The sequence below is a fragment of the Pelecanus crispus genome, chromosome 1, assembly GCF_030463565.1.
Source record: "Pelecanus crispus isolate bPelCri1 chromosome 1, bPelCri1.pri, whole genome shotgun sequence".
Classification (NCBI taxonomy): Eukaryota; Metazoa; Chordata; class Aves; order Pelecaniformes; family Pelecanidae; genus Pelecanus; species Pelecanus crispus.
This window is the reverse complement of record NC_134643.1, coordinates 166,416,824-166,561,002: the sequence shown is the minus strand read 5'-3', so window position 1 is coordinate 166,561,002 and position 144,179 is coordinate 166,416,824. Positions and strand designations below refer to the sequence as shown.

Sequence of the window (144,179 nt, the reverse complement as noted above, 5' to 3'; positions counted from 1 at the left end):
TTTAATGGTAAAGAGCCAGGGGTTGGTTTGGATTTTTTTTTATCCCACTCATTCTGAGCTGATCTGAGAAAGCAGAAAAAATATTAGCCGTGCCAAAGGGCAGCTCCCGAAGAGCGCTCCAGTCACCTTGCGGGAGGGATGAGGATCTCCCAAGAGACCAGTTGCAAAATATACAGTGCTATTACATTTTCCAAGTAATTTTTGGTTGTATATTTAATTTTTGAAGATCTTAAAACCCATCCGGTGGATAGATGGAGAAAACTTAGCCGTTATTTCAGATGCTGGGCTGCACGTACGGTACTTCTCTCCTTTTGTAAGCCTTAGGACGTGGTTCCCCGGCTGCTGTAGGTTGCCTATTTCTTGAAAATCCTATCCCAAGTCCCCCAGAAAAGCTGTTTATAGCAACAGGCCTATTTCTAATGTCAAGAAGGGGGCGGCGGGGGGGGCACATCATTTTCAAATTTGGAGATTTTTTTTTTTTTAGGGAAACAGAAACAAATAGGCTCCTTGTGAGAAAGGTGTGAGCTGCCTAAATTGACAAACCGTCCCGCCGTTGAAAGCTCCTAAGTCCCAAAATGGTTTTATTAAAAAGGACATCAAGGACCAAATTTCTGATGTTGTTATGGCAACAGAAATAGTTGGGTGGCAATGTGGGTATCCAGAACGTCAAGATCATAAGAAACCAGCAAAATAAGCACCGTGTTGTATTTGGAAAAACAAATTGAACCGTGGTGGCCAAGTCTTATACTTGTTTCATTCAGCACAATCCCCATTTTCATCTGTCCAGCCATGCCGACAGTGCCTTAACGGAGGTGCCAGCAAGGCACTGCAAAATTTATTGCCCTTAAATGTGACCTGAGATTTCGGTTTGTTATTTTTTGCCATTGACATACTGGAAGAAGGATGTTTCCTTATGTTTTATATTTACTCCTTCTTCAGTGCCTCCAACTTTTTTTTTTGCTGCTTTTCTCTAGCGACACGTGCTCCCATCCCTTTTTGTCCCTGCGCTCCCTACCTCGCCTGCCGCAGGACCGTCGGCAATCCCCCCCATAAAAACAGCTGAACGCGCTCCTCTTAAACCTCCGTGATATTAAAATTTCACCACCGCTTTCATTTCGCTCTAGCTGAGGGAGCCCTGAAACCGCAGCCCCATCTCCCCTAGTTTAGAAACAGCCAAAGTATTTGGGAAGCTCGTGGGTCCCTACTGTAACACGCTTCAGGGACCTTTTGTACAGCAGGCGAACAGGATGAATTTGCCAAGTTTCAAATTTCAGGGGCAGGCAAGACATTTGTAAGTCAGTGGTTTTGTTATTCTGGAAAAGTTCTTTGATTTGCAGGCTTTTTGTTATTTTTTTTTTTATACTTTACCTTTAGTAAAAAGGAGATAGAGTGTGACATTAAGCAATTTTACAGCATTAGCAGCTTTGGGTGGTAAACAAAGACAAACGAATCCCGCTTACTTTCAGTCTCAGAAGTTTGCTGTCAGTTGGTCCTAAACCGGGGACTCGATCCTACGGGACGTTGTTCAAGCAAAACACGGCTCTAAGTCTCGGAGAGTTGTGCCTGAGTAAGTACCCTGGAATCAGCCCCTCTGCCTGCTGAAAAAGAGAAGTGCTGGTTATCTCCTTTTAAAGATCTTTTCTGCAGTCACACACTTCATAGTAACGCTTTTGATTTGCTTTGAGATTGCCTCGCTAAGACAGCTTTCTTGATGCAAAAGCTGGAGAGAATAAAGGAAATCAATGTTTTTTGAGTAAGGCTGCTTTTTTTCTTTGTTAGTTTGGGGTTTTTTACTAAAAAGAAAGTCTCCTCCTCCAAATAAAACAAACCAAAAAACCTTTTATCGAAGCATCTGATTTTAATTTGATGCAATTTTTGTTTCGAGGTTCCTGAAAAAATTAAAACATATTCCCCCAGCGTTTTGAGCTTCAATTTTCAGCATTTTACAATGTAAGATTACTTGACATTATTTAATTGGACATGAGGGTGTAATACAGGAATTTCCGTTATGTGATGGATTAATTGTTTTCCTAATACTTTAAAGGCTGAGATCCAAACATTTTTCCATTCTATTGCAAAATTAACTGCAATAAATCTGTCAGACCCAATTATTCATTTAAAACATTCCACACTGATTAAATCTGCACATTTGCCTGCGTGCGAGTGCGAGCGAGGGAGAGGAGGTATGCACGGAGGGGGGGAGTCCAGGTTTACCCCCTCTCCTTCTCAAAACGTCGGCGGTGTTAGAAACGAGTCCTTTAAATTTAACCTGGAAAATGTGATTAGCTAAATAGTCTATCGAGAGTATGAAGCGTACGTGGACGCGCGTCCCTGAGCCTCCCTGCCGTCCCTCCTCCTCGCTGCCAGCTCCGGACAGGCAGAAGCATCACGTTCGGACATTTGATGCTCTTTGAAAAGATCATATTTTACTTCTGATGGGGGGGGTGGCAGTGTGGTGTGAGGGTTTTTTTTTGTTTTTTCTTTAGTTTGTTGATGTTTTCAAAGCCTCTAAACAAAGTCAGATGTGTTAACAGTCTTATTAACAATGTTAAAATGGAATTAACAGCTTGTGGATACCTCTGGAGTACAATAGCATGTCAGCCTACCCTGCCCCCTTATAAATCGCGTCCCGCTGTCTTTCTTTTGTTTCGTGCCCAATCAGCAAACTAAAGTTTTGTTGAGGCAGAAGGGCAGTTCAAGTGTTCCTGCTCCGGCGGAGGGAGGAGCGGCGGTGGGGTTTCTCCTCGGCCCCGGCGAGGCCCCCGCGCAAGCGGGGAGAGGGACCGACCCCCAAACCTGCAGGCAGGGCTTCGCTGACCCGCCTGCCTCCCTGACCTCTGCCGCGCTGTTTTGTCAGTTTAAAAGGCTTTGCCGAGGTTGTAGTTTACTTTTATGGGCCTTTCAGCGCGGCTACAAAAGCTTTTGTTTATTTAAAATGTAGCGCGGTTCAGATTTCTATTAATCTTCATATAACTTCGGTGGCTTCGCCGCTTCCGGAAAGGTTCGTCGCTGAAATGGTGCCGCGCCTGGTCTTAGGCAGCCAACATCGCCTGGGTAATTGCAGCGAGTTTGGGGTATTTCAGAAAGGATTTGCCTCTGGGAGTGGAAATTAGCACCAACGCATGCTGTTGTTTAACTCGATTTCACCATACTTTGGGTTCTGCGCTCAGGAAAGACTTTTTTTCTTGCCTTTTACTCCCTCAGGTTTACTTCTTGCAGTTGAACTCTTTAGAAACATCACCCAGCCGATTTCAGCGTTAAATGTAAAATGAACATTTAATGAGATCTAATTTTTTTCATGTGGCTAGAATCACCCTGGGTTAATTTGCATAGAAAATTTATGTAAAACGAGAGGCATTCCCCATAAGGAGAACGCTTATGTGTTTTGCTTTATGGTAATTATATTTTTACTCCTCTCATCCAACGATCTCCAAGTATTTACAATTCCTCCTAGAAGTGCCTAGCGCTAGTAGGCAGACACACATTTCAAGCCCTTTTATAGGTCAAAACCTGCAAGACACGGGCAGGTTGCAGTTCGCCCAAGGACTGCAAAACAGTTGTAAGCGCAAAACAGAGAAAGCCGTCCCTTTGGTAGGGGGGCACAGGCCCCGCGTGCTCCCGGCCGGCCCTGCACGCTGCCCCAGCACCCCCCGTCCCACCCCACTCCGGCTCCCTCGCCCCACAGCCACCCGCCGGACGCGGAGAGTGCCCGCTGGAGATCATAGAATCATAGAATTGTTTAGGTTGGAAAAGACCTTTAAGATCATCCAGTCCATTAACCTACGCTACCAAGTCTACTCTAAGCCAATCAAGGGTAGACTAGACTAAACCATGTCCCGAAGTGCCACGTCTACCCGTTTTTTGAACACAAAGGTGCGCCTGCCCACCATGATGCTCCAAAACGGGCAGTCTCCATGTCCAAAGGCTGCTACCCGGAGCAATAGTTTTGTCTCTGGCAGCCCCCTGTGCCGCGCCCTCTCTGAAATAATTCATCCGAGCTGGGCTACACTCTTTCCCCGCTTTCCTCATGCTCCCCGGTGTTGGCTCCCGCTGTGTCCCCACGTGCGTCCCGCAGCCCAAGGTGCTTTGCTTTTGCTTTCCATGGGGGTAGCAGAGGGATGTTTGGTTTCCAGCGTCAGAGCCGCAGCCGGACCACCTGGCCCTGCTTCCCTCGCTCCCCTCCGCTGTGTGCACATCTCTCAAACCCCAGCCTAAAACCCTGCCGCTCTCCCTTCCCTTCAGTTTACACAGCTGTTCTGTAAGTGGAGAAGACGATACCAAACGCAACGCAAACCGATCAGCAGCCCGTCGGCCGTTCGACTCCACGCCGGTGCACACCGAGCACGGCTCGCCCTCGCCACCACGACGCAACATAAAAATATTTACCCTTTCTGAGGACACTGTCCCCAAGAAGCTGTGTAGTGATGAGGATTAAGTTCAATTCGTTATTTCCTTACCTAACCGGTACAAAAACTCTCACAGGGAAACTTGTGCCAGTTTTGCACGTATGAAAAACAGCATCTAGTCTTAACAATGAAAGAACCAGGGCAATAAAGACTAAATTATAAAGGGATAAAATGTATGTTATTTATAGTATAGCTCACTTTACCATGTTGTGAAAATACTATATTTCATAGGCCATCCAGTAATATTCTAGTAATTCAGCTTATTTTAAATGCTCCGTGCCTATTTTTACACTACAAAGGTTTTAAATCACTTTGAAATTTACAGGTAAAAAGATGTGTTTTCATCTTATTGTAAAGCTTATGAAACTGACGAACAAAGAAAAACTTATAACCAGGTGCTGGTTTATTTATGGAGAAAAAAATAAATGCCCATTTTTGGGAAGTGTATTCATTTTTATGCAACATCTGCTGAGAAAACAAACACATCTTTTGTCTGACTACTAGGAAATTCATAAATAGAGGTAGTGTTTGTTGAGAAAACATTTTTTGTTGATGGAAATTGTGCAATACAACAATCATGTCAATACTTTGCATTTGTGATCATCTTCCAGAAATAGGGCATCTCAAAGTGCCTTAGATAAGCAGTCCTCCCAGGAGGGGTGCATAGGGATGCCTAGGCGAGCTCCGCTGGTCGCCCTCCGCACGCCGGTGCTGCGCTCACCATCCGCAATCCCCATCACCTGGGCTATAGCCCACCCATCCATTACGGATACAGTGCTTCTGTTATTATTCCTGTAAATCTCATTTATTTTAGTAGCAGATCAACGGCAATGGAGGAGCCCGCGCGCAGTGTCTGAGGAGCGCGGAGTAGCAGGGCAGTCCTCGCCGGCTTACCTTTACGGGGCCCCAGAGCCCAACCATCGGAGGTGCTGAGACCTTCCCGGCGGAGCAGCTTTGGCAGAGCATCGGCTGCCTGCCCCTTGCTGGCTTCAGGCCCTGACGTGGTTTTGTTTTACAGAGGCTCGCTCTCGTGTGCGTGTTGTCTAGATTCCTTGACCGACGCTTTCATTTCTGTGATTATGCATTCTGTGTTCCTGCTAGACATCTACTGAAGGAAGATTTAAGAACAATCTCATTTTCCCCTTTTTATTTCTGTTCTTTATAATTTGTACCAATTCCTCTAGAAGATTTATATTTTGTGGAAAATAGTGCGGTCTGTTTACTTTTAACATCTGGCAGTTTTGTATATGGAGCTATGTGGAAGTTCGTTATATGTATTGTCGTCTTGGTGAGCGCTCGGTAATGCCTGCAGGAGTTGCATGACTTTTTCAAAAGGAGAGCCCCACAAACTACACAACAAGTTAAAAAAAGGGAAAGAATAAGCAAGCTTAGTGCCACTGATTTAAAAGTAATTTTAAGTAAGAGAATGTATTACCTATTTGCTCATCCATTTGGGTCCAAATAATTCTCCTACAAAAATGTACATCAGCGGAAATTAAAGCATAAGAGCAGAGTCAAAGGAGTGTTACATTGCGCATCCAGAAAAATGTACCCACATATTCCATATTACAAATGCAAAGAGATCTATTGAAAGTAAAATCAAGATACTGCAAAAAATCTTTCTGGGACTAGGCCTTGATAAAAATGTCTCTATTTGAAAGGAGCTATGATATTATGCAGTACGATACTATCTTTTATTTAAGTCTAACGCTAGTAACTTGCACTTATTGGACGTATTTCCTGCTGATACGTCTGAGGAGCTTCTTCCAGCTGTTGGGGTTATGTAGGATGGGAAGGAGGACTCAGTTTTAGTGAAGAGTGGCAATGCAAGAGAGGCGGTGGTCACTCGTTGTCTGGAGCAGAGGATGGGGCAGATTCAAACCCCTTGGAGAAGCCCCTTCTCCAAGACCTTGGAAAAGGCCCACAGATGTCCATGACAATCTTTTCATTGCTCTCATCTGCAGGAAAAGCGAGTGCATGGCTTTGGGGCAGGAGGAGAGAGTGTGGCTTTGACGGGTGCCGATTTGGGGTTTTTTGTTCCTTCGGGTGAGCTGCATACAGGCTGGGCAGGGTGGGGGTCGGGGTATGTGCCGAGGGCAGGAGTTGCTGAGGATGGAGAGTCCCGTCCTTCCTGCAGAGCAAAAAGAGGTGCCTCGACACAGAAAGCACCGTCCTGAGCGGTGGGGCACAAAGACGTTTGAGAACTAGACATTGTCCACGCGTCCGCCCGCCTGGTGCTCAGCCGGGTGGAGGGAGGCACTCCGACCAAACTTTAAAACTCCTGGGGACTTCACCAGAGTATTTTAAGGGTTCACCCCTAAACATAAAACCCACCTGGCTAAGCTTTTCCAAGGCAAATAGTTGTGCTCATATTCTGTCTTCATCTGTCTTGGATGATTTATTGATTTACCTTTTCCGTGCCAGGCAGGTTTTATTGAAGACATCCTGCAGGTTAACTAGTTGCAGGTGGCTTTAGTTTGAGTGGCTTCTGCCCTGGGAGGGAGGTCTGTTGGGAGCCAAGGAGGCTGCATTTCATCCCCAGGCAGAGCTGCTGCGGGACGGGTGCAGGTGAGCGGTGGCTTAGGGAAGGAGCTAAGGGAGATTGTGGGTGCCAGAAAGGGACTTTGGCTTCCCCAAGTCAACTGAAGAGTCATATCTCATCGATTCTTTACTAGCACTGTATTTTTATGAACACATACTCGTACTAGGAAATGCCATCTCAAAGCATTTGATCTATATAGGTATACCTATGTAGAGATTTTTCCACGGAGGTATAATACAGTAATAATTTACGTAAAAGAAGCACGAGAAGCATTTTGAAGATGTAGCGCCTTTAATTCTATATGCTTTCCTATTGCAAGCTGATTTTTAAATTGGGAAACTTGGGAAAACCTTGTAAATGAGGCTGCCGGTTTATTTATTTATTTGTTTCGTTTCAGCTGAGACAGATGGGATTCTCGGATCATGCACTGTTAAGCCTTCCTTTGGAATTCGCGCCACTGTGGCCACAGAACCCAGATGGTGCTTAAATCTGTCATTTTTTAACAACCCGACTTTCTTAATTTTATATCCAAACACACTGAGCATTCGAAGTGATTAATTACTGTCCAGATATGTCTGTGCTGCAGCAATTTACTTGCATGTGCCAAAGATCATTTCGGTTTGGAGTAGGTAGTTTGGTGAGGGCTGAGGGGGTGGCAAGAGACTCACCAGCAGATACTTTGTGTTGGAGGCAGAAGCACGGTGCTGCTTGTATCGTCCTTCTTCCACAGCAGTGGCTTAGCAAAGAGTTTCCATAAGTAAAACAGAATTTTGGTGCACATCGATGTTTTACAGCTTCCATGGGGGATTTTTTACTCTTGCCATATAAGCTTCAGTCCCACCAAATCTTCCATTTCCCATCAAAAGGGATTTTTTCTTTTGTGCCTGACAAATACCAATGTTATCTTTTCAGGATTTTACAACCAGACACTAGTGACATGGCCAAGAGTATAATGGCCAAGTACTTAGTAATCATAGAATCATAGAATCATTTACGTTGGAAAAGACCTTTAAGATCATCCACTCCAACCATTAGCCCACCACTACCAAGTCTACCACTAAACCACCAACCCAACACCACCATGCCCACTAAAGAGAAAGCCGAAGGATTTTCTCCAAGAAGCAAAGCTGGTTCCAGAGGTTTCAGGAATGGAATGATCAAATTATCATAATTCTTCAGAATCAGATGTTTCTCTGGTGGCCTCTCCTCAGTTTTTATTTTAAAGTGTTCATTCTTCTGGAAGAGTTTAAATATTATTTGCAAGTCCAACACTTGCATTAATTTGCACGTTCGCAGCCAGCTGCTGCTATCAATTCCTTGATTTTTGGAAATGAGGGAAGAAGTGATGCTGCATGGTCCGTGCAGCTGTAGCTCTAGCTTTACAGCAGACCCCAATATAGCCTGTCAAAATCCTTGAACCTCTGCTGCTGTTCCCTTTGACCAAGCACTGTTAGGCAGCCACCTGAAGGTTGGTTTTGGGTGTTACTGCATATTGTTTGTTGGGTCACGGAGGTTTAGTGCAGGTGGAAGCGCGGCTTTCAAAAAACCCAGAGAAGTGGGAGTTTCCTCCAGTGTGCCTGGAGTCAACCAGGGTTTCTAGGGCTTCCCTCCCCTTTGCGAAGGAATTGTAGTGCTCGTGCTATGTTAAATGCCAGCAAAGCAAATGCCTAACTCTTTCCATTACTTGGGGACACTGGGTAGCATCAGGCTGTGTTACTCCATACAGTCTTTATACATTGTACAGTCTTAATTGTTAGCACCGCTCTTACGTGGCTCGCCCACCATCCACATCACCACTGAGGACCAGTTCATGGGAAAGAAAAAAACGCAAGTTGCTCAAGACTAATTTGCACTTATCTGAGGAGTAGAAGTTTAGAGGTGATTAATTTTAGTTCTTCTTAAAAACCTAGAGAAAGAACTATTCCTCACCATATTAAAACACTTTAAAAGGAAAATTTACTTCTGGGAAAGAGATCTTTTTTTTTCTCCCACTTTCCTGGAATCTGCATGGAATCAGATAAGTATAAGTAATCAGATAATCAGACACCACTGGCCAAAGGTATGGTAGAAGGTTTTAAGGAATACCTTCTGCTGAAATAAAAATGTGCTGACTGTGAAACACAGATATTCAAAGACTCGAATAGCCAAAGTGTAATGTTCAAAGAAGTGGCTTGTACAGTGGTAAGACTTAGCTAGATTTTATTGTTTCCTTGAAAATAAGTGTCCTACTAGCTGCAGCACAGCACATGCATGGAAATTTTGCTACTATATATAGGTATCTATAAACTGAGTTTAGACAAACACATGTATAAAGTGAATTTGCATCTGTAATAAAGTGAATGTGTTATATTCATATTGATAAATGTGTGTGTGTGTGTATGAGTGTATAATCAGTCTGAATGTTCCCATTTGAAATATACTGTAGTTTCTATTATTTAACACACTGCTATAAAAGGCTTTTATTCCAAGAGCACTACATTTTGGTACACACATCTCCCGTGTTAAATTTCAGTTGAATTTAATTACCGTTAGTAATTACTGACTGGCGGTCACTGTTGCAAAACTGATAATTAATATTAAACAGCTAATGTACAGGATTAAAAAAAGAAATCCTCTTTTGAGGAGGGAGGTGTCTCAGCACCAAAGCCCAGTGCTGCATCCCAGCATTGCTTCTGGAGCAGTGAACATCACCTCTTTCACATCCAAATTTTCCTCCCTGCTTATAACACAGTCTAGGAGGTCTTACAGTAATTATATGAAGTTGCAGTGGTGCTTTAACGTTTGTTTTTGGTTTATGATTTAATAAGGCAGAAGAAGGCTGAGCGGGCTCTGGTTTTTAGGAGGAGAGATTTATTGGCTTTCTGGGGCAGGGAGTTCAAGTTACTGTGTGTTTCCTCACTCTCTTACTTACATTGGTATCTAGCATGACATTTTTCAGACAGGCTAAGAGTACTATGGTTAGGAAGGATTTTTTTCTGTCCTTTCTGGTTTGCTCTCTACCATATACTAAGAAGTGCGTACAATGACACCTTCTATAGCATGGAAGTGTTCAGTTCATTTTTATGTGTTATAAACCTGAAGTTTATACAAAAAGAACTGATAAGTCCTTAACCTGAGCCCCACTATAAAAAATAACTGCTGTGCATTGTTAGTGTTAGATTAGAACAATTCTGCTTTGGTTTTTTTTTTGGTTGGTTGGTTGGGATTTTTTTTGATAAATAATTCAGTTTGGTAACAACTCTATAAGCTGCTAATAACAAGCATCATAAGTTTCCATTAAAGTGAATCCCAGTGGTGTGGTGGGAGTTGGTCCCTTCACTAAGGAGGTTTGGGTCTCTCCTCAGCTTGCTCCTGGGTACAAGAATACCTAAGTTTCGGTAGCCCATTAAATGAATGTATTGAGCATCAGCAGTTACTTCTGCACCTCCTAGTTGCCCCTAAAATGTAATAATCCGAGTTTCTTAGACAATGAAAGTTTGGTGGGGTTTTTGGTTCTCTTTTGTAAATAAATATAGAGGGAAATTTACATCTGTAGCTTCAACTCTGCTTTGTCCTTCCTATCTAAAGCAAAATAGCTTATATTCCACAGGAAGGTCCTGGTTCCTATTCCCTTTATTTCCAGGTAGAGATAGAAAATGATGCTACCAGGTTTGCACTTTTCACGATACTTCAGGGCAGTTTCACCTGGGAGGAAATTACTGCTGTTGACACTTTATTATTGTATGTTTGGTTTTGGCACAGAAATTACTTGGAATATCTCTACGCCATCTTCCTTAGATCTTGTTAGCCAAAGAATGACCTGGCACTGCTCACTGCCTTTTGACGTTTAAAATGCCTGAGGGTGTCTTCTCCTTGCAGTCTACCCCTCAGGAAATCCAGGGGTTTGATCTGACTACTCAGAATATAGAAATCCTTTTGATGAGTAAAAGTTAAACCAGGTTATCTAATCAAAAACCCAAAGCACAATCAAAAGGATGAAACTCCCAAGATCCCGGTTCCTATCCACCTTTAAAAAAGAGACCACTTCATATGATTTCAAATCTGTTGGCTTTTATCTTAATTGTTTCCAGCACTGATGGACTTTCTTCCTAGCAAAATCTGTGTTGTTAGGCTACAGTTCGCATTTTCACCAGTCCTCTGTCATGCAGGATATAAAACTTTAATACGAAAGACTGCGAAACAAGTTGCTGTTTTTCTGCAGCTTACCTTTGTCGTGTGGTCAAAATGTGATGAGGAGAAAAGGGTAACCACCCTCACTAGGGTTCCTCTCTCCTTCCTCTGGGAGCACTTCTTCCCAACACCCAAAACGCTGGACTCTTTGGGATGCTGCTCTAATCGCAAAAAGCTGTCTTTCACGAGTGAGTCTTTTTAACCTTTTCCTAATGAGTTCCCAAGTGCTTTTTGGCTGTAGATATTAAAGCTTGTATGTTGCGATTTCCCTGGCAAGCTGCCGTTCGTAAAGAGGATATAGTGTTTTCTTGGTCCTTTGCCCAAAGTAATTTTGCAAGGAACTGTAACTGCATTAGTACATGTCATTCATTGGAGAGAAGTCATTGTAATTGCATTTGATCACAATCAGTTTATGGCTCTTTTATCATGTTTTCATGCTGCATATCTACTCAAACATCATAGCAAAACTTAATGGCTACTGTTTTACTTCTGCGTAAAAACATTTTATGGCCTTTTTGTGCAGCAGACATCAGGTTTCAATCACCATTGCCCCATAGAGAGAGAAAAAAGTTGGACAAAGAACTATCAAAAGTCCTTAACTACATAAAATTTTATTTCAGGTCAACTTCCCATAAAAGATATTAAATGTATTTTGTGGTTTATCTGCACGTTAACAATTTTAGAGGAGCTGCAATATTTTGGGGGAAGCAGTATGAAAGGGGAAGTTAATTCACAGAAGATGTTTTGCATTTGGGGTAGTTTTCCTTTGTAAAGGGGTGGATTTGGATGTGGAAGGGGTGGCTGGAAAGTGCTGCAGTTGCATTCTTGGAGTGGCTTTAGAAGCTCACCATTGCCTCTGCAGAATTCAGATTTCTTACCTTCTGCTGAGCCTTTTTAAGCATTGCTTTAAATTTGTGATGTTCCATTCATAAAACCCAGCACAATTCATGTGCCTTAAATTATAACTTTTGCTGCCTGAGCGCTGCCGAAGTTCCCAGCTGAAAAGTTTAATTAAAAGGGAGACTTTGACATGCTGCTGAGAAGATTAGTTCGCATTAGAATGGCGAGATAAAAGAAAATTTACTTCTAATCTAATTAACACCAATTAAAAGATGTAAAAGAATTTGCATTGGCCAATTGTTAATTATGCATCAATTTGCCTTTCTGTGACAAAAAAAAAAGCAAAACGTGACCCATTTTGTTTTAGGATACCTATAGTGTGATGATATTGCCACAGTCATTTTTCATGCGAATTGGCTAAGATGGTAACACTTACTTTGCGTCATCCCAGTGCTTTGGTTTGTGCTCAAGATTTTAGGGGAAGGTTATTTCAGCTTAACTGGTCTGTAACTTGACAGCTGTATGTAGGGATGATGGAAATGCAAATAAAAATTCAGGTTTTACAGAAACCTGTCGTGTGTGTACATATATGCTTCATCTCCTTAGATGTATGTATCTAATAGTTTGGAGGTGTTAGAGGGGTATGCCTGGCTGCTCTTAAGTGTGTGAGTGTGTATTTACACATGCTTATGTTTATTTTGATTCACATCTTTTTTGAGATTATATCTGAGATTTTCTGGTAATAAATATGGTTTTATTCCACATGCCTTGACTCTGCTTTTATGCAGGATGTAATATTTCGAGAGAACTGATGTGGCTAGTGAGCTTCTCGGTTTGCTTCCAGGTGGAAGGCTGAAGATACTTCATCGCTGTATAGTAGAAACTGGCTGCGAGTTTAAGATGTTCTTTGTTTTTTTAATGTGCATTTGCTTTTTTCTAATTTGTTTTTTGCAGATTTAAAATTTAAACATGAGCTGTCTAGTTCAGTATAAAGAAAGGACACAGGCAAGACTATGCTGTTTCCATTCTCTTAAGCACTTTATTTTTATTGAGGTTATCATATTACTTAGATGATGTTATGTATCAATACCATTTTTTGGTAACACCACCAAATGAACAATTAGGTTATGATGTTGGTTGCTGCTTGCGCTTTCAATAACCTGAAGATGAATTTAATACAAATTTCCTGAATTCATGTTTACTTTATCATCTTTTTTAACTCTTTCACTCACTGTCTATCTGTAAAGCTGATAGTGTAGATATGGTTTGCCTTCAATGTGGCAAGACTAATGGGGTTATGAAGATGTCAGAGCTCTGAACAGCAAGAAGGTTGCGTATTTCTGGTAACCAACTACAGAGGAGAGGAGGTGCGTGCTTGGCTCCGAGAGAGTGGTTATGTCAACCCACATTAGGCAAGTAATATGGAAATGGAATTTTATGGCCAAGTTGTGTATTATGGGGACAAAAGAGGACAGGCAACATGTTAAAGGGAATAGAAATACTTGTGTTACAGTATTGCTTGCAATCAAATGGTATAGAGTTGTAACAATGTCTTAATTAAGAATTGCCCTGAATTTGCTCATAATATTAAAAAACCAAAGTAATTCTTTACCACTGTAAAAATGTGTCAAGTAACTCTTCTGTATGTCTTCTTGTTCATGTTATGCCTTGCTGTGCTGTTCTTTACGCTTTTTATTGCCTTTTGTGAAAAGCATCACAAAGGTTCTTTCTAAAGAAAACAAACCAGGAGCTAGAACATTAGGAGTACATTATATATTTGACCAATCACTTTTATAAAGTCTGATGCAAGTCTTTAATCTGAGATCCTTGGAGAATGCTTTAGTTTTTAATATTTCTATGACCTTCTCCAGGGGACTGAAAAATTACTTTGAAGTATCAAAGTGGTGCATGGAGTTTTAGCTGTGTGATTCCCATTAAAGTCAGTAGGAGCCAGGTAGCTAAAACTCAACACAACTATGAAAACATACTCCTTGTGCAGTGTTAAGTAGTAAAGCAATTCTGTGACATGGCAGCGACATTTTACTGCATTTGCTGGCTTTATAGATCCACTCAAGGCTTGTATTTTTACTGGAGTTTTACTGTTCAGTGAAAATAATAAAGGAATATTCAAAAGCAGGTGTAGGCTATTGTAGTAAAAGGCACAGCTGTTGGGAAAAGCTGGCAGCTTACATATATTTTTAATGTAAAATGGCAAAAGCCATTTTGCAAACTCTGAGCTCATCACCTGCATGCTGGTCATACTGTAAGCATTTGTTCGAGGTGCCTGAAAATACTTTGCATACTCTCAGCCCAGGGCCAAAATCAGCCTTCGGTGACCAACGGCACTGGCAGGTGATGGGAATTTCTCCGCTCAGCCATGCTCCCGTCCAAGGAGAAAGATGAGCCAGTGCTTCCCAGAGGTACTGGCAGACAAAGCAGCCATCCAGGAGAGAAGCCTGATCTAATTAACACAGTTTCTTTCAATCTGAAATACCTCTACATTTGGAAAATCTATCTACAGAATGGGCATTCAGTCTTTAAACCTCAGCAAAGGCAGAGACATTGGGGGTTTTGGTGCTTTTTTTTAATATCGGGGTTGTATCAGGGTTGTGGGAACCTCTAAGTGGGCAAAATGTTTTTATTTGGTGGTGTTTCACCTATGGACTGGGAAGACAAGACTTTCAATGGGAACTCCAGCCATTTGTATTTAGAGATTGCCCTGAGGATTTGTCCTGGATAGGTCTCAAAGAAATCTGTCACCACATCTTAATCAAACATTGTCACCAGGTTCCAGTAGCGTGCCTTCACTTTCAGCTCATGGCAGTAAGATTTTTAGTTTTATCTGTCAAAGGTCTCCATATATTGTATTTTATATGAGCTTCTGATTGTACTCCAAACCCTGCTGCAATAAGTTTTACCCTGTACAAAACATATATATACTCCTTTGTGTTGACCATGATAATCCGCCCTACATCTTTTCTAGCAAAGGCAACCCATAAAATCAGAGGTGTTGGTCATCCTCATTAACTACCTTTCAGCTCTTCTGGATTTGTTGCTGTTGATACTTTCTAGCTATAGTGTCTGTCTGACTGAGAGCAGCTGTTTTTTACAGAAAACCTCTCGTCCAGCCAAATTTACACCAAATAAGTAGCCTGGAATGTGAAGAGATAGTGTCTTCTGCAGACAGCTAATTAATTTCTTTTTGAATGACAGAAAAGTTTCTGTATCAGGTTTTCTGAAAGAGCATGGGAAGTCTGATTTATGATATCGAGGGAGGAGAAAATGCAATGGTATCTCCATTCAGTCATGTCCTAAGGTACAATTCCATAGAGGCGTGATCCTAAATTATAAAACCCGATTGCCCTTTTCCAAAAGAAAAGCCCATGCTTATGGTTTTTTTGGCTCTGGACCTGCTTGCAGAAATCTGTAAGGTTGTCATACACCAGGGACCAGTTAGAAATAACTGATAATACACTGGAGTATTAACAATGCTTGAGAAGTGAGACCATCACAATCTTTAAGCAAAACTCAGTCCTGAGTTTTCCTGCCAAGGTCATCTTTTGTTTGTCCACTACTTCACAAGAAGAATAAGCATTGATAGGAGCTGGCAATCAGAGCTCCATTTATCTCTTCAAACCTGGGCTTTGTCCATGCTGGCGTTTGTTCAGTTTGAAGGACCTTGGGAACCAGCATGTCCCCTTTGCGTCCCCCCAACCAAAACATCCTCTGAAAAAGTCACAACACAATCAAGTTGTTAAGCGTCTATGTAGTTTAATTTACACCAATGTAAGATAAGTCAGCTGTTCTATTCATCTTGCCTAAAATCAGAAAGGAAGATTTAAAGCTTCCAAATCTTGCATTTCACAAGAACATGGAGTAGCCATCTGATGATCTGGACAGCCTTCTAATGGCATCCCTACTTGGGCCTGCCATGCCCTCTGGAGCAAGGAACAGAGCTGTCTACCAGTGCTGCTGGCTGGGGTGTGCTCCTCAGTGCAGTATTAGCTCACAGATGTAGCTTCTGAGAGGAGTCCTCCAAGTTGCAAGAGATGGGTAGAATACCTGATAAGGAGTATTGTCACAAAAGGTTGTTGAGGAAATAAACTTATAGCTATCCTATCTGTTTCATAGGCAGCACTGAAAAATCAAAATCAATTACTCCAGAATTTTGGGGCCTGAGTTCATCTCTAACTGGCATGACGTGCTAAGAAGCGTACCATACTCAAAAGATAGATCTAGCCATTGATATCTGACTGACTGCAGCTTCTTGATATGGCCAGTGATACGCTGACATTTACATTTTCACCCAAAAATTGTGAAATGCGCATAATGCATAACATTACCTCGATAATGCTGCAACTTTTATGCAGCTAGGAAAGTATATTTATAGTGTTCAAGTTATAGCGTATCATGCTTTATAGCTTCAAGTGTTTTGTCATTAACATGATCATTTCAGTTTTTCTCAAGCTGACTGAGAAATTTCCAGGATTAAATAACATGGAAAGATAGCAGGTAGTGTCCATGGACTAATCTATCCTTAATCCCCAAATTTTTATTGTGTGAGTCTCAGCACAGTTTGCCAGGAGCTCAAGCGCTACACAGGGTTTTCAGAGAAAACTAATGTTAATTCATGTTTAATATGAGCATATAGCTCCCAGAAGCTACAGGTTTCAGCATATAAAATGACCCAAAGCACAGACTGCAGAGATAAAAAATATGTATCAAAGAGGAGTTTTGCTGCACTTCTGTTTTGAAATGGTACGCTGCATTTGGAAGTCATAGTGTTGACTTCCTTGGGTCCATAATTTATATGAATTAGATTTCCTGAGCTGCTTTGATTTTTTTTTAAGTACCATTTTCAAACCTTTTGAGAAGGCCATATCTATGAAATACTGACCTGTACTGTAGGATCCAGGCACAAGGCCAAGGACTTGCTCATTTTTCCTCCTCTGCTATCCCATACATGTTTATACTGACCTGTTGGGGAATGTATAGTGATATTTATTGCTCTATGACAATAGAGACTAACTTTTCTCATACGGTTAATCCAAAATGACATTTCCGTAATTTTTAACAACGTAGTGTATGCATGTGCATTTGTATTTACATATTTAATTGAATTAATAGAAAATTCTTGCCCTTGATTTGCAATACGTAGCAAATGTGTCTGAAAAATAGAAGAAATAATAGTACCATTACATTAGCTTTATTAGACTTTGCAGGTTTAAAGATGTAAATAGGTTATGGTTCTATTTAATAGATTATGATTTTATTATTTATTTCTCTTTAATTGAGAAATATTTGGAAGTGTGCAGAGACTGAATCGAATTTTCATTACATACCTGGTCAGGGACCGGGCTAAATGATTCTTTAAGCAGTTTGGAAAAAAAACCTCATTGAAGACTTGTTAAGTCGTGTGAGAATATGCATTAAATGCTTATCTCTCCTGTGGGTATGTAGGTATCAGCTACTTGGTTTACTGTGTGAGGTTTAATGCTTTTCTTCTAATTTCTAATGAACTTTACCACCAGACTACTTGATCATGACTAAGCCTATGAACAATGCAAATGGAATTGCCCCCTGATGGTGAGGAATGGGGCCCAGATGGCCCTTAAAAGGTGATAATTAGGAAATATAGCATATCTGAGTAGCTAGAAAGAGAGAAATTTGTTGAAGACAGTCAATCTGTTTGAAGCAATGGTCTTTCCCTTAATTATATAGATTTTCATTTAAGGCCACTTTAAAGTAAATTTTCCCAGAAAATTTTATTTGCAACTGGAAACTAGAAACCACTGATTCTGCTTCTCCCTGTTTTAAATTCTCTGTGGAACCTTTTCATCTCATGTTGTCTTCAAAATATGAGTGACAGGCTGGCTGTGTATGTTGTGGCAGTATTTGGGGTTGTAGGTATTCTTCTGCTGCAGAATCACAACAAAATGAGAAGCACCAGATACAGATATTGGCATGTTGTAAAACATCTATTACCAGAAGTCAACTGTAAACTCTACTGGATGAGGATTTGCTTGCTTCTCGAAAGATTTGTCACTGTTTTGAGAGCTTCATTGCCTTTGGGGGGTTTCATAAGCTCAGACTTTTATTTCTCTATTTAACTTTATAACTTTATTAAAACACTGCGATTTGGAAATATTTTGTTGCTTTATGTTATAGCTCAGACGCTAATGAAATAGTACCACAGGTCATTTAAGGCTTTCCATTCTAGCTCTCTTTTTACAGCTGCCTTATGAAATGAGGTTTTATGTTGATTGTGTTTGCTGTGTTGTGAGAAAAATACCAGTGGGGAAGGGACATCCATACTGCTAGCTTCTGGGAGGCTATTATGGGGAAAAGAGAAAACTTACTGGTAAATCCACTACTACAAATTTTGTAAATTCGGTAAACTCTGTACCTGAAAGTGATGCGACCCAAGCACATATCATAATTTCAGAAAACAGGTAGATAGATAGAAAGGTAGAGACATATCACAGGTAGGTGCATATCAAGTATTAATGTTTTGAACATGAAATCTCGACTTGAATTCAAGTGTCGAGTGCAAGCCTGTGACAAGTATTTAGCAGTAAAATCTGTTGCGATGGCCTGCCTGCCTGAAGCTTACATCTGATTCACCATGTCAGAAATAATTCTCCAAAACAGGGGCGTTATCTTCCAGACTCTGTTTTGTTGCTGTGGGAGAGGACAGACTTGCTGACAAAGTAGGGAAGGTCTTCCAGGAAGATTATTTTGTCCCCTAAAATACTTAATTCTGTCTCATATTCTGTCCCTTAGGAAATGGTGCCGTGTTCTGACCCTGTCACCTTGAAATGGAAATACAGGGCTCAGCAGTCGCTGTACTGCCAGGGCCCAAAAGTGCTCTGATCGTTATTGCCTATGTTAACCTCCACCTTATGTTACATATTGTCCTCTGTTTCTAAATGCGTTTTCCTCAGCTTCTCGTTGGCTGAATTGGGATCATCAAAAGGTCAAGTTTCTAGGTCTTTAAATATTAGGGCATTACTGGTTTCTTTTCTGCTGGAACATCCTCTTCTTACAAGGAATGAAAAACTACTGCTAAAGGAAAGCCAGCCTATTGAGAGGGAAGCTACAGGAAAAAATACTTTTTCCACAATTTCTTTTTATTTTCTTTCTTCCAAGTGTAAGGTACTCTAATGCATAGAATGATACCTATATTGGGTTATCGATTCTATGTCTAGAAGTTTTACTGCAGTAAGTAAAAATATTCCCAAGACTCTGAATACGCTTGTAACACCTTGTTTGATGATACAGATACTAAATGGTAGTATTACTATGAAGTGTAATTAAAAAATAGTCTTTGCTGCCAGTTTGCTATAGGTTAATCTGGCATTGTTGTAATACATCCATAAATTGTTCCTCAGACTGATAGCGGTTTGAGCTGCCAGATATTTTTAAGAGTTTTGAAGCATGAAAACAAAGTTTGTGAAACTATTTCACATTTTTTAGGACAGTTTTAAAACTATTGAAATTTCCATAGAAAATAATGTAAGTTGTTAAGAATAACTCTGGCTGGCACTATTTAAATCCAAACTAATACAGTTTTAGGAGACATCTCATTGCTGAAGTAGTAAAAAAGTACCAGCCGTAAGGGGGGGGGGGGGGGGAGGGGGGGGGGGAATAGTAAATAAATGCAGCAGATTTTGTCCTCCTCACCTCACATATCACAGCATACTGTAAATAGAAGTATGACTTCAGCAAGGCCTGTGGGATTCACCACGTGCCTGATGCAGGAGTGGTCCAGACGCAGACCCCACCGACCGGAGTCCACGTCTACAGCCAGATCCAGCGTGTGGGTGAGCGCTGTCATGCTGAGAATTACCCGTGGCCCTCCCATAATTTAGACGATTTTCTGAGTGCTGCAATAGCACCGCACATTTGGATAAAAGCAGGTCAGCAAACACATAAAAGAGGTTGTGCTTCTTTATCCCAATCGTGAGGAGTTTTCCACACGCTCAGCTTTACATCCATCCAAAGCAACCAGCACATCCAAGTGGATGGAGTTAAAGGTGCGTAAACAGAAAGCAAAGGAGACAGGCGGATGACATCTGTATGTAAGAAGCTGGTTGCCTGTTTATCAGTTCCAGAACCGACTTTGCATTTGCCAAGTCACGTGCGCATCTTCCAGGAGGCTCCCACCTTTCCTTCCTTCTGTGCGCCTGTGCTGCCTGCTCCAGGCAGCTGTGCCCGCTTCCCTGCCCTAAGGGGAGGCTTTGCTGCCACCCTGTTACATCTCCCAAGTCTCCCAAGTGCTGCATTTCTTTTTGGTCAGGCTGTTGTAAGCCTAATAAACAAATCTCATCTGCTAGGCGTGGTTGTGCTGCTTCCCAGCGTTTCCATAGGGTCAACATTTTGGGTTCCCTTCTGCTTTGAATGGAATAGTTGCGTTTATTCTGCTGCTCTTCCGCAGTTGCTTTGAAAGAAAGAGAGACTCTTACTGTCATTAATGTTGTTTGTTATTCAAAAAGAGAGGTTTTAGTCTCTCTATCCATCCCAGCCTACCAAAAACCTTCCAGAATGTTCCATATTCTGTCATTTTACAAGTAATTTATTGCAAGTTTAATTTTACATGGCAGGAAGGAGAAGACAGAGGTGGAGGGTTACTGCATGGCGCTCTGATGCGATTCAGTGTGCTTGTTCTGTTTATTATAATTGATTGGGAATGGTTAAAGTACCTAACAGCTGCCCACTATATTGTGCTGATATTTATATGGTACTTTTATATTCTGTCTGAAACCATAAGCACAAAGGGTTTCTAAAGAATTAATATAAAACTTGCTTGTAAAATTCCAAGGTTTATAGCACGATTCCTTCAGTGCAGACCTCTTTCGTTTATGTGGGTGGATGCTACTTAACTCTGTGCGATCCTTTTCCATGCTTCTCTCACACAGAAAAACTCCAGGTTTCAAAAGTTTAAAACTTCCTATCTCACTGAGACAAGCCTATCATCTTTTTGTAAGGAAGTTATTTTGAAAGTAGGTGGCACGTATACATGCAAGAATAATGTGGCGTAGGTATCCTGAAGTACTTCAAATCACTTGAGTAACCAGTGGCCACTTTTCCCTAGCACTTGAAACCTTTTGTTTAGGATTAACTCTTTAGTAGCTTGCTTCTTTTCCCTTTCAGACAGCCAGCCTGAGGCTTAATCCAGGAGATGATGCTGGTGCAAACCCTCAGGACCATCTTTCCCCTTTATCCAGCGACCACACTTGCCATGAGGCAGGCCTCTTCTAATGCTTTCTCCAAAGCTGAATTTATGGTTTCATGTGTTTTACACCCAGCCCTGGGTCTGTGGCTGCCGGTTTCCCACTGCACTAATACAGCCCCATCTCTGGTTGAGGTAAACCGAAAGCCCTTTATTTCCTCGTGAACCTGTAACCATCGCAAGGCTTCGTACCACCTCCATCCAACTGCCTTGGCCTCTTGTCAAAGGGCACAATAAGCTGGGGGAAAACCTGCCCCTCTTTCTAGGTGCTGGCAAACCTGAATGTCTCTAACACATCCTCTGGAGCCTCTCCCACTACTACTGTGGCCACTTTTCCAATTTCAGTGACTTCCTGGGAGCTACTGTATTTCAGTCCCATGAATAACGTTATCCAAGTGCCGCCTTCTGCTCTGCATATATACTGGTCGTTAACTCAACTGGGAACATGCAAAAGCAGAGAATGGTTGGGATAAACTGAAGGGATTGGGGGACAGAGAGCAAGCATATTAGTCCTGGGGGGGTGGCTTTGCTAAGGGCAAAGGAGGTGTGATGTGAATTTTTTCCGAGTCCTTTCTGACTGCAGGCGGTGGTGGGGCTGTCCTGGCCATCTCCACCTCCAGGGAGGCCGGTCTTTCCTCAACCCGTAGCCTCTTGGGACTTGCCGTGCCCTCAGGCTTGGTGTTTGGCTGCGGAAGAAGACCTTGCAACAGGCAGGCCGGACCTGCCCCCGTGACAAACCGAGCCTGGCTGGGGAGCAAGTTTGCTTGGAGCCACGTTAGCTGTGCGTGGCACTGACCATTAGTCCTACCTGGTGCTATAACCCTGCTTGGTTGCCCTGCTTCAGTGTTGTGCCTGCTGGAGCACCTGAGTCTCTCATTTCCTTCTTGAATGAGGTTTTAATGAATCCCCACCTGAAACATTAAAACCCGCAAGGTTTTAACGTGTGTAATAATAATGATAAGAGTATTGATTTGTTTTGAACTGTGGGGTTCCCCCGTTTCCAAGCTTTTCTCTGCAATCAGCCTGTCTTGAGATTTACCCCCTTTTAAAAATCATCATGTAGGTCTATGACTCTCAGAAAGGAAGTGTGAACAAAAGACAGCATACCATGTTTTATAATGCTGATAAATCCCAAGGGCATGGTTAGCATACTGAATGTTGACAAAAACGAGAAGAGGCAAATGCCCCTGTGAGTATGGTTATTTGTGCCCGTTTTCTTTTCATGGACTGGATTTAGCTTTAATGAACGCATCAGTGTGCCAGGAGCATCAGAGTTGCTCCCTGCCTCTTCCCACCCCTCCCACCCCCGCTCCGGATGTTATTACACAATGTTAAGCATATTCTTTCCTGGACATTTGCAAAAGAATAGGAAGATTACCTTATTTTCATGTCTATAGCCTGCATCACAGATAACTTGTGCCCTGTTAGAAGTACTTATACTTGAAAATAAGGCTGTGGTTAATCTGCACCCACAGAAAACCTGTATTAAATAAAGAGGCAGAATTGGGGTGGGATTAGAGAGAGGAAGAACTAATTGGTCACACAGAAGGAGCTCTTGGGCGGGTGGAAGAAGAGTAAGCTCCCCATCACATGCATTCTCCTTATTTTGTTTTGGTTTGTGTTTGAACAGCTAACCCATGGATTGCTTACATGAAAATAGGAGACTAGGAATTCACACTTCGGGAAAGGAGAAAAGACACCTGCTTTAACACTGTGCTCCATAGTGGGATATAAGGATTGTCTTCACTTTGCAAAGCAGTTTTGAGTTCAGGTAGCTAATATACATCTGCTGTGCTCAAGTAAAAACACAGTGAAGACAAGGCACCTGGGTTTTGTTCTGAGGTCATACCCTGACTCCGCACGGAGTTAACCTCCTGATAAAAATGAAGTACCTAGTTTCCACTGTCTTTCTACCAGCCAATATCTGCCATGCACAAGTTATTCCAGTGGGAAAAAGAAAAAAAAAAAGCTGCTTTTTTATCAGGGAGAAGCCTGAGGCGGTGGAATCCTCAGCCTTACAAAAATATAAATGACCAGGCTTTGATTCCTGCAGAAGGTTTAAGGCTGATTATTTTAAGAACTGTTGAAACCTGAAGCCGCAGCCCTCTGATTACAGTCCTAGTCTGTATTTGACATAGTGCAGTAATGATTTCTAACATCTATTTTAGTTTGGATTTAGAGAGAGGCAACCTACATTGAAGTATATTACCATGCTCTGACTTGTGAGCATTGTGTAGGAGGTTTAAGTCAGATTATTTTAAGAACTCAACAAGCCTGAAACAGCATTTTTATGATTATAGCTTTTTTCCCCCCCATCCTTTCCACCCAGAGCAGTAGTGAATTCTAACATCTCTTTTAGCTGGCTTTAGAGCCGGAGCCAGCCTACACTGAATTGGCCTCTTTTGATGCTACAGTATTGACGGAGGGGAGGGACAGATGGAACAAAAATCCTAATTGCCCAAACTTACAATAGGTTCCCAGCAGCAGCCATCACAAAAGAAATGTTAATGCAGTAAAAGGTAAATGGAAGGAAGCTAAACCCAACTTGTGGACAATTCAAAACCTACATCAATTTATTTTAAACTGCTTCCTGCAGTTTGTGAACACCTTCCTTGTCATAGTAGAATTATATTTGTTTTAACATTAGTCACTGCTCTGCAGAAGTCTTACCATGCTTCTGCAATTTGTAAAGTAAACTGGAAAATGTCATCTGGCATGAGGAACAAATGACTTCCTATGGTCTGGGGCAAATGCTCTTGAAGTTATTTGTTGCAACTGGTCAACTTCCCTTGCATAGTCTTCACAGCTGCAGCTGAAAACTATCTTTTCAAGCAGTGAGAGTTGAGGGTATCTGCAGGCACAACAGATGGCAGTAGTATTTTGATGCTTCAGCCATGAAATGAGGGGGCAAAATGTCATTCTCCATCCATCCATCCATCCATCCATCCACCCATCCATCTATCCATCCATCCATCCATCTCATAATGACCTGTCATTCGTCACATTTGTGTTTGCCATGTTTTATGTTCCATTTCCATTTTCTGATGCCCTTACCTATATGCCTGCCTTTTAAAATGCAGCTTCTGTGGATGATGTTGCAATTAATTAAGAGCATGCTGTAAATTGAAAAGTGCTTTGCAAGAAGCCTGTGTCCCTGTTCCAAGCCGGGAAAAGCTCCCGCTCATTAAACAGATTTTAAGACTTCGTTTCTTTGACTGACCAGCATTACCTTTTCTAATAATGGGTACAGCTGAGGATTGTTTTGCCAGTTCTTAGACTCCCAAACTAGGCATTAATTCAAGGTACAACTTTAACATGGTTTTTGCCAGTGTGTAAAGAATCTCTAATCACAGAGCAAGCCCCCTTGTGTTAGACCAAATATTTACTATTTGGGAAGATGATCCATCGCCTAAAGAGACATCAGTCTTAAGTAATTAATATGTAATTTTCTTAACTTTTGTTTGGGATGGTTTTCATAGGCTGTTTGGTGTCCACTGTTCTATGGTTGATGGATACCTACAATTACACTCTTAGGAGAAGCAAATAAAACTGTCTTTTAAAATTAAAGTAAGGTGGGAACTGGTCTGTATTTAGCACAGAAGGTTTTTAATTTTTTTCCACCCTTTCAATCAAAATCATTAACAGTAAGTTTACAAGGACCATGCTTGGAAACTAAATCCCGCCATGACTGGCTCAGCGCCTTACTGAATTGGGCAGTCAGGTTTCTCCCCTTGCCTTCTCATGACCGCACGCATCACACCAGCAAAGTCTCTCACATGGACAAGAGCTGCAGGGGACAAAGCCCTCAGCCAGTGAGCAAGGAAGAAGAAAGTGATTTATGCAATTGCATATTTTAATCAGAAACTTTCTTAGTTGCTCTACGTACAACTTAAAGGACTCTGCCATCATGATAGTCTTATCAAGAAAAATGCACCTCTCGGATGCGACTGTATTTGTCCAGCCGTGGGGGTCATGTTCAGTGAGATGGTTGGTGCCTGCCCGCTCCTCTGCACCCAGGTGGAGGCAGTCAGGGTCTCGGAGATGAAGCAAGAGATGCCTACTCCTTTGCTGGTTATTAGTGTGAGTGTGCTTACGCGGACAAATATGTATGACAATCTGTGATGCTTTTATTGCACAAAAAAACCCGAAGTTACCTGTATGGTTTGACATCTTTCCATGTAACTGCATTGTCCTGCACTTTTTGGAAAAAAAACTGGAAGTTCCGAGTGCAAAAGTCTGACGCAGGGTTGTTCACTAGGGCTTACCTGTGGGTGCCTTGTCAACAGCAGAAATGCTAAGTAATGAAGCTTCTAGAAATTCCTGCAGAAAACCATGCTGCAGCTCCCTGCAGGGCTCCCTCCCTTCCCTCCCTCCATGCTGAGGTGCAGTTGGCATTTGCCACTCTCGGTTTCACCTCGTTACTTCTAAAGCTGTTCCCCAAAAAGCCCCTCTCCGGCCACATTACAAAACTGCTGTCCGTTTTCACCCAGAAAGCTTTGATGGGGCCACAGTCGGTCACCACATCCAATGTCTGTCACTTCTGTTCTCGAGGACCTTTGGGTTTCCCTCTCCAACCCGGGCACAGCCTCGTGCAGGGCGGATGGAGGGGTGCAGCCGCCAGCTCCCCCAGTGCCGCTCCAGCTGGGTTCAGCAGGATTTAGCCTTTAATTATAAAGTGTTTTTTCCCACCTCTGCCTGATTATTAACCCCTTCTTTGCCCAGCACGTGCACCACCGGTGGGAACGCTGCGAGACGCTGGGAAGACGCGCCTGGTGCTGTACAGCAGAAGGGTTGTTAGCCGAAATGAGGCCCCATCTCCCTTCCTCCCATTTCCCTTTCTGCCTCCTTTTCCAGGCTGCAAGTTTTGTACAGAAACTTGGGTTCTTGTGAGCCCAGTTATTTCCATCCCGTAGCCATCCACTACCACAGGGCGCTCGGTTTCAGTGCCTGGCAGTGGTGTCGCTCGCTGGTCCCCTCCACGGTAACAATTCAAGGTCTGTATGTTTAGTTATAAAAGTCAAAGGTTAAGTGATTTGGGAATAAAATGTCACTTAAGGCGACAGAAAAGCGACAGAACTGAACCCGCTGATGCTTGCGTTACTCCTGGGGTTTTCTTTTCGCTTGCAGGCTCGGTGTTAAGTAATTTTATTAACTGAGGAGGGGGGAAACATATTATTCGCTAACATTTTTATCCTCGTTGCAAAATTTATTGCGTGTTGCTTCGTAAGTATTTGAAAGCGGTGCGATTGGGAAGGCAATGAAAGTAAAAATGGAACTTTTTTTTTTTTCTTTTGGAGGTGTTATTTAAAACATTGTACGATTAGTCAAAAAGATTAATTGTTGCTTGTGGCTAAACAGATGATAAATTTTAAAATTATATTATTACAGTGTGTCAGCATAAAAGCTCTGTGTCCCAAGTGTGTCGCCTTTTTATGTTTCTGTTGACAAGGTTCACGTTTTATAGCACACTACCAGAAAGTGTTGACACATATTCAGATCACTGATTAAATGTTTTAAAAACGTGCCACTCAGAAACTAACCCTGATGGTCTTGGAGACAGGCATTTTAGGAGTCTGAATGCATTTGCCTTCATCAGTTAGGCTGTAGCACAGTGAGCAGTATTAATTAAGAATTTTTTTAAAAAATTTTGGTACATTACTATTTTAAGAACAGAGCTATTTATAATATATTTTCAGGTCCATATTTTTATGGTTGTCTTCAATATGCTTTAAAAATTGAATGTTAAATAGTTACTCAGAAAGATACTTAGGCACTGAAATGGGGAAAAAAATCATCTTTTTCATGTAGGATTTTGGGGAGGTGTTTTTCGGTTTAGAGGTTTTTTTGCTTTTGCTCATTGTTAACACTTTGATTTGTCTGTCTTGAGACCATCAGATGGTGTTAAAACGTACAAGTCAATGCATCTGTAATTTCAAGCTGGAGATGCTCTCATTATTTTGGAGATTTCACTCATGACAAAGTCCTGCAATCTGATCTGCCACCTCAGATGTTTTCTCCTGCATGGAGCTGCCTGAAAGTGGGCAAGCTCCTCCTGAGCCCACTGTTCAGCCTTGCTCCACAGCTTTTTATTGCCTGGTCTCACAGGTTGCTGTGCAGTTCCCATTCCCACTGCTTTCACAGAAGGGATGCTTCTTCCCACAGAAGAGTCATAAGATAAAAAGCAAAACCAGTCCTGAACGCAAAGGTTGGGACCCAGGTGTTTCCTCTCCCAGCCCTGCTCACTTTTGCAAATTCAGGCTTCTTTGTAGTTTCTGCCCCCATCTATTTTCTGTGCTTGGAAACCAAGCAGCCCATTCGCAGGGATAACCCTGGGTGTGCTATGGCTTGGCTGGAAAAGTCCCTCCTGCGGGTCATCATGTGTTTGAGCCTCCTGAGGCTGAGCCTAGCACGAGAACCCCAGCTCTCGCTCTGGACAGCGGCTGCTGGGTAGCTTCTTCAGCACCTATCCTTCAAAAGAGCATAATTAACCCTCATTAGAAAAGCATTGCTTTTCATTGGTGATATGCTGTGAAGCTCAACTTACTATTTTCTACTGGGTTTTTTTTGTGTTTTTTAGAGAGAAGGCGTTACTGAAATATGAAACATGCCATCTTCTAGTGCTCTTTGTCAGTGTTTGCCACTCCAGCCTGTTCTGAATGGAGCTGTAGTATTTCTGGAGTGAAAAGTTTAGTCAAGTAAGAATATGTGGTTGACAAATTACCTTGCTATTTCATGGCATAGGAATGTTTAAAACACAGTGAACATATCTTTAATTATCTCATCTCTTGGCTCACTGGTAGATTTTATTGTGCCTATTATTGTCCATCAAACTCTATTCATATTATGAGTGCCATCTGTATTCTGTTTCTTTGTCCTGCAATACAACAACTATTAAGAGATATTTTTATTCTGGAAAACACTACTAAAATTTTGTTCAAATGAGGAAGCTGACTAGCTGAGTGGACAAGGAATTTTTAATTGCACTCTTTAAAGCCTTTTGCATGCGTTATTTCCAAAAGATCATTCATCATGAAAAGAAGGTGGGGCTTCAACATCAGTTTCTAGTGAAAATTCCCTATGAACATTTTTAAATAAAAGTTTTTGACGGGAGACTTCCCCCCGTCTTTAGGAATTGAAATAACCTGTTGGGGTGGGGGGGATAAGATCTGTTCCCATATCTGTAAGACCTGCAAAGCATCAAATATATATGCTCAAGTAGAGCAGATGAAAGAGTCCTGTCATCTCACTTCTGCTCTTGTGATGTTGTTGACCCACCTCTTGTTTTCCTTCCCTGTTACGCCACTGAGGAGCACTTTTCCAGTAGCTGGACTGTGAAACAAACCTATCCGTGGGACCGTGGTGCAGTCACACGTGCACCAAGTCCCTCTGGCCACCACCTCACCCAGGAGCCACCCTTCTGGGTTTTGCTCCTGCCCTCTTGGGGCTGTCACCCTTCTGCTTGTCCTCTCTGCCAGCAGCAAAGGTGGTACAGCTCATACAACGCAGGGTGGTAGGTGCGTATTAAAGAGAGAGAAATCACGATTTTCCTCAGGAAGGTAGTTCAGCCCATCCCTGAGACAGCGGTGATGAACTGTCCTGTGGAGAGCTGCCTCTTTCTCCACAGACCGCCTAAAAGGAACGGATAACTTGCGTAGGCTCGAGACCTGATATTTAGTTGACTAAAGAATTTTAAAAGGCAAACAAACGAAATCCTGGCTCCGTTAAGTCAGTGACTTTTTTATTTCATTGAATTCAGTAGTGCCGAGGTAACTCACGCAGGGTGCTCCGGAAAATCACGCTCTGGCAGTCGGGTAACTGGCCGAGCACGGGGCACCTGGAGCTGAACCTCCCATTCGGTGAAGCAGCACGAGCAGCACAGAAATTCTGGATTGGTGGCCTCAGCTTGGGGTTTTCCAAGATAAACAAGAAAGCATTACCTCAGTATTTGCTTAATTTGCATTTTTGAAAACTGAAATACCTTCTGAGCACTAACAAATGGAGCCATCACGGCGCTAACAGACATGAAAACACATCCATCACTCCACTTACACTACAAAAAAGCCTGCACCCAAACTCCCAGTTGGGTATTATTTCCTGGATTTACTACAAAAAGAACAATGCATGTTTATTAAAAACAGAGTGTCTTTTAGCAGCAGCAGTAGCGCCGCGCACAATACACCAAAGCACAACGGGGGCCTTCTCCCAGCAATTGATGTGGAGAAGACCTTTGGCAGAGCAATATGGAAATTCGCATTCAGTGGCTTGATTAATTTGGAGTTTGGAAGCCACCTTCCCGAGATGGATGACAGTGGCTTATTAAATAAATAAATAAGGAGCAAGCTGAAGTCGCGCCGGCGTTGTAGCATCAGATTTATGTCATCTGCGCAGGCAGAAAAGGCCTTTGTCGCCGCTATTGTTCGGCCTGTCAGCGGAGGCCTTGGCAGCGGCCTTTTGTCAGGGCTTGTGTCGGGGGTAATAACGGGGAGATGACGGCGGTTGGTCCGTTTGATGTAACCCGGTTTTATGGACACCGGAGTTGGCATCCGCACACGCGGGCGGAAGAAAATAAGCGTGCCGGGGCACCGGGCCCGTCTGCCCTCAGCTCCCCTCTCCGACGGCCGGACGGGGGAGATGCCGGCCGGGGTCCCTGGGGCTCTCCTCTCTTTCGGCGCGGGTCGGCCCGCGGCCTCGGGCTGTCACCCGGGGGGCTGAACGGGGAGGAGAGGCTGAGAGCGAGCGGTGTCCCTCGGGACGGCAGGTTGTGCCTGCTCCCAACCGCTCCCTCCTCGCCCTCAGCGCGGCTCCGGGGCTCGGGAGCCCGCGCGGGTCCTGTGGGAATATCGGAAGCAAGTGGCAGGGTTCGGGGTACGTGTGCCTAAAACTATTTGGAAGTAATTAAGACCTGTCTGGTACAAATCAGAATAACATGGTATATAATAGTAATCTGGCACGCTCAGGGTAGAAGCAGATAGGAACATTAGAAAAAAAAACCCTACCTGCTGCACCACAAGTTATTACATGACATTTTTAAGTGTGGTGAAGGGACCCTAATTTCACATCTTTTTAGGGGAAACGATCTGCTATCCCTGTAGTTTTTACTGAGTTCTTTGCACTTCTTTTCAACATGTTATTTTTCTGCCTTATCATAAAAAGTAGAAGACTTGAAAAAAACAGAATTTTATTTGGAGTTCCGTGCAATTCATTTTCTCTTCAGAAACATAAAAAAGGTTTATGTTGCTCCTGTGGAAGTCTCTTAGTTCTTCCACATTAATTATGAAAAGTAGATAGATTACCACAAGTCATCATAAAATGTGAGCACATTGACCTGAAGATGCAAGATAAAACAGAAGACTCTTAATTTGCCACTCACTCTAAGAGCAACCGGCTTTATTATGCCACAAAGCCAATATTGTTGGGTAAAAATTAAGGAATATTTGGCACCCATTGAGAGTACCCATCCAGTCTTAGCTCTGTGGCTGCAGAAGAGTTTGCGTGAAGACTGAACAGTTGCCATTCACCTTGGAGGCCTCAATTTCCGATTGGCAAGCAGAATATGAAAGTAATTTAAATGCCATTTAATGCAGAACTGAATAATAACAGGGAATTTATTATAAAGACTTCTTGAACTGTTTTTCCTACTTTGGCATTTCTTCAGAGGTGTGTAATTAAAAGTGAATTGAGTTTGATACCGGTGAGCTAAGGAACCCAATGAGAAAGACTCTTCATCTAGAAGCTCTTTTTTTGGGGGGGATGGGGGGTAGAACAAAGTCATCAAGTTTCCTACTTACTTGTTTTGGGAGTAGACTTTATACAGATATAAATCTTAGGGCACAAAAGTAAAAAGACCTGCAGTGTTTAAAAAAACAAACAAAAAATAACCCTGGACAAACCTTTTATCTTAGTGCATCTCAGGACTCATATTCAATATGAATCTGTGACTTTAGATTAACTCCTGCACACACACCATTGACTTCTTAAACTGTTTGATGGTTGCCTTGGTGCAGTGAGAGTTTTGTTGGCAGCTTCAGTGAGGACAAGTTTTCATCCACAGTAACCTTCTAGAAAAAGAAAATCCTGTTTCCAAAAGGTTGTCTTCCCTTCTACATTACTTCAGTGGGTGAATTGAGAGCTTTGGATGTTTCAAAAGAAGCAGACCTTATTGTGCAAGATTTATCTACCCTGATTTACCCATGTTAAAAAAAAACCCACAAAAACCAACCCCGATATTGTTTGTGAAGCGTCCTTCTGCTGTACCTGGTCTGACTTGTCATTATCTCTGGAGCTTTTCTTTCATGTCCTCAGTTGTCAGTGCAAATTAATGTTAGACAATGTCTTTAGGTAGTATCCAAAGTGTTTTAAAGACACTATGGCATATATCAAATATAGGGCAACCTATTATGGCTTGGACTGACAGCAAATAATACGCTAAAAAGCTGGACTGCTTCTAGGGATGAAACAAAGCACATATTTTCACCTTGCAAAACTATCAAGAAAATTTTCTAACCCACTCAAATATTATTCTTTCACCATCGCTGTAAACAGAAACATAGGCCAGCCAATCCCTCTACTTACCAATACAACAGTTCAACATCTGCACGTTAGAGATTTTCTTTGGTTTTATCAGGCTTTGGATATACCATTATCCAAAAGCCTTGTGTTTATCATTGATTTTGCCATGTGTTCTCATAGGAAGAAAATGTATTTAAAGATGCCTCTCTTTAGTTAGCTAGTGGCATTTATTTTTTTCCTATTTGGTCAAGGAAAACAACATTTTTTATCAGAGCATTATTTTATCAGGAATGGTGGGTATTTGGGTTTCTAAAGTGTTCTCATTTGAGAAAATGTTCGGTTTTGTTTTCCGCTCTGATATTAACTATATGGCGCTGGTGCCCTTCCATCAATCTTTTCAGATCTCCTTTTTTGGACTATTTGACTGCATTTCCTTTTGTACCGTTTAATTCTGTAGGATTTACTCGTTTCTTGTTTACTTGTTCATAGTCAATAGTTCCAGTTGCATTTGTTGGGGGAAGGGCAAGTATTTTTAGGTGAGGATCTGGTCTCCCAGGTCCTGAGATCACCATAATAACCTTTCATGGTGCATAGTTTAGTTAAAGCCTGCATACTCAAGCAGCCCATAGAGTGGAGTCAGACATATATTCCAGGAAGCTGAATTTGCCCCAGTAGTCAGATGCAAAAACGAAGCAAGGCTGTTACCTTGGCGTTTCCTTTGTAGATCCCTGCACCCCTCTCATCCAGGCCAATTCAACTGAATTTTATTAGGAAGAAAAATTTAGCACCTACTAATGGGTGTTAAAATGTTTTTGGTACAACTGTATTACAGGTCCGTGATGTTAAGGGACTAGAGGCAACACTAGATTCCAAAACTCTTTTTTGACCCATACGTTGAGGTATCTGAAGTATCAGACACCACAAATTCATGGAGAACGATGTCTGAGGAAGCAACGACAGCTGTAGGTGTGTATGCTGACCAGTAAAATATAACTCCGAATCAGAAAACTGTGGTTAAAACAATATGCTTAGAGATCCTTCTGCCACTGTTTTGTAAGGCACTGAAGTAGTTTTTTTCTTATTTCTGAGCTAAGTTTCTGGATTCTAACCAGATCTCCCAAAAGAGAGTGAAAAAGAGAGAAAATCTTTATGGAGTTTGCCCTGACCTATAAAAGCACTGCTCTGCAGGAGTTACAAATGGCTTTTTGGCTAAGTTCAGCAGCTGAAAGGGTCTCTACTTGTTTTGTCTCCAGCTCTGACAATAGCCATGGAGAAGAATGTCTTCCTTAAAAGTTCTGGGGATCAAGCTGAACCTTCAGCTGCTCGAGTTTCGGCTCTCCTCTTCCCTCAAAAAAAAAAAAAAAAGTATGTTAAAGGGCCTAATCCTGCTTCCATTGAAATTGATGTAACTTTGTCTCTTTTCAGTATTTTTTTTTTGGTAGGCTCCTCTTTTGGGCTGCTGGAAGTATGTTTTATGCTTTTAGGTTAAAACCAGGTTTCATATTTTACAGTACACTACAAAAACATCTAAGGAAAGGACAAGAGATTTCTTTTCTGAAAAGCAGTTCCAGCTTGATAATAAGCAGTAGGAAGCTGGTGTCTTCTACACGATTGCAGATGGTGTGAGCTCTCCCAATCTTGTTTGCAAGCTTCTATCCTGGGGCTATGGGCAGCTGTCCCCTAGCACTCAGGATCCGGCACCAGCAGGCTTTCTGGAGACAGGTAAGTAAAGCAGTTATTCCAAGAAATAGCTGAGCTGTCAGCAGGTCTCCTTGTTTATTTCTTCAAAAAGGAGTGGTTTAGTGCCCACCTCTCATATTCCAGTGCTACCCTACCTGCCCAGGCAGGGAGAGCTGGGCTCGGTCCCACCACTGCCTGGGTTCAAACACACCACTCCAAAAATGCCCAAGTCATCTGGCCATTTGCCATTATGGTGGAGGATCCCCTGTTCCTCCTGTTGAAGCTGAGCAAGAAAGAAATACCAATGACTCTTTATATGGCCAAAATGTACCTATGCATCAGCTCTCCCCAAAACAGCTGGTAGCCTGGAGAGCAGGATCTCTCTGACAGTGTGGGCAATAGGGGGGATCCAGGCTCCCCTTCCCTGGGACATGCTCACATGCACGGTGACCTGCCCCTCCTTTTGTCCAGCCATGGTTTAGGACAAAGAATTGGCTGGGGGGAGGAGGGTATCTTGGACTTGAGATGTTCTGCAATGGGGTGGGGGCCCATCAGAGCACACTTTGTTTCTCTATCCCTGGTCCGCACAAAGAGCTGCTGAGGACGGCGGACACTGCAATACAATAAGAAGGGTTAAAAGCCTCCTTAATTGCATTATCTTAAATTGCTAAAACAGAATCCTTGTGATGTCGCTGTGTCTTTTACAGTGCAAGTTGTTTGGGTAACTTCTACAGTAAAGGGAGAGAGGTGCATCTGGAGGGCAGGTCCTCCAACCCAAAGATACCAGGCTTGCTTGCTAGATGACTTGTTCTTTGGAAATACCTGATTCTCTTGGTTGATAGGGATCACCTACACAAGTAAAAGTTTAGATTACCAATGTGAGGTGGCATGAAATCTACTCCTGAATTGGGAAATTGGGAAATGATTTAAACTCAAAAAGTCGTGATGCCACTGAAAAGGTAGCACTCTTGAAGCAGCTGGGGAAACAGAAAAATCATTCTGCAGCTAAAGTAAGTCTCATGGTTAGCTGATGAAAAAAAGAAAGAATGATCCCCAAAAATATCCATTGCCAAAGGACTGTATCTCTGAATACGTACTATATGTCTGAATACGTATCTGTGAGCATGTAGAACTGTTATAAAAATACGTTAAGTTTTGCAGAGGAATGTAGAATGAGCATCAAATTGACAAAATCAGGTTAAAGACAATTTGGAGAGAATTATTACAAGATAGCAATGCCATTCTTGCATTTCATTATTTGTATTTTCCATACGGAAAGGACAAGCAGGTATCTTCATTGTGACAGCTTCTGGTTTTTAGCTTGAAAGGGGAAAAGAATACATAGAGACTTCCAAGAGACTTACCTTGTAGCAACAACCATTTTGGGCAGTGTCATGTAGAAATGCTTAAATTACTTCTGAATGAGCTAGCTCAGGAAGTCGGAGCAAAGTAATTGCATTAAGTGCTCTACTCAAGCTAATGTTTCCTTCTGCCTATACCAGGACAGCTTTGATATGTCTGATGGTATTACATTAGGTGTGCCAAGTTGCCTAATGCACAGAGTAATGTGCAATGCCTAAATGACGGGAAGACCAACACAGGTGCCGTGAAAAGAAGCAACTTAGTGCTTCCCACGCTGCATTATTGAACTCACTTTCCTGCAGCAGAGAAGCATCACACGTGTTTGTGGGGGCTATATAAAATCCATATAATCTACTTCATATAACGTCAGGCATAAAGTAGGGCCTTGGAGTAGGATTAAATCAGAAAGAAAAAGGAACAAAAGTGGGATCATTTGGCCTCCTAAGGCCCTTAAGGGAACAGAAAACTAGTTTTAACTATGCAATGATTGTAGCTCCAAGTTGTCTCCTTGGCGTGACATCTTTGTGGGGCTCCCTCCTGCCCGCACAGAGTGCACCTACGAGCCAGGGGCTTTGCCTGTGCACCCCGCTGAAGGCAGCCTTGGGTGCGCCTGGTACTGGCGCCGCTCCGAAATTAACAACTCACCGGGATAAAATGGAGAGTGGCGCGTTTCTTTAAGGGTAGAGAAGCCCAGAGGATAATGGAGTCATTTAACTGCCTTGCCTGGCTTGATGTATGAAGGTGGATTCACGAGTAGTTCCCATAACATTTTGCTGGTGGTTTAATCATTACCAAGAGAAAAGCCTAAAGAATGCAGAGAACAGGACACTGCGCTTGTGGGGTTTTTTTCGGGGGTGGTGTTTTCTTCTGTTTTTAAGAAATGCATGTCTTTGATGAGATATGGCTGCAGGCTACCGTTTTACATTTTATGTCGGCTACCTTTTGTCAGCAGCTCATTATTGATGCTGTATTCTGTTTTAATTCACACTTCTCTGCTAATCAATTACAGCGTTTATCCATTAATCAGGTATTCTGACAGGGTCAATAACTGCTTTGCAGTTTTGTGGGATGTTGCGCATTATCAAGCGAGTAGCAACAGTCGGTGGATTAGTTTAGCACGCCGTTGTTTTCGCAGGCTGGTGGACGTTCAGGGGAGTAAACACCTAGTGAGGCGTCTGGCAATTACTCGGGTTTTTTGGATTCCTTGTCAAAAACCTCATCTGTTTGCAAAATTCATCCTCACTGGTGGGTGTGCGAGAGCGTGTGCGTGAATGCGTGCGCTCACGGATGTGAGCCTGCATGCACCCATGTGCGCCTGCCTTCCCCCATCTGTGTGTGTACAAATAGATGTAGGTACCCTTTAGTCTAAATATCTACCTTATAAAACGTGCCAGTTCAGCTCTATAACTTGTTACAGCTATACTGGTGGGAAATCATCACAAGCATTAAAGGTTTTTTTTTTCATTTTAGCAAGTGGTGTAGATAACAGAGGGGGCAACATTTAATTGGACAGTTACAGTTTTGGTAGTTAAGTTACCGTCTATAATGATGGTAACAGGTTTCAATTATCTTTTTTATGACAGATGTACCAACATTTAATTGTTTCTCGTCAAGTGTGGAAAGAAAAGACACTTCTGTAGATTTTTCAATTCTTCTACATGTCACTTAGCTGTCTGCACCATTGTTTGAGCTCCTTTCTCTCATCCTTTTTGCAGCAATGAGTTGTGTCATTCCCTCATGATCAGCACTTTTGTTGTCTTTGTTTTTTGCTGTACCTCAGAAGTCCATCTTTTCTTTCATCTCCTTCCCATTCATGCATGAGGGAACAGTTGTGCTCTGTTGTGGGGATGTTCCGCTGGATTTCAAACAGTAGGGTTTCTTTTTATTCTCTTCTAAGTAGTACAATGGGGCTGAATGTCTGTTGCAGAATGCACACACTAATATGCCAGGTTATTTGGTTTCTAAGAAGTCAATAAAAATGCTACATTTAGGTTCAGTACTTGGCTTGCTTTTTTTTGCTGTTTGCCTTTCGGTCTTCACTTATAAATCTGTTTGTTTGTTTCTGGTTATAAAATATAATCCTCGATATTAAATCCAAGCGTGGAATCAACAAACACTTAGGAAAAAATGTTACTGGCGATGGAGTATTTTCACACTCGCAGATTTGGCAGACTCTGTCTTCCCTGATAAGGAAGGGAAAACTGCCGCCAAATCTAATTAATGGGGTCTATAACAGGGAGGGAGAGAGAGGGAGAATGGGGCGGGGGGGAGATGCGATCATGAGTTCGTCTTGGCAAAACTTTCTTGTTTCTTGGAGACTTAGCTAGTCTTTGCATTTAAGAAAAGGTAGCTTTAGTCGATTTCATTTTCAAGGACTTTTTTTTTTGCTTGTGCACATACTTAGTTTATAAACACTTGTTCAAAAGCCATTTGAATGGCAAAAGGCTAAAGACATAAAAAGCAAGAGATATCTTCAGACACTTTGTTCTCATATTCAGGAACAATCTTCAAAATCCTTCTTAATGAGGTCATAAAAGAAAAAAAATCGAACAAGTGGTACTTGTGTACCTCTCTAGGATGTGTCATCGGGGTCACTTGCCACTAGGTTATCCTATTTAAAAAGGGATTGGGATAGTTCAATCAAGCATTGCATTAAGAGAGAGACTTTGATTAATTCCTTCTCTTCTCTATTGTGCTATAGATAATTTCAGTAAATTTGTGATACTTTCTTCTTAGTCAGTGTTGAGGCTTAACGTTCTCGATGCGTCATGCTGAGTATTAGCATTTATTGGGCCTATTTGGCTCTAGTAAAGAGGAGTGTAGGCTGCAGACAGCCCTCTAATCTTTGACAAGTGAGGCCATTCTTTCAACATTACCGTTATCTCAGGTCATAGAGAGAAAGTGTTCTCTTACAGGTTTGCTGCAGGAACAAATATGGCATGTAAAGGAAGGGGAAGAAGAACAAGTAAGTAGGCTGATTTCTTTTTGGAAAAAATAGAGGTGACTTTTACGGAGAAACTCACTGTCTCGAATAACTTGTTCGTTTTCTGACACAATGGGAGAGAAGTAAAGAAAGGCAAAGCTGAGCTGCGTTGCTAACTCGCGCCGTGGCTGGAGATTTGAAATGCCGCAGAACTGCAACTCAGAACCCAGCTGCAATTGCACTATTTCTATACCTCGTGAAACCTAACTTCTATTTTAAAAAGTGATTGGCTTTGGTGGGAAATGTCCTTTTTCATTTAATTCTCATTTTTTAAAAAAGGAAGAAAAAAAAACCCTAAAAGAACCTGTTTTGACAATGAAGAAATTGTGTTACATCCTATTTCTCAACTAAACATGCACTTTTTTTCCTTTAAATATAGGTCTTTAGAATTTGCGTGATACATCTTTTATTCATTGAAAAAAATTTCTCTCTTTACATTGTTTGGTGTAATCTCCCTTCTCTTCCCTGGCTCATTTTGAAAACATGTGTGATAGTCGCTCCGGAGACTCAAGGCCCTGTTGAGTATACACATATTTAGGCGCTCTTTAAAAAGTGGATTTTTGACCTGATAGACCATAACGGCTCCCAGGGAGCCACTATGGTCATTGTGTAAATCCTTCTTAGTTTTCGGTTTACTCACTTGATATACCGTAACAGCTCTTAGGGCCGTTACGGTCTATTGTGGTAATCCAGCTGCTGCACATGCGCGTGAAGCTTTTGTGCCTAAAAATCCTTGGGAAGTTTTGTTGGGAGCGTAGCAGGCACATCCAGAATTGCTTCCTTTCTGGTGGGGGGGATGAAATGGCTGGAGGAAAAAGCGATGGCTCTTCTTCCTTTCCCTCTGGCAGCAGCCAAAAACACCGGGCACCTAGAAGGCTATCAGCCTGCCAAAAAGTATATTAAAAAAAAAAACAAACCCCAAACCACTACTGTTGGATGCTCAAAATATCATCTGGAAAGCCTGGTTTGAATTGAAATGTTCACAAGTGTGAAACAGACAAATTTTATTTATGCATTTGTTTAATGTATGTCTAAGACGTGTGTCAGGCTTCTGCCCAGTGGGATTTTTGACAACTGAGTTATTGACCCTTGAAAACGGAGAGTTGTAAGTGAAAGGCTGATATACTTGTAGCTATAGCAACACTGTCAGTGTTCCTGTAATTATTAACTTTTTTTAAATAAAAAAATTAAGAAGCTGGTTCTTTTCTTAAAGAAACCTTTATTGCAAACTGATGGTGCCACCACAGAGATGTGATACGTAGAAACAATGTGTGCCAGTTAGTTACTAAAATAAAGTACCGCGAAAGTATGGAAAAAGAATTAAACATCACTTGCTTGTATGAGTAAGGCCTATTGGTTCAAACTGTTCCTACGAGGCAGTGATGGCAGACGCGTTTAGCCATCATTTTGTGCTGCATAAAGCTGATGGGAAGGCTACGTTTTCATGACTTGGGCAACTTTTCATGCCATGCTGCCTTGAGAGAGCAATGTTTGTGCTGAGGCTGCAGGCAGAGATTCAGACATTTATTTGGAGTTAATTCTCTGGAGTACAGGGCAGAGTGATTTAACTGTGCAATACATGTGCCTGCTCTCAGCACAGAGAGCGGCAGCGTCTCCCACGGATGCGGTTTTACGTGGGCTTCATGACAGGGAGCACTGCAGGACACCCAGGACTCGACCCGATGCCACCAGGCTCTCCGAGCCACACTAGCCTGTACTACACCCTCCCTCTGCTGAAAGTTGCCAGAGGTTGCAGGTCCTTATCCTGGCACGACGCTAAGCACATGTAAGACGTATCTCCCTTGTGCCACTTTGGCCACTTCCCATGCTTTTCTTCCAAGCCTTGCTCCACGGTGGCCATCAGCTGAGGTGGTGCAGATGGGGCACCTCCAGAAAATGCTGCTGCTCTTCTGGGGTAACCCTTCACTCCCGTGGGCACAGGACCAAAGCACTGGCCTTCTCATCCAAGCACGGTTTTCCAGGACTGTACGTGTGCTTGTGTTGGGAGGGGAGAATCAAGAGGAGAGGGAAAGACTGTCATACTTCAGCAGGATCTCCTGAGCAGCAGACTGCTTGCAGAGCCCCGTTAACGGTTTTCTAAGACTTTACAAGTCACTAAAGCTTTTATTATTGGTCTAGAATTTGTTTGCATTTTTTAATCCACCTTCCAACAGGAATAAGAAATGCCCGTTATGTATAAAATGTATATAAAATAAACCTTAATATTTAACATAAGCACAGCAAGTATTTAATACTGCCACAAATAGCAGCATGGCCTCCATTGTCTTATTCCTTAGAATCCAAACTATTGATTGTACTATATTTAATCAAGTTCTTTAATTGCTTCTGTTACACAATCAGTTGCTAAGCTTTCCTTAGCCAGGTTTTAGATAATGGCTTTTGTTTTTGCTTAGCCATCTGTCCCTGTATTAATTGTCCTTTTTCCCTAGCATCCACCCATAATTTTGGCAAACTGGTTCCTGAGGTTGGTCTAAATTCCTTTTGCCTCATTTTCTGTTGTTGTACACCGTTACCTTTAGCATTTCACACATTTAATGGATGCAGTTCTGGCTACTGAAGGGAAGTTCAGCCACTTGCACTGCATCGCAGGGAGCTGAAGTTACTGTATTTTTATGCAACATTAATTGCTGGCAAAACAATATAGAGGCCTAAATTAAAATGATCACTTGCGTGCGGGAAATCAGCGTGTAGGGCAAGCAAAACCAGTTTTTCTCCTTTCTCTGCAAAGTGAGGTAACCAGTCACAGTTAGAAGGTTTCAGAAGCACTTCTTCTGGGGTCAGCATCGAAGTTCCCATTTCGTTTCCATTCTGTGTGCTGAACCGCCATTTGTTCTGTGTGGTTTACACAGCTTCTTCCCCAGTCTTGGACTGGAGAGCTCCTGAGCCAGGCCCTGATTCCAGAAGGCACTTAGTCAACTGATATTATTAGAGTTCTCAGACCCTCCACATTGTGCTCAGGTAGCTGGCTGAGTCAAGATCATGCTGTCTCTTTTTTGCTTCCTCCTCCTCCCCTGTACTCTCCATCCTTGCCTCCCCCTTCCACTGCTTCACCCTCAAAGACATATGCCAGGCTGCCCCTGTTTTCCTTAAGTGATGCAGCTGGCTGCCCTGAGTTAACACATTTTATCTGCCTCTGATGCCATATCAAGAGATTCCTCAGTCCCTGCTTTTCATTGATGCTCACCAAAATCTCCACTGACCTTGTCCTTTTTTTTTTTTAAATTATATCCTCACCTTACTCTTTTAATCTTGCTTTTGACCTTGTTTTCTTCTGGCTTTCTAAGTGAATACCTACCCTGGCTCCCTTTTTACATCCTTGGTTGATGGTTTGGTTTTCTGTTTCACACAGTCTTATCTCCTGTCCTGCTGCATCTCTCCCATAGTCGTCCCCAGTCCTCCTTGGTCTTCTCCAGTGGTGGCTCGGTTAGGGTCACGTCCTGGCACTGTCTGCTTCACCACTTGCACAAAACCCATCCCCCTCTTTGGGGCCCGGGGGCCACCTCACCAACACCCTATGCATTTGTCACCCCTCTCCTGGCTGATGGGGCCACCCTGCCTTGCTGGGTGCTGGCTGTCCAGGGTCGCCTCTCTTGCGTTGACTTGCCTCTAGAGCTGCCCTTTGCATGTCGCTGGCTTCAGATTTTGTGTCTGCACTGCCCAGGTCCTGGGTTTTACTCACCTCATCCTTCTGCCAGACCTGGCTCCTTGCAGCCTACAAGTACCCTTTTATTCTCTTCCTCCTATAGATGCTTTTTCATCTTCTTCCTTACTGGCCCTCAAACATGAGCAGTCTTACAAAAGTCCTCCATCTTCCCTGTGTTCAAAGCTGCCCTAATACTCCTTGTGCTGGGTTAAACATTGGTTTGTTAGTTCCTGGTTTCCAAGCAGTAGAAAGGGTGTATAGAGTAACAAAAGCGTGGTTTTAATCAAGACATACACATGCCTAGTTCAGTAACAGAGTAATCGACATACTGCAGCTGCCTGAAGCCTTATTTGTCTCTCCAGGCTCTTGTATCTTCACTTCTCCGTAATTCAATCCATCCTGGCCTAGAACCTGTCTTCTGTTCTCTTTATCCGTAATAGGCAGCATTTTTGCAGAGGTCAGAAAATAATAAAACTGAATATTTTAAGACTAGTAGATCTAAAATCACATAAAACTTAACTACTGGTTATTTATTTTTCAAACTAATATAAGCTCCTGAGGCATGAATAAATGTACCTACTAATATTTATAATATCCTTTTTGTGGATCAAAATCTAGCAACATCCTTGAAATGCCCAAGATAGCAGGTGTGACTGTTATCATGGTGGGAAAACAATTTTCATTATATCTGCTTAGGACAGGAACAGAGGCAACTTATCTTTAAAAGACCCTAAAACATAACTGTATTTGTTGAAAGGAAAAGCAGAGTTTCAGGCCAGATTGCACCAGGTTTGTTGTTTTTTTTTTTTTTTCCTTTGAGCATGCTGAATGCCAGGGCTTATCTTGTAGAGCATCAGGAATGTCCAGCAATGGGACACGAGTTCCTCTGAAGAAGTAGTTGTTGTAATATACAGTGAAAGAACTGATTTAAACACAGCACTAGCACTGGCAGTGGTGGTAATTACCTTTCAGCTATTCCAAAGGTATACAAAACAGCCTAAATACATATCCATTCAGGTTCAGGTATCTAAGGTGGGCATGGAAGTCTTCCCAGGGACATGCCTCTGTTTCCACAGGGGACTTGAGTCTGTTTTGCAAAGGGCTCAGCTGTGGTTTTCACAGCCCAGCCTGGACACAGGAACCATGCAGCCTCGGGATCCTTAGGATGATCATGTCGAGGGAATGCCCACCCTTGTCCTGCTGCTCCTCAAAAGGGAAGAAAGAAATTAGTTATTTCCCCACCACTACCACCTTTTGCAGTGCTGTTTAGTGCCTCTGGCTACCACTGTAAATGGCTATTTTAGCCAAAAAGTTGTCTTCCTTCCCACCTATTAACATATAGTGGTAGAGTATTGATGAAACAGCCCCTAAATTCCCTCCTTGCCCTCCAAAATAATCTGAGCAAGGACAAGGAAAGGACAACATGAGATTGCTCTCTTACTTTTTTTATGGCTAAAAATTTTGAGCTCTGAGAGATGAAATGGGAGCTGTGTCACTTGTGTGAAATACCTGGTTGCTTGCTTTGTTCTGGCAGGGATTTGGCAAAGATAGGAAGTGATAACATTAGGGGCAGAGCTGCTTTGGCTCACTGAGGCATGTCTTCAGTCTACAGCAGCTGTAAATCTGCAGGGTCACACCTGTATTTGCAAGCTACGCAGGATGCCCACAGTGTGTGGATGCAAAGTGTGTGATGCAAAGACCACAAGCTTTGCAAAAGCAAGGCACTGTCTTTGATAACTAATGGGGGAACAGCCTTCAGTCTAATGTACGTGGGGGCCTGGAAGATTTTATATTTCATGGGAGAATTCCCATTCTAATGCCATTGCTGGCAATGCAGGAAAAGGCAGTTTGTTCCAGGAAAGTGTGAGGAATATTTGAGACTAAAAGTTCTGAGAAAAAAACAGTTTCATTATTTCTTGGGTTTATGGAAGATAATTCTTTTTGCCCCTTTCCATCATTACATCCTACTGTTGTGCTATGCCACATTGGGTCTCTTTATATGCATGTATGTGTACATATATGCACATTTATATGTGCACAAATAAATAAATAAATAGTATATGTAGATGTATAAATATATATGCCCCTAAAATATGTGCCCTAGGCACATAAATATATAAAAATAAGCATATGCACATATAAATAAATGTTCACCTCTGACTATCGTGGCTGCAAGCCAAAAGAAAACCTAAACTTTAAGAGTGGGGATATTGTACTGTCTGTCCAGTGTCTCACGTTTTGTTCTTGCTAGGACCCAGAGCTACGGAAGTTATTATTTTGCATTTTCTCCTTTAAACTCAAATGACCCAAAAAAGGGGAGACATTTTGCCTGCTGGATGTGTTCGGGAGAAGAGAGTGGATGTGCCACAATTTTTTCCCAGCACATCTGATGCTAGTCTCTGAGAACAAATCTTGCCATTACTGAAACACTAGTTCAACTGACCTGTTATTCAGGAAGATAAAAATTTAAATATCTATGACATTCTTCCTCTCGGCAAGGAGACAGATGATGATGAACAAGGGGCGATGTGAGACTAAAACTGATGCTTTAGACCATCCAGATTCCACACATATCCACATATATAATCTCAACTTTGAGAGAGGTGCTTTGTTTCTTAATATTAGTCCAGATTATTGACATGCTCTGCAGAATTAAAACGTATCCCAATGATATTGTTTCACCTTTGTACTAAAGAATATCTAAAATGATACCTGAACAAAAAAAGTAGGCAGATATAGTAATGGAATATTTTTTCTCTTTATCCAGTACAGGATAAAAGACATGTCATCTAGTTATCTCATTTCCTTAAGTCTGAACCTGTATTCATGACAGATGTTGTTAAAGAAGACTTTTGAAGGAAAACCAAGTGATGCCTTTACGTTTTTTCACAGGGAGTTTTTTTCCACAAGGTTATATATCAGTGAGTTCAAAGACTCTATATGTTGTCCAGTTTTTGTACAGATGTGGAGTGCTATAACACTTACTTAAAGAAACACAGCTGCTCATTTAAATGTCATAAAAACTGTTGTATGGAAGTAGACCTAATCCTATTTCTCCTTATAGATTTTATTTTCATGTAATCCAGGACTTTTGCCTATCTACTATATATCATCGTTATGAACTAAAAGCCGTTTTCTTTATTCATGCAGGCTGCAAGGGCAGCAGTGTGTTTTTATTCTTTACTTATTTTTAAATAAATATTGAACAGCCTGTTTCAAGAATTTAGAGAAAAAAAATCCTCACTCTTAAACTGGAGCAGTCTGGAAGAATTTCGTCTTCGCGGCGCTCCTGAGCGAGCTGCGTGCTTGGTGACCCCTTCTCCTGCCTTTCTCTTCCCTTCCCTTTCAGCCATGTCCAACTGTTTTCTCCCCACTGGGCAGCCATCAAGGACAGGACTGTTTTCTAAAATTTGGTTTTAAGGGAGGGGGACCGAAAATGTTGATGTGTATTGCGATGCTCCACATTTAATGAAATTGAGGTGTTTGGGGGAAAGGGACATCCTGTGAAACAAGGCCATCAAGGAGGAGAGCAACTTTGACTCTTGAGCTTTATCTAAGTTTCAGCTGGCTTTTTCATGTGTTCACCAGCCACGGTAAATATATGCTGTGGCAACCGTAACCGCAGAAGTAATCTCACCTGGGAAATACAGATAAGAAACTCCCACAGAGCATGTAATAAGAGCGCACTTGCACAGAGCAAGGCCCGTCAGGTGCTCTCAGTACCCCAAAAGGGGCTGCTAGCTGATAATTCGACTTTTTTTGTGAAAATAAAATCATATTGTTTTGCACAGAAGTTGATTTTCACGCCGTCTCTCTTCCGCTCTTGATGAGTTTAAAAACTCGTGGTTTTAAACTCCGGTCTGTGTAAGGTGCCCACATCGGTGACTGACTGACCATCAGATGGGATGGGACTTACTACCTGGGGGATCTGCAATGGGGAGGTAGGAGTCATGGTTTTATGACCAGTTTCTGAGTCTCCCGGGATGTGGCAAAGCCGATCTGAAGAGTTCTGTGAGAATGTTTAGAGATAATTAAGTGATAAAAGTAGCTTAGAAATGGGTTTTTCTGTAGCAAGCTTCTGCATTTAGTATTAAAATATGTCCCTTGGCCAACATTTTTCCTCCATCACACATTCATATTATCTGCCCTGGTAGGTCTGGCACCTTTATGGTCTTTGAGCTTGCCTACACAGCAAAGTTCATCCTCGGTAAAACAGGCTGATGTAAAACAGGTAAAACAGGTAAAACATGATATGACCAATGCGTCCCTCCAAATTAGTTCCCCACCGTGGACACCCCAGGGTGGGGGTTCATCTCCTCCAAGCATGCTCACCTCCTCGAGGCGCTTAATGAACTGCCTGAGTCAGGAGGAGGGCTATGGCTGAATCCCCCCTTGGAGGGTGCACCCCGGACTTTGACCGCACGCCCCGAATGTGCACCCGTGGGGGCAGCGGGACCCGACCCACCAGCTCAGTAGGGTGAGGGGTTTGTCCTTTTCAGGGTAGCGCCGTGCAAAGGCTTATCACTCACTAAGGGGAACTTGGTAGCGAAGGGGTGCTGAGCCTGAAAAGGCTGGGGGGTGCTAAAATTGCCATTTTTGGTTTACTGACCTTAGCAAGGAGATGATTTTGGAGGGCCACTGCTGAGTTAGGGATTGGCATGCCTGATTCCATGTAATAAAAGTATCCTTCAGCTGCCTGTGTGGAAGACCAAAATGAATTGACAGCTGTCACCTTTTTATCATTATTTTCACAATACTTGGTATCTCCTTTAAGCCTGGCTTCCTAAAATCTCACCTTTTTTTTTTTTTTTTTTTAATTTTAAAGAAAATTTCTGGCTTTGACTGTTGCAAGGAAAAGCTTGAAAATACAAAGCCAGGGACATGAGAACCAGAAAATAATATTCATTGTGCACTTTAAAAATATTGCAATTTTTAATGCATCACGTTATTAATGATTTTTTGAATTCCTGGTATTGTTAGGAAACAAAAAATTGATAGCTTTTTTTCAAGAGATGTATGGAATAATGGGCAGATGCAGGATAAATACTGAAGAAAATGTAGTTGCATCGTCTGTACGAAGGCAGTAATGGTGTTAAGTGAAAGTGAAAAACGCAGAAGAAAAATGAAATTTTATAATGGGATAATAAAGCTTTTCCAGCTTTTGCCATTTACTGGAGATCAAGAAAGTTCTGCAGTCTCTGTAAGGTTGTTTAATCCAACCACTGCTACTAGTTTTCTATGTTTTAACTTTGAATATTTGAACAGGGACATAGTTAAAGGCATGAATATATAGAAGTCAGAATTTTGGGGCATTCCCTGCTATCCTTTGAAATTAATAAAATAAGATCTGGTTTTCAGCTGATTTCGTGCTCAAAGGAAATAGGGCTGGGCTTATTATTGTTCCTACCACAACTGTCACAGAAAGATTCCTTCATTTTGCTAACATTGAGTAATGATAGTGGCATAGAAAATTCATTTGATCTTATGTAATGTTTTCATGGTTAATAAGATTTACATGTGACATTTTTGTATGATTAAAAGTACTGGAATTTCATTGCAGTAGGCATTAACTCCTGTGATTGAAGTTAAGGGAGATTTTTTTTTTATAGCTAATCAAGAGTTTAACTGCCTCTGGGGCATTTTAAGAAAATGTTATACTGTACTTAACGAACATTATACTACAAATAAGAGTGATATCCCTGTAATTAAAACAGTCTGGATATTGCTTAATGAATGTTTTTCTTATCTTAATGTATAGGCAGTAAGGATTCATGTAGTTGCCTTTATTAACTTGTGGAGTTAGTTAAAAAGCTGGTTAAAACAGTAAGTCCATATCAGGTCAATATAAAATGCTTATGTAGGGATTTCATTGCTCTTATAAATCTGAGTAGTTAAAAAATAAACACAGATGCTTGTTTGTGCCATCCTGAGCCATATTGCAGGGTAATATTTCTGCCTGTAGACATTTCTAAAGTTAAGTGTTGCCTGGAGCACTGTGGGATTTGCAAGTGTTCTTCTTTATCGTCCGTTGAGGAAATATTTTAAAAATTCCACCAGGCTGGTATTCAAAAGCAGAGAGCGGTTGGTTTTCAATTGGTGTAGCTACACTTGCTGTTGAACTAATAGCATTGTACGTTCGTTCTTTTTTCTGTCATATTGCATCAGCTTTGCTGTAATTACAACATTTTTTTATGTAATTGCAGTGCATTTTAGTTTTCTAGTTCTGTTCTTCAGCAGTTTCATATATTCTAATTGCTTGCTAACTTGTTCTTCACTGCTCAGCTGTTTGACACAGAAACCATTCTGAATAAGTTCAGTTTAATACAAAATAATTCTTCTACAAAATAATTCTTCTACATAATAATTCTTCTACAAAATAATGTTTGGCTAACCCTAAATCATATTTTTGCTTTTAATCTTATTCTGAAAATATCATGCAGGTTTTTTTTTTCCCCAGCTGAGATCAAGCATCTTTATATCGTTTAAAAGATATTCACCAGCTGGATTGCATCTGCATGCATCTAAGTCTCAATTTTGCACAAGACTCTGTGCCAAAACCTGAAAATTGCAGGTTGGCCCACGTATAGCCTAAGAACACATGGAAATGGAACAGTTCCATAATCCAAAATTAATCCCCAGTCCTGCAGGCACTTAAGCACATGGTTAATTTTAAGTGTTTGACTAGTCCTTTTGATTTCTCTGGGCTAAGCACATGCTCGAGTGGGTTTACAGGAGCAATCTCAAAGTGCAGAGAAGACTGCAATATTGTTTTGTTTTTCCTAAGTAGTAAAAATGTCTGTGCTTTATTTAGTAGCATAATTTACATACATTTCTAAGTACAGGAATCGTCAAGCTGTTTGCGCTTTGGCTAAGTGTAGACTGCTGTAAATTGAGAATCAAGATAAAATATGACCTCTTTAGTGAAAAATTCTCAGAAGTAGGAAGGGAACCTCAGTTTTTAAAATATCCCCACCACAACCAAAATTACAAAGAGGACAATTTGTCATAAAAAATCAGAAATTCTGAAAGACCCAAAGTGAGTGACAAATTTCTTCTTTCTTACGACTTCTGCAGCGCCAGTTTATTGACACTCAATTCATTTCCTTCTGCTAAATATTCTCAGGCACATATTTAGTGTAATTTTATTTTAACTCAGATGTAAATCAGAATTAATTTTAAGGACTGTGCCCCTTTCCCTCACGCTGTGCAGATATGGATATCTAACCTGCATAGGCTCTGGTGAACGTAGTGTCTCTGTGTTACAGCAAGGTCATTTAACAGGCAGGAATGGCACTTTATTGATTCTGACTTTTATCAAGTGCCTGTTTCTTATTTTACATATAACTCATTAGCAGCCTGCTCCTAAACTGCTCGGGACGCTTTGGCAGTTTGGGACTCTGACTGTAATCACAGTAATTAGCGCTGAATTTTCAAATCCTGGTCTCGATCTTGACCTTGCAGCATTTAGCCAACGTGCACACAGCTGAACCGGTGGTGGGAGCTGCAAGAGCTCAGTGGTGGGGATGCTCCTTGTATCCTGGTGTGGGCACCGGCACGGAGGGAAGAGAAGGGATCGGGGAAGAAAAGAGGGGAAAAGCATGTTCAGTGAAAAAAGAAATTCTGTCCAAACATTTTTATCAATTTTTGTGCGTGTGTCCATAGAGACATGGGTGGGTGCAGAGTCAGTGTGTGTGAAAACATTGGGGCAGAATTAGTAGGAAGGGAAGTGCCCGGTGGTGAGCCAGAGAGGAGAATTGGAAGAGGCAAGAGTGGTGTTGCAGTGACATAAAGAATCTCCTCAAAGTTCAGCTTTTCTGCAGAGGCCACTAACATGGGTCTGACTCTGTAAGTGCAACCATTAGAGATTCGAGGGTTTTATATATTCCCTTCCTAAGACGGAATTTGGCATGGGATGCTCCAGGACAGCTTGTTGGTGATATGTGCCTGATCCCCCTCCTGAACTGGAAGATGCTTGACCCCAGAAGCCATGGTTTTTCCTTTGTTTTGCACAGCCCTGAGCACACTTGCTGCATATTGTTTTGTACACAGCAGTGATAAACCAAAACAAATTGTACATTGATGTCATACATCCAAAGTAATCTCTCCTTACTTCTCAATGCACGTCTTAAAAAAGGCTAATTTTATGTGTAGTCCTTTCTAAACCTCTCAATATGGTATGGAATCCGTCATCTTTATTGTGGGATGGTTTTGTTATTTAAAATGTGATGTAATTTTCTGTCGCAGCTGCTAGTTGCAATTCTGTAAAAAATATGTAATGCAAGAGCTTCTGTTTGGAAAAACTATAGCTAAACAAAATTTTACAGAGTTGTGGATTTAAAAAATGCAACGTAGAAACAACATTAGCTAAATACATGAAAGCGCTTAAAATTTACCTACAGAAATTAAAACTTCAAAGCTGTTTATATTTAGTGGTTATATTTATTTATATACCTTCATATGTGGAAGACAGGGAAATGAATTGTTAACGACAATTGTTCCAATTGTTCCTTTGGTTAATGTGGCAAAGCGAGTGTGTCACAGGCAAACAGTGCTTTTCCATTGCCCTGCAGTGATGTGGGTTTGATTGAGCAGCAGCAAGGATCCCAAGGAGCTAGAAACTTTGCTAATGGTAAAAGCAAAGCAAGGCAAAGCTCAGCTCGGGAATACTTTACGGGCATGACGAGTTATTCAGAGTTATCCACGCCGTAAGGAAGAGAGCGAACCCTCGACTGTATGTCACGTATGTTAAAGCTCCCCAAGACAGGACACCAATTAACCTTGGATGATAGCAAACACACACACACAGGCTGCCCGAGAGAAGCAGCCTGTTGCCATTAGTAGGAAGCAGCAGCCCTTGTCACCCTGGGCCATTATTTAAATCTCTTTAAAAATTCCCTTATTAAGTCAAAGAACCGTAGCACTCCCCTCTTCCTCACAAACGGACTATTTTTGCTACCGTGAAAACAGGAGGCGTTAGGAATATGAGAAGCCTGTGGTCCTTTTATTTTTATCCTCACTATCTAATTTGGCCATTTTGAACTGTGAAGAAAAAAAAAAAGCCCTGATCTTCAGTCAAAGCAATTCAAGGCATGGTGGAGCTCAGAGTGAACCAAAACAACAGGGTCAAATGCGGTTGAAAGAACATGGTGGGGTAAATAAAAGGGTTTTTTTTTTTTTACGTTTAGTGCTGGTGGGAGGAGAAAGTTTGGTTAACTATTTAACCTGTGATAGCCTTTTATCATTTTACAGCTTAGGGCTCCGTGATTTTAAGCCTTTGTCAGTAAGTTCCTGGTTTGCATTAAGTCTTTTCTTCAGAAAGGCTCCAATGTCCAGTTGTGTGACTTACATTGATTTACTTTTTAATAATTATTTATAATTTAGGAAAAAATTATAAATAGCAGCTGAAGATACATATTTTTCCTAAAATGACTTGTCAGCAACTTTGGATTTGGTACTCAGCTTCCATTTAAACCCTAAACTGCTTTCTTCCACTCACACTTCTCTGCATTGTGATTTTTTTTTATCAGTGGGGCTCTCCTTCCCCATGTGGTTCGCATCTCTATTTTTTGGCTATAATGTGATGTGTCCTATCAGTTGGAGCAAGCGCTTGCTAAAGGTCACTTGGAAGCCCCCTTTTCATTTCTCCCCGCCGCAGTTTTTCCAGCAGGCAACCGCTCTCAGGGGAGCGGCCCCCTCCAATCTGTCCCTTTTGATATCCAAAGCTGGTTGTTACGGGGGTTAAATTTCTTAATTCGCTGAGTTTTTGTGAGCGCTTCTTCAGCCCACCGCGCTCGGTCCCCGCGGCTGGGCGCAGTGCAGATCGCCTGTCTCCCTAAGGATGCTGTGAAAGTGTTGGGGTTTATCCTTTCACCTTCTTCAAACTTGAAGGACGGGAGCCGATTTTATACCTGTGTATCTCCCATCAGCTGCAGGGCAATGAATCTCGGCGTTATGTCGGTGCGAGGTTGTATCAGCCTTCTTGGGGGAGTTTAAAATCAGACAAAGCCTCTTGCAGGGCGCTCTGGCTGGGAAGGAAAGCTGCTTGTCAGGAGATCTCAGACCACGAGAGCTGGTGGCTTCTGCCTGCCCTGGCGAGGGGTTAGGTTAGGGGGGTTTCTTAATTAGTTTTTGGAGGGTCAGGGAAATGACCGTAGTGGGTCTGGAACAAAGGAAGAAATCAAAATGTAAAGCTGAGTGTTTGATATGTTGATAACCCCCCCAGTTTTAATTTTAGCATAATTGGATCAGGGTTAGTGGCAGTTGTTAGGTAAAGTACCTTTCCCCAAGTTCTGGCTTTATTCAAAAGTAAATATCATAGCTCTTCTCTTTTAACCTAAAGTCTTTTTCCTTTTTTTTTCCCCAAAGAAGAACTGCTCAGTTTACCTCGGATTTATTTCCACTAGGAAAGCGCTAAGATTTCGGGGACCTGTATTCTGATGGTAAAGCTTGTGACACGAGCTTTTGTTTTCCATGCGAGGAAACGTTAGCATTTTTTCACATGTTAACTTTTTAACAATTGCGGGGAATTTCTTTTCCTTGAAAACTGCCTCCTTTTCTTTTTCCTCCCCTTTTCTCTCTTCTTGATATTTTTATTTTCCTTTTATATGGAGACTTGTAGATTTTGTCACTTCAAACGTTAGCTGGTCCTCCTCTTTTCTTTCGCTTTACAATACACACTAGGAGATTTTTTTTTTGCATATTCCTCCCCTTTCTCTGTGAGATATTGTAGTTGACCAAATTTAAAACACTACAGTATTTAGCATCCCTGCAGTGCCATTTTAAGTATTTGGACCTGGAAAATGCCCCAAGCAATAACTACCTGAATTGCTTTTAATTACACAATATAGCTGCATCATTTTACTTCAGATTCTTTTTGATTGATGCTGTAAGGCAATTGTAACCATGGATGATGGGATTAAGTGCCTCTTGAAGTGACTTTAGCTTCTTGTGGGAACAAAGGGAAAGAAGAGAACACTTAGTCCCTTTTTGAGTGAACAGCCTTTTTTCACTTGCTATATAAAGAAATACAATTAACAAACATTATCCCCAGAGGTGAATTGAAATGTACATGCGGACAATAACCGCTCTTGACTGCAATTAGACATATATGATCCGAGGTATTTTGGCCATTCATTAGTGCTAATTGTTTGAGAAACAAGCCCACAGAACAAATGATTAAAATGTTAGTGCCATAACCAGGATTATTAGCATGTGTGATAAAATGCATGCGCCGCAGCTGTACCAATAAAACTCTCCGGCGAGTCGCTTTGATTCGACAAATGCTCAGCTCGGCTGCGAGCCCTTCGTATTTGCACAGGGCCTGCTGATGTTTATAACAAACAACTTATATCTTCTTTTCTTAATTAGAAAGAATTACTATGCAAATTGCAGGGCTTTGTAATTTCGTAGAAGTTTCCTTTGTCTTTGGCAGATTATTTGTGTGCGGTTGTGAGCTACTCCCTAGTAAATTTGACATAGGAAAACCATTATATTTACTCTGGGCGTCTTTTTGCACATAGCGAGAACTAATTTGTAGGAGATTTTGCTGCATTAGCTGGGTCGTGTTCAGCGGGGTCTTAGGTCTTGGGTCACTTCTGTCCTGCCACAGCACCACAGATACCCAGGATTGTGGTTGGTAAGCAGTTACGTCCATATAGGTCAGAAATACACATTGTGGAAATTATCCAGCTTTTTTAATGGCTTTATTCAAGTGCCTAAACATGTTCTTTGGAAACGCTTTGCCAACACTGTGCCAAAGATTGTAGAATGAGAGATTTGGCCTGTCGAGCAATGGATATTTTTCCATGCATGAGGCAGATCACGGTGTAGTGTCTCTTCCGGATGATTTGATCTAGCAAAGAAACGGGGAACAGAGGCGCAGGTTAAAGTGCTGATCCTGAAAATCACTTGTGGGAGTACTTTACTTTGTGAGCTGTATGTTGTTGGCTCCAATGAGACTGCACAGGTGTGCGCAGTTGAGTATATGTGTGAGTATGAGCAACGCTGGAATGTGAAGATCCAGTTTACAGCAGGGAGATGTGTATCATTTGAGGTAATTTCACTGGTTTGCAGTCACGCTGTATGGCTGCCATTGCAAAGTGCAATGTCTCTTGGTAATCAAAAAGGTTTTGTTTTCTCCTTCCTGAGGATGAACTGTTTGCTCTTGGGTGAAACGGTTCTCAGAGGATCACAAGTAACTTTAGCTTGCCAGCTACTTTTACATATTTGATGAAGACTTTCGTAGAGTGTTATGTTTGCTGAAGAAATTTTGTTTCATTTCCAAGACCCAGGAGCGTTCAGCGTGCTGCTAGATGCTATGAATGAAAATACGCTGCTGTAAAACAATTTAATGAGCATTACCCAATAGCCTAGTCCTTGTTTTAACTTCCAGCGCTTAAAGGAAGAAACATTGTCTTAGCAAATTCACTTGGCTTATGTCCATGTGTTTAGTTTAAAGCATAGTCAAGCTTAGTTTGAATCATTAAAATACTTGCAGTCAGGAAACATATGTAAGATTTTCTTCCTCTTTATGGCATGGGGTTAACAATATAATTGAGATTGCAGTGCTGTGTGGGGCTTTTTGTCCTAAAAAAGTAACTGCTGGGGATGTTTTTATTCTATCAAAATAACAGAAGTCAAGATAATCAGGATGGTATTTCCTACCAGAGTAGCTAACTGCTCATACGCCTAGCACCCTAGGCCTTGCCACTGTTTTAAAAAGTTCTATAGGTAAATGGATTTCTTAATAAATCCACTTCTTCCTCTACATTTCATTTTGTTGTGGAACATAAAATATGACTATGCAAGGAAAATGCACAGTGAGTACAGAAGATTATTTTTTCAGAATATATGTCAAAATAATAGCATATGAAAACATTTAGTGCAGTCACACTTAAGCATACTTGTTGAAAACTCTTATTTGGCACACACGTTTCTAGAGCTCTTTGTTTTGAAAAAAGGATGCTGTGTTGGTCCACTGACACCAGTTCCTCCAGTATATTTTTTTTTTTTTGGCCACACCTCTTGAAAAAATTATTACTTCTTTGACTTTCTAAAATATTTCATAAGATTAATAATTTGGCAAATTGACAATATATTTTTATAATAATCTGTGTCCTGAGAAACTGGTGTTTTGGGTCCACGTGGCTACAAAGTTGGTTAGCTGAAGAGGAGATACCAATAGTCACCAGGTGATAGTATTTCTAACATTAAGCCTATTAGGTAATGGTATTTTAATGGATTAAATCTACTGCTTCTTCAGGGTCAGCTGGGGAAGTCATACTGCTCCTCCATCTGAGCAAAAGTTCATAGATCTCAGTGGTGACACCTGACTAAATCTGGTCTGCAGGTAACGACAGTTTTACCTAGACCATACTACATTCTGTTGTGCATGCTGTGCAGAGCAGAGCTGCCTTTGTGGGGCTTGCAGCAATGAGAGGGAAACCAGCTGGTCAAACAGCCCTTGGTTCAATGACAACCCAGAAAAAACCTGGGCAACATGTGTGATAGGAGATACATCTCATCTCGGCTTGCTCTGAGTTTCGGGAGGTTGGAGGGCTGGTGAGAGGCAGTCATTGAGGGTGCTTCAGGGGCTGCTTGGCTCTAGGCTGGAGTAAACTATTAATGTGCTGAGCTCTTTGACTCCTTTGTGCCTTTGGGAACTACAGGGTTGAAGCCATCAGAGAAAGAGAATAGAAACTAATCACTTTTGTCCCCTTGTATATGTTTAGTGAAGGACTGCAGACTTCTTTACTGACCTCTGTGTCACACTGATAAAAGACTCTCCTCTTTCCATTTGAGATAAACCACTCTTCCACCTCCTCTTTACTCTCCCAAGGTGTACTACTGCAAGAAAATGGGATTAAGCGGATTTAACTAGCAGCCACTTGAGTTGCCAGAAGTTGTGTTACCATCCCCACTTCAACAGGAGGCAGGGGACATGAAGTGGTTTGTGGGAGAGGGGCAAAGAGGGTACTTAGGGGAGACTCAGTGGATCTCAGTGGCACGTCTCCAGGTATTGTCAGGACCTCCACCACCTAAGCCTTGAAGCTGTTGCAGTTAGAGATGAAGAAGAATTATTAACAAGGGTAGCACTGGCACTGTGTTAAAATAATGCATTGTTTATATTTAACAGGCAGGCTGCCGCATTGCTTAGACTGAATTAAGCATTACCAGGCGTATTACAAAGAAGAGATTGGCAGCGGGGTTTTGTGGGCTTGTAAAGAGGGTCCACATGCAGAGACCCAGGAGAGGAGATGGTGGAATAGTTGTCCTTTTCAACTTAGTTTACTGAAATAAAACGTGATAAAAGCTTTCTTCATATTTTTAACCCGAGACCTATAGTCAGCTTTTAGGGTGCTCTCTCTAGGGGAAGAGAGGGTTCTTCAACGGGGTTAGCTTAGAAAGGCAAGTATCGTAGCGGTCTGTCAGCGACACATCATGTTGGCTCTGATTTAGATTGACTGAACTCATTTCCAAGCATTTGAGGGGGTTAGTCATGTTCACTTTGAAGAAAACCCACGCGCACGTGTAGCCATGTGTCATCCAAGTGTAGTGACTTGGGAAGCATTATTAAGAGGGGCATAGGAAAATGCATGGGTCCCTGACATGATGCGATAATGACATGTTCAGCATGGTGCTAGAAAAGCTTTGCATTATTCAAAGTGCTGAATAATATACATGATAATGCATAATGTGTTATATGGTGGGATTATTTTGTGGCATAAGTGACTTGTACTCTGAGTATGAAGGCAAATTGTATTATTTTGTCCTCATTTTTGATGCAGCAGAATAGGCTGGGGGGGTACAGCGTGAAATGGGGAGGAACAGGAGCAGGCAAGGGGTTTTTTTTTTGGAAGGTCGTGGAACACAGTGGCACCCTCTGCAATTTATTTCTCTGTGCTTGTAATTACGGAGCAAAGCAAGCTCCCTACCGCACTCGAGGGCAGCCTCCCCAGCAGCCCCACTGCCTCTAAGTGCACCCACCCAGCTCGCGCCTGGGGTGGGTTAGCTGGTCCCTCGCTGGGAAGCACCGGCACAGCCACAAACCTGACGCCTACGGGCCATACGGATGCCACCCACTCAAGTCATGTGGCACCACAGGCTCACACCTGCACTGAAGTGTGGTGCACAAAGCATTTATAAATTTTAAAAGGCACCGCAGCCACCAACCTGCTGATGATGCTGGTGGGTTTATGAGCTCTGTCAACAGAAGTCTGTGCTGTGAATCTGAAGGTCTGAAGGCTTCTGAGAGGACATGTTGGGATTAGTGAGTTTCCACGTTACGTGGAGTTTTCATTCCTGTTTTCCTCGTTTCCCCTTCCATCCATTTTGCTTATTTAAAATTTGCATGCAAATACATTTGTTGATATAACGCTAAGGTTGTAAAATCAACACCGCAGAACCATGTTTGTTTTAACCAACACCCCTGCTTCATTCACAGCATGCTACCCAGCTCCTGGAGCAAACGTGGCCGATAGCAGCCTCCTCCCTAAAGCAGTCCTGATCCGTTCCCAGCACAGCCTCCAGCCTATGGAGGAGTCCTATGACAGGGGAAAAACCAACCACCACCTTTCTGTATTAAATACTTACCATAGTGCACAGAACGGGCAGTGTAATTAAGGCTGCATGGATATCCTCAGCCCTGGCAGTTCTTCAGTGCTGAGTGTTTAAGTTTGCAACTTCTGTTGAACATAGTGGTTTTGGAGTTTTAGACTGTAATTAACTGTAATACTGGTATCTCCCTACCTTGGCTCTTCCTAAGGGAGAAAAAATGTAAATAACCCCAAACCAGACACTATCTAGGTAGGAATGTTTCCCTTTTAAAATATAGTCAAGTATTCATTACAGCATTGTAGCCAAGAGTCTAATTTTAACAATGTCCTTTACAGGGTGGATTTTCCTCTGCCAGCTGGTGTTCCTAAGCTTAGTTATCACTTTGCATCACCTCACAAGTACGTTCCCAGGCGAGCTGTTCTGTATGTACCTGCGGATGATGAAAAGAAGATACGAAAAATCCCATCACTAAATGTAGATTGTGCAGTGCTGGACTGTGAAGATGGCGTGGCTCTGAACAGAAAGGTAATTAAAAATTATCTGTGTGATACAATCAGCACTAAAGAGAATGTGTGGAAAAACATTGCCTTTGCCTTGGGGAAGTGACAACCAGAGAGGCAAAGATAAATCTTAAGATATACAAAGTAATGTAACACTGATAGGCTTTGTGAAGGCATTGGGAAAATCTGCTTACCCAGAACTGAAATAGATCCCATGTGAGTAAGTGGGGAGGGAGTTTTGAAAGAATACAGAGCTGGGCGTAAACTCTCATCACAGAAGAATGGGAGATACTGTTATTATTGCTGCATATTTCTTATAGAAGAGGAGGAAATGGACTGTGAGAAGAGAAGCAGGAAAGGAAGAGTTAGTTCAGAATCACCAGGTGGGGGGTTTGTTGTTGAAACAAAGCATCTTCAGATTGTGAGCAAAACAGCGTGGGTTTGGGTTCAAGCCTTGGGGTGTTTAGAAAGATATACTTACTGAACTTTTTGGAAGAAGTGCTGTTAGGGGTGTTTCGGAAGGAAGGAGAAGTTAGAACCTGAGTGCACTAGGGTTTGGAGGGCGGAGCTCCAAGAAAGCAGGCATGGAGAGCAGCATGGGAAGGAGATGTAGATGTCTTAAGTACCAATGCCAAGTTTTTGTTGACATTGAATTGTGGAAGAAGAGAGAATGATCTAACATGCATTCAGTTTTGCTTGCAAGCAAATTTTTTAAATATCTGAAAATATTTTTAAATGTTTCACATCTTAAACAATGTATATGAGAAACTGCTGTAAATGTTTCCTGGTGAAAGGTATTTCTGAACAGGAGCGTAAGTTTGCCATCACATAATTTTCGTATTTGTCTGTCCTCTTGTCCATTTTACAGTGCTTCAGACTACAGAAAATGCTATTTAGGTTTTAAGTATGAATGTATTGTCCAGGAAGCTATGAAAATAGGCTTGAAAATTTTCCTGTGTCATCTCAAAAATGTGGATGAAATTTTATTCTTTTCTGTTTCTTGGGAGTTAATGCTTTCCAGAAGGTCTCCCTTTGGTAGTGATCTCTTTAACCTTCAGGTCTTTACAGGTATGTTGGAAAGAAAAAAGTTTACAGAGTTTTAGTTCACTATTTAGTTACACTGTTTTAGTTCTGAAAAGTGAAAATAGCATTGCTGAATGTTCATGTGTACTGCTGAAGACAGTTGGAAAACATTTTCCAGTTGCTAAAATTCTGTGTGGAAGACTAAGATTATATTTACTGTCACTGTGAATTAGTATTGTTTAGGTCATATTTGGGAGGGAGCTGCTGTAAGATGATAGAAGACACAACTGTGTATTAAACTGTAGTATTTTTAAGTGCAGCTTAATTATATCAAACAAATAATTTTTAGCAAAGCGTCTATTTGTCATACAGGATGACAGCAAAACAAAATTTTATGCTCAAGGTGACAAAGTTGATAGCAGTAATTTCTAAAGGGTGGTAAAATTCTAGCTCTGTTGAAGTGAGGGGGAGTTATGCCACTGGGTATAAGATTTCGAAGAAAATAGGGGGAAAATCTGTAATAGGAACTTCAGATGACAGATGAGCCCGTGACTGAGCTTAAATGCAAATAAGAAGCAGACAGGAGATAGAAGTGGGGACAGACAACCAAGGAGAAACACAGAAGTGTTGTCCAGGCACGTAGGGATGGAATGAGGAAGGTCAAAGCTTGGCTGGAATCAAAACTGGTGAAGGATGAGCAGGACAAGAATGACTACTACAAGTGCATCAGCAGCAAAAATGAGAAGGAAGATCAGGGCAAGTGTGGACCCACTGCTCCATGAAGCCTCAGCCTTTGCTGTCAGAGTCTGCCTTCAGGCCTCCTACATCGTCTCCTAGAAGCAAAACCTGGGGGGTGGAGGTAGCAGCCACAGTAGGGGAGGATGGAGTTAGGGTCTATTTAAATAAGCCGGTCTGTGGGACCAGACAGGACGTGCTGGAGGCCACTAAGCAAGCTGACTGGTGTCACCATGAAGCTGCTGTCTGTCATCACTGAAAGATCATGGTGGCTGGGAGACACTCCTGATGCCTGGAGAAAGGTAAATGTCAGAGCCATCATCAGAAGGGGGTGAGGGTGAGGAACTGCGGGCCCACCAACCTCCCACTAGTCTCCAGGAAAGTGATGGTGCTGGTTTTCCTGGAAGGTATTTCAAGGACCTAAGGACCTAGCCAGAATGGACTGATCAGAAGCAAATCACACCTGACCTACCTGTTTGGCCTTCTCTGAACAAATTACTGTCCTTGAGTATGAGAGCTGAATAGATGTTGTCTACCTTGACTTTAGCAAGGCTTTTGACATGGTGTCTCATAGTATCCTGGTCATCAGCCTGAGAAAAAATGGACTGGATGGATAGACTATAGGGCGGGAGGCAGTTTGGCAGGAATTGGGTGGTCCATGCTGTGTGCTATTTTGCACTTACCTCTGCTGGGGCCAATACCATTTAACTTCTTCACTAGCAACCTGGTTGATGGGACGTAGTGCACTCTCACCAGGTTTGTGATGAAGCCAAACTGGGGTGCAGCTGATATGCTGGAGGGCACAGCTGCTCTTCTGATGGGGCTTTACAGTTGGAGGAACAACCTGACAGGAAGGTAATGAAGTCCAAAAAAAGTAAAAGCAAACTCCTGGCACTGGCCTGGGATAGCCAGCCTGCTGCAGTAACAGCCTGGGGAGCGACTGCCCGGGGACAGCACTGCCAAAAAGGCCCTGGGTGCTGTTTTACAACAAGCTGAATGGGGCCAGCAGTGCGCCCTGGCAGCAAAGGTGTCTGACCACCTCCAGGGCTGTGCTGGCACGGGTGCAGCCAGCAGGTGCAGGGCAGGGGGTCCCTCCCTTCCACTTGGCTTTTGAGGGTCTCTCTGAGAGGTTTGTGCCCAGCTGTGGGCCCCAAGATGAGAGAGACTGACCAACAGGAGGGAGCCCAGGAACGGCCACCAAGGTGGTCGTGGCACAGGAGGAGAGGCTGAGGAGCTGTGTTTGTCCATCGTGGAGAAGAGACGGCTGAGGGGGCCTCGGTGAAGGCTTTGCTGCCTGAGGAGAGCTGGCTGGATGGCAGAGCCAGGCTCTTCTGAGAGGAGCACAGCAAGAGGACAAGAGCAATGGACACAAGTTGCATGAGGGGAAATGCTGCCTGGAAACAATGGGAAAAAATCTTCCCTGTGCAAGTGGTGAAGCACTGGAAGAGGTTGTCTGGAGCGGTGGTGCATCCTTCCTCCGTGGGGCTATTCAAGCCTTGGCTGGATGAAGCTGTGAGCAACCTGGTGTAGAGCAGTAGTTACCCGTGCTTTGAGGAGGCAGATGGACGAGGTGGTCTCCTGAGGTCCCTTCCAACCTGAATTAGACTGTGTGATTGCATGATCTAGTAGCAAAGTGTAATTCAAAGTGATTGGAAGATTGAATTTCATTTTTAGATCTGCCACAGATACTCAGGAAGACTTGGAGACTTAGATTCTGTGAATGTGAAGCTGAAATTATTATTGCTTTTGCAGCTTAATTTATTAATGTTTCTGAGGTGTTTGGAGTCTTTGCCTGAAAGATATGTCAAGAACCTGCACTGAAGTACAATATTCAGTGGCCAGTTGCAAATGGGTCATCTGAAACTGAGAAAAAAAAAAACACTGGGAAACACAGCAACACTGAGTCTGTCCCTTAATTGTTATTCTTAAAACAAATAGTACTGATGAATTTGAGTATTTATTGCCATGTTTTATATCAGTAAAAATGCTAGTTATGGATTTTATTGAAACTGCTGCTGAAATTTTGCGTTTTGGGAAAATCAGGACCTGGTTGAAGGTTCACAGTGCCTTGGGCCTAATTTACCTGTCTACAGAAGGCCTTCACTTGCATCAAGTCCAAGCAGCAAGTTTGAACCAGCAAGTCTTAACAAGTCTATTTTAACAAGATGCTGTGTGGTTTGTATTAGGATTAAGTTAGATTTGGAGAGATCAAGAATCTGGAATGTCAGCAGCTCCATTTGGTTGCTTATTTAGAGGGAAATGAGTAACATGAGCTTCCTATAACCAAAGCTGATAACAATTGTAAAACTGCATCTGGTTGCAGTAGCTGCTTTTGAAGCAGCAGTTGTAAATTAAAAATCTTTACCTATTTTCTATACAATATTTTCTCAAAGAAATTTTGGAAGATTTCCCCCCCTAGGCCCTCTCCCCACAATTACGTTTAGTAATGGCTCACAGAGAGCACCAGAAGAGGGGACCCCATACCCATACCCTAATCTGCATACCATTTTGGTGCCTGCATTTCAAGAGCTACAACACTGACCATGATTTCAGGTATCATCTGTTCACTTCTCCTTCTTTTCAATCTTTTTTTCTAGTTGATATTTTGACTGAATCACAAAAAAAAAAAACCCAAACTTGCAGCAAGAAGTTCACAAGGAGAAAATTTCTCAGCAAATTTTCTGAGGGGAACCAATGGGAAGAAGTGGCTAAAAAGCAAAGTTATAGTATGCTGAATACTAAGCCTGCAAGTAGGGTGAGAGCTGATCCTGGTGTGAGTAGGACACGTGGGGCCTTTGCAACCACTTTGGAACTGGACAGAGCTGTAGGAGGTCTTCAAAAATTCAGAACAGTGAAGATGATAGGAAGATATCCCAGTGTTGCTGAAAAATTCAGCCTTGTTTTACAAAGTTAGCTTTAGTCTTGCTGAACATAGCCTATTACTCATGCTGACCTCAAATCCTGGTTGGGGGTCCATACACTGTTTTTAGAGGTTCAGATGCATAGTGTCACACAGTGTGGACTGTCAGCTGCCTCTCCAGGTGTCTGACTCTGTAAGACACTGGGAATTTCTACGACAGAAATTTAATTTTTGGTTGGGGGGAGAATTGGACACTGCTAAACGGAAATTACTTTTCCTGAGCTACTATTCACAGATGAAGAGCTCTTCCCCACTGATGTACATGTAAAGTTTCTCCAGTGTTGCTATACATTTTAAAGAAATGACTCAGAATGGCTCACTTGGCAATATTATTAAGTGAACAGTTCAAATAGAAATTATAAAACTATTAAATTAGAAATAATGCAGATTGCAGTGTTGATATGTTGCAAATGCATCATACTGTAAAGACTTTTTGTGAAATGGTGCAAAAACAGCCTATATCTGTTTTAGCTCTTCACAGGAGAAGGTCTGAATATTCTTTCATTTTAACTTTAGAAAAGGAAAAGATAAAAAAGATGGCTGCATCAACATGCTTGACCAAGTCATATAAGCCAGTAAGCTGAATTGCATGTTATGCCATTGAGAGGTCTCTCTGTAGGAGCTGAGCTGTCTGAAGATATCTCGAGGGCTCTCAGCCAAGCCAGCACTCCCTGGTGTAGCTTCTCTGTAGAGCTGCATTGCCCACCGCGCTTCCATGCAATGTGAACTTATTATCAGGTGGAAAAGTTTCCTCCTCCTGTTGGAGAAAGGAAGATTTCCATGCCAGTGCTTTCATTTTCCAAGGGCAGAGTGAGATGAGGTTTTGTTGTTAGTTCCCATGGGTCTTATAAGGTTACCACCCCTACAAGAGAGTTTTCTCGAACAGCGGGTTTTTCAGCAGGATCCTGTCGTCAGTGCTGCTATTCTTCAGAGCATCCAGGAGGTGTTAGCTGCCAGGTCAGCTAGCAAGAGACCAGTTGGAGCTGCTACTGTAGTGTTCCGCCTCTTTCTAAGTCCTTGACAAGAGTTCAGAGCATTTTGATTACTCCAATCCAGTGCTTTATCTTCACTGAGGTCAGTAGGATGGTTTTGAATAATTGGGATAGACGGCACCTTACTCTGTAGGTGTCTTTAGTGTGCCATCAGGCCAGCCAGGGCACAGTCCCTTCTGCCTGAGAGGACCTTTGGAAGTTATCTCCAGCAAATTTTGAAGTGGGTAGGGTTCGGCCTTTTCTTTCCATGGGGAAAGCCAGTGTTATAATTAGAAATCAAAACAAAATCCCATCATCCCTCCCCCCCCAACATTTTTTGTTTCAGAGGTGTAAAACCAGTCCCTTGGGGTGTACATATAGCTGGGAAATGTCTGTAGGGTCCTCTGACATGAAACACTTGAAAATATGAAATTTTACTGTTGTTCCTGTGGAACTAAACAGATCTCATTCATCCAGTAGAATTTATTATTAATGTTCAGGGCTGCACTGTAAAACAATGTTTAAGTTCCTAAGCCCTTTTTGCTCTAAGTCATGATTGTATCACTTTGTGTCTTTGAGAAAGAAGTTGCTCTCTCCTCCAGCACTTGGGCAACAGAAGCTGGGAAGAGGAAGCCTCAGCTCTGTCCTTTCCTCACATCCCTTCCTCAAGAGGGGAAACGGCAGCCCCTGAGCCTCTTCTGTTCTCCCTGCTCCCCTTGGCAGCAAGGGGAAGTTTGGTTTGGCTAGGAGGATAGGTAGGGAAGGACCTACTTTGCTTATATTTTGCGTGGCCTCTTAGGGTCATAGCATAAATTTGTTCCTACTTAATATCTTGTAGCAGTCACCTAAAAGATCATCACTGTGCCGTGCCACGGAAAAAAAAAAAAATTCAATTAATTCTTTTGAATCGTCTGGTTTTAAAAATAGGATTAAAGCCTGGCCACTTTTCAAACTGTTCCATTATGAATAACGCATACGTAAGAGATGACTCAGGGTTCATTACAGTTAAGAGCAGATCATCCGCATACATGCTGATTTTATGGAGATTTCTCCCCATGAGAATGCCTCCTCCATCTCTCTAGTGATCTGATCCTGGGGTCAGAACAAACAGCACTCCAGCAAGAGAGTATCTTTGCCCACCATTTTCCCCTAATCTGAGGCCTTCTGACCTTTTCATTCCTTATCACTGATGAGAAGAGGCTCTTGCATATAAAATAACACTTCAACTAAATTTGGGGGTGGAGATAAATACATAAAATGGGTCAGCATGGTATACAAGAAAAAATCCTAGGGTTTCCTTATTGAAATGCATTTCCTTATTGATCTTGTTGAAGGTTTTTATAGTATCAGTGGAAAAAAGCTGCAGTTGATTTCCATAAATCTCTAGCTACTTCAATTAAAATCAATAGTTTTCCTGTATTATGTGATGACAATCTGTTTTTTTTAATAAAGCCAAGTTGGTTAGGATTTATCAATGCCACCGGTATTTCTCTAGGCTCATAGTGAGAATGTTAGCTAGTACTTCATAGGCACAGTTGCATGAAACATTGATAACTAGGTTATTTTGCCAGGTCTTTGCTTTATTTATAATAAATTAGTATTGTACCTAATTGTATTCCTCCTACAGGGAGAAGGCTTGCTGATAAAGTGTGTAGAGAATGATTAAATGTACACAGGCACATAGTAGAGTGACTTCTCTTCAAAAGATGCACAAAATTAAAATGGGAATGCTGCTTTCCCCAGTGGCTTGCCATTATTAAAAGTCTCAGTAGCATGGGAAATTTCTTCTGTAGGAACTGGGGAGTCCAAAAGTCTCTCTGGTTTATTGTAGGGAAGCTGAACTGTACAGTGAAACTCTGCAAGGCCTTTTTGATCCTTGAAGAGTTCTGATGAATATACATTTTTATGAAAGTTGTAAAGTGTTTTCATTTCCTTATTAATCCCACCATGGTCCTGGAAGAACTGCCACTCCTGAGTGGTAACTGTGACAATAAAAGTTTTTGTTCCTATTGTTTTACTCTACAAGCCAATCATCTTCCTTACATAAAGATTTGAGGATTCATGAGGACGATCGCAATATTCAGCAATTTTCTTCTTAATGAGCTCAGTAATGCATGTGTGTCTTCGAGCAGAGCCTTTGAATTGCCAGTTGTTTCTTTGTCACTGATTCAGATGTATCCAATTAAGTTTGACTTGGACTTGTTCTGATATAACTATTACTGCTGACAGAATGGTGTCCAGAAACTTAGGGAAAATGTCTTGGCTCAGTATTAACAGGGATTTCAGACAGGAATACATTAATAGACCTGGGAAAATATTTTAAGACATACAGTTAATGTTTGTATGGACTTGGAATTCACAGTACTTCAGCTCTTCGTGTGCAGTCCACTGTCCACAGGCACATCAGCACACCTGGGTACTGAAGGCTAATTGCAGGACTAGAAGTCATATATTACTACACATTTCTGGACCAGTTTTCAATATTTCATCTGTTTTCGTAACAGGAGGGACCTGGCTGCACAGCCATTGAGCATCTAGCACTTAGTTTGAAGGGAGCCGTTGACTTTCAAGTGTGCTACAGAAAATCAAGCCAATACAAAATGTTCAGTATACACGTGCAGCTTAGGACCAATCTGTTGGATCAAATTTGGGCAGACTTTTGTTTGTATGCAGAGCCATGCACTGGGTTGCGTTGTCAGGGCTGCGGTGGTACTGGGGGTGACAAAAACATAAAGGTACTGCCCAGATCACAGTCACAGGGGTTCTCAGCACTCAACACCATTTGTTCCAGGTCTCCTTTGCTTTTTTGTTGGCTGTGAGCAGGAAGAGGAATGTGTTTGTATGTCCAAGTTTCTACTGCAATTAATCTTGAAACCTAGTCTTGAACCTAAGACTCCGTTGTGCTCTAACCAGTAGTCCACCTTGCTTATTCTTCCACATTGCAAGGGCCACATTTTGAAAACAGAGAGGCAGGCCAAGCATGAGGAAACCCACAGACCCCATTAACAGGGACATGGATCAGGAAGTGGTAGGACACACAGAGAACACAGCACTTGCCCTCTTTGATAAACTTTTCTTTGAGGTATCTCTACAGCCACAGTCAAGGTAGTGGCCTAGTGGACCTTTGGTCTGATTTAGGTAAGATAGGTAGGTAAGGGAAGGTGGAAATGCATGGTACTTTTCCCAGTGCATTGGTGCCACCAAAGCTGGGCCTGTCCCAGGATGGTGAGGAGTGGGGGCAAGCTTAGAGGTGCTCAGAAGATTATGGGCAAAATCTGTGGTTTATTTTACCAAACTGTTTAAACATTACCTGTTTACCTGAGGTTTAGTAGTACTATTAGGAAGCAAAACAAGGAAGTGTGGCAGGATGCTGGATAAGAGAAAATATTTGATGTCAGATGGAGGAACATCATGGCCGTACATTTGGAAGTTGCAGATGAGGGTGAGGATGTGTGTGGTCATGGCTCATGGCTAGGCTTGGGAACCTTGGCAGGTGTCAGTTGAAAGCATGATATTTAACCTCTGTACCTTTGGTTTCATCTATTATTCTTCTGGAGACCAGAGAAAAGGATCCTAGCACTGAATACCTATGCGGAAGTCTCATTTCCTTCCACTGTATGTCCAGTTAGCAGGAGTCCACAATACTTACGATACTGCAGATTCTGCAGTCCCTATTCAGATATTTCACAATTAACTAAGGACATTTGTGTCTAAGTGAGTAATTCAGGATTAAGCCCTTCAGGAGTTTGAGCTTCTTCCTCCTCTACACCACTATATATTGAATTGAAGGCATGTGTGCTGTGCTAGTTGCAGGACACACCATTCCCAAAATAAGCATAGAACCATCTAAAACCAGCTTTTTATTTCCACCATGAACTAAGCCCATGCCATGACTTCCCTTCAACTTAGAGTGGAGTAATTTATCTCTGTTCAACAGAAGACAAAACACATGGATTATGATTGCCTAAAGCCCTGGTTTTTACATATTCTGTGAATGACTTTCTTCTCTGAATTATGACAAGACTGTATGTTAAACAGTGCTTTATACACCAAAAGAATACATTTTCATGGAACAGGCTGGTACCCAGAATAGCTACAAGAACACATCTCTGGCTTACTGAAACTGGAGAGCATCCAGAGCCATGAATTCATTGTGCTCTCACATACCAGAATAGAACACAATACGCAACTCTTGTGATTTTTCTACTCCCAGTTGTAAAAGCCATAATAAAAGGGGACAGAGCATTAGGAAGTACATGCATTTGTTTACTTGGGTCTAAACCTGCGTAGCTCTGCTGGCTATGTAGTATGCAGCAGGCTCCAGGGGCACAAAAGCTCTTAATGTGTCCCCAGGTTACACATTGCCATGCCCAGAGTTTGGGCTTCCAACCAAGGAATTCTTTTGCAAAGAAGCAAAAAACATGCCAATTTTTTTCTTCATTTCAGGTAAGTCAAAGCATCTAGCCACATTTGAAAGTCGCTGTTTTGGCAGTGTTTTTCATGTATGTATGGAGCATGTGCAGTTGTTAGCACATCTAAATGCATTGACCGAAGTATATTGTATATCTGTCTCCAAAGACAAATGCACACATCTGCAAATCCAGCATACTACAGATTTGGATGTTAATGCAAGCTGCCCTGCTGAGATTGCCCATCTTTCCTTTTGGCTATGAATATCACAAGGGAGATTATGATCTGTCTTCTTGTTTATCAGTAAGGAAAGTGATAAGCTGACCGTGGAGTCTGATCAGCACTTTGCATCTCTTCTGAAAGGATAAATCAAATCTTGGTGTTTTCAGAGTTTGACTACAATTTCTATCTTTAAAGCAGCTTGGTTGCTCTGAGATTGTTGCTTCAACTTCTGAATGGCTGCATAACATAGTGCTGTCTACTGTGGATCACTGTAGTAGGTGTTTTGCTGTCCTTCTTTCACTGCAGTGCATTAGGGCTACCCTCTCCAGAACAATGTACTTGCCAGTTATTTCAAGATTGGGAGAACAGAACTGTAAATATTTTTCTTCTTTTCTGATCACTGACCTCCAGAAGACCATAAATCCTTGTGTTGTTCCTCATTTGGGAGAAAATGGTTGTAAAGATCCTGACTGTTCATTTTAGGATTATAAACCATGGCTTGCTCATTCTTTCCTCCTTACTTGTTACAGTATCTTACTAGATTGCCTTAAAATATCTGCTCCTATGCCAGGCTTGAGATAACTTCATCTTCTGAGGTTTCACAATATGATTTTGCATTAAAAGGGGATATGTTGAGCAAATTGGTATTTTCTTCCAGCTTGCTCACGTTATTTGGTTACATTTTAAACTTTGATTCCACACAGACCCAATCTTCCACTCGTTAACCAATTATTTTTAAATAGAATAATTATAGATCATAATTTAGTATGCATTTTCTTTAGAAAAAGGGCAAATTAATACATGTAAACATGGGTGAATCTATTTAAATAAACTGTCCACAAAATCCTTACAATATGTAAACAACATTTGTTATGCCTTAGAGATAGCATATGATTGGACTCATGAGACCCTGTTTATCCTACTGAACAGTTTCTTTTATAACTTCAAAGGGTATTTTATATATTTATGGCAATAGCAGGGTGTTAAGTGTAGCTAGACAGAAATTATACCTCAGCTATTTAGTTAATGCCAACAGGGATTAAATTAGATTTTATAGCTGTTAGTAGAAGTCTGTTTTTGTAGCTAACAAGTGGGATTTTTAAATCCTGGAAAGCATAATCCTATTATAAAACTGGCAGCTGAATTAACATTATCTAGGAAGCAAGTCTTCACGGATTAACATTTTTTGACATTAACAAAGAAAAACTAATGCTACAGGGATATTAGATGCTTTTCCCAAAAGTGGGAAAAAAAAGGAAAGTGAATATAGGACAAGATAAATGGCACAAGTACTGCAGGAAGGAAAAATGGAGTGAAATATGCATGAGAAATGAAATCTGGGAGTGGCTATGTTCTGCCTCAAACACAAAAGAAATACACTGGGTAGGAAAAGGCTCCACAATTGGTAATTCATATGTTAGCCCATGCATTGATTTATACACGCCTTGTGACTAATGCACAGTTATCCAACAGGAGTGTGGGATAGCCACAAAGGCCTTCTCCTGCCCTGAGGGCTGAGGTCTTTGCATTCCAGCTAGGTGCTATAGGAGCCAAGGACTGGTAGCACTGCAGAAGAAACACTCATCCCTCTACTGAACAGGCCCATAAAGCTGTTCCACAAAGACCCTGATGAAGTTCTCCTTACATACCTTGAAGGACAGTTATGGGACAACTGCTGTGGGCAGTGGTACAGGAGACGAGTGGGTCACTGAACTTGCTTGGTCTTCCAATATCTTACTCTAAGCGTTGATAGACTAAATAGCTAGAAGGGTATATGCCACATCATATTTCAATTTAAAAAATCTTTGTCCCCATCACAGTTGCAGAGCAAACCTCTTATTACTTAAAATTGTGAAGTACACATCTCCCATAAATTATTTTAAAAGCTCTGTGTTTAGAATCTGAGCCCTTATTCACAGCTGCAGCACTAAAATAATGAAAGTGGTATTTTGTTGTGTGGAAGGTTAAGAGGAATCCACTTGATAAACTTATAGTCACAAAAACATGCCAAACAATTTCTTCCAGACTTTGCAACATCATATTCAGTGTTGTTGACCCAGCACAAATTTTGCTGTAACAGTATCTGTTGGCTGCCATCTTGTCTCACAAATCTCTTCCTTCTTATCAAATAGGTAATGTCATTAATTACTCACAAGAGCTAAACTGAAACAATTTGTTCTAACTTTGCCTTCCAACCTCCCAGTTTCTTGGTTCAAGTAAAGCAGATCTGGGTCTGAGTCACTGTCAGAGTGGGGTTTTGTTATCAGAGATTTAACTGTGGCTTTGCAAACCTAATACATGGCTTCACAGGCTGATTCTTGGTTTAGTGCTTTTGAAATGCTGCTTTTTTTCTCCTTGTGAATTGCTACTTTAACCATTATTACTTACTGGGTTGCATTTTTATCAAGCATCTTTTCTGCCAGAGCATGTGCATATCACAATCATTGCTGCGGTAAATCCATTACCAGGGGTGTGGCTGTGGCTGCCTTAAGGGCTTTCTTAAATCGTGGTTGTGTAGCGTAGACTTTACCTTGCAAAGCATATGGCAACATTTAAGCTGTGGAAATAGTGTGAAATTTCTAAGTTGCCTAACTGACCTCCTCTGAAGTTAGTGCCATGAGGAAGAACCTTGGTACCGTTATGTCAGTGGGAAAACTCACGCCATTTGGCTTAAACAGGACCAAGATTTATCCCCTGTTGTGTGCATGTTGCACCAATAATAATGAACTCTAGTGGGAACTGGAAATAGTTACTTGCCCTCTGTTGTGGCTCTTTTTCAAAAAATCTGTCCCCCAAATGTTTTTTTTCTTTTTTTCCTGTATGTGGAAGTATGCAACAGTCCATAAGCCTGGTGCTTTTAAAGCACACAGGTATCTTTTAGCCATTGCCACAGCCTTCTGAAGTGCTAGGCATCTTTGGAGAAATGGGAGTAGAATGTGCCTGTAATTTCTCACATCAGGAAGGATATGAATTTGATATCTCCCAGAAGTGCATGGTCCTTAGATAAAGGACCTATCCTTCCTTCCCCCTTAAGTAATGAGCAATCCTATAGCATCTTAGAGTTTGTTTCCAGTTTTTCTGTCTGGGTTGGAAAGTATACAGATTTGGCCAATAAGACTTGGGTTGTTTGTACAATGTTTGGCTAGCTCCTCAGCTTGTGTAAATACGTTTAGCTCTTCATTTTTCATATGGTGACACAGCAGATGAAGCACCTCTCAAATGAGAATTAAAGAAAGGTTATGTGGGAAGAGAGCGTTCCATGACCAGGGAGTTGCATCCACATCACCTGGCTGGACATTCATCATCTGCCTCCAGGCTCTGGAAGACAGAGATGGAGATGCGAGAGGGCGATGTGGTTACTGAGCAGAGCACCTTTCATCCTCCAGATGACCCTGCACCTGCTACGACGGGCTGCTGTTTCACTGTGAAAGAGCTCACTGAACAGGGAGGGAGGGATGAGGGATACTTGGCTCTTCCACCTGGTGCTCTTGCATCTGAGTACGTGTTCTTCTCGAGTAGATGCTTTGTAGAAGCTCGTTCAGGGCCAGCATGTGGAAAACAGCAGCAGCAGCGCCTGAGCATTGCCAGTCAGAGCACCTGGTCTCAGAATTTGGCTTCATGTTGTCGAATTTGCTTATCGTCTGTGAGGTACAATGGAATTGCCAAGAAGAAAAAGAAATGCCCAGAAATGTGGTGGCAGATCGTGGGTTTCGGTGCTTAAGGCTGCTACAAGTAGCCCTGCACACACATGCTCAATTTTGTAGCTGGGAGGAATTCACGCACTGAGCACCCTCTGAGTAGCACGTGATGTGACTTGACAGAAACTAGCAGAAAGAGCAACTGGCTCCTGGCCTGTGAGGGTGATCCCGCTCCCTGGTCAGCAGGCATCACCTCTTCCTATGTCCATGTCTTCATGGAGGTGTATTTGGTGCTACATAGCAAAGCACTAAGTGGCTCATGCCCTCCCAGGGGTGACCATTCCCTGCAGGAAGAGTGACGATGCTTTGCCATAAGCACAGCCAGCAGGTCAAAGGGGTCTGAGAGACCTCCTCTTTCTTTTGCCATTGAAGCTCTGAGCTTTCTCTGTGCTGCTCAGGGAGAGCAGACCCACAAGGCTCGCCTTTTCAGGCCATAAGGTCTTGGCAAGCAGCCTCCTGCCATCCTGACTGGGGTCAAAAATATAATTATAATGCATATTGTGCATATTTAACATGGACCTCTGAGCACTGAAGACCAGGTAGTGGCAGAGGGGACCTCTGTGAGCTAGTTTTGGCACACTGCAGCTGGAGCCGGAGGTAGGGAGGCTCTTTTCTGTTGTGGTCCAGTATTGATAAGTGAAGGACAAAGTGTAAGGAAATGCTAGTGAAGCAACCAAGGCCCCACTGAGGGACAGTGGCACAAAGTAACAGCTTCTCAGCTCAAAGCAGTCTTGCCTGGGGTTTCACACAGGGCTGCCTGTAGGCCCTTTTTTGACTCTTGCTGTTCAAGAAAAGAGGACTTGTGCTACCTTTTAAATGGGCAAGTTACACACAGGAAGCTCCCGACTTGTCAGCCGCTGACTTTCACACCCAGAACTCTGCAAGTGCTTAGTACAGCTGGTATGTATAGCAAATCTGCTGTGGCTATCAAGCTTAATTCCTTAAGTGAAGCAGAGCATTTATTGAATTATGTCTTTTTTTATTCTACTGATAAACACATCTGCAGGGGAAACTAGGACCTCCATTTGGGATCATTTGTTGGAGGGTTTTCTGGGATAACAGAAGTATTGAGCTGGAGGAGTTCTCGTCATCTAGTTCAGTCCTCTGATCTGAAGCAGGATGAAGCCTTTCCAAAGCACCCCGATGGATGTTTCTGTAACCAGTTGTAGAGAGGACCCACAGATATCTCTGGTCCCCCTACTCAGGATTTTCTAATAATTTAACTTAAATGTTATTTTTAGCAAATGGGATGGATTTTGTTGTCCATGACCACTTACAGAAAGAAAAGGAGAAACCTGTAACCCTCTCCTATAAAACATTATTCTGTGTATTGAATTGTTCTTGATGTCTCCTGTAGATTTTCTCTTTTTAGTGAAAGTGACTGCACATACTTCAGCTTCTTCTAGCGGGAGGTGCCTGAACGTCTTATCAGTCATCTTGTAAACTTGTGGACTCTCTCCAATCTTTTTTTATTTCTGGTACCCAAAACTGGGTATTTCAACTGAGCAATTACTTCCTATTTTATTATATATGATGTTTCTCTTAATGTATTTCCAGAATTGGCTTTGTCTTTTTTGTAATAACACTGCATTGGTGGCACTCATTCACTTCAACCTACTACTCTTAGTGCATTTTCAGCTTTGTTTCTGCCTCTATGTCTCTGTCTCATATGTGGTATTGTTCTATCTTTTTCACTTTTTACTGTCTATCAAGTCTGAGAATGTCTTTGCATCTCCCTCCAAAATACAGGTTCCTGAAGATACTCAAAATCTAATCTCTCTTGCACTACTCAAGTTGTTAATGAAAATATTGAAATTAGGCCCCTTCACCCTACAGGAGAGGTGCTCAGTTGAATACCGTTTGCTACTTTTTGAAGGTAGGTTTCCACATTAGCACGTTTCCTTTGAGGTTGTTACGTGCAGCAGTGTCAAAAGCTTTCTCACATCTTGACTGCCCTCCACAGTTTATCAACACCTCTCTTGAGGTAGGTGGCCAAATCTGGGCATCATACTCCAGGTGCAGCTTCAACAGTGCTGAGTAAAAGGGGACAATAACCTCCTTAGTCTTCTGACCATGCTCCTCCTAATGCAGTCCAGTGTGCAGTTTGCCTTGTTGGCAACGAGAGCACACCATTCCCTTGCTGGCCCTCATTCAGGTTGCCATCCACCAAAGCCCCAGGCCCCTTCCAGCAGCTGCACTTTGTAGTCTGTCACCTCTGGCCAGGCAGACCTGTGGGGTTATCCTGCCCCTGCTGTACAACTTCTTGCTTCTCCTTGCTGAACATTCTGGGGCTCCTGCTGGTGCAGTCCTCAAGTTTGTCACGGTGCCTCTGGACTGAAGCTAACGTCCCTCTAGTTTGGTGTCATTGGAAGATTTGCTGAGGGTTCATTCTGTGTCATCACTGAGGTTCATGCGGAAGATGCTGGATAAAGTTGGCCCCAGTACCAAAGCCTGGGGTTCTACACTTGTTAGAAGCTGCCAGCTAGGCGCTGAGCCGTGGATATGGATATATCCTTTGAACTCAGCTGTCCAGACAGTTTTCAACCCATCTAATGCTCAGTTCTTCTAGACCATATTTTCCCAGCTTCCAGATTAAAATGCCATGTCCTCTAAAGTCAGGGTGTATTGCATCTGCTGCTCTCTCTTTGTCCATGTAGCCAGTCATTTTGTCATAAAAGGCCATGGGATTAGTCAGGCAGAGATGTCCTCCTCCTATCTCCATCCCACACAGACTTATGCATTTTCTTCCCTCATTTGGTTGTCTGTGGTTATCATGGTATCATGATTGCAACCTGTTCTGTTCTTTTTTCTTCTAGCTAGAATCAATAGACTTAATGAACAAGAGACTTTATTCTTACTTCTTCATACAGCTTCACAGTGTCAGGTATTTTGAAGTGTCCTTAACACTGGAGGGTATTATACTTTCTGAACACTAAAATTTTAGTTGCCTTGAGTTGACTTTATACACCTGCATCTGAGAATGTGATTTCCCAGCCACACTGCTAATCCCTGCATATGCTCTTAAGTGCTTGAAAGTCTGCTTTTGTACATACTCAAAAATGATTCTGTCCTCTTTCGGCAGCTTGTTGTCTCTCTTATGCCAAGGCTATCAGAAAGATACCTTCTGTCTAAGGCCCTTAAGCAGATGGGATCAAAACTGTGCCTAGCAAACTCTGACAGGAGACACATGCAAAGCACAGAAACCGTGGCCTTTTTATTTAAAAATGGCTAGGACAAGGAAGAAGAAATAATGGTCATATCCATGGTGACATGGGTAACAGGATTACTGTGAGCTGATGGATCAGGGTCAGAGGGGAAGCCAGAACGAGGGAATGTCATGATGGTGCCTGATCAAGGAGAGACCATGGACAAAAATTTCTTTAAACAACTGAAAATATCTCAAATTCTTTCTGACTTGTGGAGGACTTTAACCATGCCAGTATCTACTGAGAGGACAGCGTGATGAGACACAAGCAATCCAGGTTTCTGGAGTACATGGAAGACAATTTTTTGATGCAAATGCTGAACAAGCTAACTAGGGGAGATGCTTTGCTGGACTCCTGACTGAGAATGAACTGTCAGTCAACAACAGCCTTGACTGCAGGAGCTGTCAGATGCTGGAGTTTACAATCCAAAAGGCAGTGAGGAAGGCAAGGACACAAGACTTCAGCTGGTAGGCAGGGCTGATCCCATGTTAGGCTGCCCCTGAAGGTAAGGGAGCTCATAAGGGCTGGTCAGACTTCAGTGACAACCTGCTCAAAATGCAAGAAAATCATCTGAAGGGCGGAAGAACAGGCAGGCATGGCAGGAGGCCAGCTTGCTGAATAGGAAACTCTTGATTTAACTCAAATGCAGAAAGAAAGCATAGAGGAAATGGAAGCAGGAATGGGCTGCTGAGGAGGAAGAGAGAAATGCTGCCTGGGCATGTAAGGACAGAATAAGGAAGGTCAAAGCCTGGCAAGAGTCAAAACTGGTGAGGGACCTGTAGGGCAACCACAAAGGTTTCAACACTTTAACAGCAACATAAGACCAGGGAAAATGTGGGTCTACTACTGAGTGGTGCCCTTGCAGGACATAGATAAGGCTGAGATGTTCAATACTTTCTTTGCCTCAAGCTTTACAGTCAGAGTCTGCTCTCAGGCCTCCTGATCATCTCCTTGTGTCTAGAAGCAAAACCTGGGGAAGAGAGGTGTACATACAGTAGAGGATGGACTTAGGGTGTATTTAAATAAGCTGGTCCATGGGACCAGACAGGACGTGCTGGAGGCCACTAAGCAAGCTGACTGGTGTCACCATGAAGCTGCTGTCTGTCATCACTGAAAGATCATGGTGGCTGGGAGACACTCCTGATGCCTGGAGAAAGGTAAATGTCAGAGCCATCATCAGAAGGGGGTGAGGGTGAGGAACTGCGGGCCCACCAACCTCCCACTAGTCTCCAGGAAAGTGATGGTGCTGGTTTTCCTGGAAGGTATTTCAAGGACCTAAGGACCTAGCCAGAATGGACTGATCAGAAGCAAATCACACCTGACCTACCTGTTTGGCCTTCTGTTTTGAGATGCCTGGCAGTTGGATGAGGGGAGAGCAGTGGATATATTTTACCTTTAAATTAGTAAGGCTTTTGACATAGTGTCCCATGATATCCTGGTAGCCAGCTGGAGAAGAAATGCACCCTATAGGCAGCCTGCCTGGACTATAGAGCTCAAAGAATAGTGCTCAGTAGATTAGAGCCTAACTGGCACTTGGTTAAAGTGGCATTTTGCAGATACTGTGTAACATTTTAATCAGCAACCTGGGTGATTGCATGGAGTGCACGCTCAGCAGGTTTGCAGGTGATACCATTTTGCAGGGGAATGACTGGACAGCAGGACTGCCCCTTAGAGGGAATTCTGCAATCTGGAGGAAGGGGCGGGCAAGAACAAAAGCAAAGTTCCAGCGCCAGGCTGGGATAACCCCATGCACCAGTACAGGCTGGGGAGCAACTGCCCGGGGACAGCACTGCCAAAAAGGCCCTGGGTGCTGTTTTACAACAAGCTGAATGGGGCCAGCAGTGCGCCCTGGCAGCAAAGGTGTCTGACCACCTCCAGGGCTGTGCTGGCACGGGTGCAGCCAGCAGGTGCAGGGCAGGGGGTCCCTCCCTTCCACTTGGCTTTTGAGGGTCTCTCTGAGAGGTTTGTGCCCAGCTGTGGGCCCCAAGATGAGAGAGACTGACCAACAGGAGGGAGCCCAGGAACGGCCACCAAGGTGGTCGTGGCACAGGAGGAGAGGCTGAGGAGCTGTGTTTGTCCATCGTGGAGAAGAGACGGCTGAGGGGGCCTCGGTGAAGGCTTTGCTGCCTGAGGAGAGCTGGCTGGATGGCAGAGCCAGGCTCTTCTGAGAGGAGCACAGCAAGAGGACAAGAGCAATGGACACAAGTTGCATGAGGGGAAGTGCTGCCTGGAAACAATGGGAAAAAATCTTCCCTGTGCAAGTGGTGAAGCACTGGAAGAGGTTGTCTGGAGCGGTGGTGCATCCTCCCTCCGTGGGGCTATTCAAGCCTTGGCTGGATGAAGCTGTGAGCAACCTGGTGTAGAGCAGTAGTTATCCGTGCTTTGAGGAGGCGGATGGACGAGGTGGTCTCCTGAGGTCCCTTCCAACCTGAATTAGACTGTGTGATTGCATGATTCTCCTAGTGGTTAGAAAACTTGTCCAAGAAGCAGGGAGTAGAGGTCTGTTTGTCCTTAGCTGGAGTGACGACAGCACCCTCCTTGCTAAATAAATCTCATACACCATCTGTCTGCACATGCCTCTGTGGAAGAGATATCCTCCACCTTGCTTTAAATAAGTAGATATTAACTGGGCCAGAGAGCAAATCTAGGCCTGAAGCTGACTTTCTAGCTCAGTGATTAGGGCATGAACCTAAGAGAAGAGAGACCTGGATTTCTATCTGTGCTCCAGGGAGAGCTTATACATTTTAGCCTATGGCTTTTTTTCACACATCACAATGTGTGTGTGTGTCCCTCTGTGGTTCTAGTCCTAGTTTACTAATCTAATCAAGAAATCAGATCCTCGACAGGCATGAAACTGAAGGTACTGCTGTACTACCAGGGAAATTTTCATTTATGCTTTTTCTTAACAGCCTGCCACCTCCATGACCAGCTCTTTCTGTATAAAAACCTTGAAACAATTCACTTAGGTTTTACTGCTTTTCTAGTTGTTAAGTGGAAAATTACATATTTTACTTAAAACTGCCGACAGCTATTTTTTCCCTCCCTCTGTACTCTTTCCTCACCTGTTGCAGCTGAAACCCAAATCAAGACAGGTCCTCCTTTTATTGGAAGTGCCTGGATAGACTGCAAAGGTCAGGACAAGAAAAAAACAATGTATTAGAGGTTGCTGAATTCATCAACAGTCCGTTAGAGCCAGTTCCACCATCAGTGAGGCTGAGCAAAGTGTTCCCAATAGGCACATGAATCCACATATTTGCATATATACATGTGTGTGTATATACATATGTATATATACTTTCTGACTGTGCTAAATAAACTGAGTGGACGGCCACTGGGTTCAGCACGGTCAGAAAGTAGTGACTTTACCAGCACTCACGTAAACACAGCGCTCATGCACACATGGACAGCATGATGGGCAAATCCTGTTCCCAGTCCTGCATACGCTCCCTCTACATAGTAGTATGCATATACACACAATGTCTGTATAATATGTATCTATACATGCATAATACAGACCTCCCATATCTGGCCTTAGACAGTCAGTATATCCTGTAGTTGGCCCCAGATCACCTGATCTCCTCAGTTTCTGTCACATGGACCTATGAAGCATGGAGGTTCATGGCCCCACTGCAGTTGCTGTTAGTCAGACGTCTTTTCATTAAACACACACGCACACACACTGGAGCTCTCCCGTAGCTGGCCTTACACAATCCATCCTATAGCTGGTCCCCGCTCCCATTAACAGGTCAACTTACCTTACCATTAGCCCAAGAATTACCACTCTCATTGCCCATAGCTATATATATTGTTAGTAAGTTAAAGGTGAGGTTTCTCAAAGTCAGAGATTAATGATAAGAAACTTGCTATTACTGTTTTTCTCAATAGGAGCTGGGTGTTAAACTGTTATCCAAACCCTGTTTATCTACAGATGTAGCTATGAAATGAACAGCTGTAAGTGTGGCGTGCTTGAGCATCCTTGGGAAGGAAACTTCACAGAACTGATACATGTTCTATTTGTGATTAAAAATGGAAAGCGCTGTATCGCTTAGCTGCGCTGACCCACATGTGAGGGTCTGTATGTGCAGCATGTTTTACCGATCCTTTTGTAGAAGGTAGAGGAGGAGGAGCAGCTCAACTGGGTTAAGCACGTAGATGGTATAGATAGGAGCTTCTGGCTACCCTGCTGCTCTTGCAGTTGATTAGCTGTTTTCAGTAATTATGCATTTCCATCAGGGGTGCAATGGTTATCACCTCTGGTAATGAGATTACTCCCATTTCATACAAGTGTAATGTTCTGCCGGTTCCCTTTTGGCACTTTACACGTTTCCTTGACTCACGCTCTCAACGCTTGCCGAGGTTGCTCACCATATTGTCTCCTATGGACTCACCGAACCGCGCAAATGGGTTCTCCAGCATTTGTCAGTCTCATGGAAGCAACCTATAGGCATGCCAAGGTAGCCTCACAGCATGTACAGTAAAGAGCTTGCTCTGCAGTAACCGTAGTGAACTAGATCAGTTTTTTTGTTGCTTTTTTTTCAAGTGGCTGCAGTAGGCTGTCACAGAATGGGAATTACATGTTTTTCACTTATGTGAGGCATCTCTGTAACCCATGATGTAGCATCCCAAAACCCCCAAAACATGGGTTTGCATCCCATTCACCACAGAAGGAAAACCGGATAAGGCATTATCCCTTCATTACAATATTGAAAAACTGGCAAACTTTGCTGGGATTCCCTAAATGCAGAGCACTTGTTCCCCAAAGCACTGTTAAAAATCAGTATTGCTGATTATAGGACAAGCCAGAGAAGTGGATGCTGATGTTGCATCTGACATACAAATAAATTGTCCGTTCTTCTGGTGCTGAGTAATTACCCTAGAAATTTCTTAAAAGGGAAGAAAGAGAGATACCCCAGTAAAGGACAAATAAATCATTGAAGAAGATACAAAATTGTAATGCACGCTTCTGGAGCTTAACAAAGAGTACGCAGTGAAACATTACACTGCATGGAGCTGCAGATTCCAGGCATTCCTTTTGATGGAGCCTCTGAAGGAAGGATAGAGGCTGTATACCCCTTTTGAGACAGCTTTACAGGTCACAGATCTGGCCTAAACAAAAGTATTTTTTTTCTAAACTATTCCTTTCATTTTCCTCCTCCTCATGTCAGGACTCCAGCAGAGTTTTGTAAGCAGTCCGAGGGCCGTCCTGGCAGCATCTACCTCCCTGCCTCTGGGGACCGATTCCAGGTCATATATCAGAGGGAAGGTATACTTCATAGAGTGCCTCGGCGCTAGCACACCTCCTTTCATAGTTATTTTTTTTTCCTTCCAGAGTGTGGCATGAAAAGGGCAACACTGTAGGCTACCAATCAACCACCTCCTTAAAATAAACCCCATCATGACAGTATCTTTCATGTAGACATCCCAGGGAGTAAGCTGCATGGTGCAAAGAAGGGCATCTGGTTTTCACCCTGTTCTGGAAATCGAGTACATAAATGCGGTTTTTACCAAGAAATATAAATGCAAGTGCTTGAGCAGCAGCCTTGGAGCGCAGTGGCGTCCTTGACTCTCCGTGTGGTTCCAGGAGCCGTGTGACAAGTTCCTTTAATGCTTTTTCCCATTAAATTTGATCCAAGATCCCAAAAGATAAGCTATGAAATTCTCCTTACATGTGAAGCTGCCGGATTTCCAAAGGCAAAGACTCTGGTCGGGAGACCAGAAAACAATGCTACCTCTGCAGAAAACCCCTCCTATCACTTTGGAAAAAGGTCTTCATCCTGAAGGTGCTGCTAAAACCAAGCACTTCTGAGCAATCGTGTTTAGGGGGAAAGAGATTAAAGGTGCCTTCTTTAGGAACGGGAGGGCCCGAGCCTCCCACGCCAAGAGCAGGCACAAAGGAGCTGTCAGACGAAGCCTGCCGCTCAAGGGAATGGTCTCCTCCCTTCCTGCTTTTCCATATATCCTTTCTTGCCCACGGCCCTTGTTTTCAACGTGCTAAAATGAGACAGGGTGGTGCTCAATCCAGTTGCTTTCTTTGGGCTTTAGAGAGTCAGGCTTTTGGAGGCCGGGCACCAGCTGTGAAGTTAAATTGATAAGATCTACATTTCAACAGAGTAAGACATATAATTCACCCTTGAAAAGTCAGAAGCCTTATTTCTGAGAAACTACTACTTAAGAGAAGATTTGACTATACTCTTTAATTCAATCTAATCTACCCAGTCTAATTATATGTTCATTTCTACTCTAGTTTAGAAGAACAGTAATATAAAAAATCATACAAAATTGGGGATCTTTTTCAGCATTGCATGAGGTCACTAAGCTTGGGTCATGTAAGTGCTGTGAAGGCAACACCATGGAGTTTTCATTGAAAGGGTTTGATAAGGGACTTACATTGTTGCAGAGGGAACTGCACTCGGAAAATCTCACTGTTGAACTTGTTACTTCATGTAAAGCGGTAGCTACAATAATAAGAAAAAAAGTCACATCTAATTTCCTGGAAAAGTGGGAAGCGGAGAGAATATGTTTTAATAGCAGTCATATTATTGACTCTTTGAGATTCCAGTATATTTCAGTGGTCTCTAAACACAGCTGTACAGTACAAGTGCCAGTGCTGGCACGAGGAGCATCTGAGAAAGTTCCCCGTTGTGCCAAGACTGTGACATTGCGTTCTGCTGGAGATCTCTTTGGCTCTGTTTCATGCATACCTAGCAGATTTAGCAGATTGTGAAAATGAATGTTTTCCATTCTCATGGCTGATTTTTGCATGCATCTGTTCACTCATCTAAACCTTAGTTACATGCTGCTATGAGAATGAAAGGCTATAATTTTTTCCTTGGAAATTGGGATTGTTTCATGCACAACAATTTCTGCTTAAGGATCCTGCACAGAAATTGTGAAACACTTGTCTTACTAATGTCTTAGAAAAAATTGTAGCTACAGGGATGTATTTTTCTCTCCTTCTGCATGCATATCTGGGCTTCATGTTATAGGAATTATGTGCATAAATCAAGAGAAAAGTACTCCCCCTAGAATAGAAAATACCTGTTGGCAGGTACCAAAAGATAAATATTTAAACATGGCACTTGCATATGACATTAATAAACCCACACTGATTATGTCACAAATTCTGTATTGTAATTCATGGTGCTTACTTCGTATACCAGCTTGCAAGTTACTGTGAGTGCACAGACTTTGCCAAATTGTTTGAATATTGTAGTTGTGCTAGATTACAAGGCTTACACAGGCATTTGTATGCTGAATATTCCTCTTTTTATTTTTTGGAAAAAAAAATGGCCTGGCAATTAGCTCGATACAATGATCTTGAATAGAGTCATGAAAGAAAACTGATGTATGTGACACTCTAGAATTAACAATATTTACACTCTCACTTTTTAAAAATTACATGTTAGCTTTTTATGCTGTAATTTTACTGTAAGTGTTTACCATTCTAAATATCCTTTAACATTAATTTTTTCCACGAAGGAGGGTTTCAATGGCTTAACTACATTCTCATAAGAGACCTAGGCAAAGACAAAGGCTGAGATTCAGATGACTCTCAGCCCACCCAACCCCTGCAATGTTTCTAGTAAATAGCACGTCTGTTGTTTTTTTCAAAATTATATGTGCTCTGCATATTTGTATTCCCTTTGTTGCAGCGATGTACTTTTCTGAGCCTTGTCCCTGTGTCACCAAAATTAACATGCACCATCTAAAAGGTAAAGACAAGGATACAAAGGCAAAAAAGCTATCAGGAGAAGCCTTGTGCCCCGCAGTACTCTTAAAACACTTACTTCTTGTGCATCCAAAGCACCCATTAAACCTTTATATCAGTCTTCAGAGACTGTCATTTCTTTTTCCACAGCATAAAGTTTACTGGTTCTTCTCTTTTCTAAGGCACCGTCTTTGCTGAGTAGTCACACAAAAGGAACAGAGCTAAAAAGTGAGTCACATTAGTCATGCTGCGTAAGGTCCAGTGAAGTGGATTTCCAATTATTGCTAATTTATTCAAGGGTAAATTGTTGCACTGCGAGGGGGCTAGCAGTAGGGGTGGGTGCAGAGCCACGCCGGCCCAGCGGGCGCCCAGCGGGGCACGCCGTGCAAAGGCTGTCATGGTTGCTGCATCTCGCGGGGGCTGGCTTCAAAATGCACTCACGCACGTGCAGGGTTTGCTCCGCTGTCTCTTAGAAGGAAGGAAGAAAGAAAGGTTGGGTTTCATTGCTCCCCTGCTCCTCTGCATGCTCTCCAGTGACCCTGGTTGCATGCGGGAGCTGAGCTAGACCTGAGCGTTCCCAGTCAGAGGAACGTCGGGTCTGCCCTTGTGGCTGGGTCCTACTGGGGGCTGGAGCCTGGTGCTTCTCGTCTGAGGACGGGCCCGTTCCCGCTCATTTGTTTCACCTGAACTGCCTCTCCCTTGTGGTTTGGGGATGTTTTATGGAGGGGAAAGAGAGCACCGTGACCCAAGGCTACCACGTAGCAGCGCTGCAGGCAGCCTCCAGGGCCCCGAAAGGTCTCGGGGGAGCCTCCACTGACACACGTGCTTGGCTGTGCCCAGCCACAGAGACGGCCGAGAAGGCTTGGCCATGGGCAGCTGTGTGCTCTCACTGGCAATTTGGAGCCCAGGGAGCTCGTAGTCGAGCCCTTCCCTCCTGCCTTGTGCCCGCACGCAGCATTGCTCCTTTAGCTTTATCAGCAGCATGAGCTTCAAGCTATTGCGCATCTGGCACTGCTCAGCGCTCCATTATCTTCTCTGGATAAAGACACTTTTACAATTGATAGATATATAGCCTTGTGGTTGAGAACGGCTGGTTTGGTTTTAGCGGCAAGCAGCGTGTTTCTGGCTGGGCGATGTAGCTGACCACGGGAGCCAAGGCCATCTGGGCCCTTCCCCAAGGGCCAGTCTCCCTGCTACGACTAAAGGGCATTTTCCCGTTGAGCTTGCCAGCCTTTCCCTGCAAAGGAGCTAGCTACTTACTTTTACATGCTGTGTCTTAGTGAACCTTTGGGGACCTTCTAAAAAGCTGAGGATATTTTCAATGGAGTTTAGACACACTGCTTTAAAAGTCTCATTTAGCCCATCCAAACATCTAAGTCAGAGACACTTGAAGTATTGTTTTGTAGCAATTTCCTCTGCTCGGTGATCACGGTGGTACTCGCAGAGCCAGAAAGGCTGTATTTTCCTTCTGGGATAGGAAGAAATACAGTAGAACAGGTGTGGTTTGGTGCTTTACAGGTTCAAACTAATCCTGCTGTCTCTTGCACTACTAATTTAGAATTTGCATTCTGTTGAATTCAAAGGAAAATCAGAACACAACATGTTTCTTCAAGGAAATGAAGTGTCCTTAGATTTTTAAGCCCCTCACACTAGGTAATACATATCTCCAGTAAGAATAACCAGTCTTATTTTTACCAACTCCTATTTAACTTACGATGCTTTGCAAAATTTTCCTACACATTTCTAATATGTGTGTGCAAAACTGTTGTGGAACTACAGGTGCTGGGTTTGGGCAGAAGGTTGTAAAGTGTTTACTTTTGTGAAGGTTTTGTTAAACTGGAGTGCTACTGTATTCTCTGCTTATCTAGTATTTTACATAATGGAGATGTAAGTTTGCCTGCCTTCCTCTTTTTTTTCCATTATAAAATGTAAGAGCCGAGAAACAATTAGAAATGGTGATTTTCTTTGGGCAACTAAGAACTGTTAAGAGTCAGAAAGTTATATTTGTGGCATAGATTGCTGATAAAATTTGCCTCTTCCTGTCAAAATCAGAGTCCAATTTTCGACATCTCCCCGGTCTCTCTCTCTGCACGAGCTGTTCACACCGAACTGGCTGCACTTCTGGCTGTTTTGCTCGTGCACTCTGTCAAAAAATATTTTCTGCATCTCTAATTTCATCAAGATATGCTTGACTGCGAGCATCAGCATTGCCGAGCGCTAGTGTTTAATTCAAAATTCGCTGCGTCTGTGGCTGCGGCAGCTGAACAACTGAAATATCAGTGAGGAACCAGACCACCGAGGTGCTGCGGTTTGTTGGCGTGTTTGTGCGATTAGATGGGAAACGTCACTTTTGTGTGGCTGCCCGTGCTCAAGCGGTGCTCCGTTGACAATATAGCATCAATTTCTAATATTCACATTAGCAAAGGGCTATATGTAAAAACTCTGCATTGAATTGTTGTGTTATAGCGGTGTGTGCCATATTCTGAGAAATAAAAAGTACCCTTTTTTCTTACCCCATTAGTCACAATAACACATTTTTAAATAGCAGTCTGCAGTGATAATTCTCTCATCTGTGCAATTTCTAAGGTATTTCTTACACTGAGATACAGTCAGCAGTGCTAAGGCTTTAGTAGTCCTAAAGTGAAATGTGGGTAGGCTGGCAAAGGTTGTAAAGAGCTAAGACTTGAAGAAAATAGATGGAAAAAATTTGGAGTGTCTGTCTGCCTCTTAAACATGGATTGTTTTTAGGAACATCAGTCATTTTTTAAATGAAGCTGTATCATTCCTGTTTGATGTGCTCTTACTTCCACTGTTGATCATGATCCACCTTGGACGTAATTATGGTACTGTGATTGTCTCCTGCCCTGGCTCTTTTATTGTCCTTATTTTATTGTCCTGCACAGGTAGTTTTTCTTGAACACCAGTATACCAGGAGAGGTAGATGCCCAGAACATCGAGTAAATGACATTAAGGCACTACGCTTCTAACCGGGGTTGCTTTTGGACATGGCTGTTGTACAGTGAGGGGGCACAGGTTGGGAGCAGGCAGCTGCCCGAACTCTCGGAGGTGTGCGGTACAGCTGGGCTGGTGTGGCCCAGCGTAGAAAACAGGCCACTGAACTCAATTCACATCGTGTGTAAATCCCACCATTGCTGATCTTCCCTTGAATATATTTAGCAAGGGAATTGGGTTTAGTGGGTGATTGTTTTGAATGATGAGCTGTTCATTACATCTGTTTTCCTTGACTGCTGATGTGAAATAATTGACAGATGAAATGTGAGAGGATAATTTCATGTTTCACACCAGTGACTCCATTTTATTTGGTACCCTTCTCACATGATTGGGAAAGACTAGTGTCATATGAATCCTTTGCCCATCTGAATGCTGAATCAGCAGGTCAATGATGAGGTCATACCAAGACCTCCCGAAAAGCTCTTTGTTGTTGTTTTGGTTGGGTTGGGTTTTGTGTAGGCTTCTGAATAGGTTTCATGATGCAGCATGCAGTTTCAGTACATGTCCCTCGGTTCAGATTTATTCCTAGTTGGCACTGTCAAAGATTTTAATTCGCTGACAGCAGCAATACTGGATGGCAAACCCTTTTCTGGCAGGTTTAGCAGAGTTGCCAGTAGTTGATCGGACATGGACTTTCACAGACACTGGACACAGACACTGTGCTTTCAGGCCAGGGATAATATCTTTGTCTTGGGGCTGAACAGTGCTTGCATAAGCTTGTGTGATACCTTGTCAGGGAAAACAGGGCGCCTGGGCTCTGCCTGCGTCAGGCAAACCCTGATAAATCATGGGATTTAATCAGAAGGGCAAGGCCAGACACAGGTGAAACAAAACCTGTGGTAGGCTTATCCTGGTAGACAGGCCTGAAATGTCCTTAACTGCTTGCTTTGCTTCTCCAGTAGCTTCAGATGCCACTGGCTCATAGGAGAGGGCAGTCCTGTGTGCTGTGAAATCAAATGACTGATCCAAACCACAGCAGGTACTCACAGTGGAAATGAGACCTTAGTCACTGGGAACGGCTCCCTGTGCAGTCACCAGTGCTCACACACCGGCGCCCAGGAGAGGAGTTTGCAAAGCAAAGCAAAGGTGCAGAAATCCTTCCCCTTTCTCCATTACAGATTAGAAATTAATTTTTGCATTGTAATCCTGAAGTTGCGCGGAGGTCTATAAAATACAGTCTGTCCCACGTTTGTCTGGTTACGCTTGACACCAAAAAGATACCAGTATTTCCTCCAGCCACCCCCACGATGGGAGAGGGTGGAGTGCTTGGAGCACGACTCCTAACGTGAGCGCAACATTGGCGACAGCATCCTGGCATTGAGAGTGCTAATCCTTTCTGTATTTCTGAGGTGCCTGTCAGTAGGGTTTTCTGATGGACCAATGCTCTGGGAATAGAGCTGATTTCTAACTTACAGAGGGCTCCGCACGATACCCCCCTCACAAACTCCTAGCACAAGATAAATAATTATTTTGCACTTCTGCTTCCTATCAATGGTACTATTCTTGCGACCATTCCCAGCCCCGATGCTCGGTCTGCCGGCCAGCAGGTGTGGGAAGCTCAGCGAGGGTGGTCCAGGCTCGGCACACTCTGCAAGAGCGTATCCTGTGTTTCTCAATAACAGCCTCTCCAGCCGGCGGATGAGCCCCAGAGGGAGTCCTAGACAGTCCTGCGTTGGGCAGAAGAAGTTGGCAGCAACACAGGGCCTCAAGGATGGAGTTTATAAAGCTGGGAAAAAGTCCCCTCCTGTGGCGCGATGCTCCGTGCCAAGGCCATCATCCTTCCAGCCAAGGCGGGCTGGATGGGTCTCCCGTAAGAGCCTGTCAGCCCCTTTCATTAGGCAGCCGGAGGGGCTGCCGCTGAGTGATGCACAGCACCTCCTTCCACCCTGCGCTCGCTCCCTGCCAGCCGGGGGAAGAAGAGGCCGGGATTAGAAATCAAACTCTGGGTTTTCTGCATGACTGTGCAGGGTGTATTAGCATTAGACCCCCTATTTTTTTAATAAATATTTTCTATTTGGTTTTCCCAGCATCGGTGTTTTTTTTCTCACCCCCCTGTCCCCTGTTCCCGTCCCCCCACCTCCACCAGAGGTGTGGGTACGCGGGGGATTGTTCTGCGCAGAGCGGAGGCCTGGATGTGGGTTTCGGGGTTTTGTCCGTCTCATTACAGCGAATGCATCACCTGCATGACTCAGTCATTCTTCGGCTGCCTGGGGAGAGAGGCCTTCCAGAGCAGTTGCAACAATAATCCTGTCTCATTACGGCACATGGCACTGCTGCTGTGAAAGTAGGCAAGCTAGCAGATCTCCTTCTTAGAAAATACCAGTCTAGCCGTGCAGAAAAACTACCTTCTATTACTGGGTAGTCAGCGCTATACTGTGGACTTCTGTAGATGGGGTAATTTAAATCACAGTAATTAAAATGCAAAAGTGATGCCAGGACATTGCAATACTGTTTTCATTCATCTAGTATCTGTCATGGAAAAAGAAATTACAAAAATCTCTGTTGATAAAAAAAATTAAATCATAACAGATTCTGGAGCTCGGGGCAAGATTAAATATTTGTGAAAAGCAAATGTGCAAAACCCTCATATTTCTCTGCATTTGTCCAATGATTTTTTCCCCTGCATTTGGGGAAAGATGCTCAAACTGGCTGCATTCAGTGTGCCCTACTTTAAGTCACTAGCTTGGTTTGCCACTGTCGTGTTCTGCCACACTCTTCCAAACCACAGCCTGTCCTTTGGAGTTTCCTTCATGCCTGCGCTTCTTCTGGTGAACATCCACCCTTCAAGTATAAGGGCTGGAATAGGTTTTGGTAAAGGTTTAGTAAATCTCCTCCATAAGGAAGAGCTGCGAACTGTTGCTGGAGGCTCTTCCTATAAATCCATCTCTTCCTATAATCCATCTACAAATCCATCTAGGACCACTGCCCTACCACCCTGTTATAGCCTTTGTCCTGCCATAGCCACCATCATGGGGCAGCGTAAAGCCGCTCCCCTCTGCCCGCCCTGCGGCCCTGGCTTCCCCGGCGGCTTTCCCCTTTTCCCGCTCCCACGGCACAGCCGAGGAGCTCCCCGGGCTGCGCAGGGTCCTCCATATGGGGTCCTCCCAGAGCTGGAGTTCGGCTCACTCCCGCTCCCGTGCGGGGGCCAGAACGGCACCGCCGTATTTTAGAGGATTCACTGCAGGAACCTCCTCCTGAACAGCAGATGTCCTTGCCAAAGAAGGGTAGTCAAGCTTATGTTTTCTGTAAGAAAGATGTTTCCTGAATGATTAGAATTTTTTCTCTGACTCTCTGTATTAAAATATTAAAAAAAAGGAGAAAGTATTACTTCGTGCATGTGGCTGTGTAGTTTAAATATAATTAAAGGGAAACTAGTCTTTTTTTCTTCTGCTAAAGAGTTGCATTTATACATTTTAATACGAAGATATGCTCAGTGGGGAGCAGGAGCCTATCATTGGCTCCTACTGCAGGCAACACAAACTGCAAATCTAAAAGAAAGGGCTACGGCACAGAAAGGAGGAAGCGAATTTTAGATGCAGAGGGAGAATACAAGTATTTAGACCATATCTGTAGCTATAAAGCTAGAGATAAAAGGCTTTTTCCTTTATATTTTCTTTTTATTGTTTTTTATAGTGCAGTACAATACAAACATTACAACCTGGCTGACTCCTGCAGAGATGCCAGGCACTAGCATCGTGTCCAAAAATTAGCTTTATACATATGCTAAATTAAAGATTGGCAGCCGCAGCAGCACAAATGCCATATTGGCAGCAGTTTGCAAATCCCACGTTGGCAGTCTTCTCCACATGAAAGAAGAGAGGAAATACAAAGGGCAAAAAGCCCAAGAGACTTTCTCCAGCGAATAGCAGCGAGTGGAACATAGAAACTATCTGCAGGGAAAAAAAACCTCCAAATTACTGAAGATGAAAGAATAAAGCCGAATATGTGACGAGCTCAAACAAGGGCCCATTTACACCTTGTGGAGAAAGAGCTATTAGTAAGCAAACATTATTTTGGTGGCAAGGGTGTGAGTCTGGTGCTGGGCAGAGGACGGCACTAACCCCCGTGGGGGCTGGAACCAAGGGGGCTGGGTTCTTCTCTGACACTTGTGTAAAGCTCCATTTAAATCTCTTAAATTAGGCTGTTGCTAAATATATTGGACCTAAAGCATATCAGTTTATTGGGTTCTGCTTTACAAATTGTATATTTTGACTATCTGCAGAAAAAAAAATTGTATTTTTTATGAACCAATCAAAATTGTCATTGCTTTTAATTCATTAATCTGAACATCCTTATTTTCATGTTACTGCTGTTTATAACTGCGTTCAGGGTGTGTGTTACAACATCAAGTAGTTTCTCTTACACGTGTGGTTGGCAGCAGTTCCTTCTACGTCTGCCCCGTCGGGATGGATTACTTAGCTCCTTCAACCTACCCACCTATTTTATTTTGGCTGGTGTTGTTTCCTTCTTGAGAAGTTACTGCATCTGGTAATTTACCATGAGCAGTAAATCCTTTCAATGCTTTGACTTGCATGGATTTTAGAAGTCACGCATCCTGTTTTCAGGATAGATACCTGGACTTGAACCAAGATATGCAGTAGTAAGCAGCTGTGTTGAAGTAAAAGAAAAGGAAGAGCCACAAGTTAAGAGAAATCACCTAGTAGTTCTAACGCTTGGCTGCATCAAAAGGTGGGTCCCAAGATGGACATGCAGAGAAGTAGAATTTGAATTTTTCTAAAGCTTTTGGTTTTGTTTAGTCTTTAAGTCCCTATAAGCACTGAAGTACTTCATGATCTTCCAAACCCAAATCTTTGGGTCTTGAACAAGACATGATTTTTTTTTCCTTCCCCAGGAAGGAATTTGCAGTGAATCAAAGAGCAGCAAATGATAGAGGTTTCATTCCTTTCCATCTGTGTGCCGCCTGTCAGGTCTCACCACTCCTGTAGCCAACTCCTTCCCAAGCCAATCAGTCCCAGGCCGGCACTGCAGGATCTAATGCACTGCTGAGTCAGTGGATGCGGCTCCAGATCAGGCACCTCCACTGAGCAGGGCAGGGCACATGAGACAGTGTTTTTGCCAGCACGGGACATGGGTCTGGTGCATGGCATCCCCTGCCCCATTGCATTTGGCTTGCCCACCCCCTGCAGTGTGAGGCACTGGCCACCACATCAGATAACCTGCCAGAGAAACTCTGTGCCATTTTCAGGATGCCATTCACTTTTCAGCAGCTCACAAGCCGCAGAAGCACGTGCCGGGGGACAGCAAAGGCCCTACAAGTGGGAGCGGGGCTGTGCTCGGAGTCCCCAGCTGCAAGTACCATCTCCTGTGCCGTCCAGACCGTGCACAGGGAGAGGCTGCAGGTGGAGCTGGGCTTACAGAGCGCTCCAGTGTCTGTCCTGCAGGAGGGGGCAAGGACAGGAGGTCCAGCAGCAGCACCGTGAGGGCTTAGCAGCAGAGCAAGAGCTGCAGGGTAAGAAGGACTACGTTCATAGCTGATGAACCCCCTTGCAAGGGGGGAACAAAAACACTGTCATGGCCACCTGGCAGCTGGTGATGGCCCAGCTTTCTCTGCTGCACGACCAAACGTTCAGGGCTGGAAAATGAAAGCGAGCAAAGCTCTTGGCCCTCACTTCCCACCGGTGATGGACACATGGGTTGTCAAAGCAGTCTTTGCTTGCATTGGGCTTTCCAGCTGCATCAAGAGGTGGGATCTAAAGGCTGGACATGGGATTCTGAGAAGGAGAAAGTGGTGTTCCTGTATTATTCATTAGCTGACCTCTGCTAATCATGACCTGGACAAAGGCCCTTATGTTTTCCACTGAGGCACCCACTGAAGCCTGGCTGAGCTCCACGCTCACGGTGGCTTTCTCTGCCAAGTCTGATTTTGCACGTTCACTCTATTGAGTCTTCTCTCACCACTGCAGCCCTGGTTTTGTTCCCAGGCTTTCTCTAGAGCCTGTAGGACCAGCTGTGTCCTTGAGTTGTCTGGCTTTGGCTGCAGATGCCAAGATGCTTCAAACAAGAAAAATTATCAAGTGGCACGTTCCAAGCAAATCGAAAAGCAGCTCTGTTTCACACAATGCATAGTTAGGCTCTTTTCCCTCTTGATAGTGTGGAAATGAACATTAGTCCAAAAAACAGCAGAGCATATTCATGAAAGAATCCAGTCAAGGACTATTAAACACAATGACACTGCCTCTCGTTCCAGGGATCCCTGATCCAGTGTAGGCAGAAGGGGGAAGTTTCTTTCTCCATAGTCCTGGGAACAGAGAATTTTTTACAGCTTCAGTGGAAGATGAATGGATGAAGATCAGCTTCCAGTGTACAAGAGAGTGAGGAAAGGGAGCTTAGATTAACTTTTTGGTGGTCATTCTGACCATTTGAAGGCACCACACAGATCGGAGGATGTGACTTGGATCCATGCTCTTCTAGGCTGACACATGCACATCTTCACTCATGCCAAGCATACCCTTATTCTGTTATTGCATACCATGCCTGTAGTGCATTAAACCATAAAAGCAGAGATCTGCACAGGTTTCTCTGGAAAAGCTTGCTGTGCTGGGAATCTCTTTTGTTATCTCAAGTTCAGGTTTGATTTTTACAAGTCCTGATGCATTAGGTCAAGTTCAGAGGATGATCTGTAATTATGTATGGGCTTTGTGGTATGAAATTCTTGGCTCTCACAAAATCAATACCATGTGATTCATGACCATTAATCCTAGGGAGGGCAAGCCCGTAAGGAGAAAGGCCCACCAAGCAGCAAGAGTTCAGCAAGGAAACTTTAGAACCTGTGCCAGGGCCAGGGCTGTTTGGGAGTCTGCAAGACTGAGACAGCTACGTAGGAGGGTGTGTGTGTGTATGAGAGAATGGAGCTGCAAAAAGTTACCTTTTTGCTCAGTACTTCTCAACATGCCCAGAAAAAGTTGTGAAACAAAGGGCCTCCAAACACTGCTTCCACACTGAGGGATATGGAAGTCAAGCCGATTTCTGAACATCTTGGGAGGTTCCCTCCAGTCATCTCTTCACCATCTATGGTGTGGTCATTAACCTCTTCTGGAAAGAACTGAGTTGTCCTCAGTCAAAGAATGACTGCTTCTCCAGGGAATCTCCTGTTGCATTTGCAGTTGTGTCTTTGTCCTTGTCTAGATGCTGGGAAGCTCATTGCGCTGACCATGAATTTCTGTTATTGCCCTTGACCATCTCGTAGGCTTAGCTCAGAGCTTTCCCTTCATTGTCTACTGCTCCAGTGTCCTAAAGCATCCACATGGCATGTGCATGGCAATGTCCTGAGCTCCCGCTGGTTGCCCCTGTGTGGCTGCTGCCTTCACAACCCAAGCACATTCAGGTCACACCTGACCAAATGCTGGTGTTCCCCAGGAATACTGCTGCCGGTACACAGTCTCCATTGTTGTTTGGTTGGGGCCACCAGCTCAGCCCCGACACTGGTGATGGGCAGCACTGTGTTACTGTTTGGTGTGGTTGACTTGGACTGTGGTGTCTTTGGAGCAATTGAGTCAGTTCAGGTGTTTTGCAGTGGGCAACAAAAGGTCAAAGTTAAGCCAACTGCCTCATGAATCTTCATGGACCTGCACATAAGGGAGAGCGACCTCATCCAAGGGACAACCAGGGACCATAGCTTTGGAGCACTGGATGTGGAAGGGGGGTGAGAAGGGACACATGAAAAGTCCGTGGTTAGCTGGGGGAAGTCCAGTCATTTTTATGCACATCCACAGCCTCTGATCTGGGTTAACGTTACTTTTCTAGAAACTATGAACAGCCGTCACCTGGCAGAGGGGCCTTACACTGTGTCAGCGCTTCGCAACATGTGGTCAAAATGATTTTAAAATCTTGGATTAGGCACTTTAACTATAAGACACACTTTCCCACTGACAACAGCTTTATTTTTTGTAACTTCTTCATGGTTCTTATCGCAAATGCTAGTGATATTTGTTTTTACTGCGTTCAAGAACTTACCACTTTCAGGAGTGTTAACATGCTTATATTTGTACATTCCTTGCATCTTAATCACAGTTAAGCCAAACAATAAGTATTTATCTCCTTTCATCTCTCTTTTTTACCTTGCTCCTTCTTGCTTCCATACAAACATACTTCTATTTATTATGGTCTTTCTGATGACAAAGTGCCCAGAATTAAAAATAACTAAAGACTGGCAGTACTGTTGTTGCAGAGCTGCACAGAGATGGAGGTGACATGATACAGCTCCATTGGCTGTTTTTTCACTACTACACTGTCACACAGCACATCCCTTTCTCATTTGCCATCCCTGGTTAGCCACACGGCCGCTTTGGCTTTGTCTTTCTCACTGATGGTACGTGGCTTTGAATTTTGGTTTTATCCTTAGCTCTTTTGTATTTAGTTCTCATCCTGTTGCACTGGTTTTGATTTTTTTCATGTTAGGGTCACTAGAAAATTTTTATTGGGGTGATGTTCACATTTTCTTCAAGACCATCAGCATAGATGCAAATTTGACCAAAAAAAAAATTGCAACAGGAGTACCCTAGACACTTTTCTTAGCTCAATCTGATTATTTCAGCTTATGATCTCCTTAACAATCTTTTCCAGCAATGCAGCTTTTTCCCCTTGAACATTCATTTTGAGCACTCAAGTCTCAGAGGTAAAATATATGAATTGCACTGCAATGATGAGAAAGTCTTGAACAGTAAAATGCTGCTGCAATACATAATTGTTGGAATTGTCCTCCTGACTCCATTGCATTATTTTCCTTTTATTATATCACAATGGCATGAGCACATATATCAAAAAGCTGAAACAAGTCGGAATCGTGACCGTCTACTCCTCCCCCATGTCCTGTCAGTTTCTTCATCCCAGATTAGTGTCTGTTGGCTTGGGAAGCAAAGAGAGAGCAGATGGACCACAAAATGAGATTCTGTAACCTTCTTACCCAATAGATCTGCTTTCTGCATGTATTCAGACATATTTACTTACTGTAGTGACAATTATCAGTTTTATTTCTTTTAAGAAAACCAAACAACTTCAGCTCAGTATGAAAGAGAGCAAACTAAATTGTCTTCTGGCACCATTACCACCGATATAATTTTAAATCAATTAGGAGTTATGTGGCTGGATTCCGATCTGCGTTATACCTGAATATGCCCATTAAATCCATAGACATGCTTAGGTATAAGAGGACAGACACAGTATGTACAGTCTGTGGACTCTAGATAACTTTTTATTGTTCATAGCACAGGTCAGAAGAGCACAGTTGTTTATTTCCTGGGACATTTTGTTTGAATATGCTATTTGGATGGCCAGATGAAGCATCTTTTTACTTGCAAATGAAGGCAGTTGGATAGAAAAGTAACCAAATAATAACAACTACAAAGCTTCAAAATGCATCGAATAAAGAATTCAGTTTATTCAGAAACTTGCATGTTTCCTATGCCTCATTTGAGACGCACCCATTCAGAGCACTGGATGTATTTTAAATGGGAGGAAATAAATGTAGTTGGCTAGTGTTTGGTTAAGGTATAGCTGAGAACGAAAGCCTCTCCCTGCTTTCAGCCATGCAACGTGTCAGTGTAACTACATGTTGAGCTCGTCCTGAAGACCCGCTGTTAGTGTGATATTCTTACAGCAGCAAAGGTCTATAGTTAGACCTTTCATATTAGCGAAACGTTGTGTGTCTCATCTGGGACAGGAGCTACCAGCCCTGAAAACACTGAGGTGAGATTCATCTTGCCTGTTGCAGCTCTCTAGGAAGAAGGTGCTTCGCCTCAACTAGCTGCCGAGGCTGCCTGCGTATTCAGCCGAGGGAGCTGGGTGCCTCCAAAGGACAAATCGTCTCCATGCCTTAGGCAGCTAGTCTAGGAGAAGGTAAATCTCCTTCCAGATACACCGACATCTCACTATTGACTGTAAAAAAACTGTAGGAAAAAACTTAGAGCAGACACCTAACTTGTAGATGACTCAGGCTGGATGCAAGGAATCCAAATATATTGTGACAATGTATTTGGCCAACTACATTGTGACAAGCTCCTGTACTAAAAAAAGTGCCTTCGCTCTCATGCTGAGCAAATGGGACTTGTCCAACGAGTATATGGCACGCGTATGGCCACGCGCTGGAAACACTGGGTGTCTTCCTCAGGAGGAGAAAGGAACGTGTCAAACCTAGCGATTAGGACCTGGAGTTTTAGGAGTTTTAGGTAATGGGGAAAATAAAACTGAGAGGTAGAGACTTTGTGTACAAGAATTGCCTGGCTGCCTTATATGTGTGAGTGCATTGCCAAGAGCTGCAGGTGTTCAATCAGACTGCTTTTATTTGAGGTGCCTAATGTGGATTTTGAAACCACCACGTAGGCAACCCGGCTTGAAAATTGACCTTAATTTCTTCTAATTGCATGTCTTATTCTTCATTATTTTTCTCGTTAGAGACAGAATTTTGAAAGGCGATTCACTAGTGCAGCTATTTTTGACTCATCGCTGACTTTGTCTTACTTCGTGTTATTTAATGGGTTCCAGTGGCCATATGCTGCAGAGAATCCTGGAACAAAGTGAGTAAACTGGGAGGCATTGCTCGGAAGGATAAATTTCACAGTTGGAAACACACTTAATACTAAGCCTTCTAACCAGTTTTTCCAGAAATCGCAAGCTTGATTGCCATGATATCTGAACATGGCATTAGCTACTCTAATGAGGAAAATAATTGATATGCTATGGAAATTAGGTCTAATTAGATCTTGTTAAGATAAATATCTCAGTTCAACTGAAAACTTGAAGAGATACATTTTGCAGCATTCCAGATTATAAATATGACCCTTGTTCTTCACCCCCCTCTGTGTCTTGGGTTACTACTGGTAGAAGTGAATGTGAAAAGCCTCCATATCAGAATCACTGCAGTCTGTACCCACTTGACACAGAATAAGTGACAAAGATGCTAGATAGTTTAAATCTTACATAGCTTAAAACCCATTTAATTTTTTACATCAGCTTTAGACAAAGATCCTAATTTCAGGACCGTGTAACAAAATATCTCCTGCCTGTTCATTTTCTTCAGTTAAAGAAATACATTAATGTTTATATATTTTCAGAACCACAGCAAATAATGCTCTTTGATGCTCTTTAGTGCTTTTTTCATTGACTTTAGAACAACATGTATGCTGTATTATATCAATAACAATTCGATGGAGGGCAAATATTGAATGCAAGCTATAACAAAATCAAAGTTCCTTTGAAACTTCAAAGGAAAAAGAAGAGAAAAAAGCCAAAAATATATAAGGTGGGCCAGTATTTAGACCGGGAAGATGACTTATACCCAGATGTATACCTTGCAAGGTGCTGCCAAGCAACAGGCCAAACTCATCTTCCCCCTTCACTAGTGGAGTTGCCATAGGACTCAAAGCAGGATGAAACCTTACTGGCAGCTGCCTCACTTTCTTCCAGCTTGCACAAAACACAGATCCAAAATCTTTGCTCTCTTGATGGGCTTGAGTTTCCAGCTCGCATGCTGACACTCCTTCCACAGTGCAAAAGAGAGGGCAACCAACATTCACTAATAATTTTAGTTTGATATTTTCTCATTTTCACAGAATAAGCTATTTAAAGTGAACCCTTTAAAAGTCTGCCTTCAGATATTAATTTTTCAGAGCCCCTGAGATAATGACCTACAAGCCCTAAAACCACTGTATGCATCCTGTAACATCACAGGCCATTTTAAAAACATAACATGTTAAGGAGCCAATTTCCATTATTTGCTGCAATTCCTTTGCCGTCAGCCTGGCATAGCTGGCAGCTTTGGCCAGCTGCTCCCGTTCCCTGCAGCCGCCAGCTTGCCTTCTGGGGAGGGGGGTGTACTGGGGAGGGACTCTGCAGAGCAGTGGGGACAACTCCTTGGTGCATCAGTGCTGCTGGGAGCCCAAAGGCATGAGGATAGTGCAGGGGACCAGCCTGTGCCGGGGGGATTTGTCCATGAGGAGCACCGCTCCAGGAGGCAGGTTCACCAAGTGGTCCCTGCAAGGATGAGGGTCTGATGGCAGAAGGCACAAAAGCTTCTTCTAGGCAAATCCAGTCCCTCTGGGGAAAAAAAAAAATCCATCTATATGTCCTATTCTTGGCAAGTCCTGAGCAAGGAGACAGGTGAATGATCTGATGCTTGCAGTCATGGTTCCTGACAGCTTTTCAATGTCTCCGTATACATACCTCTGTCCACTGACATTTTTCCTTATGAAATAAGTGTGGGGGAAACCATGGCAAGCTAGTGTATAATTTTCCTGGATGAAGGTGAATAATAAGTGAGTAAAACAAGATGACTCTTCCTAAGACCTTTAAATATTAATAAATTAAATACCCATTTGCATTACTCATATTCTATTATTAATGTATTTCTCTTCTTTTATTCTTGGTCTGTCTGGTCGTTACCACTATTCTGCATCTTCCGTTTCAGAAAATACTTACAAGCATTGTAAAGATTGCCAGACCCTCCATGTATAGATATACATAGACAGTCACTGGATGAGATACCACGCAGACCAGCAGCAGATGTATGTAGATTTCTTCAGTGGGAGTCTATTGCAATGATTTCACTATTTAAGTCACACAGCACCAAGGCAGCAGTTGTTTTTTAAAAAAAAAAATCTATTTACTCTTTTTGTGACAAACCTAATGATTGCAGAAATGAGAAATCAGCCTGCAAACAGTCCAAATTTAAATAAAATCACCCCCACACTAGACTATAACAGTGGCAGATGGACAGAGGAAGAAAGTGTATATAGTCATATTTTTTGCCATTATAGTATAGACCCTTTCAGATTGCAGCAAGCAACTTGCCATCTGCAAATCTGAGTCTTTCCTTTTCTGCTGAGGCACTGATTCAAGAATCATGATTTCTGAAGTTTGAGTTAGAGTATTAGGTGGTTTATCTCTCATTTTAAAGGCATAGTGATCTCTTGATTTTACTTCAAACACATGGGAAAGGCATCCTGAAAATTTCCTTGGATTTCTCCTTAAGACAAAACCCAAAGCCACTGGCTCACACTTAGGTATGTGGTGAGGTAATGGGTTGCACACATGAATAGCTTTTTGTCAAATAGTCTCGTATTTCTGTTCTTCTTCTGGCTTTTGTTTGGTTTACGCTATTGGCAAATGATTTCCTCTATGCTTGCATGATATGTAAATCACGCTGAGCACCTTCCTTACTGCAGTACACATAATCAACAGCAGCAATGAGCGTTTGGTTTTAACATTGCCCCTCTGAAGAGATAAAAATCTGATCACTACATAAATGTCATTGATTTTTAAGGGCCAGGTCTTCATGTAAACGGCCGCTGATTTAGTGGGAGTGTCAATTTAATACAGATTTGCAGACAAAATCTGGGCACATTTTAAAAACCCCTCAGTGTGTCAGCCCACTGTTGTTTTTCGCAGTTTTATCTGACCGTAAGTTTGCAAAGTGATGCTGAGGACGTGACCGTCACAGAGCTCAGACAAACATATGCAAGTTGCTGGCTACTAGGGTTTCTGATGCTTTCACATGATGGGCAGGGAGTTACTTAATCTAAGGATCAGGACTCTCATAAAGGTTTAACATTTTTTTTTCCCTCTGTGTAGCCAGCAGTAACCAAAAAAATCTCCTTTAGGGATGAAAGCCTATTTTGAACTTGTCTAAGAAGAAGGGGATGCAATTCAATTCTGGCAATTCCCTTTCAAGAGGTGCTGCAGTATGCATTGCATCGCAGTATTTCTAATTTTCACCAAATCAGGGTCGCTCTCTGTGAGGCAAAAAGAGGAAAGGTTTCTTTTGTTAATCGTACATGCAAAAGCCATGTACAAAATAAAGTATTAAATACAGTAATTACAGTAATTTTTGTTAAAATATTTCTGCACAATAAACCTGTGGCTTTGAAAACTCTACTAGAAGCAAAAGAAAAACAATCTGTAATGAAAAAATTGAAATCAGAAGCCACTAATAACACTAAAGGGAGCCCAGACACCAAATTAATGTTTCTACAAAGAAATACTTTCCTACACCAGGCAAATTCCTAGTAAGACTCTTACCTGGGTCTTTATATATAGGATTCAGATTTCATTTTGAAGCATGCTTTTTACAAACTGTTTAGTGTTCATATGTCATTACCACTGTTGGGCCAGATTGCACCTGGCATCGATATAAACAAAGCTTTGGCAAGAATTCTTTCCTTTGGGATGGAGACATCTGATTTTCAAGCTGAAAACATGTCAGTGTTGCAAGACACTCCAAATAGCCTGTTTTACCAGTGCAGTAAATTAACCCGCCTGGTGTAGTGTTAAATGCTTTACAAACATCGACTGAAGGCGAGGGAGGGAAACAACAAAAAACAAACAAAAACATTTCAATAACTTGTTTGACTAGGAGCAGTGAAAAAAGTACAAGCAAAGGTTGAAGGGAGGGGGTGATTCTTGGGAGACAGGACACCAGAAGAATAAATTTTCTGAATTTCGTCTTGTATTCAACCCAGAGAGCGTGCCACATTGTGGGAAGACACAGGAGGAGCAGAACAAGTTATACAGATGATAGAAAAGGCATCTTCATTTGAAAAACAGATTAGGATAACAGCAAACGGTGACTCTAACTCATCATCTCCTTGTCTACAGGAGGAAGGCTTTCTGAAAGCTATTACATGCAAGAAGTTTGCCTTTAATGCTGCAAACCGCTGGTGGACAAAGACTACGTAGGCAAAACAGAGGATGAAATATTAGGCTATCCCCCTTGCTTCCCCATTGTTCAGGATGAAAAAGCTCAGCTGAACTTCTGGGCACACAGAATTGGCTGAGTGAAAGCTCTCGTCGCTAGATCGTGCATTTGTGCTAAGCCTGAATGGTCTAGAGGACAATGGGGTTCAACCTGCCTGTGGCTCTACAGCGATTCTGCAATATAGATGTGAAACTAGAATAGCTGGAAAGTAGGTCCACATGCGTATGGAGTCGAACAGTGACCTGTCCTGAGAAACACGGGCAGAAGCAGTGTTCTTATATATATTTATATAACTGTCAGACTGAAGCCGGTTTGCTACTCTTGTCTTGCTATTTTAATTATCCTGATAGCCATCTATTTACAAACATGCAAGTAAGTGGGCTAGAATAATTAATTAATATTCATAAACATTCATGAAATGTGACAAAGTTTATGTTAGGGTGGATGATAATTCCCAAGAGGATTACATTTGTGTTAACTGTAGATTTATATTAGTAAGATTCAGCATGATTGATTCTTGCTTGGCCAGCAATAGAGGACTTAGCTTCCATACTGGCAGAGATTATATGTGGTCAACAGGAAAGGAAAACTGGCCAAGAAACTGCCAACACAGGATCTGAAGCTGTGAAACCTGGTCAAGAAGAAATAAAGCCAAATAAGCAACAGATGAAAAATTATCTTAAAGGAAAGATCAAATCACTCAGTTGGAAACGAGAATTGCATTGGAAAAGGTGATGCTGAGAGCATGAAGGGACATAGGAATTAAAAAAAAAAAAGTATTAATAAATAAACTGGAGTGCTGAATACCAGCAATTTTTTAAAAATGGACCTTAACATTTTTCAAAATACAAAAAAGAAGTAGGTAGTTTTAATATGCTCAAAGATTTCTGACAAATAGGAGAGAGGACTTCTAAACCTTGCAAATCATTTGGGAGAGAATGCCAGAGGTCTCAGTACATGAGAGCCATGGACATACTGGAGAGAGTCCAGCGAGGGTCTGCAAAGATGATGAAGGGACTGGAGCATCTCTCCTATAACAAAAGACTGAAAAAGCTGAGCCTGTTCAGCCTGGAGAAGAGAAGGCTCGGGGAGGGGGAGATCTTATCAATGTACATAAATACCTGAAGCGAGGGGTGCAAAGAGGACAGAGCCAGGCTCTGCTCAGTGGTGCCCAGTGACAGGAGCAGAGGCAGTGGGCACAACCTGCAACACAGGAGGTTCCCTCCAAACATCAGGAAACACTTTGTCACTGTGAGGGTGATCAAGCGCTGGCACACGTTACCCAGGGAGGTTGTGGAGTCTCCATCCCTGGAGGTATTCAAAAGCTGTCTGGACACAGTCCTGGCAATCAGCTGTGGGTGGCCTTGCTTGAGCAGAGGGGTTGGACCAGATGACCTCCAGAGGTCCCTTCCAACCTCAGCCAGTCTGTGATTGTGTGATTCTGAAGCCCACTGGGGAAGGTGATAGATCGAATGAGGAACCAGAAAAGAAAGAGACTTTGGTAAGATACACACTTTACAACAGTTTTCTGGTACTGTTGTACCTGGTGAGCACCCTCAGACACTGGAGTAGTCCAGTGGGCTCAAGAGGGACAACAGACTTGTTCCTGCACCTGTGCTGCAGAAACCTGCTGCCTCTAAAGAGGAGACTTCCTAGGAAGTTTATTGATGATTGCATGATTGCAAATGAAAGAGTGGGGAGAGAAATGGGTAGGGAGCTCAACAACAGATAAACCTGAACAGCACTGATGTCACTGTGTATTTTGCCCTCAGAAAATAAGTGAAGTCCTGCAGATGTAGAGCAAACCCTTGATAAGCAGTGTGAGGACCACCTTGGACCGTACCAGCCACAGCCCCATCCCAAGTGAAAGTAAAGACACCTTAACTAGCAAAGGACCTGAACGGCCTGCTGTGTCCAGCAGCATAACCACACACCAGCACAAGCCCCACAAACACGCTTGCGGGGACAGTGCCTTGGTGCCCAGCTGGAATGAGCAAAGAGAGCCCGGGAGCTTCCAGAGGTTGTAGGGGTGGCTGCCAGACGGACACGATGCTCAGTGGCAAGCTGGCAGCGGAGGGAGCAGCCACTGCCAAGGAAAGGGAAGGGAGCATCACCTGAGTCCCACCAGGGTTAACCAGCACCTGATGCAGGCGATGGGAGTGGGTATTCTGCCTGGAGAAGACGTCTCTGAGTGCTTTGGGGGAAAATCCACCTTCTGGTCTCAATACAAAACACATTATTGCCATGGCCGTCAAAAAGTGTAACAGGTTTAACAAGTAAAGCAGAACAGTTTCCCTTAAATGAGTTCATTAGGTAAGTAGGACACATTTTCAGGAATCTCTTTTGGCAGTTCTTCATTCATATCAAGAAGGAGATTTATATGAAGTCAAAGGGACAAAAAATTGCTAAATACATATTTAGGCCAGACAGTTACACTACAAAAAGCAAGTTGGGTTACCATGAACAAAAGCAGTAATTTGATGGGTGGCAAACTTGTGAATACTGAATTCCATTTTATCACTGTTGGTTTCAAATTAATATGATAAAACCAAAGCAGCAGTACTGTATGAATGCAATTATACTGCTGTAAAATCCTGATTGTCCATACAGTTCATTCACACAAGAAAATAAACTATACTGCTAGCAGCACTTCGGCAAACAGATGCATGCCAAAGCTTAGCATCAGCTTACTGGTACTGGTGTTAACTAAATTCAAAGTAGTTAAATCGGTACAAAGGCAGGGGCCTGGCTGGCCCCAACATTTATTATATGTGTTAAGAAATAGTCCAAAGCTGAACCCATCTTGTTAGTCTTTTATTGTTATTGCATTTAGCAGTCATTGTCCAAAAAGTGAGAGAAAAAACCTGATAAGCCAGACGTAAAGAATTTGAGCTTAAAGCCTGACAGACTGCTTGAAGCGGATGAAATCCATGTCAGATTTGGACTTGGACAGATCTCACAGTAGGTAACAGAAACACAGGTGAAGGAGCCTGCATGTTCAAGCCTGGAAAAATGTTATGAAGGGAGCAACCTAACTGAAGGCAGAAGTTGTGTTAGTCAAGTAATTGATGATTTAACACGGTGCCCTGCTTCCAGATGCCCCGGTCGCTTATGCTGAGGTAACATTGTGGGTAAGTACGTATGGGTGTAAGAATGGGGGCTCATAGTGATGGTTGTTTTGGGATGCAGGCATTTGCTTGAATCGTACCTGCCACTCTCCTCATTAGCACAAAACAAGTGAAATGGTGGGTGTTTAGCTGGTTGGCTCTAGTGGACAAAACAAAAACAGCTCAAGAAGTTCCTCTTTCCATGTTGCCCTTCCTAGCTGCTTATCATCATCCTTTGCAAGCCCCTTGCTTGCAGCAATGCAGTTGTTTGTATGGCCATGCTGTAAACAGGACTGCTGAAATGCTCTGAGTTAAAAAAAATCCTACTCTCCCACCCAGAAATAAAATAAACCAGAGTTTTTCTAGTGTGATTGTCCAGTTTGCATCTTGGCTTGAGAAACCGTTGCATTGGAAACACTTGCATAGAGAAAAAAAAAATGGGACATGGAGTGGGAGTAAGCAGAAGAGGGTAGAAACTGCTTAGATCTTGCAGAAGTGAACGTACGTTGATTTATCTTATCCTTTTATTGGGGAGTATGCACCAACCTTACTTTAAACTTTACAGATATTCCAGAAGCCCCACTAAGGAGCACCTTCTCAGTCAGCCTAGCATTAAAATTAGTTGATTTCATCAGGAAGAAAATACAGTTGAAGAAAAGCTTAGGGAAAGAAATGTCACAAGTTGCAGTAATTTGTTCCACTGCAATCAGGAATATCTAAATGAGGAACTTAAAAAGGTTTTGAAGAACACCAATAAACAATTAAGATTTCTTCTTTACATGTCTATAAAGATGTGTATTACATTGTACCAGTACAATAGATCTATCAGTGATGTACAAATACCATACTGCAACCATAGGATTGACACAGGGGAGATTTGACCTAGAAAATAACCACCTCCTCAGGTCCCACTTTCAAATGGGAGAAAAATCTCAGTTCCTTTAATCATAGGTCTAGGCAGGGAAAAATTCACATTGTCAGATTTGGTTTAGACCACAGAAAACAAGTGAAGTAATTGCTAAAAGGTCCTTACTCCTTGCCATGAGTACATGAGTCATAGAGTTGATCTTATTTTATATATGAGGGCTCAGTTCCTGCCTCAGCTAGTCACTGCCGATGCAGGGATGTGTGGGACATGGCATTCTGGTGCTGTTTCCCCTCTCCGTCTTTGGCGGGTTGGGGGTGGAAGGAAGGGTGTGCTGTTGCTTTTGTACTGCTGCCCATCCTTCAGGGACTCTGCCAAGAGTGAACAGCTAGCTGTAATGGGCTTTGTCACGTCATTAGGAGCATCTGAGAAAATGTTGCCTGCAGGAGGTGCTAAAACCTGCATTTGGGGTGGAGTGGGATGTTTGGGTTCCTTGACTCACCCCAGGCACCCATCCAAGTGGGATCTCTATCAGAAGGAAGCCCTTCTGGTAGAGAAAGAAGAAGGATTTCTGGCAAAATCCAGCATAGTGTGGTGGGTCTTTGTTAAGGTAAGCACTGGCTGAAAAATACATGTATAAAACAAGTTTGCTTTGTGGGAAGGCAAGAGTTGTGTCAATTTAGTGTGAAGCTTGTTAGATCAAAGTTTGCTGTGGTGAACATCTCCGTGGAGAGCTGTCTGTTCAGGGCTCCTGGCATCTACTTCTTTCAAGCTTCTAAACTTAAAAACACATAAAATTACGTTCACGCTCTCCTAACATTATTCTCCCATGGAAGTAATTACTGCAGGCTATGTCTACAATGCTAAATACATCTGATCCAAGGAGAGATCCCCGGTGCCCTCACCTAGTGGGGCAGAGGGGCTCATGTCCACATTGCACAGGGGCAACCCTCTCGAGCAGACTGCCTGCAGTGACGGATACGCAGCACCTGGGGCTGGGTCGCCCCACGACACACAGTGGGGCTCTGATGGACCTACAGTGCAATTGTTTTTCTGGGTAGTTTTCCTTCAGTCCCAGCAGCTGAAATAATACGAGCAGTGTGCCATATCAACGTGGGGGGTTTTTTTAACCTTTAGCTGAGGATATGTGTTGCACGTCCTGGGGGATGGCAGGATGGCACGTGTGTGTTGGAAGGTACACAGGCCTTGCCGGAGCAGTGTCGCAGGACTGGGCAGGGTGGAGGCAGCTGAGACCCATCTCTAAAACCACACCTTTTTGTTTTGATTTGGAGGAAATAGATGATTCACTACCCCAAAGGGGAGTCTGGATGTAAATGAGCAGTTGTGCTGTGTGGGCAGTTGGTGCCCAAGATCTTCAGGTGGAGCTAGGACCTAAGTTATGTGATGGTATAGATTTTCTCAGAGGGTCCATAAACAGAAATTGAAACAAATGACATGATCTCACAAGGGAGCGCAGGACTGCAACCCAAAGCATTCTATGATTCTATGATTCTATAATCTCTGCTTTAAAAAGCTGCCCATAAGATGAGAAGGTTTAAGTCCTCTCTAGACGGCACAAGAACCCACCTGGTGGGAGGACTTCTGGGGGTGCCTTGCTCAGCGTATGACACCTGAGTGACCAGCTGGTGTCATAAATCCTGTGCTAAACCCGTTGCATGGAAACACGTGCATCTACAAGGTGACACCACTTAACTTTAAAATGTAAGTTGAAAAGGATGAGATGAGAGCTTTTTTGCACAAGTATGATTTTACTCTGGGCATGACCTGTAAACCCTTGGACTTGGGGAATTCTGTGGGATGTTGATCACATTACAGAATGTGAATTTGCTAATTTACCAATGCAAATAAAGCACTTTATGAAAACTGAGATAAGAGCTGTTAATCAGTATTTGCACAATACCAAAAAACATGCACAGCGGTTCCAAGTTTTCTCTTTGAAACGCCTAGTCTTATTGAGACTGTGGGTAGACTGGGAAAAGTTTCTTCCAGGAAAGAGGAAGGATGAAGGAAGCCATGGCACAACTGACTTGATTTTTCTTAATGCCTTCTTCGTTCCTAAGGGCTTCTGAGCAGCTTGGGGCAGATGCTGGCTCCTTCAGTACAAGCAGGCGTAAGCCTCTGGCCAGTTGTTTTCTTTCTGATAAACTTTTATTTGCCTTTAGCTTGCCTTTAACTTTCCACACTGTTTAATGTTTACCTCGTTTGGCTTTAATTTTTTTTTTTTCAAATAATTTATTAAATCATTGAGGCAGTAATTAAACAGTGCTTCTGATGGTACCCATTTGCCGATCTTCAAAATGGTTGATCCATAGCTCACTTAGAATCACCACACCTGAAATCAGCTGCTAAACAAGGGTTGATAATTTGTTAAAGCAGATGTACTTTTGAGACAGCAATGTATTTCGTTATCAGCATTAACAAAAAGTTACATTTATAAAAATAAAAAATGGATGCCTAAACGTACACATTTTCCACAATAATTTATTACATCATGCCAAGAAAATACATCTTAAACTAGAATATTTGTAAATATAAAAGAAACGTAACGTATAGTTAAATTCATGTACCAGATGAAAGAAACGTATAGCCTTTTCTTTTTAATTGATACATCAGATTGAATATTTTGTGGTCTCATTTCATCATGCAGCAGCTCATTCGGACTGTCCAGGAAGACTAATTAACACTAATGCTTCTAAAGAATTTTCATTTGTGATGCTAATCTATCACAAAACCAAAAGCATCCTCAGAAAGCCAGGGGAAAAAGTAAAGAGACTACATCTTGCAGCCAGCTTAAATTAGTGTTAGCTTGATTTGTCTTAATTGAAAGGTTGTTTACATCCCTTTTGTAAGTGTTTATAAAAGTTGGCAGACAGAAGAATAGCTGCCTACATACATGAACAAAATTTTCTTTTATTGAAGCTGTTGTATATAGTAGTCATCAAAAAAACTTTTGAAATATTTCTGTACACAGTCTCTGTGTTTATGTATGCACACACACACACCCCCCATGCTGTATTATTTTTGCCAAGTCCTCATACTACATGAATATTTCTATGTGCTAATTAATTCTAGAAGCCTACTGGCCTCTTTAAATTTCTATGAGATACGTGCAAGTTGGAAAAATAGTTTAAACACAACTTGTGAAAATGTCTTGCTCTTGCACTAATATAGACATCCTCGGATACCCCAGCTCAGCAGAAATGTGGTGCTTACATAGCTGAGCAGCTGTAAAGCTTTGTGGGGATTCATGGGCCCTGGGTCCTGGACTGCCAGCTGGGGGGACCTCCGGTTCTTCTTCTCTGGTTCCCCATATTCACAGCATCTCAAGCCAGGCCATCACCCAATCATCATCTATGGAAATTGTCGAACTCTGATGAGGTTGGATAGACCCCACCTAATATCCTCAGGATCCACATTGGCCACGATGGTAGAGGGAGGGAGAGGCTTGCTAAACTTACATGGCAGCAAGCAGCTCCTAGCTATTCATAAACAGCTTTAAGAGATCTTGTCCCTTAAAAATGCAGGATAAATATTGCCGATAGGCACACTGATGCGTTCCTAGACCTTAAATAAAACTTTTAGGAAAATGGGCAAAGAAATTAAGATTCCTCAGCAGAGCATAATTAAATTGCAGCTTTGTTCATGATGCTGGCCACCAAAGTTTGCTTCATTTTAGTGTTGCTAGACCATGTACCACATGTAAAGACAATTAGCAGAGCAGAGAGAAAAGCAGCAGATGCTAAGGATGCACAGTTAGATGACTCATTATGTCATGAAGAATCTCTCTTTCAGAAAGGTGAAAAGGTTGGTATAAAAAAAAGAACAGGCTTGATTAGACCAAATAATTATTAATGAAAGAATTCAACAATTTCAGCAGAAAAATCAGAATCTCGCAGTGCTCTAAAATGTCCGTTTGCCTGAACTGCAGAGGAGAAACACCGACATACACGACAGAAGCCTTATTCTCCCTCCTCCTCCCCAGTCCTGCCCCTTCTTCCCTTTAGGATTACATGGTGGGATTGGCATGTTCCCTGTTGAACCAAAAGAAAATGTGTTTTAAAACTTTGTAAGTCTTTAAATACTCCTCAACTGATTATCTGTTCAAAGGTAACTAAAAGAGATGATTTACTAGGAGCTTCCTGAAGGCCTTGCGATGTATGCATATTTTACAGCAGTTTTTCAGTCTAAAAAGACTAACTAGAAATAAGTATTTGCCATTTCAAAGATTTATTCTCACAAGTACCTCATGCATGTAAGGTAGAAGGCAGGTCTCGTGAACCAGGCGCCTCCTGTTCTGAGAAACACTCTGCTCCGCGGTTACGGTTCTCTTTGTTTCCTTAAAAACAAATGTAATTTGTCTTTTCTCTTGCCAATCTCATCTGTGGATTTGAAACTAAATGAAGTATCATTCTGTGTGGCATCACTTCACTGACAGAGAACTAAGCATCTAAAAAATGTCAGGCTTTCCCTCTGCAGAAACTCAATTTTGCCCCCAAAAAATGCTGTGGGTGTATAATATATGTGTGCTTCTGCAAAATCTTATTTGAGAGACGCATTCGTAGGGTATGCACTAGTATAAGTGACAAAAGATTCAGCAATGTCAAGTCCTGTAAACAAACCACTCCAGGGAAGTAACATTAACACATAATTGTATGTTTTTACAATGTCAGACCTGTCACAAAAAATAACTTGAATTGTGATTATAGTAATTAATTTTTCCTCTGCCATTTGAAACATGCAAACTTATTATGGCAGTGAGGATGATAGATTCTGGCCTGCCATTTTAGCGCATCATATATTTACATTTCCATATGAAGAAGTATTACCAAAAGATGTTAACAGGATGAGATCTGCACATAAACATATCTTTAAGTATACCCACTGTCTTTACATGAAGACCTGAAGTCTTGAGAAAAAAAAAAGGGAGTAAGACTAGGCAAGAAAGGTAAAGCAAAACAGATTTTGTCCCCAAAATCAGGCAGGTCTAGAAATCACAGTGCTGGAAAACTGGTTTGCGGGGTATCGTTACCAGTTGGAAAAGAAAGAGGAAAATGTCACTTCTGTCTGCTGTTGCAGTCCCCAAAAGGCTGTTAATCTGACCGTCTTGGTTTCATTATTGCTGTATTACCACTGTGTCCGGGGTGAGTGGGTGGCTGAGCTTCCAGCTCTGTGACATTCCTTCTGTTTCAAAGCAGAAATTTCTATGTCTTGACATATAACTTAAAGAATAAAAGGGGGGGGGGGGGGGGGGGGGCGGGAGAAGGAAAGGTACTGATTCAGCGGGTAGAAGACTGATAATACTGTTACCAAAGGCACCTCTTTAGGTGCACTTATACTACATAGCTTTATAAACAAGCCCGAGGGGCTCCTTCTTCGCCGCCACCCCTGTCTCCAAGTCTCGCGCTCTGCCTGCCTGATCCCATCCGACAGTAGAGCCCATACCACGCTAATCCCCGCAAGTTTGGGACTAATGAACTAACTGCTGGGCTGCCGCCACGGAGCTTGGTCCCAAACTATACTGTACTTCACACTCGATTTATTCTCCAGATGGCGAGACTGCGCAGCCCCGCCGCGAGGGACCACCTCTTCCACTGGAGTGTAAAAGTGGACGGATGTTGTTTTCTTTGCAGATTTGATAATTCAGAGCTAGGAACTCGTGAGGATGGTTAGTTATTAGGTCTAATGGGTGCCAATCGAGCCGGCAACACGCGTCTTTAATTTCAGTGCTTGTGTGTCTGGGTGGCGGTGAATTTGTCAGCGATGCTGCGTCACTGAAACCTTTATCTTCTCCAGTTGGCGTAGCTGCGCGTGGTAATGAACATTTTCCCTGTCCTCCTCCAAGTCAAACAGAAGGGATGCTAAAGTAGCTACCCTGACCAACGTTTGTTTTTTTTTTTCCAGTGGTTTTTCCAGCACAAGTTGCAAATTTAGCATATTTTGATAATGTCACTGTTTACTGTGGAAGCTCTCTGTTGTCTTTCTCTCTTGTTCAGTTTGATAAAGAACCCAACCCTCGTGGGACCCAATGGGGATACCACCATCCCAAGCTACCTGGGGATGGAATCGTTTACTTAACAATCAAGTTATTTCTTTATCAGCTATTCAGTCATGACAGAGTATTATCCAATGTTGTAGTTCTCATGTGAAGAACAGAGTAAATAATTCTTTTCACCTTTCCTTAAAAATTCTAGTTTGACCATTCTTAGCAGGGATTTTATATACAGTTTGGAAAATGTGTTCCTTCTTGTGTCTACTGCTGTAAAGACCTTATTCTATCAAGGACTACTTTTTTCTCTCCTTTTAAAATGTTGAAGTTGTTCACCTAGCTTAAAATTCTAGCTTTCGCATGGATCCTAGAATAAGAATAGCATCTACATTTCACTGCGTAATAAGGCAGAAAGGGCTGTCCCTTTGCTCCATGTTTTTAGTACATTTATTCAGAGGGTTTAGTACATTTTTTATTTACCCATGAAATGTTTTATTGGAAGCCTGGCTGGGGACCTGATATACCCCACTAACATCAGCGGGATTTTCTCCATTGTAGGAAGGGTAGACACTGAGTCAAACCCCTCCCAAGCTCTGACTTTGGCAACCAGGTCCTCTCAGTTTGTCCCACAATTAAAAATGTAAATTAAATCCTGATGTGGAAACTATAGTCACTAGAAGTGTTTTATCACGGAAGGGAAACGTTTCCATTCCTGGGGTATCTAGGCAGACAGATCTAAAACGTAGTGGTTCTAAGAAAATGCATCAATTCTCAACCCAACAGATGGCATGGGTGTGTTAACTAACATAGCAACATATTTTCTATTAAAATATGGGAAAAAACAACAACCCCCTCCCCATGTTTGTTGGTTGGTATAAATTCAGTGAAGTTGTTGGTTATTTTTGGGATACGTACCAGAGGGCTGCACATTTAGTTTATGTAAAGTGATAACAGCAACAGCCTGTTAATAAGTGTTTTGTATGGAAATATACCTAGAAAGACACGATCTGTCTTTTTTGGGAAGGGAGTTTGCAGCCTGAGGAGGAAAATAGCTAATGAGACAGTCTACTGCTTGTTATTATAATCTGAAAAAAATCGTAATGAATTAGACTGTAAGTTTGCTAGAGATGTGCTTTCAGTTGGAATTGGATGCTGCCTTAGTGGATAATTTGGGGAGATCTTTCTTCCACAAATTGGATCAGTGTGTGCTGAAACAGTGATAATCTGACTTTAATTAAAAGCATAAATTGCTTTGGAGCATGTTTTTAAGCTACCCTTCTGCATCATATCCCAAAACTTTCAGTCCAGCCCTAGAAACCTGTTACCCCTGGTCAGAGAAGGAAAATGTAGGGGATTTGTCTTACCCGGTAATGGCATCATATGGTTCGGTTTACCTAATTCGGAAGAACCATTTCAGACGGCTGTGCGCCGGAGCTGTCTTCCAGCTGGACGTGTTGTAGTAAACTGCATGCATCTTTGTGTGGCTTTCCTAATGGCCCCAGTCAGAGTCCATTCACAGCAGTTTGAACGTTTTGGATTGTATTTTCCAGAGATTACCTCTCAACGTGCCCCTTGAGTGCAGCACAGGGATGCGTACATGTGCGCCTTGTTCCCGTCTGTCCGATTAACGGGCATATGCTCCCAACCTTCGGAGGAGCACGGCTAGTAGCCCCAAGCTGAAGGCTGCTTGCTTCAGATTTCATTACCTTTCTGCTTCATTATTCCTTCCTTTTAACCAGTTAGAGCCATCATTTGCTTTTCTCTAAACTTACCCTAATTATCGGGGGTCCCAGCCCTGTAAATCAGTACACTGCAGAGCTGTCTTAAACTGGCCTGGGAGACCCTGTTCTGATCGGACCTGACAACTGTAAGCTACTGTTCCCTCACACTGTTTAACTCAGACCACATTGGGAAACCACCTCTGCCCCTCTCGCCGGCAGAGATTTGCATCCGTCTGGTTTAAATCTACTGTCATGTGCTGTCTTGCTGATTGGTATTAGCCTGGATATTAACTTTGATGATTTTTTTTTTTTTATTTTGTCCCCTTGAGTTTGCCTGTTTTCTTGAAAAGCATCTCTATTCAGCGACTGCGTATTGTTAAAGTCGTTCCTGAACCTCTGTGAGTCCGGAGCTTTAAAGTTTTATTAGCCCCATAAAAACTCTTCACAAATGAAATGACTTTTGATAAGTGTGCATTTTGACAATGCGAATTTGTTAGGGGCTGTTGGTGACTGGAAGGAATTTGGGGCTGAAACTGCAGTTGGCAGGAAGCAAGGAGCCCAGCACCCTCTGTCTCCCTCCCCTCTTTTTCTCCAGGCCAAGAAACGCATTTCATTTCGGAAAAGCATTCAGGTATTCTTCATGCAAATCAAATGTTAAACAGATTTGTAAATGTACATTCACAACAAATAGCAAACAGCCACGGGAAGCGCGTGTCTTCGGCGATTTTATTTTGTGTCAGAAGGAGAATAGCTTTTTACATGGTTCAGGAAAAATCTACAAGTTACTTTGGTGGTGTTTTCACATGCGAGTTGTGAACTCTACTACGGGCTTTAATACACGTTGGATACATGGAGAAAAGGAATATTTATATAGCAAAAGCCAAAGAAGTGTATGTACATCAGTGCTTTCTGACATCCATGCTATTTTAGCACAGGCAATATAGAGATTAATTACAAAAATGAAATGCAAATTTATTAACGTGCTGGTTTTGTGAGTGCAGAGAGTTAGTGCAACACATTGAGGTTAGTATAAAGATTTGTTTGTTAGACACGTTCAGCAATAGTGGACACAAAAGTCATGTTTTCTGCAAGTGATGGTGTAGAAATACTTAAACAAAAAAACCTAAGCATTTTATTTACCAGTTATAACGAAATGAGGAAGGTAAAATTGCGAGGTGCTGGTGATGACTGCTTCAATAAAAGTCCAGAAGTGACAGACATTTTGGGGACACCAATATACTGGCTGTCTAGCTTTTTCCCCACATTGTTTCAACAAGTTTTCTGCTCAGTGCACTTTTCTGTCAATAGAAAATAAGCTTTCTTTTTCTTTTCTTGTGCCTTTAAATACATACATATTGTAGAGAGAAGCAAGACTGACAGTTGTGAAAACCCTTGAAGAGTTTGACTTTGGCCATGCTGAAAAGTGTGTTAGGATAAACTCCGTGTCCAGTGGTCTTGCAGAAGAAGATCTAGAGGTGCTTTTGCAGTCCAAGACCCTTCCTTCAAGCCTGATGCTGCCAAAGGTTGAAAATGTTGAAGAAATAAGATGGGTGAGTAGCTACCTGTTTACCAGCAGCACGGTAGCTTTTGCCTGAAGCTGTTGGGCCAAGTTCACACAGGCATAGAGATGAATGGCTCTGAGTTATGAGGCAGGCTGCAAATACCATGTAATGTCGTTGCTTGGCTAAGGTAATTGGGAAGTGCATCTGTTTAAACGTGTGTAGGACGTGCTATACAAAAAGCATACGTGAAACACCTTGCATTTATAAAGAAAACCAGATTTATTTCTCCTGCGGTCAACGAAGAACCAGTATTGATGTCAGAGTGTCTTATCAAAAACAGAGGCGTAAATACTTGTCGCTTTTCTAAATACCCTAACATGCAAAATGACTGTCTACATCTGTGTGCCTTAGTTACATGCATTGTAAGCAGGAGATGGGGAAACCATGTCAGCGACATATGAAAAAATGGGTTGGGGGGAAGGTCAGTCCTTGGGGCAACTGGAGAAACAAACAGGAAGCTTTTAACTAGTGTTTTTAATTAGCACAGATATTATTTCCTGAACAGTTCTCTATTTCTTCCTTTTTAATTGCTGACAGGTGTGTTTGTGTTTCACGACTGACTTTTCAGCCAATAAAAACCTGAAATGTAAATGGTTGGCATGTCAAATTACTTAAGAAAACTTTGAAATAGGCCTAATTACACTATAATTGTTTTAATTGTCAAGAAAGGGGGGACGTTTGTTTAGATATACCATTATTTCTGTAACATGCCAGTAAAGGAATAATGCTTAATTATTCACTTCTATATTTTTGCGAACCGCTAGCCGAGCAGCTAGCACACGTGCAAGCTGTGATGAAAGGCAGGCAGACGTATTAGGATCTGTTTTAATCTCAGCATCTAGCCTTGATCAAACCATTAAGATCAGGCGTGAGCGTACAACTGAGCAAATACGTTGGGTACACGACGGGCCCCATCCGTTCCGTGGCACTGCCGCTTCGGCCGCCGCCGCTCATGATGGAAAGTGCACTGTCCCCTTCCACCAACATTTAATTAAATTAACCAGAGTATACCTCTCAGGGTTTACAGCCATGTAAGTGTTAGACGTAACTTGTCAGTAATGAATATTCATGTTTCCAAAATGGCAGGGCCCTTGCTGCCCCCAAGTAGGTTTTGCAGGGAGGTGGGATGTGGGGGCTCTTTGTCCCCTCATCCCCTTCCACCTTCCCTCTCGCTAACTTTGATTTCCATCATGGAAAACAAGCCAGCCCCAACAACTTCTGCCTCATTGTCCGCCTTTTGCTTCTCTCTCACTTTGCCCAACCTGTGCACACAAAGAGCGCGCTCCACTCAACGCTGCTACCTTCTTTTCCCAATCCTCCCAAAATTCACTCCGGCATGATTTTTCAGCCTCCCAGAAGCTGTTTATTTTCCCCCATGCATAGCCCCCCCCCCCCCTTCATTTTTATTTATGTGCAGCAGAAAACCTGGAGGCTGATGCACAACTAAAAGATGGGCTTACTTGTTTTCTTTTGTGTGAGAATCTCTTGCTTTCCTTTTGTCCCTAGTGTGGGTACTTGTTTGACTGGCATGGCTTATTGGACTATAACAAGCGTAACTCTCCCTCCTTTGTGGCGGGACAATTCTCCCACAAATCCTGACCAGTGTGCATTCTTCCCGACACACTATTGGGTGTGCACTGGAATTGAAAGAATTGCTGAGGCCTTGCTACTTCATCCCCTCCCCAAGCTTTGTGGGGTTTTTTTCCCTCCGCCTTCTTTTTTTTTTTTCCCCCTTTTCTCCCTGAAATGAACACTTTACCGGGCCGGAAACATTTAATCGTCTCCTTTTGAAAAAAAAAAAAAAAAAAAAATTAATTGAAACTTCTCCACTCGTTACCTTTTGTATTGGTGCTTATTGCAGATTTTTTTAAAAGGGAGAGGAAGAGAGACAATATTTAATTAAACATGCTTTTTTTCTTGTTTACCTTCAAAACAAAAGACAGCAAAAATCCCAGGAGGGTGACTTTTAAAATATTTTAAAATAAAAGAAAAGCTCTACTGCTTTAATTTGCACCTAAAAAAATAAACACAGTAGTGCTTTTTGCTTTTTTGTTCACTTAAAAAATAAAAATCAGATAGGAATCTTAAGAATATATGCTGATGCCATTATATTACCTCATTTTCTGCATTTGCCTGTGTGAAATTTGCTGTTTTCTGTCACTGTAGTACCTGCCATACTGTACACTCATATGTGTGAATTGCATTGATTATTATTTTTTTGTCTCCTTGCACATTTTTGGGTGGAATTCTCTTCTCCAAAGAAAAGTTACCAAGAGGGCCACGGTGATGATGCAAAGCAGGGGTGGGAAGGGCAGAATTCTTCGTCGAAGAAAGCTGTGATTTATTTTGGCCTAATTGTAAAGTTACTGCAAATTGCTGGAAAGCTTTTTTTCCAAGATCTGGGTGATTAGATTTTCCTTCTTTTGGGGAGGGGCAGTGGGGGGAAGCTAAAAGGGGAAATAACACCTCTAATCCAGCTTCTGGTAAATAGGCTGCCAGCTTTTAAAATGAGTTTCCTTTCTATTAGTCAGAATATTATGCTAAGCCTTAAGCATTAGTTTTTTATGTTGCCATAGCAGCCTTATTCCTGCAGGGTTGTGACCTGCGATGATTACAGTACAAAGCTTATAGGGTCTTGAAACCCCCTTTGAAGATGAAAAGTCTTTGATGGTTTATATTTATGCAAATCTCTTAGATATGATTTACCCAACTGAGACTGAATGGAGAGATGATTAAAATTCCCTTTCCTTTGATATCCATTAATAGTCGAATATTCCTTAAATTTAAAATATATGCATATGTTATTTTTGTCTTTATTTACTAATGTATTTTCACCGTACCTGTGATATGTTTATCTCCACGGAAATTACTCGATCTGGACAGACATAATAGATTTACAATATAGGGCTGAGGGTTTTTTCCCCTCTTTTTTTTTTTTTTTTTTTTTCCCCCTTTTGAAAGGGGAAAAATCTGTGCAAGAGCTTTTGTATGTTTCCAGATGATAGATTTTGGAATTTGGGCTACCCCACTGGCAGCTCAGAGCTAGCTGTGAACTGGTCTCATGGAAAAAATTGGCAAGCTTTGGTCTTCAAAGAATTAAACTTCCTTTTTAAGGCCTTCCTAGGTAAGCTAAAAAATTATGAAGAAAAGCCTATTGAACAAAAGGGTAACGGTGCCGTAATGAATAATACGGATGCCACTTAGAAGGCTGGGGAGCACTTCCAGTGATGGCAGTGCTGGACCTGAAACAAAACCGGACCTCAGGTACAGCAGCACTTCATTGTTTTCCAGGGCCCGCGGATTTGCATTTCACTAAGCCAGGGTGAGAGGTGCTAAGCCTAGATTTTTTTTTTTTTTTTTTTTGCAAACCAGCCTCCAAACTTAGAAATGTATGGGAATGCTGCAGTTTCGAATCACAGGCCTTGTTAAAAGCTGGTTTAATTTTTTTAATTATAAGTTTTTGGGGTGGGGAGGGGTGTTGTTACAGCCAGGTGAAAATTTAACGTGTTATATATACATGTAGACTGTTGCTTTTTTTTTTTTTTCTCTCTGATAGCTCATACTATCTAGTTTTAGTTTTCAGACAAATTCTTACATCACCTAAAAGGCCGAACACTTGTAGAACCAATGAATTTTATCCCTTTTGTGGAAACTGCAGTGGGCTTGCTCAATTTTAAGGTAAGCAGGTCTTGATGTGTTCATATTTTGCCATCTCAGCAAAGTAGGATGAGCAGAATACTCCCCAGTCTCCCCCTACTTTTGTCAAGGAAGAGAGGTTAAAAAATACTAAACATATTTTTCAATCCCCCAAAACATTTGTGTGTTTAACTCCCATGTTTGTATTATAAAGACCTTCATAAATTCAAAATATTTCAGTGACAGAACAGTTCCAGATAGCCCATGCCAAATAACAAAACCTCTCTGCGTTACTGTTATCATTTTTAACACACTTGGAGTGGAAATGTGCTTCTCCAAAGATTTGAAATACTTACAGTGTTGCAATACACTTGGCTATGTAGTAGCGATCAAACTCGACATTTGTATAACATTTAATTAGAAAAAACAATCATCATTTCACTGTTGTTAAACTGGCATCTTTATAATGGTTTCTACTGATACCATCACAACTAAATTTCATGTTATCGTTTTTCTGTGTGTATGACAGGGTGTTTAATGCTAACATTAGAAGTATAACTTTGAAAATAGCAAATATTTGAAGAACATGCTCCTTTTTTAGGGTAATTTTAGATCAAATCTTATTTTTAAAGTGCATTTGAATATAAATTACTCCCCAACCTTTACTATCAAGTCCAGGTTTTTCAGAAAGGCAAGGCAGCGTGGTAAGGAAATGGAAGATCTCGTGCTTGCACCAGGAATTCAGCATTTCCCTCCCAAGCTCTAAGGGAAAAGTTTCGGACCAGCTGAGGACACACACATCAGAAGTACCTCCAGAAGTACCGGCAGGCCTCACAGGCAGCCTGCTCGTTTGATACAGCCATTTATCTTACAACACACGCTTACATATCTGCGAACGTAATAAAGCAGTAACCAAATAGACACGCTCCTGTCTGGTGTGCACACACAGAATTAAATCATATTTTAAACCGGCTGAGGTTTTTCTTCACATACAGTATTTTATAGCAGAACTTTTAATATTGCAGTTCCTGATGTTGGCAGGCGAGTTGCCTTTTAAAGCACTCTGGTTAAGAATAAGCTGCCATAGAAGAACACCACTAGTAGAGCTTGCAATTACATCTGTCTTTCTCCGCGTACCTTAGCCTTGTAAAACATTAATATTATCCAAACATTGATATCAAATAGCAATATTTTGGAAATGTACTTCTTCACAGAATAGCTACAGCAGCAAAATTGTTCTTGCTTTTATTTTAATACTTTTCTGCAGTACTTGTTGTATTTTTAACTTCCCTAGCTACTTTTTAGTTAGAGGTAACAGAAGACTTTAAATTGGCATTCCTATAAGGAATGCTTATATCCTATAACGAATCCACAACCGTTTTAAACTGTTCAGGTTATTTATTTAATAAAAGAGATTCTGATCTTTATTTCTGTTTCTCATGCAGATACATTACATGTTGAACTAATCAAATTTCGTACTTTTAGTTTGCTTTTCAGCAGTATTTGACAAATGTTTTGTTTCATATTGTTACATAAATATCTGAAGTACCGATCACAGTAACACCCAGGGCATTATGTCAACAAGAAGGTAGGGAATTTGCTACAAAGTCCTGTATTTACACAGTCTAGGCATGTAGGTGCTTAGGGAAAGAGAATGTTTTCTCTTTTGCTGAGTCATTTTAAAGCACTGTGCATGGTCGAGCACCTAGGACAGCTTTGCTTAGTAGGAGCAATTTTAGCTGAAGGATTTTGGTAACACCGAGTTGCTGTAATATCCCCTTGTAGTCCCTCTGCATCCTGCATTTCCGTAGAAATTAATACTCTGTTCTCATTTGAAGGCTGTCTGTGAAGAAGCACTGAGAACAGGATCCCAGGCTGGCTTTCATTTGGATGCGGTCGTCTTTGGAGGAGAGGATTTCCGTGCCAGCATAGGTTGTTACCTGTGTGTTTACTATAAATGTTAATGTATGGCATTTACGTTGGAGAAGCCTGATGTGATTTATGGCCATTGCTTTTCCGACAGCAATAATTAAAGTCATGACAACACTTGATTCTGCGTTTCACATTTTCACTTTTCTCCTTAATCTTTTTCAATGCAGAATGTATCACTGGCAAATTAAAATGTGGTCCCTGTGTGTTACAGGGGACTGACACTTTCTTGTGTTTCTTGCCGTGTAGTACCAAAAATTAATGAAAAAAAATAACCTTAAAACCTGTTGAGTCACTGAAATTATTTTAAAATATGATATCTGTAAGAAACATGCACATGCTTTTAAGAACTACATTTAAAGTCATAAAATTCCGGTGTGTACTTCATCACCATTTTACAGACAATTATCAGTCAGGCTTTTGACATCATGCACAAATACTCTCCTGCTTTCATAAATTTACTTTAAATATGTCCCATGTCAATACAGCCACGTATTCATGTGAAAGCACTGTTAGACTTCCTCAAAAATAAAAAGTATTTCACAATTTCTTTTATGAGAAGCCACTTAGCTTCTTCTTAATCTGATTCAGTTTAAAGGTAAAAGTGCAGACCTATCAACATTTAAATTAAAAATAAGTATGTTAATGTAAAAATTAGCATTGCTTTACTGAAATATTCCTTACAAACTGGAAATCTGTGTCTAAATAGTGACCCTAAGGAAAGGGAACAATTTTTTTTTTTTTCCTTCACACCAGCCTTCACGTGAGCACGTTGCTTAGCTGGTGCCCTGTGAGCACATGAAGTCTTGTGAATACTTTTGCTGCTTCTCACAAGTCACCTACCATAATTTTTTCATCCAGATACTAAAGCTTAAATATTCAGCTTAGGACATCAGTTGCAACAAGAATCAGAACCAAAAAAAGTGCAATTCTGTTCCCAGTGTGAATTTTTAACCATTTAGTCGTACCCAGTATATAAATTTGTGTAAAGCTTCTTTTGCTGTAGTGCTTCTCACTGTACGTACAGTAAAAAATATAATCAAATCATTACTTCATGTTAGTCACAAGTCAACAGTCCTTACCACCCAAAGCTTCCACTGACTTCAGGCTTACAAATTCTGATTTGAACTAAATCAAGATCTGACTTTTATAAGCTTGTGTTTAAAGAGAGATTTTTTTTTTTGCTAAAGCAGCTTTTTTCCTTTCTCAGAAGAATATCATTTTGACAATATAGCCTTGCACCCCTCTTTTTTTTTTTCTAAATTGGTTAAATGAAATCTCAAACTTTCCTCTTTTTAACATAGGAAATATTTAAAATAGAAAGGTTTAAAACACTCTTGTCAGCTTTTCTTTGTTTTCATTGTTTTCATAGGTGCAACAAGCAGTAAAGAAACTCACGATATTCTATATGCCAGGCAAAAAATAATAGTCACAGCAAAGGCATTTGGCCTTCAAGCAATAGACCTTGTTTACATCGATTTCCGAGATGAAGATGGGCTCTGCAGGCAGTCAAGAGAAGGTGCCTCAATGGGATTCACAGGTACGGCTTTCTGCCGATGTCTCAAAATAATGCATAGCTTCTTCAATTTAAATATATCACTACATTTACTGTCACTTAGACAAATAACCAGGTTTTTATTTCAGGTCATTTATCAAAAAACTTGGTAGTACCAAGCTCTTCTGTGTTTATTAGCACCTGTAAAATTGGGGCTGGAAATTTTGCCTGAAAAGTCACAGGCTGCTTTTTAAAACCACATCCCGTGAAGAGTGTGACTGTGTTTGAAGAGAAGTTGGGGTAGAGGCTGTGCCGTGAATCCTCCCATCACAGAGCACGGGAAAGGCAGGACTGTACTCTGCGATGACCACTCTACAATTGCTTCTTAAAATACGTAGTTCCCTTTCTCCTATTTTTTTTTTTTTTTTTTTTTAAAACGGCAGTTGGTAAAAAATACACTGAGAAGCAAATCTCGTATGCTAATTGCTAGGGGAAAGTTATTCTCTTATTATTTTCTTTGATTTGTTTTTCATCTCCTGGCTCCCCTCCCAGTAAGTGCTGGTGACACCTACGGGCATCGGCAGACAGCAAGAGCAGCAGGCTCCTTGCCCCCGCGTCCTGGAAGGCAGCCTGTTACCCTGTCGTTGCTGCACCAGCTCACTCGGGCTCCCTGGTGGGACAAGTGCAGCCACCAAAGATTGGGGTTTTGCAATAGAAATCAGCCATTTGACACATGCATTAGAGAATTCCAGCATATAGGCCAAGCGGTTTACATTATTTGTCTCTGACCGTCATTCAGGATATATATGTACGGTAATAGTACATCTCCTCGGTTTTTGTTACCAAAGGCATGGGTCCTGGTGATGCCATCTAGCAAACTATATTTTTACAGTTAGCAGTACACGACATCTTAAAGCACCGAGCAAAAAAACAAGCGTCCTTTTAAGTGATCTCAACATGCCAGTGAAAGAATTAGCAATCGATGCTCTTCAGCACAAACTCTGCCTTACTGTCTGTTGAGCTTCAACATGTGCAAAACCAGCTCTGGTTTCAGAGGCAAAACGGTTAGCTCCTCACAGCTACATTATCCACGGCCATGTGGACTTCCACCCTTCATTTGTCTGCAACTGAAGTTGGGAAAATAATAGAGCTCCTGAATGGTAGCACCTGCTGATGGCTACCTAATCTCGACCAATATTTCCTAGCTTAAGAAAAGGCTCGATTTTTGAAAAAACTTAAGCATCTGAACCTCCTGTTGACAGAAGATGGAGTTGCAGATGCCTAGCACCTTTGAGAGCACTCTTTTTGAGCATTTAATGTGTATTTAAATACTTAACTCGGGCTGCCAATTTAGGAAATTTAGAAATGCTCAGCATAAACAACGTTAACGGCAGTTTGGACTCCACCGACTTTACGGTGGAAGCTGTCTGACATCAGGATAGGGTTCAGATAGGAGACAAATAAAAAGATCACGTGTGGCAATTTTGGACGCAAAGTGAATTTCTAACTTGGCCATAGAGGTGTCTTGCCTTTCCGTACAAGGAGTAAAGATCTGTAAAAGCTACAGACTTCATTAAGGTGAACTCACAGCTCCTGCTCTTTGCCTCCTGCCTTTCCACAGCTATCATCAACACATTTCCAAAACCCAGCAAACAGCCTGGCAACCAGTCCAACCATAATTAGAGATGGGGCAATACTGACTCTTCTGTTTTGGTGGCCAAAAAAAATATTAAATTTAAAAAATCTGTTTAAATCAAAACAAAACAACATTTTTCATATTTTTGGTAAAAAAGAAAAAAAAAATTGAGGTCAATCCAAAATGTTTCACTTGTTCTTTTGTTTCTTTTTCTTTCAGTTTATCTAATGTTTTTATAATCTTTCTCACTTGTTTTGATGAAAATAAAATGTCATTTCAAAACTGAAAGCAAAAACATTTCATTCCAAAACTATATAAATGAAACATTTTAACATTTCCAATTTAATATTCATCACAGAAAATTACAAATGGGCCTTAGCTTAATCCGTGACCTTGTATAAAGCAGAAGTCCGCAGATTGTATTTGCTACTGACAGTCCTCTGATAACGTGAGAGTAAAATGCTGAAATGTCGCCTTAATAACAAGTTCAAAACACACGATTCTTGTTCTTTTTAAATGTTTAAGATCCCTTCCTGCTACTTTTTCACAAAGAATCAAAATAGTTTAAATCAACAGGACTAAAAAGAGCTGAGGCTTCCAAATTGCTCTCTTAGCTGGAGAACACACACTTACTTGCATGCATAGGGCCAAATTCACCACCCTCAAAACTAATGCAAATCCAAAATATTCAGCAAAGTTATACATCCTTAGATTTTCCCATATTCAGATTTAGACCGGTAGAATTGGCCTTAATGTAATCAAATACTTTCACTCAATATTAAACAAGCGAAATAATATAACGAAGAATTTACCAGCTATTTAGTTACTATTGTGACCCTCATTGCTTATTGTAGCCAAGTTTTCCAGTTATCTTACAAGCAGCCTGTTTTTCCTTCAGTGAGTGTGTTTACATAAAATCAAATGTTTTCATATGTCATTTAGCCGCATTACTAGATCTTTTATATGTATATTTATGAATTTTTTACATATGTGTATATATATTGGGGGGCGGGGGGGGTGTATATATATACACATATATACATGCACACCCAGCAAGATGTTTTACAATACCAGCACCCGTGGACTTTAAGTCAGTGTGTTGCCTATATAAATGGTCATCAGTTTTAGGAATGTTTATTTAAAAAATAAAGTAAACCTTGCCATAAGCTTTAACAGCTGACTTAGTCATTATAGAAACTCCTGTGCTACATGCTGAGACGCCAGATATAAATACGAAACACTATAGGTTTCCTCTCTTTTTGCAGTCTATTGTAGAAGACTAAAATGACGCCATCATACAGTTACCTAAAAGACTTGACAGGTATTGATTTAAAGCACGATATATCAAGTGGTACTGTAAAAAGGATTTCATGGTCATAAATTTTAATGTCTTCCAATTTTGCACTCTCTCAGTAACTTGTCAATAACAACAATTCTGTTTAAAATATTTGTTTCATTCCTGCATGGCATTACATCTGTTATACAGTTATTTGGATACATAATCTGTGGCAAAAATCAACCGAGTGCTATAAAGCAAAAGTTAGATTATATTCCCTGTAAATTGTTCAGTAGTGTTTTAATGATAAAAAGTACAGCTTATGGCTACAGATATCTTTATCAAAAGCAAATCTTTTTACAGAAATGTTTTACACTTTAAAAAATCAAATGTAACTATTTTTATTTTTGTTATAATTGTAGACTGACTTTAAATATAATTTCAAATATATTCTACAATTTTCCCAGAAAGTTAAGCTCCTTAGGATTTTGCAGGAATTATTTGTACACCCTTCAATTTTAGAATCAGTAGTTTAGCTGGGAGGAATTTGTTGTATTACAAATAAGGAACATCATAATCTTATTAACGGTGACATTTGATTAAATTGACTAAAAAACCTTCGATTAGACCTAATGTAAAACACATTAGTTAAGAAAATTTCTCTCCGTGTAATTTGTTTCAAAAAATATAGTTCTTACTGAGTTTAAAGCTTTTACCTATTTTTAAGCTATTTTTTAAATAGTTACGACATTGAAATTTCAAACTGAATATTTGGATGCCCGTAAGATCATAAACTAAAGGTTGTTTAATAGGCAATAAAATAAAACTGAGGTACTTATGGCTTTTTAGCAAAGAAATGTGGCGACACTAAAAAATTACTATTTCTTTGCTCGCTAAATTAAGTAGATTGTGCTGCTGCATCCCCAGGCTTTGTTTGTACTCCAGGTTATCACTCAGACCCACTGCAATCTGCCAAAAGTAATCCCAGGTTTTTTGCAGTGGTAATTTCATTTAAGATAGGTGTATCTCTGCAGTCAGGCGTGAGACTTCGTCTACCGAGCGCTGGGCTGATTTCTACCGTACGGCTGGCTTAATGTCAGTGAGAACATGGGAGCAGACCCCCTTGCGCGCAGGAAACCTCCTTAGGTCCTGACGCTTCAAATTTTCCTTGCGTGCAAAAAATCTCGCTCCCGCGAGAGGCTGCGGCGTGCGGCGGGACGGCGCGGCTGTGGGACCCTCTGCCTGCAGGAGACTGCTCACTTGACGGCAGGTTTGCAGGATCGGGCTCGTCCCCCTAACTAGTTTTCTCATCTGGCACGGAGGAGAGTCATTTATTCCGCGGGAAGCTGGGAATTACGGTAGCCTCTCTTTATGAAAACACTTTGAAACCAAAGTGCAGAAATCACACCGGTCTGTGAAATTCCCTTAGAAATGAACTAATAATGTCAAATGTTGCACTTTTAAAACTGTCAAAACAAATTAGATATGTATTTGTTTTAAGGTAGCTAAATACAATAACAGATTAAACGGGATTATGTGGCTGTCTATTCATGTTTGAAAATCTCTAGTAAAAAAAGGCAACATCTATTTTTATTTTCTTAACGTACATTTATACAAGAAAGGATAAAAAAAAAGCTCTTCATAAAACCTCAGGGTACTGCTGGTAGTTGTTTAATATACCAGTGACTAAATAAGTATTGCAACCTACCTGCAACTGCTAACTATTGCAACAAGAACAATTTAAACAGCGTTGAGCATTTTATGATGCTAAGCCAATACTGAGAATTCAGGGCATGATCCTTAGGTGACTGTTAACTTTTCAGTCCTACAAATCTCTTGCCATCTTCTTCTGATGTCATTTTCTGAACGCATTTTAATACAACTTATTTAAGAGTGGCTGGAGCTATTATTTATATAGTTAAATTCAGAGATGCATTATACTTAAGTGTTATTGACTGCCCCAGACAAGCAATTGCACCTGAAACGACTGAGAGAAGATGTATGGATTGAAATGGGGAGGGAGGAGAATGAATAATGGGTTCTTTCAAAATACACTGAATGCAAGCATAGCTCAGGATATTTTTATTCTTAAAAAAATCTGGCAAAAAGCTATCTGCCTGTTGTCCAGTTTAAAAAATAAAAGAAACCAAGTAAAAGAATTAGTTAAAGAGCGAGAAAGTCTGCGAGGCATATGAGAGCCTCAAGTGGTTGGAACATTTTGCTTGAACATCTGTTTGTCGATGCATGATTCTGGTGTTATTAATCTTCTTTGTAGGTAAGCAGGTGATTCACCCCAACCAAATTGCTGTTGTCCAGGAACAGTTCTCTCCAAGCCCTGAAAAAATAAAGTGGGCACAAGAACTGATTTCTGCTTTTGAAGAACATCAGCGATTAGGCAAGGTAAATATTTTGTTAATATGCCATAGAGGAAACCCAATGTGAATAATATTTAAGATTTAGAAAGATTGGTGATGGCTCTTCGCATTTTTCTTATAAAGTGTGCTGTAACTGAGAGTAGTGCTTGTGAAATCTGTGTCTGGATAGACTATAGAGTGTATTTTTATTATAAATGTGTCACTTCCCCCGCCCCATTTTAACTTTAATTCTTTGATTACGCAGCCTTTTGAGTACCTGCATGTATCTACAGCATCGGTGAATTAAAACCGCTTCTCCATTATGCCGCAGAATCACGGTGCTACTGTCGTAGGAAAATATTTGCAATCAAAAGGCAGGTAGCCTGGCAGACGACTCAGACTGCTTGTGCAGACATCATTTATGGAAAGAAAGAAACAGATTAGGCGGTCTTGCTTTTCTAAAAAATCTCTATGTTGGTAAACCTGTTTCACTTTTGGGGGGTTGATCCTGCAGACATCCCTAGTAGCGAGTGAATTTACTTTTGAGCAGAACTGCTTGCAGATTGTGGTTCTTAATCATTAAAAATGGGAATGTTTTATGTGCATTCGTACCAATCGCTGGACCTGAAATTTGGATGGAGGAGAAAGCAAATTAACACTAGAATATGATTGTTCCTAATTTAGTGCATCATTGAGTCTCACGTTTCCTGCTCTGTGGGTTTCTGCTATGTAAATATTGCGGTGGTGATGCACAATCTGTCTCCACTTTGTGCCAGTAATACTTAAATTAGGGGTCGCCTGAAGGAAGATTTTATGCTAGTTGCGGCATTGTCAGTTAATTATCTTAAAGGTTATTTGCTATAATCCAGTTTGCCTCTTTTTGAAAGAAAAAAAAGTTGCAGCTAAATATGTTTTATCTTCGTTGCAGCCAAGCCCGGGCTAGTTAAAAAGCAAAGTCCTGATGTCAGAACGGGGAGCGCAGATGAGCGGGAACGGTTCCTGTGCTTGTGTGGCATTCAAGTGGGAGATAGTCAAGTTCATATATAAGACTGTGCATAGGGTCTCGCTTCCTCCAGTGCCATATAAAGGTTTTCTGTACATTTCTTTGCTTGCTGGTGGGTAGAAATAGATTGGGGTGCGCGCCTTCCCCATTCCCCTGCATTTCTGATACTGCAGATGTTGTGCATTAGAAATGCTAAAAAGGTCAAAGCAGAAATGATGCTTTCATCTCCGAGTAAAAATGTGACAAGGTTTTTGCTATTGCTCTGCCCTTCTCTTTGCTAGGCTATCGCATCCCCTCTGTGGTATCGGGGTGTTTCCAGCACATCCGTGATTATGATATTTGGGTGCTGTCCTGAGCAGTTATTTCAGGGTCACTGTTGGGATGCTGTATGCCTGTATCTCTTTGTTCTGTTCCCTCGATTTTGAAATGTAGCTGTCTTCATGCAAATGATTTAGAAATAGAAAATGTATGACTGGGTTTGCCCATTATTCTGATTTACAAAGCTTGGCTCTCTTACAAAAAGCATCGTTATAAACGTACTGCTGGTGCAAATGTGTAGGCAGGTAGATGCAGAAAGAAAAAAGTCAAACGACATACTCAGCGAAATATTGTTTATATTTATGATGTGTGGAATACTATTCATCCAGCTGAATTTAGTGTCAGAAACTCATCTGCGGAATAGCCCTGTCATATGAACAATCGATGAGGAGAATGGACTAAATTTAACTCTAGTCCCAGTATCACACGATCATGAAACCAAACAAGTTTAATATTGAAGAATTCTGTATTAGGCAAGCATTAGTCTTTGGCTTTGTTTTTGAAGCTGTTATTTTACTGACATAATGCTGGTTTCTTGCTTATATCAGCCATTCAGGAGGGTTTTGTTTGGGTTTGGGGGATTTTTTTTTTTTTTTAATAAATGTTTTTAAAACAGGTTATAAGCTTATATAATCAGCTGCAAGAACAGATTTGCTGAGGGTTTGTGGTTTGGGCTATTTTTTTAACCAACCAGGTTGCATGCTTCATATATTTTTGCATGTAGCCGTCTATCAATAAAAAGGACTGGCAGGTTAATATGTGAACTTCTGGATCTTGTATCACTGCCGTATTGCCGGGCTTCATAACAAAACTGGAAAAAGAGTTTTCCGTGTAGTGCTGCAAACTTCTTAACTGAGTTTGCAATTTGGTCTTATAAATGTGTCAGTAAGAAGAGCTTGGACCGTCTGATTACTTAATTTTTTTTCCAAAGCAAACATATCTCACTGAGGGAGCCTCTTGCTCTGCGTCCTAGCGACATGCTAAAATGTAAGTAATAACTCTTCCCCTACCACCTCCTGACAAATACTCCACACAGCGGTTTTAGTAATCCTCATGTCCTAATGAAACACCTCTTCTGTTTTCCTTTTCCTTTTATTATATTAAAGTGTTCATGTCAGTAAGACTAAAAATGTAGCTGTGGTTAATATGGTTGAGACTTGCATGGTTTTGCCATGTTATTAATCAAAGTTGAAAGCCTGGAAAAAATAAATGTGAGGGATTTGTGCGGCTGTTTGTGTGGTAGATAAGTTACTGGTCTGCAGTCTCTGGGATCGTAGTTTGTTATTAATTGGGTTTAAAGTTTGATGCCCTTAGGCAACAATATTTTATATTAAAATACAGTAATAAGCTTTTATAATCTGTTCCAGTTTGAGGGCTACAATTGCCGTAATAGTCTTTCTTTGAGAGAAGGCTGAACCAGGCTACTTCATCCTGGAGGCTGAAATGCTTTGACGCAGTAGCGCCCAAATGTGAGTACTGAGGTCAGGAAAAATTAGGATCTCGGATGAGCACTGTGGAATTGGAGATGCTGTGGCAATGTCCAAACAGAAGGAAATTAGAGAGCTAACCAGCTAGCTGAAACTAGGTGGGCTTACCTTACGGAGATAGTCCTGTTCGAGGGGTTGTTTTGGTTTGGCTTCTAGGTTGTTTTGGTTGTCGGTTTGTGGGGTTTTTTTACATTTCTAATCTGACTGAAAAACAGCATATCTAGGAAATAAATGGTAACATTGTATTTTGGGCAATTAGAAGACAAATGTTGAAAAAGCACGTTTTGTATTTTATACAACTATTTATTAAGTGTTCTCTTTTATCTAGAACTTTGATATCAAAAAATGAAAAATGAAAAATAAAAAGAAAAGTATTGTTTCCATAACATTTCAGTATTTTTCCAGTAGAATTGCATTACTAGCAGATATGATTTTCAAAATTAACAAATTCATCCTAAAGAAAGCAGGCGTAGCTGTTGGGAAAGTCTAAATATAAGGTAAATGTCAGAGTGTGTTCAAAAATGAAAAAGAAGGGTAATAAACATTGTTCTGGTAGTCTAAAGGACAGCTTCTGTTATAAAATTCTGAAGTATTTGTACCACATTAAACAGGGAAGTGATCTTATAAATCCAGATCCACTGAGTCCAAGGGGGTAGAGTTAGTGGGAGAAGTTACGAGCTTATTTCAAGAAAAAGATCAGAGTTCCACCAATGAAGGTACAGTAGTCTTTACTGTGTAAGTAACTCCTGCATTTACATTACCAATACACCGGATACAGGAAAATAATCTCTTCTATATGTAGTTAGTGTTTATATATGGCAAGAAAGTAGGACATTGAAAATGCGGTTTTGAGCCATTTGACTTGTAAATACATCAGGCACAAAACATTGTCATAATGGCATCTTCCAAAATTGTCTGGTTTTTAAATAAAATTCAGACAGAAAGAAAAGCAGAAGAGTAAAGTAAGAGATTGCTTACATATTTATCTCATGTACTAATTTATAACTGCTTCCAAAGCACCCGCATATTAAACCAGGGAATAGCTAAATGCTGCCACCAAAGTCACCTGTCATGTAAGGATTATTTACAGTTAAGGTAAGTAAATCACAAACGCGAGGTGTAATATGGGTTGAACATTTTAGATCCCATGGGGCAAAACAGAAGAAATATCTGTACATCCCACATATGAATGCACAGGGTGCTTCTAAGAAGACCTTTAGCATATGTTTCTTGCATTATATTCCATGCCATTGTACATCATGTTCCCGGCAGCTGAGGAATAATATATATGAACTCCAGCGATTTGGCAAACTGTACAGTTTCTTTCATGGACCTTTCCAGGATTATGAAAAATCTTAGGAATGCATTTATTTACACAGCATCTACCCAACAAAGGAATGGAAATTTCCAGCAGTGGCTCCCTTATAATGCTCTTTGTTTAGGAAAAGCTACCCCAAGCCACTGTATCTTGGAGACGATGCGCCCTCGTGCTTGGGCCAGATCCAGCTCCCACCACCGCCCAGGGAGGTCTCTCCCCGCTGCCCTCCCTCTCCCGGCAGTGCCGTGGGCCCCGGGAGGGCTCTCGCTGTACGGCCCCAGCCACAAGGCATCCATCCCGCTCCAATCCAGCCTGTGGAGAGCGGGATCGTGCCCCGGGAGTGGCAGGCTCCTCCAGCCTGCCTCCTGGGAGGGATGCTCTGGAGCATCCCTCTGGCATGGGGTGGTGTGGGACCCCATCAACCCGCAGGGAGTATATGTCACACTTTGTAGGGCATTATATCTCGGGGCTTTATGCGGAGCTGGGGGTGAGGAAGCAGCCCGGCTCCCTGCTCCCCTCACCCAGGACAGACTGCCAGGCAGAGCTTGGAGGTGCCACCAACTAAGCTGGATCCCATCCCGGCGCGACGCTGGCAGCACGGGGTGTCTCTGTGCACGCTGGGCTGCAGCGCTGTCAGCCCTCGCTCCAAGGACGCAGGGCATTTGCTGTGGTTTATGTTAATTAGGCAGTGTATATTCCTCACGCAGCAGAGTGGGGGATTCAGGGGTTTGTGATAAATTGCCACCTTTTATGAGCTTTGGCCTTAAGAAGTATAGGCTCAGGTGCATCTCTATGCAAAGACGGAGAGCGCTGGTGGGATTTAAGCATGGGCTGCTATGATGTTGTTTATCTTTTTTAGAAGTGGCCAAGTGAAATTTTAATGTGAGAATTGATGAATAAATAGAGATCGAGAGAGCTCATATTAGTACTTGAAGTTTCTCCATACAATTTTGTTATTTGAAAAAGATTTTAGAAGTGTGTTTTGTGTCACAGTTGAAGGCTTTTCTCCTAGAAAGATCCATCTGGGGGCAAATTTTGAACCTCTACAATAGAGCAGAAGGGGCTGTATTTAGCTAATTGCTTGCGCTGTACTGGTTCCTACACCGGCGCAATCAGTCCTGAGGGAGTTATGCCAGGTGGGGAGAGAAGGAGACAGATTTTACTACGCGGGGCTGCAAAAGCTCCTAAGCAGGGCAGAAACTCATACAAAACATTTTCTTGCCAACTGCCCCCACACACACACTCCCCAGCAGGCATTCGGTGGCTCTTAATCTGTTTTCCTCCACTCATTAAAGACCTGTGTCCAAAACGTGGGGGGAGAGGGACTCGGATGGCGCTTTGACACTTCCCGCAGGGAGAAGCTCCTCCGCGAGCCGGGAGCAGAAGGAGGGATGCTGTGCCCCTCCATAGCCTTTCCACCCGGAGGTGGGTCCTGGGGGAGGCAGCTGCTGTCGCGGGGAACGCGGGCCCTGCAGCGGGCACGGGATGGCTCCCCGCTGGGTTCCTTGTCAGCAAGGCACCGACCCCTCTTGCCCTTGTCGCCTCAAGGAGGTGCGTGCGGGGTCTTGGTAAGACAGGGGGAGTGCCCTTGCTTTTGGAAGGGCCATGCCATACCCGCACGCTCCCAATGCAGGCGATGTTTTTTTGCAGGCACGGAGCGGAGAGACACCCATCGCTGCAGACACCTGCCCACTGTCGTGCCAAAACCTGCTCTGCACTGAGCAACCCAGCGAGACAACCACCCACCTCCCAAATCCCTCTTTAAAAAGCACTAACAAGCGCTCACAAGCCTTGTTTCAATTTCCAAAGCAGGATCTAACCAGAAATGTAATGTTCTGACCAGATGGCTCTTTTTAAGGCTTACTGAGGGAATTCAGAAGCCTGTACAGCCAAAATATTGTTTCGGTTAATTTAAGTGTCAGCGATCTTGCTGCCTCTTCACTCCTCTCTGTGCTGGCTGGTGTTTTCAGGGACCTGGAGGAGCTCTCTGCAAAAGCTCCATCAGCTGAAATAGAGAATGGCAGTAAAAAAATGGCTGTCCAATCCTATTCAGAAAATGAATCTGAAATTAGAAAAAATACAGACTACAGAAATAAGGGTGATGCCATTCTTGTTGACAGAATGAGCTTCACTGTTTTTACTTTTCTCACCTGCGTTGTATTTTATCGCTAGTTTCCCCTTCAGTATCAAATGCCTTTTGCATGTCCTGTAGTCGTTTATTTCCAGATCAAATTTTCTAGTCTGTATTTAATAAATTGCTTCCATGACTATAAACTTCAAGTTAATTCTAAATGACTGACTTAATTAAGGGCATCTAAGGATACTGAAGTCTTAATATTAGTTACTTTTCATTTTTCCATATAATAACCATGATGCTCACTAGGGGAAAAAAAAATGCATGGTTGGATAGGATGTTTGTCCAGGAAGCTGCTTTTGTGCTATAAAATAAAGATTTGCTTGGCAGCAGCAAGTGTTCTCACTAGGATTCTTCCGTTCCGTTACATTATAGGACAGGAAAACCAGTGGACAATATTCCTGATTTCTAGGACTTTCTTCTGTTTCTTTAATTTTATTCTTTCCTAGTCTAGAGGAGCACGTGGGAAGGCAACAACCACAATGAGAAGGAAACGAAAGAAAACGTAAAGACAGCAATAAACCCCCTCATGTCTGCTTTTCATTCAGGGATCTTAAACAGGCTGTTTGCTCAGTGAGAGGTAGAGATTTTGGTGGCTTGAAAGAGTTTCTGGAGCTGGACCAAGCAGGATCCCCTGGCCCATCCCAGCCTAAATGGCTGTCCTCAGTGGTTCAGGCAGCCTGGGGGGCTGTAAGAGGGAAAAACAGCTTGTCTGGGTCACACAGCAGGACAAGACCCTTATCCATGGGCCGGGTACAATAATGTCAGCCGGAGGAGAAGTAAAGGACCTTGTAGGTCCCTGTTCTTCATCTTTCCTGCCCCACTGTGGACTTGAGGGATCACAAAGTCCTTCCTACCTGTTGAGCTTCAGAAAAGGCTTTTTCTGTCAGAGTTCTTGTACTGCTGCTAGGGAGTTATCTGAGGCAAAAAAAATAATCTCTATTTCAAGTTGTTGTTGCTCTTTCTTTCTCGGCCTTTTGTGTCCTTCCATCTGCTCCTAGAGGTTGAAACCTATCTCATACAGACAGGCCTGCTTCTGGCATTACAAACTGATTTATCCTCTGAACTAACTAACTAACTGCTGCTGTTCTGGTGGAAGTGTACACTGGTGAAAAGAAACAAAAGGTAGAGATATTGAATGTTTTCTTCATATCAACAAAATGGCTAGAGAAACTTGCTGGTGTTGATACTTTGCAGAATTCCCTCCCCATCCATCCCTTCCTTCAACAGATCACAGACACCCACTGAGCATCTCCTCTTGCCAAAAAGCGTTTGTGACAAACCTTCTCAGGGATCATTTATTTTCCCCAAAGATTTTGTGTATAAGTGTCTTTCCTCCCATAGTGTAGCTACAGAAAAGGGGCGAATGCCAAAGGGTGCAAAGGAGAGGACACAGAAATACGTAACCCAAAAAGCTCTGTTCATGTAGCTTGCTGTGCGTGGAGTCTTCAGTTTGTCATATGTGACTACACTAGTTATTTGGGCATTTCCTACCTACTGCAAAGATGCTGAAAGAAGGCCGAGAGTTGTGTGGCAGCCTGATCTGGAGGCAGGACAGGCCTGAGCAGAGAGGAGTACAAGACATTATCTTGTTATAGCCTGACAAACGTGCTCAGTTGACCCAGATATCGTTGAATGCCTCCTAGCAGCTCACTAACCTTTGGAAGTTCATCGCTAAAAGGTGGAATCGTGACCCAGCTCTTTATCATGGCTCTTTGGCTATAACTTGCAGAAGAAAAAATTAATTAAACCTGCATTCAGGACCATCACAGCTGTTAGCTTATTTCCTACTCTTGACTTCCCCAAAAATATGGTTTCAACCTTCTGTCTCAAGGGAAAGTCATTCCTTTGTAGTCAGCATAATCACTCCTCCCCCAGGCACAGACCCAACTCCATTTGCTGCGACCAGGACTCTCTTCTCTTTTGTTCATTACCTGTAAGCAAATCCAAGCGTTCTTTTTAAGCCCCAAAGCAACGATTTCCAAATTTCCTCTGCAGGGGGTTGCTTAAAGAAGGTCTGTTTTCATTTACCAGGGGAATGATGTTCCTGAATGCTGTGCTTTTTAGGGGGACCCTTTGCCATCCACCTGCTTCCTTCCCTCCTCAGAAAAGCAAATCTGCCCTTCCTCCAGAGCACAACACTCTTATTTCCTTGTAGCAGTTTAACATTGTGTAGGATTACAGATATTGTTCTCAGACCCAAGCAGATTTTACGGGGTTTATTCCATGTATTTTTGTGGTCTCCAAAAAGTGGTAACTAGACCTTTGGGATTTAGAAATGGCTAGCCACTGAATTACCATGGAAAGAATCAATGTTTCTCAGGTAACTGTGGATCGAAGATTTCTTGCATCTGTGGACTTGAGGATGCTTGTCTATACGTGTTCTCCATTTCCCCTTGTGGGAGGTACGGCATGGTTTGCACTGGCCAGCTGGCATCGCCCGTTCTGCTTGTCTCCATTTATCCTGGCATCTGCCTGCGAGTGCTGATACAGGTCACAGGGATTGGAAGGGGACTTGCATAATTACTTATTTAGACAATAGGTGCATTCACACACAGCCTCTGGCCCGTGTCACCAGAGTGGTGTGGGAGCTCTGTTTGATTCACCACATCTCCTAATGATGAACGGGGTGGAGGAGAGGAGGGTGGCTGGCTCACTGGTCCCCCTATGCCCATTTCTCCTAGGTCCTAGATGCATGTCCTCTCAGAAGGCAGTGAGGTAGGGCGAGGAGATAACCCGACTGCCACACAGTCATTGCAGGGATTTGGTCTGCAAAGAAAAGTTTCGCTAGCTAAACCGCTAAGAAAAGTAATTGAAGAAAAAGAAACCTTCATCAGCAGGGCAGTATTTCCAACCCCATGACAGCAGAGTGCCATCAAAGGACCTCCCCTCACTCATGAGTTTGCTTGTTTTCTGAGCAACAGTCACCTAACTAGTGGCAGAGATTTTTTTGGCAATTTCATAAGCATTAGATATATCTTGGACCTATACGTAATGCAAAATTCAGCAGCAGGTGCTTTCTTGTCCCTATTGCAATTTCATGGAACATGACCTTGGCTTGCTTTTGCTTTTCTTCCACTGGCCCGGGTACCCAGAGTCCTACCTACTCACCAGCATCCCCTAGCACCTCCAACCCTGCCGTCTAAATCACCTGACTAGATCCCCAAAGTAAACTGCTTTCGAAAAAGTTGGCTGTCTCCACACAGTGGCCTGGGGCAACCCATACATTGACACACACAACAAACGAATATAGCACTATTGGCTATATTCTTTCATGTGATGCAAGATAATTGAGGGTTTTTTTTCTACTATAGACAAGTGACAGGCTTAATGTAGTCTTTATAAATATCTTTAAGAAAGGCCTGGCCACTGTCACATGGGAGTTAAAGTTGTTGGCTACATGTATGATGAGATCTGGTAGAACAGGGCTTATTAGCAAAGGTTTAGCAATAGTCAAGGTAATGAATAAAGACAGCAGTGGTTCCCAAAACAGAGTGCAGAGTTCTCACAACCAGTGCTCACGTTTGGAGTCTCATCTGCAATCAATCAGGAAGCCAGTAGACTTTTTGGAACATATAGGACTTACTTGGTACTTCAAAATTGATATATTTGCTATGCATTAGGAAAGCTGATCCTCATATTCAGTACTGATGCAGGTTATTAATGGTTTCCAGCGGTCTAAGAACCGAGGGTCTACAGTAACCCTCATAGTGAGTTCATTGCACTCATCGGGATGGACGTGGGTAGGGGCACAGATAGCCACAGACAGAGCAAATGCTGAGGAAAAAGCCACAAGCATTCCCAGGTGCAGGAGTACCTCTAATTCTTCCATCTTGTGAACCAAAGGGGACTAGCTCATCTAATCACTGTCCCACATGTCCCAGAACAATTATTACTTTACTGTAATTAACTCATGTACTTTAATCCAAGCCACAGCTCAGAGGAAAGTGTGCCACATAACTACAAGGTGCCTTAAGTGTTCTGTATCATAATAGTTTTAGCCAGCTTCTTTCTCTTGTTAACCCAGTGGTACATAAGGAAACAAGAGATGGTGTGAGTAAAACCCCATGTAATATTGCATATTATATAAAAAGGTTTCAGGAGAGATAAGTAAGTATGAAACTTTACTTTCCCTGATCTTCTGGAAAAACCTGAAAGGTACTTTACTTGTGATCCTGTCCATCCCCTGTTGTAGTCAAATCAACACAATTCTACCACCCATGATAAACACTAGCAATAGAGTTGGCTGTATCATTTCTTCCCCTTTCCTGGTTCCCCCAGAACATACTGACCCCCAGCTGATACAGAAATCATGGACTTTGAATCCCCTCCATTTAGCTTCTAGAAAGTAAAATGCTTCTCGCCATAAAAAAAATGTACTCTGTTTATGAGATGATCGTATAGATTTACCAAGCTCTTAACTGCTCCCAAAAGTTTCACAGAGCAAATGTTCCTAGACGCTGCCACATAGAGACACACGCAAAAAGAGGAAGTCTTCATGTTCCAGAAACCACTGCATTAACATGTTCATCTTCTGGCCATGGTAAATAACAGACCAATGCTGAAACTCTTTCTGCTACTTGATATATGTCATTTCTTATAGGTAAAGGCAATCTTTAAGGATAACGTATAGATATGGTAAGAGCCATGTCCAAGATCCATGGCAACACATGGCCAGAGTTTTCTTCTAAGTTGTCAAAGAAAAGCCCTCAATTATATGTTGAACTTCATTAGTTCTGAGTTGGGTTTGGTAGTGGCTACATTTCTCCAAAAGGAGGTTCATAAGGTACAAGCTTAAGCTTTGCCGAACTGATGTCTTAGAAAGTTTGGTTCTGAATCTCTTTGGTCTCTCCACAGTCACCTGGAAACTTATTGCATTAGATATTCCTAATGCATAACTTGATTTGCCCCCTTTTTTTGTAAGTCTGTATCTTCAGCTCCTGACCTGTGAAAATGACTGTTCTTTGTCAACTCTGCTTTATCGCTTACCTTGTCTGTAGGCCGGATCTTTGTATCAGTTGGGGCCGACCATGCTCAATTCTCTTTTTTCCAAGACTATCATTTTTTGCTGTTTCCTTCTAAAAAAAAACCTAGCAGCTTTCTATAATTTTAATTCCCTTCCAGCTGTTTTCTGTATCTGCCAAAAGCCCTCTCCGTTCCATTCTCAAAGCACTTCAGGGCATATTGAAATTCAAAGTAGAGCTGTTAAGGCCTTACTCAGCATGGCCTGCAACTTGCATAAATAGCTGTTACGTTTTTAAAGATGTTACTACTGTTTTAACAGAGCATTAAATGTCATTGTGAATTTATTGCATTCAAATGCTGCGTGGTTCCTGGGGGATGCAGCAAATTGCACGGTACTGGTCTTGCATCGTTCAGCCTGGAGAAGGTGGCCTGATACAAGAGATGGAGATGAGGAAATGATGACTTGGTGGGCTCTGTGGGCAGCTCCAGTGACCAGGCAGAGACAAGAGGAGCCAGATGGGTCCGACACCTTCTTGTTGCTCTGCTCTCACAGAGCTATCCAGAAGGAAACACCTTTGAGTCTTTCCTTGCTTGTCAGTCAACTGGGAAGGACTCTTAGCTAGTCTGCATGATGATCCAAGCGGGAAACGTTGCCTGTTCACCTTCCTTCCTTGCTTTCTCCCCGATAGTCTGCCCTGACAGAGGCATACAGCGATCAGGCTGAGGGAAGCCCAAGGCTGTGCAAATACAAACCCCTCTGCTGTGTTGTGCTGCCTTCGCAGCTGTACGGCGTAGCCCAGCCAAAGCGCTCTTACAGCTCCCATACCCTGCAGGCTGGTGAGTGCCAAAGTCACCCGATTTCTCACATGGCTTCACCCTTAGCACGTTCACTGTGTTGCTGCATGAAGGATGGCACTGGACAGGACAGCAGAATATGTGCCGCGCCGCTGAAAACAGGGGCAGTGTCTTTGGCCCACAGAGCCACCCGCTCCTCAGAAGGGCTGGCTGCACTTCCAGCCAGCGGTACGGTGCGGGCCACGGTTGTCCTCCATTCCCTCACTTCTCATCCCACCCAACTTACTTGCACCTGTGCTTCATCACCGGAAGGTTGCACCCACCGGCTGCGGCTCTGCCTCCTGGCTGCTCCTTCTCCCAGCTCCTCCGTCAGCCTTTACGTGGAGGGCCTGTCTCTTCCCAGGGCAGGTCTGACACGTCTGACTCGCCTGACGGCAGGGTCCTTTTGCAGCTTTCTGAAAAGGCTCCCACTGAATGGTGTATGCGGCCACGTGGCGCGCGAGAACCACAGCCACCGAACGCGATGGCTGCAAACCCCAGCCTCGCGCCACGCACCCCGCCGTCGCTCCCATTAACGCTGCAAGCTTCCTTAAGAACAGACCTTTGGTCCCACGGTTGAACTACTGGAAGTCTAAGCACAGGCTGGAAGCGTGAGATTATTGAGAAAATTAGCCAAAAAGAAAATTTAGATCTATGACTAAATTAATCCCCAGATTAACGCTATCAAAGCAAATGGTGTTTACAGAAAGTCTTGTTTTCTTTATATTAGTGCGAGAGAAAATCAAAAGAATGCTAAAGGCAAATTTCATCTAGGAGAACTGGAAAAGAGAGCATGGGGACAAAGCTATAATTACTGGTATTTCCTATCTGTTGAAACCTGTGGGTGGAAAGAGAGGCAGTGAATAGAGTATATTCAATGGCATTAAAATCGGTTTCTTTTTCTGGACTTTAGCTCAACGCTGCAAATTAGCAGGGAGAAAATAAGCCTCAGAGTGAACAGGCAGAAAAGCCAACTTCTTCATGTTACTCTTTGCTGTTAGGAAAAAAAAAAGCATTTTTTTCCTTCAAGAATTCAAATTCCTAGCAACCCAAACTACAGCTGCACGCTGACAAGAAGAGAACATACGGCAGATCTCAAGTGGTTCAGTGTTCCTGTGTCCACACACACACTATTATCCTGGTTTCCTTTCTAAACATGTTATTTTAATGAAGAGAGGACAGGCATGCTGTTTAATTAACTCCTGCTTTCAAAAAAGACATTCTGACCCAGATTCATCATGCTCCAAGTTAGGCACCTGCAGAGGTACCTGACTTCAGAGCATCCTGTGCAGTCAGTGGAAGGGATAAAGACCCTCCCGATCATGACTCGGGGAACCAGAGATCAGAATTGCCATTGCTAGGCACCCATCTCTTTTTGCAAACTATTGCAGGTACTTAGGATAACTGCATTCCTAAGTCAGCCATTTCACAGAACTAGGAAGGATGATTCCAGACCGTAACACATCTCTGCTTATCACTGTCATCCCACGTGCAAATTTCTCTTTTAAGCAATGGCTATTATTTGACTGAATGCCTATAGAAAAACAGGCATAATTAAAACATCTTTTTCTTACAGTGAAAAAAAATGTATCTTGCAGTTGGAGATCACTGCATAGACCCAAATTATTCTGAAGTCCTATGTCATAAAACGTTTACTTAGTGCCCAATTTATTTTCACAACAGTTAATAAATGGAATAGTTTGAGGCTGCATTTTCTGTAAAGGTTTGAAAGTATAAGTGAAAATGGCTGAGATGTAGCTAAGGTAAAAAGTGGTCTATTATTATTAATAATAGTAATAGTAATAATAATAATATTAATGTTGTTTTTGTTGGGGTAGTGTAGGGTTGATTGGTTGATTGTAAACAAGAAACTCGATTTGAAGCATCTACCACTGAGTATCCATCAGTCCCATTATTCTCCAAACCCTCCTAAAATACTGCAAGCTATAGTAGGAAATCCTACTTAGAATAAAATCATAGTTTTAACTATTAGGTTTTTAATGGCTTTAATACAGCCTGTTCTTACATCCAACAATATTGATTTGTATTAGATTGCTGCTTAAGGTGGATTTTTGTCTTAACTGTTCTAGAATGTGATTTGGTATTTAATTAATATTGCTTCAGTCAAGCTAGATGTGTCACTGGAGCAACACATTTCCTCAACAGTTTTGTAAATGGGTTCTATTTTCACTTTACTTATGAGAGTCCTCTATATAATGATTATCAAGCCTTAAATGAAAACCAGAAAACAATAAACGGCTTGCTCTCCTCTGCATTTCTTTCCCTATGCATGCACAGCCACACACGCTGCTATCGTTCTTGCCCTGTTCTTGGTTAGCCTCGCTCGCTGTCAAATCTAAGAGCAGGCTGTGATCCTGTATCGATCGCAGCAGGACATTAAAAGGGTGCGCAGTGCTTCACAGAGACGCCCTACGCAACGCTGGGGCCAGGGAAGGGATTGCGTCTTTGTATTTGTTTTTTTTCAAGAATGTGTCGAAGTACTGTCAGAATTACAAGTAAGATTTTTGGTTGGTTGGTTTTGGTCTGCTGAACTTTGGCACATCTTGATACACAGTGTTTTATCTTCAAAATCCTACCTCAGCAACATATGTGTGGATTAGAGCATCCAAAGGAACAAGTCGGGTTTGGCCCTATTTAAAACACGTGTCTTCTGTTTAACTATGATTCATGGTTAAATATTTTAAACTTGGCACCGTGGTACCAACACAAAACCCCTAGAAATGCAAAGTGACTTCTGAAACCTGCCCTGGCTCCCAGACCACCACTGCTGAGGCACACCGGCTAGTTCTGCATCCGCTCAGGCAAAATTCCCTGTGTGCAGTGCTCAGGTGGGCTTTACCTTGGCTCCAGAGCAGATTTGGGCAATATTACCGTGCCAGCCACTTGGGTTTTTTCAGCTTCCACCCCAGCCCCTGGCTCTATGCACAGGCCCAGCCTATCTTTAGCACCGGAGACGTGATGGCGAGGTGCAGCAGCACAACCTCAACACACCCCCAAGTCAGGAAAACTCCCCTCTACCCCACCAAATGCCTGTTGCTGTTTCCTGACAGAGGTAACGCTTCTGCCTTTGCCCGCCATCCGCAGAAACTCCAGCCCCAGCGCTGGAGGGTGATGCTGGTCGTGGGGAGCAGAGCTGCCCCCCAGGCACGGTGTCCGCCGGCCCCCGGGCTGGCACGCACGGCCTCGCTGCTCTTGGCCCTCGTGTTTGCCAGCTAGAGAGGCTGAAACAGCGGGGCTGCGCACGGGGCTTCTCTTTTCTCTCTCTTTTTGCCTCCGCTTCGGAGCACTCGGCGCCCACCGCATTTCTTTAAATGCATTTGCCCCGTCTGGGTTAGTTTGCCTCCTAAAACTCATTCAGGATTCCTGTGGGAGCTAATGTTTCTTGCCGAACGGATGTGTTTTGAAAGAAAAAGACAAGGAAACTACGATTTCCAGAGGTCCTCTCAGGAAGTTTATATTCTCTCTTTTCCAGGGAGCATTTACTTTCCACGGGAGCATGATCGACATGCCATTACTGAAGCAGGCACAGAACATTGTTACGCTTGCCACAGCCATCAAGAAAAAATGAGCTGGTAAATGAAGCTCTCGCCATGGGGCCCCAGTAGCTGTTTTAAAAGATGACTATAATACTTGGGGGAAAAAAAATTAAAGATGTCAAGCTTAAGCAGAAATTCATTTCCATTTTGCAGATCTGTCATAATTTGCTTGCCAGAATTGCTAATTACTAACACTGTTCCCGACTCAAATCACGGCTCGCTCCTGCACAGCCCGTGTACTACTCATAGCCTGCAATGAAGTTACACCACTGACTGTGTGACATCACGGTAATTACTACGAATGCAGGACTATGACCTCACTAAAGGAGAAAGGCAAAACGTAAGCTGCGAGCTCTGTTAAAAGCGCAGATGAAAACCAGGTCTATCGCTCCGATTTGTATCTACGCTTCTTCCCGCTCCGGTGCAGAACTCCCAGCAGAAAGGGCAAAGCCTCGAATAATTGCGCACCAGTTGAAATAATTGTGATGAAAATCATTACCCTGTGCGGGCTTCGCATTCCCCCCCCACACACATCCCCTTCTGTAAATGTGCAACAGCCATTAAAAATATTGCTCCGACAACACAGGACTCTTGACTTTTCTCTTTTTTTAAGCGGTCGCTATTCAGAGCGTTTCCTCCTGGAAGCGTCCAGCCCGGGAAGGGTTGGACGGCAATAAACTTGTAGTTTTCGGAGGCACAATGCAGCAGAACTTGTGCATATGGTCTCGAGTCAGATTTACATCACATTAGGGATACGGCTACAGGTCATGTGGGCCGTGTGGTTAACGGGCTTAGTAAAGCTGTTTTGAAGAGGTTAACCCAGCTTGTAGTAAGGGTAAATAAACATAACAACCAGGCATTGTCCTCTATTCAGCATGTACTCTTATATGGAGGGCTAAAGGGTATTGAAGCTGCAGAGGATCAACTTGTGGTTGCCAGAGGACTCCAATGAAGTTTGAAACACCAACAATCAGAGATTTTGTTTCTGTTCCTCATTAAATCATGAGCTTTTGTGCTCAGACTATGAACGACTGTTCTTTAAGAAATTAACAGAATGGGAAGTTTTAAACTATGCACCAACCTTTTCATGACCTACACAGCAGCAATGCTGCTGCACTTAGACAAACACCGCGGGGAAGGCTGTTCTGTTTATTTAAATTTTGTAAATAGAAAACAGTTGTTTTTTAGTTTCATTTTTCACCGCCTCCATGGCCATTTTATGTATGGAGTCACAGCGCCTTATTCCTCCCATCTGCTCGCCTAGTATGTTTGCCCTCCATCTCCGAGCAGCAATTTTAAACATTTTGGGTTATTTTTGGTTTAATTAAAGGGGTGGGGGGGGAGCCTGCGTGGAAGCAGCGGGGAAAGGGAGCGCGGGGGCGGCGGGGCCACGGCCGGGCTGGGCCCGGGGAGCGGTGGAGGAGCGGGACGGGGAGAGCATCCCACCGGGACCAGCACCCCACCAGGACCGGCATCCCACCCAGCACCGGCATCCCACTGGGACCGGCATCCCACCAGGACCAGCATCCCACCCGGCACCAGCATCCCACCGGGACCGGCATCCCACCCAGCACCGGCATCCCACCGGGACCAGCATCCCACCCGGCACCAGCATCCCACCGGGACCGGCATCCCACCCGGCACCGGCATCCCACCGGGACCAGCATCCCACCGGGACCGGTGGGGACCCTGCCACAGCGGCACCGGTGGGGTGGGCGGGGGATGGCGGCAGGGCCCCCCCCCGCGGAGTTTGGGGATGAGCAGCGTGGACCAAGCACCCTCCCCTTTCCACCCGGGTCCCATCCGAGTGATCCCTTACAGCGCGGGGACCGCCGGGCTAATCTGATTAATTAAAGACTACCTGCTTAGATTGCGCTTCGCAGCTCCCCCCTCCCCTCCTCGTTTCAGGGCACCCTCCGTTATTAATTCTTGGCTGACTAAATTAGGGGTAACACTATTAAAACATTATCAGAACTAATGAGAAACAATTACTTAGAAGATGAGCTGGGACAAGCCGGAGCTGGGCACATGTGTAGTTATCCCCGCAGATTACGTTAATAAATCATCAGGTGCAAGGCAAGGCAAGGCCTGGCGCAGGGAACGAAAAATGAGATTTATGAGATATAGGGGAGCTGGGGGTGGGTGGGTGGTTTTGGTTTAGGGTTTTTTTTTTCTTTTTCTTTTTTGCATAATTTTTTCATTAATCTCAATAGGACCCGTGTGGCGTAGATTGTTTTATTCCCTTAATACCGCGCGGAGGGGCGGGGAGGGGGGGAAGAAGATTTTAAAAAATAATGTCTTCATTGTTTTACTGAAGTCTTAATGACAAAGCGTGAGGAGCCCGCGGGAGCTGCGCGGCCGCGGCGGGCAGGGCGGGGGGCGGCGGAGGCGCAACCCCCCACCACCACCACCACCCCCTCCGCTCCCCCCTTCCAACCGGGACAGAACAAAAAGCTCAAAAGCTCTCCAGAAGTGTTAAGGAGCAAAGTCTCCCTTCCGCAGCTGACTGCTTAAGGAACTTCATTTCCTGACCCGGACGCGGAGAAATCAAACATGCAAATAAAATGTTGGAGAGATTCAGATTTCTCCTTAAACTTCCCTGGCGCGCACACACAGCTCCCCCCCCCCCCCCCCCCCAGTGGAAAATCCTGCTTCCATTTAACACTCTTAATAATTTTCACATTATTAAGAAATCAAATGCGATTTATTTGGTTTTTTCGTTTACTTTAGGAAGCTTTCCATGTTGGTTGTTTTGGGGTTTGGGTTGGGGGTTTTTTGGGGTGGTTTTTTTTTTTCCCGGCTTTATTCTTCTCCTCTTTCTTTCTTTTTTTCTTCCTCTCTTTTTCTTTCCTGCCTGGTGCTAGGCAAGCAATTGATGAAACAAAACAGATTATAAGATTAGCAGCAGGATTTTGTGCAT

General features: G+C 42.4%; 1 protein-coding gene across 1 annotated transcript; it reads left to right on the top strand.

The window, feature by feature from the left end:
• The first annotated feature begins 48,100 nt into the window (after positions 1-48,100).
• On the top strand, positions 48,101-141,291 carry CLYBL (citramalyl-CoA lyase). Its single transcript, XM_075717554.1, has 8 exons — positions 48,101-48,147; positions 57,279-57,468; positions 113,117-113,305; positions 116,894-116,995; positions 118,792-118,885; positions 120,255-120,422; positions 125,565-125,689; positions 141,196-141,291. Exons 1-8 carry the CDS (start codon positions 48,101-48,103, stop codon positions 141,289-141,291), a joined length of 1,011 nt encoding a protein of 336 aa, XP_075573669.1.
• The last annotated feature ends 2,888 nt before the right edge of the window (positions 141,292-144,179 follow it).

Excerpts from the sequence above, each read along its gene's own strand:
- CLYBL (XM_075717554.1), top strand. The coding sequence starts at position 48,101 with ATGCTCGAGTGGGTTTACAGGAGCAATCTCAAAGTGCAGAGAAGACT. Across the intron at positions 113,306-116,893 it reads ATGTTGAAGAAATAAGATGG|TTTTCAGACAAATTCTTACA; the intron begins GTGAGTAGCTAC and ends ATCTAGTTTTAG. Across the intron at positions 116,996-118,791 it reads TGGGCTTGCTCAATTTTAAG|GCTGTCTGTGAAGAAGCACT; the intron begins GTAAGCAGGTCT and ends TCTCATTTGAAG.